Genomic DNA, 128,551 nt, shown 5'->3' with positions numbered 1-128,551 from the left:
AGGTCTCTTCTAGTGTTGATATGTGCACTTGGAACCAACAAAATTAGCCTAGCAAAAGGGCCTAGGAACGTAGTCTACGGAAAATGCAAAGCAATGATATAAAGATAGATTTTACTGCTCTACTTGTCACACAGAGTTATAGAAGAGAACTGCATGTTTAGCTTAGAGGGAATGTTCATTTCAGAAAAATGAAAAGAGAAGTTAATTGCTATGACAGTTTGAAATTACTTTAACAAATACATTTTGGGAACTGGGACATAACATTGAAGCAGTAAAACTCTCCAGCCTCCAAGCTGTTTCCAGTTTATCTGGATCTGTTAGTGTGGTCCAAGCTCACTTCACCCAGGAAATATTAGACCTTCTCTATTAAGCTGTATATTGCTAGTGTACACGAAGGAGGACTCCTTAGGGACAGTGGGCATTTGTAGCTACAAAACCCTTCAGGTCTCTGTCACATTCTCATAACAACTGCCATTTTTCACAACGTGAGGCAGTCATCATTTGGATGACACTAAATCGGAGGAACTGTCATGGATGCTTCAATCCGTGTTCAAACAGATTGCAGATTTGTTACACATTTTGCCCAAAGATGCGGGGGGAGGGGGAGGATCTTAAAACCAAGGACTCTATTCTCAATAAAAGATGCAAAAGTCCAGAACAATCTTATAATGGGCCCCATTAAGTGTTCGCATTTAAATGCAGCGAAAGAAATGGTAATTCACCTGAGTTAGGTGTACACAGTGCCATAAACATACACATAAGAGAATCCCAGAGTCATGCACCAATCATCATGACATCTAGATGCCAAATTCAAGGACTTCAAACTTCTGCCTCATCACGGTATGACTCTGTTCGCCATCGTCCAACTTGTGGGAAAGATGCTAGAGGATTTTTTTTAATGCCCATGAAAAGTCAGCGTCTGGATGTGCTGCCTCAGTCGAAAGATGGCAGCTTCAGCAGCATAGTGCCTCCTAGCACCATGCTGCAGCAGTAGTAGAAGTAGAGGTACAGAGGATACAGAGCCTTTTCCTGGGTGACCAACACCATTGGCTGTAGCATAGCTCTCCCTACACTGCGTTAGGGCAGTGGTGTGCAGTGCGGGAGCCAATGTAGTGACCACAGCGCTGGAAGGCATATTAATCCTTTAACTTCCTGTAAAGCAGGGCATTACAGGATGCGCGCTCCCCTTTTTTATCAGAGATTGTGACTCCATGGGCCACCCTATACGAGAATTCCTAGTAAGCCACCCTCTATTGCAGGGTACAGTTCGGAGCAAGCCACCACCAGGGTAGGCAATGTGGCCACCCCAGCCCCATTTTCCCCTCTGACTCCAGTCAACTCACATACACCAGAAGTTTTTATTAACATACCCGGTACAGGAGTCTGCTTTATTATGCCATTTTGTTGCCTAATGGAAACAATCCCTTTGGCCTCGCCAGGCCCAGGCAGCTCTTCACAAGTTCCTTTTAAAATTCAGTTCCTGACTGTTTTGCAGCATCAGGTTCAGCAGAACAAGGCTTCAAATTGCTCCCTTGTTCCTGTTACTATTTGCAGTATTGCCAACTCCACATGTTCAAAAAATCATGTGTTGGGCCTCAAAAATCACAAGATTTGGTTAAAAATCATGTTATTTAAAAAAATTAATCAATCTGGGGCTCATTTTATTTTATTTTCTGAGCTTTCAGGAGGTAGTTGGATCATGATTTCAAGCTTCTCTGCAACCATGAGAGCTAGCTATTTATTTTTGATTTTGTATTATTTAAATGAAAGCTGAGATTCTCACCTAATCACATGACTCCAAGAGCTGGGGCTTTAAGCAAAACCACCAAATATCACTGGTCTTATGATAAAAAAAATGTCACTAGAGTTAACAACACTACCATGACGCTCTCCTCAGAGAGCCCAGAATCGTAAGCCAGTATGTTACCCCTCTGCCTCAGCAAGAGAGAGCTTTACTGGAACTTAAACTAAGGGTAAGCTCCCTTCTACTCCGATCTGACTGCCTCACCAGCAAACGCCTTGGGGCTCTGCCAATCTAAACCTTGTCTTGCAGGTAACATTCAATGAACCCCAGTTCACGAGTTCCCCAGAGATGTTTCTCTGTTGTGTTCAGTCCCTCTCACTGGACGCACAGAAATGATTAAGTCCGCTGTCTCCAAAGAGACAGTACACACATGCTAGCCAGTTAGCCCTGCTGAGGACACTTTTTACCTTAATACACAGCACTGAGATGGTCTACAGTAAAACTATAAATACATTTATTACTAAAGAACACTGATACTGAGTAAGAGAAAAAGAGATGGGCATGGTTACAAACAAAGCAAAAACCAACACCCTTTCTAGTGTCTAAAACTTAATATTAGCAAGCTACAATTTTTGCCTAAGCAGATTTCTCACCTACATCAAACTATCTGCATCTCTGGCCCATAGCAGAAGGAGCTACCATTCACAGAATACACCAGACAGAGTTCTTTCCCCCACTGGTATGCAGATGCCATGCGGTCTTCCTCGTCCTCTCTGGTCAATTTGCTTTTTTGACTGGCTTAAGCACTTTGTTTACCTGAGCTGTAAATGTACTTTCATTGTCCTTTGCTTGTAATCATGCCATGCAGGCAGATAAATCCACATTTCTTTGTCAAGGGCAGGCTTGTTTATCAATTCACTCCAAAATGTAGTTTAAGAACATATTTCCAGCCCTCATACATAATTGTTTATACACAGCCTGTACATACAGCACACAGTGAAATTCAAGACTACTGTGTCACTAGATTTTATAGGATACCTTACGAGACACTGTTTGGCTAAATATTCTGACAAGAGTGGGTTGGGTGTGCCCTTTGCCAGTTGGCAACTCTTAGGAACACAACTACATTTGGTTCATCCCTGAGCCCAACATGGTCTCTTTTAGTCTTTCCCTGTATTCACACAGTCCTTCTGGCCCCGTATCACAGCTCTAGTTGGGGACATCCTGGTTCTCTTAGACTTTTCTCCCTAACGTACTGTAGAGAGCCATCCCATATGTCCTGCTCCTGTGATCCCAGTTCCTTCTCCACAGGGGACTGCTTGAACCCTGGCAAGCTTTCCCAGCTGACCACTATCCTGGCGCTACAGTAAGAGTGCCTTCTGCCTCCCTGCAACTCTTCCTTCACTGTGTAAACAGGCAGCCCATCATATACAGTCACCTCCATGCTGCTGTCATGTGACCCTTGGTCACCTCACCTGGTCGTGAAGCCATAAGACCTTCAAAAACACCAACTAGGAAACTCCAGCCAGAATGGTGCAGCAAGTCTCCTCGCTAAAATGGGATACTATGAGCAATCACACCCAATCTGCACTCTCTACACTGGCTTCCCATAGAATACAGTTTCTCAGATTCAAGGTTTTGATCCTTAATGTCAAGGCACTCAATGGTCTGGGCCCAGACTATGTAAAAGAATGGCTAAATCTCCACGATGAAGACCATGGTTGACAATTCCACTTTTCATGCACAATGGAATGTTCTACAATAAGGTTAAAACTCATCTGTGCAGGATACAAACCTTTCTTGGGGACTGGTCTGAGACTGCAGAACAAATTGCCATGGGAGTGAAGGACCATTACAAGGGAGAGAGTGTTAGTGTTGGCCACCTCCCAAATATATTGGGTAAGGTGATTTTGGTCCCCAGTTAAGAACGTAAGAATTACCATAAAGCCCAAACCAAACCAATCATCCATTTAGCCAGTATCCTGTCTCTGACAGTGGCTGGTACCAGATGGTTAAGATGGAATGAACAGAACACGGCAATTTATTAAGTGAGCCATCCCCTGTCATCTAGTCCCAGGTTCTAGCAGTCAGAGGTTTAGGGACACACAGAGCATGGGTTGCGTCCCAGACCATCTTCACCAATGGTCATTAATGGCTCTATCCTCCATGAACATACCTAATTCTTTTTTGAACCCGGTTATACTTTTGGCCTTCACAACATCCCCTGGTAATGAGTGCATTGTGTTAAGAAGTATTTCCTTAGTCTTGTTTTAAACTTGCTGCCTATTAATTTTGTTGGATGATCACTGGTTCTAGTATTAGGCAAATGTGTATTCTTTATTCATTTTCTCTATACCTCTATCACATCCCCCCTTTAGTCACCTGTTTTCTAAGATGAACAGACCCAGCCTTTTTAATCTCTCCTCAGATGGCAGCTGTTCCATATCCCTAATCATTTTTGTTGCCCTTCTCTGTACTTTTTCCAATTCTAATATATCTTTTTTGAGATGGGGGTGACCAGAAATGCACACAGTATTCAAGGTATGGCCATACTTTGGATTAATATAGTGGCATTATGATATTTTCTGTTTTATTATTTCTTAATGGTTCCTAACACTGTTAGCTTTTTGTTGTTATTTTTAACTGCCACTGCACATTGAGTGGATGTTTTCACAGAACTATGCACTATGACTCCAAGATCTCTTTCTTGAGTGGTAACAGCTAATTTAGATTCCATCATTTTAGATGTATAGTTGGGATTATGGTTTCCAATGTGCATTACAAAGCATTTATCAGCATTGAATTTCATCTGCCATTTTGTTGCTGTTACCCAGATTTGTGAGATCCCTTTGTAATTCTTTCCAGTCAGCTTTGGATTGAAGGAGCTCTCACCTTCACAACTTTGTTCTAACAACAGTAGAAATGAAGAATGTGTAGCTCAATTTTTTAACTGAAATATCCTTATAACTGCAAAGCTCCATGATGCCTTTCCTGAAATTAATGAATAAATACAAACAGTGGAACATATTCTGTGGATGTTATTTCTCTCCCCCACCCCTATACGGCCTTCACAGAAATTACTTACACATGGAATAGGCGCAGCATAGACAATGTCTCAACAAAACTGTTCACTTTACAAGCTTTCCAAGGCTAAGATTTACCTGGCCCTGAGCTGGCCATTGCAGCTGAGAGACATGGGGTTCTTGCTGTATCCTATGCAGATGCTAACGAGGCTTGTAAAGGTCATGGAAACTGGCATCACTGAGAGTTTAATAATTCAGTCAGTTAATCACTGAAAGCAGGCTTTTCTACAGGGTAAAAAAGTGAATTGTTTGGTCCAGGAGCAGGCAGGTAGGTAGCCAGAGGCGGATTAGAGGTTTGTTGGGCCCTGGGCCAGAGCAAGTCGGGGTCCCCTCCCCACCCCTTCCACCTGCAATCCCCCAGAGTTCTTGCTGGGGAAATGAGGTCAGGGCACAAGAGCTTTCCCCATCCCGCCCAGTGCTCCTGCCAGGGAGCAGGATCAGGGCACAGGGCAAGGCAGAGTGGGTCAGGGCACAGGGGTGCTCATTTTTCTAGGAGCCCGCCAATTGGGCATGGGTCCCACTGGCCCAGTGGCTAATCCGCCATTGTAGATAGCAGTCCTACTCAATAGCTTGCCATTTCCCATGCTAATCCCTTACATTTCTTCTCCCTTATTCTCTTCCATCCTGTGCAGAGCAGAAGATATCTGAGCAAAGAGGGCCTACTCCATACACAGTCCTAGGGAGAATGATCTGACACTGGTATTTGTCCACTTGTGGGTTGTTTTTTTTACCAATACTTAATTAAACTTTATTGTTCTGACTAAAGTTTGGAACTCAACTACTCCTATAATCCGCTTTTTTTAATTTAAACTCTTTGGTGCATTCTGACATTACAAGTCCCAGCACATTTTGGTCAATACCCTAATGATAAATGTAATCCCCTACATATGGCTGCATCCTTTTCCCTTTTCTTCTCAGGGGCATGGGTTGTGGTTTTACCGAGAATGGTGCCTGGTGCCTTCACTCAAGGAAACCCCTCCTAGTGCAGAGAACATGGTGTTCCTGTCCCTTGGGACAATGTTTAACAGTGAGTCTCATACAGAGGCGTGTTAGTCAGAGTAAACAAAATAAAATAGCTACCACAATTCCCAGCATAATAAAACAGTAACTGGGGCTTTATTAGGTATGGGGAACTCAGGATAGAGTACAATAGGAAAAGGGATTAGGATAATAAAAGACAGTTAACAATACATAAAGTCTACCCCCACCCCAACATTTAAAGCTGTACAAACCACCCTGCTCCCTCCCAGCACCTGTAGAGTCAAATAGTGAGTTTAGGCTCTGCCTTTGATGGGTGGTTCAGCACTGAAATCGGTGGCTGGCTTAAAACACAGCAGCAAAATAAACAAGGATGATTTTACAAAGTCTCCACAGCAAGGAGGGTAAGATTGTCCTTGTGGCTCTCTGGTCTGGATTCAAATGCGCAGTTAGGGCTCGCTTTTGGTAACCTGACATTGACTCTCTCCTCAGCCTCCTGGGTTCCTGGTCTCTGCTGAGATGATACTGCTTAATGTCCCAGAAATCTCAAAAGGACTCAAAGTCTTCCCTTGGGTAGGAATGTGGAGAGAAGAAGGGTGCACCCTGGCTGCGTAGCTTTTCTCCTTGCTATACACCAAAAACAGGCAAGACCAAAAGTACCACTAATCCCCTTGTCTCTGGGCTCTGGCTTATGGTTGCTTCCTGAGTATCTTCCAGCTTGTTCTATCTCTGCCCTGGACTCAAGGCTATCTGGGAAATGGAATCATAAGCCTCTGTCACCATTACTGCTGTAGTCCAGGGGTGAGTTCCCTAGATGGTCAGTGTAGTATTTCAGAAGACTCCCCTCCAAAGGGGCACCCCTCCATAAATAATGACATCAAATAGAACTTTTAAACTTAAGATCTTTTACAAAACCCCTTTGCAGAGAAAGAGAAGCTTTATCAGCTCTGTTTTTCAGATGAGGTAAGTGAGGCAAAGATCAATTAAGTCATTTGCCCAACACACACAGCTAGACAGTAGAGAAGCCAGCTCTAGCTGGGCAGGCATATATCCTGCAGACATGCAGATGGGGGAATGCATGCTCGTGCAGTGGTGCATGATGGACTTCGGGGCTGAAAATCAGGCCCTGTGTATATCTGTGTAGACATATATGTGCATTTTCTTACTATGTGTAATATAATAAATAAGCAAAATGGCCCAAGTTCAGTGAGGGCAGCATGTTAATAAACTGTCATTACCAACAGATGACAGTTGGTTAATACAGATTAATTCCTAATGAAGAAAAAAACTCTTTATGTAATGTAATGCTTTTGGCTGTGGCTCAAAGGTTGTGATCATCCACCCACGGCAAACCTTTAAATCCGGCTTTGTTCCACAAGGAAAAAAACCCTCCAAATCTACCAGTTTTTCAAGTTACAATTCAACCAGCCTAAATCAATTCCAGGAGCATCAGATTTGTTTCCTAAATAGTACAATATGTTAAATTATAGATAGAGTTCTCCTGTATGTATTCTCAGCTTCACTTCAAGCTACTAGGGGTAGTCAATGGGATAGTGGTATAGAGAATTATATATAGACCACGTACAGAAAATAGCCACTTTGAGTTCCTTAAAAGGATTGCACCTGTAAGGCATAGCCCCATATTGGAGGGATGCACAGGGGCGTCTACTGCAGTGGGAGACCCAGGAGGAATTGTATCCGACTCAGCAAGATTTCCACTTGGATTATTGGGCAGTGCACCCGGAAGCATCAGTTCTGCTGTCCTTTCTAAGGGTGTGGTGTGCACCCCATTTCTGGGGAGGCTAGTGCTGCCAGCAATCTCAAGCCACCGAGCAAAGACACAATGGTATGGCTTCTTGTGCACTCAAGCAGGGCAAGGGCCTTAGTCTGGCCCTTAATTTTTGTTACACACAAGAAAACAGATAGCAAAAAGCAAGAGGTCAAAACAGTTTAGGAAAACAATATTTTTCATAGACTAGAATAATAGAATAGAATCATAGAATATCAGGGTTGGAAGGGACCTCAGGAGGTCATCTAGTCCAACCCCCTGCTCAAAGCAGGACCAATCCCCAACTAAATCATCCCAGCCAGGGCTTTGTCAAGCCTGACTTTAAAAACCTCTAAGGAAGGAGATTTCGGCAATAGTTCTCCAGACTTCTCAGCTGTAGGGGGCCACATCCTCAGCTGGTGTAAATCAGCATAGTTCCACTGATTTCTGGCCCATAGTCCATTGGCAACATGCCTGCCTACAATAGACAAGTGAAAACCCTGAAATTTTCCTGTTGCGTGACCACCCCCTACTCCACCTCCAATTAATCACAGATGGATTTTGCCCTGCCACTTCAAAAAGAATTATTTATGATAATATATTTTATGTAAGAAAATAGTGTCACTGTCTTTAAAGGAATTCAAATGTCAGTGGGAGTTGGCTCCTTTGGGCACCTCTGGACAACATCCTGTTCTCTAGTGCTCCTCCAATCTGTTTCAGTGCTGCATTCACAGATGCACATTTGCAGATCCACCAACCACAGAACCATGAAGCACCCTATGATTCTGAAAACAGTCCTGAGAGTTTGAGAACCCGCCCCCCAAAAGCCTGAGGCTTAGGCCAAAACCAGAAGTGATCTGAAATTACATCCCACTCAAACATCAATAGAAATTGAAGGCTACAAGTAGGTTTGCCTGTGACTCTGTAAAGGAAACATAAAATAGTTGATTCTAATATTGGAAAGAGAAGTTGTTTCTGCGTTTTATACAATATAGCACAGCACAGAAATGGATAACTTAAAAGGGCCAGTCTATACAAGTCACGCTGTTACCTAAAACACATAGGGCCTGGTTCTCAGTTCTCCATTCCTGCAGTTGGGACAGAAACAAAGGCAAGGAGAGAGGTAAGGCAGCTTTAAGCCTACCTTTACACTATCTGTATTCTGGGGATGTGCAAGGCCCTGCCCAGCCCCAGCAACCTCTTTCTGCTGCTGTAAAGCATTGCACAGCCAGCTCTTATACCAAATGCCCCCAGTGAGATGGGAGCAGGGCAGAGCACAGCTCTACTCAGCCTGTTCATAGCGGGCATATAACTCCAATCAATTAGAGCAGCCCTTAGGCTGCTCTTACTTCAGAGCTGAGGCAGCATAGGGAGCATAGCCAGCTGCTTGACGGCTCCTCCCCAAACGCTCCCATACCAGTCAGATCTCAGAGCAGGAGAGAAATCGGCCCAATATTTTCCTTGGTAGATGTCAGCCAGTGAAAACTATTCTAAGGAGCTTTGATTTAGTTTGTCGTCATCATTCTCATGATACGTGACTGTTGTTTCTCCCTCTGTGGCAGGCACAATGTTGCAATAGACGTCTCAAATGATAATGCTGTGGGGGGAAGATGTTGTTGAAAGAGATTATGCTGCTGATAAACAGCATGACTAGTTGCAACCTGAAACAACTAGACTCAACTTAACATAGACAGTGTGAACAGTAATGGCATGTGGTTGATATCTGATCTACCAATGCCCAAGGGAAAATCCCCTAAAAGTGCCGGTCCATAAAAGGAAAGACTGTCAATGGTACCAGAAGCTTTAAGAATGTGTAACCCAGGTGGCTTCCCCAGCTGGTCATCCACTCCCATGACGATCATGCAAGAAAGAGGGTTGAGTGTACTGATATTAGCAAAAGGCTTGTCGTCATCACGCCTCGCTACAAGCTGTTCTCACATGCATTGTTGGTTTGGGGAGCTGATTGGTGAATGATTCCCAAAGCTACTGAAGGAGAAGAGCACATTCCGTGATGGACGTATTTGTTGATGAAAGGGGCAACTTTCTTCTCCCATTTTAAAACTAGGTACTAAATACTCTGGGATGTTGGAGCTTTAGCTGGGGGTGATCAATTGCCAGTGGAAGAATACAGACCCTAGTCCATGTAGTCTAAACCAACATTTCTCAGTTGTGTGGGCCACATTCCTCCCGCCATTTCCGGGAAGGGAAGTTACGAGTTTGAAATTTCATTACAATTTAAAGGAAAGAAAATCACAGTTCGCCACTCCCTACGTAACCTGACCCTTCAAGGGCAGGCATTCTGTCAACCTCTCAAAACACAAAGGTATAGTGGGTGATTAGTGTCATTGATTCATTTTTTATGCGTATAGTAAATGTAAAGGGGTTTGTAACAGGGCCAGCTGCTACCTGAGTACCCCCACCTGCCAGCGGTTGCTCCACACTGCCCTGCCTCTTTTCGATTCTTCAGGGCCTCTTAAGAACACCACATAGTCTCTCTTGCCCAATCACAACCCTTTCTAGAGTGTTTTTTTAATCAACACAAAGTTTTAAAAAAAAACTAAACAAAAAAATCTGCCACTTAAGCTGGGCACAACCCCTCCTCCTAGAGGTACTGGCCCTGTCTCCTCTCTGACTATCTGGAGTAGACGCAAGACCTGGCCAGTGTGTCCCAAAAAACAAAACTTTCGGCTGGATGTTCTTACCCAGCGGCGTCGGGGTGTGGGGGCTTCCTCTGCTCCCCGGCAGGTGCGCCGGGTGGGTGGAGCGGGGCAAGCCCCTGCGTCCTGACCCTGCTCCCCAACAGGAGCACTAGGCAGGCGGAGTGGGTCAGGGTGCACCCATTTTTCCAGGGGGCCCCCAATTAGTGGGGGCCCCATTAGCCAAGTGGCTAATCCGCCACTGCATATAAGGAAGGGGGCAGGAATCACCCCTCTTTCCCCAGGCTGCAGAGTAGTTATAGTGATGCTTCATTACCTCGTATCCTGCTCCTCCATGAAGTGGGACCCACAGGGTCCATATGTCAGCAAGCCCTCTTGAGATCCACTCCTAGCCCCTTATCTAGCATGGCCCCGTCCTACCTGTCCCATCCACTTCCCTAGTAGAACTACACCTTTCTGCTACCTGGGACATTCTTGTCTTGGGAAGTATGGAGTACTAATACCCAACAGGGATCGTGTCATCCCTTCCCCTCCCCCCACACCTACAAGGGGCAGAATGTCTTGGTAGGTTAGCATTCTCTCTCAAAAAGTTGAAAACACAAACACACCAAATCTCTGCCACAGGAAACAGCTGAATCTAAAGCATAGTCTGGGCTACACATGCCGTTTTTTTGGAAGGAGTTTAAGAGGCAGATGGCAGTAGAGGAGCTTATATAAAATGATTTCCACATCATGAGTACGGTATGTAGCCAGGGTATAAATCTGTGAATCAAGACAGTTAAAATCTGGAAGCAAAGAACTATTTGTGCATTTAAAGAAAAACAACAAAAGCACAAAGTCATGTCATTCTATTTCCTACAATCTACTCTATATATAATTTTCTAAAAATGCAGTCGTTTCCATATTTGATAATGGAAAGTCAACTCTTTTCTTGTAAGAAACAATGCTCAAGTTTGATCTTTGATACCTCTTGATTTTCTTATACTTTGTGGCAAAGGCCATGTACTTTCTGCAGACATGTGACACCTCACCTATTCAGCATGAGACTAGGCCAATCACATTCTCACCCATCCAGGGCTGAATTTCATGAAGAGACTTTTCCTGCCTCTGGGCTGAAGTCATGCTGTTGTGCTACAATCAGCAACCTCAAGTCACAGCACTTTACTCCCCAGGCATCTTGGCTACTGAGTGTCAAGCCACTGCCCCACTTCAACTGGACAATTCCGTTCTTTAGGTATTGGGATTTTCCCCTGAAATAAATAATTCTTTTTCTTTAAAAACAAAAAAGTTGCCAGCAGCTCAGCATTTAAGGCAATCCTAAAGTTGTGGAGTTGGGGGCGGTGCCTTTAAGGGCTCTGCTTCCCAGACAAAGTCTAGGCAGGGTACTGTGAAGCTCTTGCTGTTGCGTACAGCCAGTTGGAACTGGACACAGACTAAATCAGATCTGTTGCAAGCTCCTTAAAACAACGAGTGTTCACGAAACACTACAACAGTAACAAATAGGTCATGTGGAAGAGGAAAGATTTTGCCCCAAACCAGATCTCATTTTCAAGTCTCTATTTGACTTAACCCTTTCGTCTAAAAAAAATTAATCAAATAATACATTTATGTATCAGAGTGGTAGCCGTGTTAGTCTGTATCAGCAAAACAACGAGGAGTCCTTTAATTTGTTAGTCTCTAAGGTGCCACAAGGACTCCTCGTTGTTTTTACATTTATCTATGATTTTACTGTGGAAAATTCCTCAAAAATGTCTCTTGTAGAATATTTTTTAAATGTCATTTAATTTTATTTTTTACAGTTTAAAAAATGATTTTAGCACTAGTGAAAGCTGTTGGCCTGACTGTCCTGAAGCTCAAAACTTCTGTTTATCCACATAACAGGAAAATGATGGGCAGCGGTAAGAAGCTTTCCCAATACTGCCCCTCCCCTCAGACCTGCACAGCACTTCCATTCCTGGCCCTCTGCTGAGACTGCCAACAAGGGGTCAGTTAATACCAACTGTGTATTTTGAGAGCCATCCCCCTTACGTCAGACCCTCCTTGACCGCTTCTCACATCAATGGAGGTGTCTTCTTTTCATGGTTGTGTTGATTATTTACCCTGAAGCAGATAGAATCCAGAAAGTGTCATTTATGCTAAAGGAAGGAATCCCACTCCATTTTAGGGTCTTTGCATGAATAATTTCACTGTTCCCTTTAATTTTGGACTCTGTCCTCCACCTGTACCTCATTTGGGTCTCATCTGTTTCAGAGTACAGTATAAAATGGAGCCAGACCTGCTCCCGTTGAAGTCATTGGAAAAACTCCAATTGACTTCTGACAGGTCTGAACTAGCCCCGCATGTATTCAAAGAAGAGTATGGCAATGCGTACAAACTGAGCCATTCTTTTGGAAGTCATAATGCATAATTCTGTCAGAATGGGTTGGGGTTTTTTTTTGAAGACTTTTGGAAAAGAAATTGCAGTTTTACTCTGCCTCAAGTAGGGGGAGACAGCTCTGTACCAGTTTTCCCCATGGAGAGAATGAAGTAGGTTTTTACTGTGATCAAAAGGACACATTCCATACTTTTATTAGTGACATTTTTAGGTTGTTTTTGTTTTTCCAGATAGGAAAGTTTTTTACTCTGTACAGTAACTGGAGTTCTTCAAGACATGTTGTCCATATGCATATTCGACTGATAGTGTGCATGTGCCTCATGCACTGGAAATCAGAGGTTTTTTAGTCAGATGTACCAGTGAGGTCCACATGCAGTCTTCAATCCTTGTGCTCCTCTGCAAGGGCATATCAGGGCAAGGTGCACCCACTGCCATTTAGTTCCACAGAATCTCTTCTTATGAGAGGACTCTAAGGTAGATGGGATGGAAGGGCAGGTTGTGTAATCTGCATAAGGATGACTCACCATGATGAACTCAAGTTACTTTACACAGTAAGTAACTTTCCTTTCTTCTTTGAGTGATTGTCTATCTGCACATTCCACTGATGGTGTCTCCCAAGGAGTAATCACATTAAGGAGGTGGGAGCTCAGAGTAGTTCGTGAAATAATGACTGAAGGACATTTTTGCCAAATGCAACATTGGATCTAGAGGCATAGTGTCATGTGAATGTGTGGACTGATGCCCAAGTAGCTGAGTTCCAAATGTCTGATATTAATAAGTTTTGCAGTGATGCTGCCGATGCGGCTTATGCTCTGGTGGAGTGTGTCCTGACTGTGGCTAGTGGGTCTACCTTGGCCCCTCATCACATGTTCTAATGCAATCAGAAATCCAGTTATGTAGTCTCTGGGATGAAATTGTAGAGCCCTTCATCCTTTCTGCAATAGATACAGTCATGGAGATGTTTGAAACTGTTTTGTTATATTCAGGTAGTAGGCAAAGGCTATTTTCACATCCAGTGTATGCAACAATGCCTCTGATTTGGATGTGTGAGGTTTTGGAAAGAATACTGGTAGATGTATTGGTTGACTGAGATGGAATTCTGTGACTACCTTGGGAAGGAATTTAGGATGAGTCCTCATCAATCCTTTATCTGGGTGGAATAGTGATAGGGTGGGTCAGCCGTTAGTGCTTGAATCTCATCTACTTTTCTGGCTTCTTCTTTCGTATGTATCACAAATTGATATCTAGATTGTTCAGCCATCTAACTGCTGCATCATCGAGCATAGCAGGGTGTTGCAGTCCACCATCCAATCTTCTAATTGTGCACTTCTCCATCACATATTTGACCATCTGCTCCGCTGCACTGCAGTTACACTGTGAAGATTGGACTAATCCAAATTTCTGTGTTGTGACAGTCACTCTGGCTGTTCCAGTCAGCAGCCTGTTAAACCTAGTCCAGATCTGCGTCCCAGGTTGCAAACATGTGAATCTAAGTTAGGGTTCTGAAATCCATCAGCATGCCTGTCTCTGTATCCCAAAATTGCTGCCATACTGTGAAGACACAGCTGTTGGCCCTGATATACTGTTGTTCATCCGAGACTGGCACTGGGCCAGTAGCACTGCCAAGAGTGCCTGAACAGCTACTGCAAAAGGATTTCATGAAGTCATTTGTGGCAAGTCAACAGGGATGGGAGGTGTAGGTATTTTCTTCTGGAGGTGGGTAGCTCTTCTCAGAGGGAGTGTGCATTGCTTATTTGCACCTATTGGAACCATTGTCAGCCTTGTGCGCAGCAGATTGTTTTAATCCGTCATAGGCCTCCATGCAGTTTTAAGGGCGATGGCATCTCGTCAAAGTTTTGGAGGAGCTATATGAGCCAACACATATAAATTGGATGTTAATGTGTGGCTAAGGCAATCAGCAGCAATGTGGGTAGCTCTGTTTAGCGCTGAATCAAAGAGGTGTGTATACCCACTTTTGCCTCAAACTGCTGCACATTATTCCACTGGAGCAAATACCAGCACCAGGACTGAGGTTCATAAAACATTTGCCTTTGCTCCCCAGGAGGGTCCTGCAGGCCTCTGGATCAAGGCAGTTCATAAGGTGATCTTTTTATTTGCGTTCTAGATAGGACTAGTATGTTAGACTACAGTCCAGTTTGACTCCTAAGTAAGTGACAACTGGCTGCAAAGGGAGTGGGCAATCCTCAGTACATACTGTGAGGGGTTGAGTGGCCTGGCAATTGATTAGATGGAAAGCAGTGGCCACAGTCTTAGGCTAGGTCTACATTACGGGTGGGGGGGTCGACCTAAGATACGCAACTTCAGCTACGTGAATAGCGTAGCTGAAGTTGCATATTTTAGGTCGACTTACCTGGCTGTGAGGACGGCGGCGAGTCGACCGCGGCTGCGCCGCCGTCGACTCCGCTTCCACCTCTTGCCGTGGTGGATTTCTGGAGTCGACGGCAGAGCCATCAGGGATCGATTTTATCGCGTCTTCACTAGACGCGATAAGTCGATCCCCAATAGATCGATTGCTACCCGCCGATCCGGCGGGTAGTGAAGACGTGCCCTTAGACTCACTTAAGGCAAGTTTCCTCTGATGAAGGTAAGTGGCCAGAGCATTCCCTGTCCTGGCTGAGGGACCCTTTGCAATCATTACCCACATTGGCAAGACAGATGTCATCCACATATACATACTTATCGGCCTTAGTTATTGATAGGTCATAAGTATACAGGTTGAAAAGGAGAGGCGCTAGAACAGATCTTTACAGAAATCCTTTACGATATGCCTAAAGACAGCTGACTGTTCTCCAGGGTGCAAGATGAAGCTCCAATTTATCAGTTTCATGATGAACCACTTTTAATTCCCTCAAGTTTAGTATGAATTGAAATTCTCTTCCAAATGAGTCCAAACACTATTTCCAATATAAAAATCTTTCCTCTCTCAAATTATCTTTTTAAACTTAAATTATCATTAAAGAAGGTATTGCCTTTTCTTCTTAATAATCTTGGAGAGGTTCTTGTCTTCCGGAGTTTGGTAATGAGTTGCTTAAGAACTGCCACAGAACTAATTAATCCCCAATTAATATAAATATTTGTATCCTCACATGACTCTTTATATTAGTAATGTATTATAGCATCAAATTTGACTCCTGATTTGTAATAAAACAGCTCACTATTTACATAATGGTATCAGGCCATTATTATATGAAGGACTTGCATCTAGATACAAGACATTTCCAAACAAATATCTCAAAGGAAGCTTATCCCATGTTAAGAATTTGAGGGACAAAAAGGTTTCCACCTTTCTGAGAAAAAATGAATTAGAAGTAACCAATATCTTCTGTAAGACATATAATTGCCCAACTAAAATTTCCTTAAAGTTTAAAGAATTAATATTTAGAGTATTGATAAAAAAATCCGTTTCAATAGGAATATTTCTGGAATTCTTTGTGTGGATTTCAAACTAAATTTTCTCTTTGTAAAGAGGAGGGGGCCCATTTTAATTATCCTAACATCACTCCTCTTTTGACTATTTTGAATAAAGAACAGCTTCACATTCTTTTACACAATCAGGTCTCTTTCTAAAACATTAGTATCCTAAGAAGTTTTCTTGAGATAAAGATCATGTCTATACCAAATTGGTGACTTGTACAAGGGGGAGTTGTTCTCTTCTTTAAGACACTCTTGTTGGTGGTTTGACTTTTGACCTCGATTTGGTTCCTTGATTTACAGTCTGCCATTTATAGCATATTTACAATTAAAGACTCCTATTAAATATTTTATGCAAGTCACAAATCACAACATTTATGTACAACTTTCAAAACACAATATAAAATAAAATATAGAAAGTTAAAGCAAAATAGAAGTTATAAAGTTACACTTCAGAGTCAGCATAAACACACCAAAACATGGCTTTATGGCTAAGGAGGGCTCATCCTCTTTGACATTTTTGACGCTTATCACGCATTGACAGAAAGCAGAGATTACTCAGGAATTTCCTTAATTAGCTTGAACATTTCATTAAAGTAAGAAACCAAAAACATAATCATGTAAGCTACCATTCTCCAAGCATCTATGAAAATACTTGCAAGCATCTCCTTAAATTCAATAAAGATAAAGGCAATCTTGTAATAATCTAAAGTTTTAATAATACATTATAATAGTTTTAATAACCATTTTTATCAATATTGAGGTCTATACCCATGAATTTTCTGAGTTTCTAGACTGTTTTAAGTGACACCATTCTATTAATGTTTTTGTGAAGCACAATATGTTGAGTTTTCCTCTCTGTCTTAATGCAGTGTTTGGTCTGGAGATCAGCCAGCATAAAGTCTGCTTCTTCTTGCAGCCATTCTCCTAATGGGTCCCTGACTATCTCACAGAACTTTTCTGCCCTTAATTACTGATGATTCTAAGCCCTCTGTGGCCATCTTTCTCTAATACAGCAAAGCTCTTTTGAATGGTCTCAGTGAGTGCAGTCTGATCATTACAGGGAGATGCATTCAGATTCGTACAGCTGAGCTTGACCTGGTTTGGAAGGGAAAAAAGGACGAGTTGATGAAATCATGTGGGTTATGAAGGCTGGCCGTTCTATAGCTCAGCTCATCTTCCATATTACAATCCCAAGGCAGCAATCCCTCTTGTCAACATCTGGCACTTGAATTCTCCTTTCTGATCTTTCATTTTTTTAATATAATCCCTGTTTGTGACAGCTCAAGGCTTCTCTTGTCATTGCTGAGCTCCCTGTCCTCTGCTGAATCATCACTTCAGGAAGCAGTGCTTTATCAGCTAGTAATAATAAATAATAATGGGGATTATTTCTCTTGAGCTGTCACTGACTCCAGTCACGATCTGCCAGCTTTGCTTTATTCCCTATGATCCAATCCTTGCCTAGGATCTTGGGGTTGTAACGGCAAAGAGTTGGAGCTTTAACTTTGATCTTTTGACTAAAGATATCTGGGTCTCTCCTTAATAGCTTTTGCTTTCTCCCCCAAACTCAGCATGATAAATTCCTGTCTGAGAATAAGAGAGTCCATTGGTCCCACCCCATGGACAGGTGTTTAACGACTCCTGGCTATCGCAGAACGAGAGCTCTTTTTCAGTTTAACCCAGGAATGGAAGCTCAAGCAGCAAAGGAGGAACCTTTAATTTGATACTTCATTAAGAATGTCTATATGGCTCCACTGAGACAGCTGTGCCCTGGCTGCATTTTGCCAAAGGAGAGTGCTACAAGGTGCGAAAAATCCAGGCCATGAAAAAGGAAAAAGCTGCAAGACTAAAAATATCTTCATTTCTTACAGACAAGTAGCTTAAAAGCATCAGAGCAGATTAAAAATAAAAACTCCCCGGCTCTGGCAGGTTTAAATGAGGAGACAGTTGAAGACAGTAGGAATGTGTGCTGATTGTAGTAGTATTTCTTGAATGCTAGCAGTGTGCTCAGCCTTGTAATAATATTTGCCACCTATGAGCATTTTCAAATACTTATACAAATATATGGGGCCAAATCTTCAGCAGCTATAGAGCAGCAAAGCTCCATTGAAGTCACCAGCCAGTTAACACCAACTGTGGATCTAGCCCTCTGTCCCTTAGCAAAGAGCTTACAATCCATGTAAGGCAAACCACGGTGCAGTCATATAGACTACAGCAAAGTACGGTACAAGCTTGATGGAGATGTCTTGCAGCAGCCATCCCTGAAAGGGTTCTGGAAAGCAGCCTGATTTCAGAGGGGATCTGAAGAAGGAGAGGAGGATGGTATGGCCCAAGAGAATTGGAAGAGAGAAGCAGCTACAGAGACAAGAGTGTAAGAAGGATACAAAGGGAGCCTTGGCAGAAGCCACGAGAGTTCTAAAGACGTCCATGAGCAGCAGATAATGGATACAATTACTGTAAGTAACACACATCTGGGAAGCCAAGACTAGAACTCTGGGTCCTAAAGCTCCTAAGCACATATATTTATGAGTTGAGCTAAAAATCAGTCTGCAATAGTCAGTAATATTAGGTCTCATTACTCTTTGGGCCACCCACGAGAAGACAACATCACACATATAAGGACTGTACATTACGGGGGAAGTAGGAAGGATGGGGAATAGAGGTGTAGGCCAAGATGGAGATTATATTAACAGATTCTCTTAAACCCACATGAAGTTTAATCGCTACCTGATATTGGCCCCAAGGAATGAACAGCCCATTATTGCTATTCCTCTTGGAGGTTGGTAGTGGGACAGTTCGTATTGGCCTTTGTCTGTCCTGCTGATGCTTTGGGAGTCTCTCTCATGACCCAGCTGCCAAAAAAATAAAAAAATAGCCAAGTTGTCTACTGCCAGGTTTCACCCTGACTAGCACTACTGTCCATCTTAAAACAATTCTCTCTCCTAGCTCTTGCAAACTTTCCTTACCAGAAAAGGGTCAGTACATCTAACCAAACACAGCAAAGCCTAAACTCAATTCACACCTTCACTCATTTGCATAATAATTAAATGGTTTTAAAATAAAAACAAAGATTCTCACACTTCCACTATCATACAATATGGAAGGCATTACTGAAAGTCTGTGGCAGAAATGGGAAAAGAACCCAGAATGCCTGACTCCAGGTCACTGCTGCTCTAGCCACTAGACAATAGTCCACAACTACCCAAAAGCATAATGATTAAAAATAAAATCAATCCTCACCACTAAGACATTGCATGAGTAATGTTACATGGCAGTTTCCTGCCAGAGTTTCACCAGGGTGTTGAACTTGGGCTTTCCAGTTCGTGGTACAGGCATTGCATGCATGAACGTGCTTCACTGCGTGGCTTAGTTAGTGTGGAGTGTATGTAGCTGTCTTACTTGATTATAGAGTAGGCCAAATTCCCAGATAAATTTGTATTAATGAAACAAAAGCATTTCTAGGGAAAAGTTGGTAAACTTTTTTCTTCCACATTTTGAATGTGCTGAATCTGAAAATGTTGTTTACCAAGCTGAATTTTGAACTTGAAGGCGAGTAAAAACAAAAACAGCTACCATATGTAACTTAAAAAAACAAATAGAAAATAAAGGATAAGTACTAAATATGGAATATGTTCCTAATTTCCTATCAGAAAATGCAGGAAGCTGTTTCTGTTGAAGAGCATACTCTCTGCTTCCTCTGGTCATGCGATGGCATGCACTTGAATTTTGTTGGCTTTGCAGTAAGGATGATGTTTAAGATTAAGTAAACTAAATACTTTTCAGGTATTTTTGATATGTGAAGACATTAAATGTACTGCTGTGCATTATACAAAATATCATACACAACATAGTATATCACATCACTTATTTTTGTAGGTTCTCTTTCAAAAATATAAGTTATTATTAGCACTACCCACTAACCTAACCTAAAGCTGACTTTTGCTTACAGTGTAAGTGAGTTGGGTATTGATTTAGATACCTATGCCACAGCACAAGCTACATAATGGTAATTTATTTATTCATTCAATATTCATGTTGTAGTTATTAATTATATTTATATAATCAAGTATTCCATAGATGAAACTTTGAGGCAGTCTTGAACCTGAATATTGCCTCAACAGTATCTTATGAACAATGCCAACAAGTAAACAGGGATTGGCTACAATAGAAGAGGCAACAAATGCAAGACAAACTCAGGGACTACCAAAACAGGGATGCAACTGACAGAATTCTAAGAACTCTTCAATCGGATTGCAGGCAATTGTTACTTTGGCCACAAAAAAACAAACAAACAAAAAAACCAACAAACTTGTTATGCAATGTACATATATAAAGGTAAAATTGGAAGACTTCATCAACAAGCAAAAGTGAGCTGCAACCCCAATCTTGTATTACAATCACCAAAAGCTTTACAGTGCTTCAGAGCAAGATTCCCCGCAGTGAACTGTAGTCTGCATTTTCTGCCAGGTAGGAAGTTCCAAAAAACTTTCTTCTGTAACAAGATTCAAAATAAACAAACAAATACTTACGGCAGCAGAGTTTGAACATGAGCTCAGTGGATGTTTAGATGGTGTAGGTGACCTTATAGCCTCAGAAGGGAAATACCACCCTAAGCATTTATTGAGAAAAGTAACAAAAACTAAGTATGAAACCACTCATTGTGGTACAGACTTGGCAATGATTGGGCTTACTAATGAGTTAAAACATGGTGCAGAAAAAGGCCACATTTTGGAACTCTCACAGGTATGGACTCATTACTGTTTTCTCTCAAATGGACTCATTACTGTTTTCTCTCATTTTTCTGGCAGAGAGGTCCCATGTTCATTTGTAAGTCATATGACAACTTTCAGAGAAAAACATTCTACATCTTGATGGTGCTTATGAGTTCATTATCTTACCTGACCAATCTGCTCAGTGCCTGTCAAATTCCATCACATCTCTTCCTCTAAATTGTTTGACAGTGCAGGAAAAGAAAATGTATCAGCCATTCCAGTTTACAAGACTGAGCTAGAAGATGATTTTCTCTCAATTTAGCACTGAAATTATTCTCAGATATGCTTGCTAATCCTGGGCTAAACATCAGTGAGAAGAGGCACTGCCTGTGTGCCAAAGAGTGTATACATGTTTTTGCGACTCCTCTTGGGTAACCAGTCTATTCCTGAAGTCAGGTTATTTGAAGGTAGTGGTGAGGAGGAGGAGGAGAAGAAAGCATATGAAGATGAGAACCAGGAATCATATAAATGGTCCATGATGTTAAGTATTGCACAAGATTTCATCTACAGTGTAAGTGGAGGTAAGAAGTGGATACCCAAACGTGTTGGGCTTGGAAGCACCCTTCAATAGACCACAAGATCAAAAAAATGTGTCTAGATGTTTCACAGTGCTGGGCACGATCAGCTACAAGAACATACTTTGAGTTGACACAGCACTGGCCAAGAGCATACTGATGACAATGAATGGGGATGGAACAGTGATCCCATCAAACTTGGTTAAAGGAAGATTTACAGATTTCACTGCAGCTAATTCTGATATAAAATGAGTGTACACTTGATGAGCAAAACACTTTTCATATCACATAGTATGCCACCTGGCAGAAGACCCGCATTTGATCTGATACTGCAGGACACTGAGCCAACAAATCATGTTACTCTGAATGTCCCAGATGCAATGAACACCATCTTTTCTGCTAATATCACAGAAGGTACAGCAGAACCAAAATTCAATGAAGATGTCCTGGCATAGTGGTTTAATGGACACATAAATGATTGCCAGTCAGCTTTGAAAGCACAAACACAGGATATGGCATTTTTCCTCAAACATCAAGTTTAAAATCCAAAATCTGGATGGACAAGTTTTAATGAAAAGTACAGCAACAATTACTCTCCACTAACAACATACAGCTTCATGTCTATCATTCAGTCCCCAGCTCATGAATTGATGCACTGAATACCGTTGTGCAAAGATTTGCACAAGTCACACATTATCTTTAACAGAAACATGTAGTCTTGACAGTTGATCAAGCACTCTTCCCTGCTTTGAGGAAGCGAAAATGGATGTACCAGAATATAAAAATCTAGATTCCATGCTTAGGAGGTTTACACATAACAATGAACTTCCTAAAAATGCTGGGGCAGCATACTCCGGATTCTGGATTGTCGAGTGTGTGGACTGGAATTTTAGGTAGACAAACAATAGAGCATGTAATTGCTGGTAAAAATTGTGCAAAAGCCACTCATGCTCACATGAACACTCTACAGGCAATGTGGCAACTGTCATTACCACAGCTTCTGAGCTATCTACAGAAACATGACAAGAAACTCAACGAAATTTTTTTGGATTTTGCAAAATCTGATGCTGCAGAAGACTACAATAACCTAGTGCGTATTCTGTCATCAGCAAGTTTCTATGACCAGATGTCATCGTTTGTGCTAAGCAACATGGATAACTCAGTTGTGAAAGGTTCCAACCACAGCGTCTATCACAGGGGTGGCAAATTTTTTGGCCCGATGGCCACATCTGGGTATGGAAATTGTATGGCTAGCCATGAATGCTCACAAAATTGGGGGTTGGAGGGCAGGAGGGCTCCGGCTGGGGGTCCAGGCTCTGGGGTGGGGCTGGCGATGAGGGGTTGGGGGTGCAGGAGAGTGCTCCAGGCTGGGACCAAGGGGTTTGGAGGGCAGGAGGGGGATCAGAGCTGGGGCAGGGGGTTGAGGCGCAGGAGAGGTTCGGGGGGGGGGCAGACTCTCGGTGCCACTTACCTCAAGCAGCTCCCAGAAACAGCGGCATGTTCCCACTCTGGCTCCTACGTGGAGGTGCAGCCAGGCAGCTCTGCACGCTGCCCTGGCCCCTGTCCACAGGTGCCACCCCTGCAGCTTCTATTGATTGCGGTTCCCAGCCAATGGGAGCTGAGGGGGCAGCGCTTGGGGCGAGGGTAGCATGTGGAGCCCTCTGGCTGCCCCTACGCATAGGAGCCGGAGGGAGGACATGCCGCTGCTTCCGGGAGCCATGCGGAGTGGGGCAAGACCCCGACCCCGCTCCCTGGCTGAAGCGCCAGAGTGGGGCAAGCCCCGGACCCTGCTTCCTAGTGGGAGCTCGAGGGCCGGATTAAAATGTATGGAGGGCCGGATGTGGCCCCCGGGCTGTAGTTTGCCCACCACTGGTCTATCAGGTAGATCCAGCCTATTCCCAAGACTGACTCAATGCCACTAGTAAAAGAGGAGGAATTATAGGTACCAATCTACAGCTGAACACCAGAAAAGTGTTCAGTGTTGGACTTGATGACCAAATGATTTGCAGCGAATCCACACTAGCATGATCTTGTTGATGAAAACAAAGTGTTAATGACACTTAATAGATTCAAATTATTCATTAGTGAGCCAGCCTCCAACACACTGCAAAACATTGCAAGAAAGGATTTGGCTACAGAAGCAATTCAGGAAGCTCTGCCGAATGCAGAAATATTTGGCCAGGAGCAATTGAATACCTTTGTTCAGGAAAAGCTCATGACGCCAAAGAAGGGAAGTGCCCATAACAAATTCTGTGATCCACTGAAAAAGACAAGGGCTTTGATATTTTCCTCTCTGTGCAGTTGGAAAAGAAAAGAAAAGGTAGTCACAGTAAAGTCTGATCGTTTCATACTACAGCACATCATTACTGCCTATAATGCAGAAGGTAGAATAAAAATCATTGAAATTTACTAATTTTTCAAATTGACTTCAGATTTGAACTACAATTTAGATGGTGAAATATTCAAAATTCAATTTGGTGAACATTTTTTTTTCAGATTCAGCACATTCAAATTATGAAAGGTAACATGTTTGCCTACTTTTCCCCCAAAATGCCTCCTACATCTTATTTTATAGAAAATGTGGCCAGTCTATCGCAGACTCAGTTGGCTCCATCTTTTCTTTTTCTCCTCTAGATGTTTTACAATCTTTACCTTTTAAACAGTTACTAAGTTATCAATGGAATATAAACCACAATTCTTAAGCACTGAATAACAGTACAGGATCATATACTAAAGTTACCTCAATTATTTAAAAATAGTGAACTAGCAGTTTTTCTTTACACAATATTTCTTAACATAAAGAATATGTTCCTTCAGTGGTGTTAGCCATTAGCCAATATTCATGGATGTCTGACCATTAGCAATAAAGAGACAGTGATTTGCAGGTGGAGTTCAGAAAGTGGAGTTGAACATGGCAAATCTGGAACCTCCGATGCCTGACCGGGAAGCCATCCTGGGTGCTTTAGTGAATTATGATCATAGTAAACATACCAAAGGATAGGTACTGTAGAAAACATGCGTTCATCTATTTTAATATACAGAAATTGCACAAAATTAAACCTCAAATGAATACCTGCAGCCATGTATAGACATCTTGCCGGATATCATGAATTAAGCAGAGGCAGCATTTGAATTGTAGACCCCTAAAGAAAAGCATGGGGTGTTGCACAAAATGGGTTGGTAATTCAGTAGGTGGCACTTTGTCCTCCAAATTTTTACTGAATTAATGTCACAAAATTGTGTTAAGGCATAATATGGGGTGAGAAGTATTACCTTCTGTCTTGATCTGAGTGAGGCAAGTGGGATGCACTGGTGTACTGTTGATCACTTACTATACGTGCTCATTTGGAAAATTCAGTAATTCCAGTGCTTCAAAAAGTTACCTGTTGATCCCCTCACACCTGCAGTCTCTGGTCTACCTTAAGAGAATTTGTTAGCAACATGTTATTTCTTTAAATTAAATCCCAGTCAGCACAACACTATTAATAAAGTATTAGTCTTATAGCTTCCCATATTCCAGCTTCTGGTATCCCAGACAAAGAATAAAAAGACAATACTAACAACATGGAGCCAGATCCTCAACGGATATAAACTAGCATATACTGATTTACACCTTCTGAGGATCAGGCCCATAACATTTTATAAAGACATGCTAATATTAAAAAAACAATAACACAAACAGGGCAAATGGATGTTTTGAGAGTTGAGATTTAGGGAGACAAAGAAGGGAATTACAGCAGCCAAAGTAAGAAGAGATGAAGGTTAATCCAGGATGCATCCAGTATAAGAATGTTGACAGAAAATTGGTTGAGATAGTGGGCTAAAATCTGCCCTTCAATTTATCAGTTTAAATCTGGAGGGCAGAATAAATTCATGCTAGTGAAGTCACTTTGGGTTTACAGCACTATAACGGCAAGCAGAATTTGGAATTCTGTTGCAGGTGATGTTCATTGTAATCACGTATATAGATCTGGGAGGGCACAGAGTTCAGGGCCATGTGGAATGCCTACTATAAATTCCTTATAGCAGGAGCAAATGTGAAATTTGACTTGCGAAGGGAGAGAGAAGAAGTAGAGTTCTGAGTGAGGGTTTTTTATTTTGTTTCTTTTTTTGCTTTTCCAATCAGGATACCAGTTTTAGATACTTTGTGTGGAAGGATATGGCAAATCGAGGAGCTAATAATACTGAAGTAGCCCAAAAGGACCGAAACAGGAAGAGGGATAAGCTCTAGGTATTGTCTACATATTATTGGTTGAATTCAGAAAGGAGGTAGCCAAAAAGGATGAGACCAAGAAAAGAAGGGGAATCCTGCAGTGCTCCATAATGGAAATTTCTAGGTACGAGATGTGTCCATTGCCGGTCACAGAGAAGAAGTGGCATTAGCAGGATAGCATAGGTAAGGAACAGAAACCAGGAAATCAGAGCAGATCTAGTCCATGTCCAGAATTTACAGAGTATTGTTTCAGTCCATTTTGAGTGCCTTAGATTCCCAGGTGTGTTGGAGAGTCCGGCACTAAAAGGGGCTATCTGTTAAAGAAGAGATTTTCCTCATCAGTGGTAAATAAAGCCATGTGCACACAACACCCTAGGGACATCCTGGGGCCCCATCATAAAACATATGCTGAACCCCTCCTCCCCCCCGACACACACACTATATGCCACTAATACCAAACAAGGTATCTCTGATAGTCTGTAAAAAACACCAAAATCATGCATATTTCAACATTTTAAAATATCTTTTAAAAATGTTAAACATCATTATAAAAGCTTATTCCAATTTTAGCAGCAAAACCTCAATACAAGAGGTCAAATATCCTGCCACACAGGATAATCCAGCAAACAGAATGCAAATAACACTGCAGAATGATCAGAGACAAAAGGAAGCAATTCTATAAAACAGCACATTCATAATTTGGAAAACTTCAAACATGGAATTTGGTCTGCATGAAAGAACTGCGATGAAGAAACGGAACCATGCAACAGATAAAGAAGACAGAGTAAAGAACGCTAACAAAAACTAAATATTAAACATTTGTCTCTTATTGCTTTGGTGCTTCAGCTCCTCTCCAAAACAAAATATAAACATAGTTGATTTTTAATGTTCTAGTGCAGTAAAGTTGTTATTAATTTGAACAGAGCAGTGAGGAGCAGCATCCAAAAGCATTCGTTTCAAAACACTGCAGTTCACTAAGCGACATTTGTCAGCTGTAGAAATTCAGATTTCTGCTTCCTGGCCAACCACTGCAGGGTTGGCATATTTCCTCTCTTTATAAAATCATAGAAATGTAGGGCTGGAAAGGACTTTGAGAAATCAAGTCCAGTCCCCTGCACTGAGGCAGGACTAAGTAACCCTAGACCAGCCCTGACAAGGGTTTGTCCAACCAGTTCTTAAACACTTCCAGTGACAGGGATTCCAGGAACTCCCTTGGAAGCCTAGTCCAGAGCTTAACTACCTTTATAGTTGGAAAATTTTTCCTAATATCTAACCTAAATCTCCCCTGCTGCAGATTAAGCCCATTACTTCTTGTCCTGCCTTCAATGGACATGGAGAGCAATTGATCACCACCGTCGTCATAACAGCCTTTAACATATTTGAAGATTTATTAGGTCCCCCCCTCAGTCTTCTTTTCTGAAGATTAACATGCCCAGTTTTTTTTAACCTTTCCTCAGAGGACGGGTTTTCGAAACCTTTTGTCATTTGTGTTGCTCTCCTCTGGACTTTCTCCAGTTTATCCACATATTTCCTAAAGTGTGGCACTCAGAATTGGATACAGTACTACAGCTAAGGCTTCACCAAATGCCAAGTAGACTAGGACAGTTCCCTCTCATGTCTTACATATGACACTCCTGTTAATACACCCCAGAATGATGATAACCTTTTTTGCAATTGCATCACATTGTTGATTCTCATTCAATTTGTGATCCACTATAACCCCCAGATCCTTTTCAGTAGTACTATCACATAGTCAGTTATTCCCCATTTTGCAGTTGTGGATTTGATTTTTTCTTCTTAAGTGAAGTACATTGCACATGTCTTTATTTCATTTCATCTTGTTGAATTCAGACCAATTCTCCAATTTGTCAAGATTGTTTTGAATTATAATCCTGTCCTGCAAAGTGCTTGCAGACATCTGCAAATTTTATAAGCATACTCTCCATTCCAGTATCCAAGTTATTAATGAAAATATTGACTAGTACCACACCCAGACTGACCGCTGTGGAACCCCACTAGTTACGCCCTCCCAGTTTGACTGCAAACTATTAATAACTACTCTTTGAGTAGTTATTCAACCAGTTATGCACTCACCCTTTGTAATTTTATCTAGACCACATTTCCCTAGTGTGCTTAGTAGAATGTCATGTGGGACTGTGTCAAAAGCCTTACTAAAAATCAAGTTATATCATGTCTACTGCTTCCCCTCATGCACTAAGCCAGTGACCCTGTCAAAGAGGGAAATAAGGTTGATGTTGGCATGATTTGTTCTTGGCAAATCTATGCTGGCTATTCCTTATAACTAAAGTTAAGATTCTGTCACAGGCATTCTTAGTAAAAGTCAGGGACAGGTCACAGGCAATAAACAAAAATTCATGGAAGCCCATGACCTGTCCCTGACTTTTACTAAAAATACCCTGAGCATGGGGGACCACAAACAGAGCACTGCTGGGACTTGCATCTGCTCCAGCCCCACCACTGCTCCTGTGGCAGAGGCTGACTGCTGCTGCTCCAGTTCTAGGGGGACTGACCCAACTTCAGCCGCTACTCTGGCGGCGGGCCGCCAGTCAGCTGTTCTGGCACACACATACACCCCCATCCGCTGCTCCGGCGCCGGCCCGGGGTTGGTCACTGGCGAGCTGTTCCAATGGCCGCTGCTCCAGCAGCCCTGGGGCTTACAGCTGCTCTAGCCCTGCCTCAGAAGAAGTTACGGAGGTCCCAGAAAGTCACGGAATCCATGTCCTCCGTGACAGAACCGTATCCTTACTTATAATCCTATTATCCTCTAGGTGCTTACAAATTGATTATTTAATAATTTGTTCTAGTATCTTTCCAGGTATTGAAGTTAGGCTGAATGGTTTATAATTCCTGGGGTCCTCTTTGTTCCCCTTTTTAAAGACAGGTACTATGTTTGCCCTTCTCCAGTCATGTGGGACCTCATCCATCCTCCATGGAGTTCTCAAAGATAATCACTAATGGTTCCCAGATTGCTTTTGCTAGTTCCTTAAGTACCCGAGGATGAATTTTATCAGGCCCTGCCAACTTGAATCTAACAACATCTAACTTACCTAAATATTCTTTAACTTGTTCTTTCCCTATTTTGGCTTGCACTCCTTTCAACTTGTTAATATTAATTGTGTTGATTATCTGGTTACCTTTAACCCTTTTAATGGAAACTGAAGCAAAATAGCCATTAAACACCTCAGCCTACTTGATGTTATCAGTTATTAGCTCTTTTTCCCTACCAAGTAGAGGATCTACACTTTCCTTTGTTTTTCTCTTGCTCCTAATGTATTTAAAGAACATCTTCTTATTGCCTTTTATGGCCCTTGCTATGTATAACTCATTTTGTGCCTTAGCCTTTCTGATTTTGTCCCTATATGCTTGTGCTATTCTTTTGTACTCCTCCTCAGCAATTTGTCCACATGTCCACTTTTTGTAGGATTTCTTACTGATTTTCAGGTCATTAAAGAGCTCCTGATGGAGCCATATCGGCCTCTTACTATTCTTCCTATCTTTCCTTCTCATTGGAATAATTTGCTGTTATGCCTTTAATACTTTTTCCTTGAGAAACTGCCAGCTCTCCTGAACTCCTTTTTTGCTTCAATTTATATAGCATACAATCCATTTAGGGATTTACACTGGCTTAGAGACACATGTACTATATTTTGCCTCTATTTTATTTTTATTCTTTGATAAGCAGGCTTGGATCAAATATGTTTTGGCACTTTTCTTCCCTCTGATTTGAGGTTGTTGCTCTGCCAGATTTCATAAAGATTTTATTATTTGTTATTATTAGTGATTTCTTAAGTGCCCCAAAATGTCCTAGGCACTCACAAAACAAGTAAAGACCAAAGCTTTGCTTAGAAAAGCATGCAAGCCTGATTTGATATGACACGACAAGTGGGGGGCACAAAGAGACAAGATTGAGGGAGAAGGATGACAATAATAGATATCACACAGTTACTTAGGGCCAGCTGATGTTCATTGGTATAGCTCCAACATTGATGCAGATGTATGCCAGCTCAGGAGTTGTCCTTAGTATTTCAAAGTGACATCCTCCTGTTAGGGAGTGTGACGGGGCGCACTCGCTCCTCACTGGACAGGGAAGTGTTAACCTTACATTGTGGGTTGAGGTAGCCACACCCCCTTTACTCTACTGGGCATGCTCCATTTGCACTGGTATAAAAGGGAGCAGCTCAGCTCAGCTCAGCTGGGGCTGACTGCTGGGGAGGAAAGATATGCTCTATTGGCTCCAGCCAAGGATCAGCCAAGGCCTGAGATGCTGTAACCCAAGCAGATGCTTAGGTACCTACTGAGACCCTGCTGTGTCAGGAGTCACAGGGGACAACACAGACTGGGGAACCCGGAGACAGCAGAGATGCCCAGACTGTAGCCATGGGAACTATGGTAGGAAGCGGCCCAGGGAAATAAGATAGAGGCCTGGTTGGTGAACTGGAGTTGTGAGTGAGCATGTTTCAGTTGGATACCTCCCCCCACCCTGCTGACTCAATGGCACATGCCCCTGGCACTACCAGGGCTCTGGGCTGGGGTCCAGTGGAGAGGGAGGGCCTGGACACCCCCCCACACCACCCCTAGGGCCACCACCCTCTTCCTTGTGTGTGGTGCCCCCTTCTGGACTGACTTTGGCCACTAGGCCTTACTGCCCTGCTGAGAAGGTCAAACCTATGGACTTTGGCTGCTAGGCCTTACAGCCCTGCTGACTATTGATGTTGGCCAGTGGGCCATAATAATAATAATAATAATAATTAATGGAGATATCCCATCTCCTAGAACTGGAAGGGACCTTGAAAGGTCATCGAGTCCAGCCCCCTGCCTTCACTAGCAGGACCAAGTACTGATTTTTGCCCCAGATCCCTAAGTGGCCCCCTCAAGGATTGAACTCACAACCCTGGGTTTAGCAGGCCAATGCTCAAACCACTGAGCTATCCCTCCCCCCCAATAATAATAATAATAAATTATTATAAATAATAATTTATTATTATTATTATTATTGATTGGGGTTACTAGGCCTTACTATCCTACTAAGAGGGGTGAATCTATTAATGCTGGCCATTGGGCTGCATTTCCCCATCTCATTAGAGTAAACTTACTGACTGTAGCCCATGGGTCTAACCACTCTGCCAACTGGGGCCAATTTATTAACTCTGGCGATTGGGCTGCACTCCCCTGCTAAGAAGGACTAATATATAGACAGGGGTTAGGCGTGTGATGGGATGCACTGGCCCCGCACAGAACAGGGTTTTCCCCAACCCTGTCACAGGGAGGTTCCCACCTCTCCCCCTCTCTCTGCACGTCTGCTGATCTTTGCAACACATGAAGACAGCAGACCTAATTACAAAACCTGCCACTGGGATATGAGTATTAGCTTCTTTGTACCTTCTAAGGAAATATTTTCTTTCCCTTTTACCCTGCATTAAAAATAATCTCCTCAGTACAAACATGGCAGCTATATTTTCCCCATCTTTCTGCTTCCTAACATCCATGGAAAAGTCTATTTCAAATACAAAGGACAAAGTTGTGGCTGTCCAAAACAACAACTGTGCCATGATGGAGGCCAACAGTGAACTTTACTAGTTGCTATATGTTCCAAAATATCATGAGATATCTGGGCTAAATCCTTCATTGGTGAATGTTTTGTATCATCAACAACTGTGAACTATTTATTCAAGGTACTTTTATAGCCTCGTCTCCTCCCTCACCCACCCCCCCGGTACAGGGCAGATAGAGAGAATACCACCACAAAGCGAATGCAGCAGAACAATTCCCCGAAGTTCACAAGTATAGGCATCAAAGGGTGATAGATGGACCATAACCCTTCATTGAGTCTAATTTTAAAAAAAATAATAATGCATTCAAGGGATAAACTAAAACATACAGGCACACTCCTGGCAGTCTGCAACCCACCTGCACAATGCTGCTTCATAAAGAAGCAGAACTTGAGAGAGCCAATAAGTCTTCCAACAACATCATTTCAATTAGTTGGGTCCACTTGCTGTTCCTCCAGCTATAACAAATAGCTGTTCAAATTCATGTTGAATTTACTAAATTGTTTTGGTCAGAAACCCAAAAGTTTTAAAAATTGAAACATTTCATTTTTAAAATGCTTAAATGAAATGTTTTAACTTTTTAATTTGAAATGGCATTTCCTGTCAAAATTTCATTCAAATTTTATTTAAGGATTTAACCTAAAAAAAGCCCCAAATTTAGGTTAAATTTTTCTTCAGTTTTTCAGAACTGCCAGTGAACTGAAAGATCATTATAATTCTTACAGTTCTAGTCAAAGTCACATGGAGATGAAGTGACATGTGCATCAAGGTTTGCAGAACAAGCTCTAATATTCCAAGGGGTGACACCCATTAAAAATATCTCCATTAATGGGCTCTTTTAAGAGTGACTGGTACAATCTAGATATTGTGATAGTTCCTGTGCCTAAAATAACAGTACCAAGTTCTCCATGTTAGCCAACTGAAATCTAGTGTCATGCACTTCACTGCAGTGTGTTTGTCCCTTTGCCCATATGTGATCCTCAGGGCATTAGAGATGCACTCTACATAACACTGCAACATCTTCATCACCATGAGATTTGTGAACCATCAGATAATTTAATCACACAGGAGAAGGCCAAGATCATGGAAGGTTCATAACTGTGGGTAGAAACATCATTGTGGTGAACGGTCTTATATGGACCACCTGCTTTCCCATCTAGGACAATGCAACTGTTTTTGGTTTGGTACAGTACCTAGTTGCTGACATGACTTTTACCCTGACCTTACCTCTATTTCAGACAAGGTTGTGGTTATAGGATTCCGAATAAAGGTGCCTTAAGGCAAAACGCACTTTTTGTTCCAGCTGTGCTGTCATTTTGGAGATAGACTGGTTCTAACACAAATGTGGTGCTCAGTAATCTTACAATCTGTTTATAGCACAAAAGCGTATGCACAGAAGGACTAGTTCAGTCCTGAAACCAAGATACATCTTTTAGGTTGTGGGACTCAGAATTTCAAAGGTGGATTTTATGGACAGCTATTACATGACTCGTGGATTTTATTCCTGGCTCTGCCACTGACTTTCTATGTGGACCTGGGCAAATCATTTAATGTCTTTGTAGCTCTCTGTCTCCCCCCCATCCATGGAACAGGCATAATAGTCACCAAACTCAGGGATATTGTGATATTTAATTAAATATTTGTAAAACATTTTGAGATTTTTGGATGAATGGTGTTAGATATGTACAATTATACGTACCCATATTATTGTTTATATTACCTCTAGGGGCTCAAACTGTTCAAGTTGTTGGAATACAGGTGGCAAGTTTAGTTCAGGACTAGAGCTGGGTAAATAATGCAAAAAATTTCAGTATTTACAAAGGCTCATCCTATGAGATAACAAACAACTCCATGCTATAATCTGACCAGGCACAACTAAGCAACAATTCAAATGTACAGTATTTGCAATCAATCCCTAGAGTAAACAATGGAAGATATTCATTGATCAAATTTGAATGATAAATCCATATGAGGAAATCAGTCTCTTCACAGCTATTCCATAAGCTGTACAAGAAGAAAAATGTGTTAAGTATCTTGTTCAATGAAAATTATTCACTCAAGTCTGTTCAGTACCCACAGGGCCTTCTATCCACTGAATAAAAAATGCTGTCTGTTTTAGTCTTCAGCATCATGCAAAAATCCCACTTATGGAAAGCAGGCAAAATTAACCCTCAGCCTGCTAGTAAGTTTGATAGAATAAATATTTAAAGCCAACAGATTTATTCCTTTAAAAAAAAATGGTGACCTCTTCATCTTAATTTTCAAATGCCTTTCCCTCTCCCCTCCATCCTTGTTTTACTTCTCAAAGGCCTGCTTTGCTCCTTCTCTTAAGAAAATTATGATCTAAGATGAACCTTATTTCTTCATCTTAAACAGCCAATTTTCTACCCAGATTCTGGAAGCCTGGTCACTCAGAAGTAAGTTGATGCTGATTAAAGAGCACATAATATTTTAGGGCCCAATCCTACTCCCAACGTATTCATTGGAGATTTATTATTAATGTATATTGCAAACTGTAGCACCTGGAAACCACAGTCCTATGCAAACATAAAAAACAGTTTTGCCATTAACTTCCATGGGGTCCCAAATTTATGGCTTTTTATTGTCGTGTTGATCCTGGGGCATAGCTGATCAACTCTTCTAACCAAGGATGCAGCCAGCTCACCAAAAACTGTTATCAGTTACAGGCTTGCTGATTTCCTAGCTCCTTGTGGTTCTCTGATTTCTTGTGGTTGGAGGCTACGAGGGTTGAATGGTGGTCACTGGGAGCTGAAGCTGGGCAACAATCTGGAGAAGTGATGGCTAGGACCTTGACCTGATCACCTTCTGTGTAAGGATTTTATGTAGACACACAGAAGAGCTCTGAGTGTGAGACTAAGTGATGTTATTTTTCCTTAGCCAGAGACACTGAAGAACTATCCAGCTAAGCTCTCAGGCAGAGGAAAGTCTGAGTAATTTAGACTGATTTGCTCCTTTGTTAATTTCTGCAATTGATTATTGTGATCTTGTCAGACAAGATAGGAAAATAGGAATTTCAATACTGGATCTGTGCAGGGTTCATCTAATACAGTATAATCTAATGGAAAGAGTACTGGACTGAGACTCAGGAGACCTAGATTCTATTCCTGGCTTTGTTGCTGACTTACTGTGTAACCTTAGGCAAGTCACTTTGCCTCTCTGTGCCTCAGTTTCCCCTCCTACCCTGACTTTTGTGTGTCTTTTCTATTTAGGTTATAAGCTCCTTGGAGCAGGGATGGTCTTTGACTTTGTTTGTACAGTGCCTAGCACACCTAATAATAATACTCCTATCTCTGACCACGGCCAGTACCACCTGCAATAATCCTCATAACAGACAGTTATGGAATAGATTGCCCATAGGGGAAGCTTCTTCCTAACCCCCATCAGAGGTTTGCTTATGCCCTGGAGCATGGAAGTTTATATCCCCTGTATTTTATCATCATATCCAATGTAACTGTGGATGGTCTCATTATTCATGTAAGGGATGGTACTTGGTGCTGCTGTGAAGGCAGGGGACTGGACTCGATGACCTTTCAAGGTCCCTTCCAGTTCTACATTTCTATGATTCTATGATTCTATGATTCATAGGAGGACACGTTTACACTAGCAAGGATCAGACTCATCAAGTTTCTTCTGTATGCCAATGATACACCTCTACATCTCTAGCCCCACGGACCCTGCGTATTCCATGTCTGCCCTGGAATAATGTTTGAGTGATATTATCATCAGCTACCTCATCCTGAGCCCTGGTAAAGCAGAGGTTATGACTCACTTTCCCTTCATGTGCCAAATTGAGGTGATTTGCTCAGGAAGAGCAAGTCAGGTTAAGAATCTTTGCATCACTTTCAACCACTCTCTTTCCAGGGAAAACCTTTTGTTGGATGTGGCACAATTTACATAGTCTACACCCTTATTTATTCAGTGACAACTTTACAAAAGCCGCACATGCCCTCATGATTATGAGATTCAATTATTATTGTATTCCCTCTTGGTGGAGCTGATAGCAGGGCTTCTCCATCACTTGCAGCTTGTTCAGAATGCTGCAGCACATTTGCTCCCATTCCCTGGTGCCCATCATAGCAAAGACAATCCCCTACTCCCCACCTAAGACTTGATGGTGGGGTATCTAAAAAGTGGCTGACATATGAGCACAGCTAACTATCATGATGAGATTTAAGGAGGAAACCTGTTAGCCACCCAAGGCCTACGCCATTAGGCTTTGAAACCTACCAGGGCCTGTCCAACAATTTACAGAAAGCCAAGGCAAATCTCACAGGATGAGCACATGAAGTAAGTATTTTTTATCTCATTATGATGGATAAAGATAAATTAATCAGTGGACTAGAAACTGGTGGTTGCCTTGGGACCAAAGATTATGACCTGGTTACATTCAATGTGGACAAACAGAGAACTTCCCAGCCAGTTACATACATACTGGATGTGATATCAGTTGTGAATGTTTAGAGCTGCCACTAGGGTGCACACTGCTAAGAGACAAGAATGTGTAACAGGAAATAGTCAGTCAGGCTTGCATCCACCCTAGCCATGGGCTGCTGGGTCTCTAATCCAGATGGTTATGTCTGACCCAGCCTTTTTCCAAATACCACCCTAGCAGAATTTGATTTCCAGCACCCTCAGGGTAAGCAGATTCCTGAGGTTCTATCAATCTTCCAGCTTGGATGAGCAATCAGAAGAGAAACAAGTTAATACCTTGCTCCATACAATGGTACCTGCAGCAGAGGACATTACACTTTCCAGAAGCCTCACAGCTGCTCAAATGAAACAGAGCAATACAGTTAAACAACTAAATACACATTTCATGCCATGCTTCAATACAATTTCTTGAGCAGGCACAATTTCACTTATGCAAACAAGAGAAGCATGAATCAGCAAATGACTTCATAACAGTCCTGTACAACCTAATCCAACACTGTGACTATAGGGAGATGAATGAAGAACTTAATCAGAGACAGGATTGTTGCAGAGCAGAGGGACAGCCAGCTATCAGAAAGTTTTCAGAATGATCCTAACCTCACACTAGAAGCAGCGAAGAACATAGTCCTCCAAAGCCAATACATAAAGCAACAGACTCTCCTCAGGAATAACTAAGGAGCAGGCCACAGAGACATGGGAAGGAAAATACCTCAGGATGCAGAAGCGATACACACCCAAACCAGTACAAGCACAAAAGGATCCAGAGCAGCTATACTAACATGGAGTAAGAGAAAAGGAATACAACAAGAGCATGAAAGAATTCCCATGGTGTGGCAAGCCACCTCACAGCAAACTGCTCTGTCCAGCAAGGGACACCACATGCAGGAAGCGTCTAAAAAGAGGACATTATGCAGCAGTCAGATGGCCTAAACATATGGTAGCTGCTGATTTTCAAGAAGAGGATCCAAAAGAGACAGATTGCACACCTTGTAGCCAGAGATGACCAAAGAGAACCACCATGGATTACCACAATCTTCTTGGGAAAGTATAGAATAGACTTCAAAATAGATTCCATGGATTTCAAGGCCAAAAGGGACCATTGTGATAATCTAGTCTGCCCTCCTATATAACTCAGTCCGTAGAACTTCCCCCAAAATAATTGCGACAGCATACCTTTTAGGAAAACATCCAATCTTTATTTAAAAATGGTTTGTTATAGAAAATCCACGACCCTTGGTAAATTGTTCCAAAGGTCATCCAGATATTTTTGCATGATATTCTGGTCCTCCACCGTGTTGGCAATACCTACCAACTTTGGGTAATCCACAAATTTTATTAGCACACTCCCACTTTTTGTGCCAACATCATTAATGAAAACGTTAAATAAGATTTGTCCCAAGACTTATCCTTGAACTCCACTAGTAAGCTCCCTCCAGCCTAACAGTTCACCTTTCGGCATGACCCATTGTAGTCTCCCTTTTAATCAATCCCTTACCCACCTTTCAATTCTTGTATTAATCCTCATCTTCTCCAATTTAACTAATTTCCTATCTGGAACTGTATCAAATGTTTTATTGAAATCCAGGTAGATTAGATCTACTGCATTTCTTTTATCTAGAAAATCAGTTACCTTATTAAAAAAAATATCTGGCTGATCTGGCATGATCTACCTTTTGTAAAATCATGTTGTATTTTATCCCGTTTACCTCTGTCTTTAATTACTCTTTCAAAATGTGTTTTAATACCTTGCATACAACTGAAGTCAAACTAACAGGCCTGTAGTTTCCCAGGTCACTTTTTTCACCTTTCTTAAATATAGGTACTATATTTACAATTCTCCACTCATAGCATACGTCCCCCCATGTCTCTCTTGTGGCCTGTGACATACAGGTCAGACTAGATGATCTAATGGTCCCTTCTAGCCATAAACTCTGTATACCAGCTGAGGTGTTCAATAGAGCTATGACCACTTAAGTCAACGGAGCGATGACAATTTATACCAGGCAAGAATCTGCCCCAATGTCTTTAAGAGGAATCAGCCTGAAGAGAAGGTGGTGACTAGTTGTCCTGGTATAGGGTGCAAATTGTATGCATAGCGGGCATGTAAAGAAAAAGTATTGGTGACAGCTGTGGAAGAAATGGAGGACTAAGGTAAATTTGGCATCAATGGTAGAATGCAAGGGATAGTAGCAATGTGATAAGAGAGAAGGTGTAGATCGACGCAGAGCTGCATAGGGTCATGAAGCCAGGAGTTTAAACTTGAAGCTGTTGATAATGGGGAGCCATTATAGTGCTTCAAAGAGAAGGATCAGGATATTGGCAGTAAGTACAGAAATGCAAGCAACAGCTATTTCTAATTTTAATTAACATCAGAGACAATTTCTTTACACGCTAAAGATGTAGAACATTTTTTTCCTCTAGTCCTTTGAAATCCTCTGTTGCTCTCTTCACCCTGTCATTCTCTAGTCTGCAAGTGACAATCAACCATGATCTTCTAAAATATCCAGCTGCAGAGAGGATAAATGACTCGCCCTATGCTCATCTTTACCTCCCTAACTAGAGATTTTCCATAGATCCTGTGTATGTCCAAACAGCTTGGCAGTGAAGTGCGTGACACAGGTTCTGTAAGCACATCAACAATGGCATCACCACACGCTGCAAGCATGAAGCAAAACCAGGGAAAATAAGATCAAATATGTTCCTTAAAAACTAGATACAATCATCATAATTTCTATCTGCTTCCAGCAGCTAAACAGATGTTTAATAAAGACTATCATATTAGGCATTAACAGGTACACTTAAATCAGCAATTAAAGAAATCTTTGATCAGCTAGAATATCCTGGTTCACCAGAAATATGCCATTTTCCAAAATACCTGAAAGGTTTTGTTTTAAATCAATTTATACAATAGCCTGTTTGAACAAAAAAAACCATTCTGTAGGAATACGTGAATTCTACACTGTTCGAAAATCCCTACCATCTGACGTAGAGGGATTTATAGGTTTAGTGGAAATTGCTTTCCCCACTGTCCAGATTAAATACTGCAGGATGATTTTTTGTATGAGTAAACATCCTTCCAATAACGAAGGGACTGATAATGTCTTAAAAAGAGAAACAGAATCTACATTTTGTTTTTCTTCTTGTGTGGACTATTTCTGGATATAGGACCCCAAAGTATCATGTTGACTGTCCATAAAATGCAGTTTAGCATCTTCTTGCTGTTGTGGGGATGGGTTTTGTCTACTGAATGCAGAGCTCACCGGCAAGGAAAAGAAATACATGAGGTATATAAGAAGGGCAGGTGAGTCTCCTTGTAAATTCAGATGTATACAATTTGGGCAAATGCAACATTGCAGATAACTATATCATTCCTAATGCAGACCTCTGAAGTTTGTATTGCAGCATATTCAGGGTTATCTGACCAACAAATATTGTGCTTAGCTTTTTCTTTTTCCTCCAATGACTAGTAGTTTTACATTTTTTACATCCAAAACCACTAGTATCAACAATCTGGTTTAACGTGGCAACAATCTGGTTTGCTTGTTCTTGATTATAGCAGCTTTGGGGAAGGAAAGGAGGAGTTGATTGTTTATTGTGGTAGAATGCTGGGGTATTTACAAGAGTGGATACAAAAGTTTTATTAGTTCCAACATTTCTGCAGACTACAAGGATACAATCAGTTATGCCTGTGAACAAGAAAGGACGTTGAATAACCTGCAGATCAATTGCCCAGTTGTTTCCAAAAGGGCTACATGCTAATTTTTTTCCAGTGCTGCCATATGCGGTCATTTAGGAGTTTGACTGGAGGGAAATTTTCCTGATATTAGAGCAGTTTCGTGTTGTGTGTTGGAGTACTCCTGTTCTGTTTTGTAAAAAATGTTGAGGTCTAGTAAGAATAATTACATAACATGACCTGTACATGCAAGTAGACAAACACCAGGGGATATTGCTGGAGAAAAAAAATTCTGTGCACTTGTCTGGAGGGTATCACTGGCTTATGCCTTCTAAGAAGTCAGTGTTTAAAATGATGTCTGCTGAAGCTGTCCAACACAAATTAAGATTTTCCCTTCACTGCAATCATTGTTTTTGCTCATTAGCAACTATGAATTGTCACCAATGCTATCTTAATTAACATGAGAAAAGTAGTTTTAAGGGAGATGAACTATTAATAGAGATGCAGTAGTGTCAGGCAGGAAGAATTCAAGCCATTTCTATAAACATCAGTGTTAGGGGAAAAATCATCAGAGAATGAAGTATGGTTCCTGTCTGTCTTCAAATACTCCCCTTCTCTGCTTTCTTGAAAATGGGCCAGACTACCCTATTACAGAACTATTGCAGTGTTAATATCTGTGAATCCAAGATCCATCTTGTAAAGTATGAAATAGGTTCAATGGTGATGCCACATAGCCAGAAATAAAACTGGGAAGATGGATGCAGTGGCCCCTGTTCACAAACAGACCCCAATGGATACATGGCAAGAGATATTAAAACAATGCCACCCTTCGTTGTTTTCATTCAAGTTCACAAAAATGGCAGTGATGTTCTACCATACTGTAGTTGACACTAGCAAAGTAGATGGCAAGGTGTAAACTGGCAGCTTTAACAGGTTGAACAAAAACACAGTGTACAAGTTGTACAAACCTGTGTACGCCCATAATGCAGCTGTAATTAGCATCTTTATTAGAGAGAGAGCCCCAAGCACTTCATGTAAAATACAGTTAAGGGAAAGAATAAATCCTAGTGAGGGGAGACGTTAAGAGGTACATGCCAAAGGAAGAATGGCATATTCAGGTAGCACTTGAAAATAAATAGACTGTTCTTTGTGCCTTGTGTGGTTTCATTGTCCCACCAGGACCTCTGAAGCACTGAGAATCCAACTGAGGTGACACTGCTGCTGGCTGGTGTGGAGGGGAGCACACCCTGGACCCCACCTCCTCCATACACAATTTGGGATGGTTACCTCTGCTAGTGGCCAGGGCTGGCATTAGACTTGTTGGGGCCCAGGGCAGAACCTAAGGAGTCGGCCTCCTATCCTGCCTCCCTGGCCTGCTCACAGGTTGGATTTCTGCAATGCCTGAGGCGTGGGGCCCTGAGCATTTGCCCTGCTTGCTACCCCTTAACACCAGCCCTGCTAGTAGCAATAGCCTCGAGCAGTCCATGCAATTAGAGAAGTGTGAGGCCTGGAGCTGTGCCCAGTCCTTCCCTAGTGGTACAAAATGGAGGTGGAGGGGAAAGGTGCCTGGCACTCTTCTCTCCTGTGCACTGCCTGTTCTGACCTAAGGTGTCAAAGACGTGGGGGAACAAGGAAATTGCTCTCTGTGGCTGTTGCTATGTTGAAAGCTCTCAAGGAACACATGCATAGTTCACTGTTCTGATCTATAGACACAAGGGTATGTCAATTTGTTTAATAAACAGAAGCAGCATCTGGTAGTGTTGCAATAGTTAAGTGGCTTTAAGTATCTCTTTATTTTTACAAAAAAGGGAGAAACATGATGAGACAGAACATAGGAATGTAATAGTAATGGAGAGGGCTAGAAGTAGAAAAAAAGAATAAAGAACTTTATCCACAGGATGAAATAGGATATTAAGATAGTTCCAACAGAATCACTTAATAAGTAGGCACACCCAGGGCCGGCTCCAGGCACCAGCTGGTCAAGCAGGTGCTTGGGGCAGCCACTCCGGAGAGAGGCAGCACGTCCAGCTGTTCGGCGGCAATTTGGCGGACGGTCCCTCACTCCGGCTCGGAGCGAAGGACCTCCCGCCGAATTGCCGCCGCAGATCGCGATCGCGGCTTTTTTTTTTTTTTTTTTTGTGGCTGCTTGGGGTGGCCAAAACCCTGGAGCCGGCCCTGGGCACACCCCAACTGCCCAGAGTGATGGGGTTGTTCAGCAAAGCAGGATGTTAGACCAATCAAGCCGATCTATTTGAGGACCCAATCACACAGGGCCAGATCCCAAGCTGCAGTCCAGCAACACTCCACTCAGCACATCATGGGAGACCACCTTAAGCAACTTTTGTGCTCCCTGATCCTGGATCACTCTGTAGGGCTGATCCTCCTGGGGCAATTTGGAATAGCCGGAAGGCTGCAAGGGGCTGTTCCAGCAGCCAAGGATCACCAGGGTATAGGAACACACCATCCATGCCCCCTCTACCAGCCACAAGGAGGGGGGAAGGTGAGTACCCCATAGAGCAATGCTACTTCACTTGAAAATCCTTACTTTGAAGTGATTCTCCACTGGCCAAGTAAGGAAGTTTTCAGATAGCTTTGCAGCAATGATCAATCTGGACCTGGCCCAAAATCTCTCAGAGGTTTGTCGATTTTAAGGTTAGAGGTGACAATTATCATCTGGTTTGACCTCTGGTATAACACAGGCTATAAATCCTCATACAGTAATTTCCACTTCAAGCCCATAAACTTCTGTTTGAGCTGTAGCATCTCTTTTAGAAATACATCCAGGCTTGATTTAAAGACTTAAAGTGATGGAGAACCCACCACAGTCCTAGGGAAGTTGTTGCAGTGGTTTTCATTGCTCTACAGCCAAAATGCTTCTGAAATAAATGTAGTCAAACTTTACTAATTCTGGGTCACTGAGAACGAAAATGTTGCTTAAAATTGTTGATTGGCTCTAGTTTTCAAGATATGCTATTGGGTCAGTATATATGACCCTTGACTTGGGAATGGCGGAGGATAAGTGAGTTATAAAGGGAAGGGATCTCAATTTAAACCAGAAATGACTAAAATACATCTTTGACTGGATCTATGAATAAATCTGACTGGGTTTGGACAGTACTTGCTTTTTAGGCAAAACAATGAATGATGCAATCTGAAGCTGGTATTGCGTCATACAAGATATGAATTGCACCATGTTATTCCTAGAAGTCATGGATGATGCAATCATAACGAAGCTTACATCACTCTGCTGAACAAATTGCCCTATATCAGCTCTAGAAATCATACAGTGTCGTGCTCTCTTATTTGTCAGTGTTTGATTTTGCAAAGGGACACATTTCTGTTTAGCCAAAGTGAGCAGAGATGCCTCGTACTTGTGTGAACAGTGCAGATAACTTCTGCTATGTTTGTGGTGAAGTGACTTTTGCATCACAAAAGCGCAGTATAACCACTATGGTTAAGAAAGCCTATCACCTTTATTTTGGCTGCAAAATTGGAGATCAGGACAAGAGGTGGCTCCCACACATATGCTGCAACACTTGTGCAACAAATCTTCGCCAGTGATTGAACAGGAAAAGGAAATCTCTATGCCTTTTGCAGTGCCAATGATTTGGAGAGAGCCAACAGATCATACCAGCAATTGTTACTTCTGCATGGTGCCTCCAGTTGGGAAAGGTGTGTCAAAGAAGAAAAAGTGGACTCTGCATTATCCAAACATTCCATCAGCTATACGCCCAGTGCCCCACGGAGAAGGACTGCCGGTTCCTGATGCACCAGAATCATTCTCACTTGAGTCAGACGAGGAAGAGGATGAAACTTCTGGTCCTGAACCATCAATGACACAGGACCCACATTTTCTCCCATCCTCCTCCTCTGAACCACACCTCATAACACAAGGTGAACTGAATGACCTTGTCAGGGATTTGGAACTACCCAAGAGTAAGGCAGAGCTGTTGGGCTCCAGACTACAGCAGTGGAATCTCCTGGCAGGTGATGTTAGGGTTTCCATGTTCCGTGACCGTCAAAAGGATCTTGTCCCATTCTTCTTCATGGAAGGTGATCTTGTAGCCTGCAACAACATCGATGGTGTGATGGCAGCCCTCAACATCGTTCACGATCCAGATGAGTGGAGACTGTTCATTGATTCATCGAAGACGAGTCTTAAAGCTGTTTTACTGCATAATGGCAATGTTTTGCCATCAATTCCAGTTGGTCATGCAGTCCATATGAAGGAAACCTATGACAACATGAAACAACTCTTGAGGTGCATAAACTATGACCAACATCAGTGGCAGCTTTGTGGTGATTTGAAGGTTGTTGCTCTCTTGCTTGGTCTGCAGACTGGATACACAAAGTACTGCTGTTTTCTCTGTGAATGGGATAGTCGTGCAAGAGATTCCCACTACATCAAGAAAGATTGGCCACTCCGACAGTCATTGGAGCCTGGGAGGAAAAGTGTTCAGCATCCACCACTTGTTGAATCAAGGAAGATTTTGTTACCACCCTTACATATCAAGCTGGGTCTGATGAAGAACTTTGTCAAGGCCATTGACAAAACACAAGCAGCTTTCAAGTACCTCCGTGGAAAATTTCCAAGGTTAAGTGAAGCTAAGATAAAGGAAGGTGTCTTTGTTGGTCCTCAGATTCGTGAACTTCTTTGAGATGATGCATTTGACCATGCACTGCGTGGCAAGGAAAAGACGGCATGGAAAGCCTTCCAGTTAGTGGCAATAAATTTTCTCGGAAACAACAAGGCAGACAACTACAGGTTGTTGGTGGAAAACCTCCTCAAGGCATACAAAAGCCTTGGTTGCAACATGTCACTAAAGATACATTTTTTGCACTCTCATCTAGATTTTTTTTCCACCGAACTGCGGAGCAGTGAGCGACGAGCACGGCGAGCGATTTCACCAGGACATTGCAACAATGGAGAAACGCTATCAGGGCAAATGGAGCCCATCAATGCTTGCAGACTATTGCTGGACAGTGACAAGAGATGCTCCATTTAATGAATACAAGAGACAAGCCAAGAAGCGCCGAGTAGACACTGAATAGGACTAAACTATGTACAGAATAGTTTTTTGCCTTTTGTTTCATAATAAATTGTATTTATATAATCCTTTTGCTGATTTTTAAAGTGTTACATAAACAGGACAGGTGAAATATTATCATGTAAAGCAACCATAAACACATGAAAAGACCTAGGTTTACAATTTATGATTAAAACTCTACTATCTACACAATATACATAGACATAAAATGTAAAAACTTAAATATCTTAGAAACAGTAGCCAATCAGTTGTTTTAATTGTCATATTTGAATTCAGCACATCAAAATACATAATAAATAGCACATTTTATCTCTGAAGCAGATGACTTCTCAAAAATTGTAGACCAGTGATTATCCTCACTTTTAAAAAGAATTGCATCTTATTTCTAGTTCAAATTTGGAAACGGAAGCTAGGCAACCATTAGATCTTGTTTTGCCTTTTTCTGATACGTTAAAGACCCTCTACAATCAGATATCTCTTCCCCATCTAGGTACTTGTAGAGTACTTGTAGACTGTAATCAAGTCACCTCTTAACCTTTTCTCAGCTAAACTATGTAGACTGAGCTTCTTTAGTCTCTTGCTATAAGGAATGTTTTCCAGACTTCTAATCATTATTCTAGGACTTATTTGAACCCTTTCAATTTTCAACATCCTTTTTCAGCCGTTGACATTGGAAATGGACACAGTATTCCAGTAATGGTTTCGTTAATACCACGTTCCTATCGCTATTTGCTATTTCTCTGCTTATACATCCAAGGACCGTGTGTCCTTAAAATCCTTTCAGTGTCACTACACCCTAGGACAATCTTCCATTGTCTGTGGCCTGCATGCTCTGTTCTGAGATGTACTGACCTCACATTTGGCTGTATTAAAACATCTTCACATGAGGCAATCTTGATGCAGATAAGATTCCCTTTGATTTTACCAAAAGTGCTGCCTGCACTGAGAATGCAGAATTGGACTCTGGGAGGCAAAACAATTCAGGAGAACCCCCACCCACACAATTTCAGAATTAGTAGATCATGGTGAAGGCTGTAATTCAGCATTTCTATTACAAGCTCTACTTCCTCATGCTTCATAAGCCAGCCCTTAAAATTCATTTTGTACAAGAACTTAGAGCAATTTCGCTTTTTTTTCAGTTTAAGGTTGGCTTACTCCCTAAATTAGTTAAATGCAGGAAATGGCAAAATTCAAGTTCTTCTGATTTCAGGCTCTCTGCACATGGAACAGTATCATTTCCAGCAAAATATTGTAATCTGAATCTGAGCCATGCTCAGGCTAAGAGGCTGCGTTAATCATAGAATATCAGAGCCTCAGGAGGTGTTCTAGTCCAACCCCCTGCTCAAAGCAGGACCAATCCCCAACTAAATCATCCCAGCCAGGGCTTTGTCAAGCCTGACCTTAAACCTCTAAAGAAGGAGATTCCACCACCTCTTTACGTAACCCATTCCAGAGTTTCACCACCCTCCTAGTGAGAGAGTTTTTCCTAATATCCAGCCTAAACCTCCCCCACTGCAACTTGAGACCATTACTCCTTGTTCTGTCATCAGGAACCACTGAGAACAGTCTAGATCCATCCTCCTTGGAACCCCCTTTCAGGTAGTTGAAAGCAGCTTCAAATCCCCCCTCATTCTTCTCTTCTGCAGACTAAATAATCCCAGTTCCCTCAGCCTCTCCTCATAAGACATGTGCTCCAGCCCCCTAATCATTTTTGTTGCCCTCCGCTGGACTCTTTCCAGTTTTTCCACATCCTTCTTGTAGTGTGGGACCCAAAACTGGACACAGTACTCCAGATGAGGCCTCACCAATGCCGAATAGAGGGGAATGATCACGTTCCTTGATCTGCTGGCAATGCTCCTACTTATACATCCCCAAATGCCGTTAGTCTTCTTGGCAACAAGGGCACACTGACTCATGTCCAGCTTCTTGTCCACTGTAATCCCTGGATCCTTTTCTGCAGAACTACTGCCTAGCCACTCAGTCCCTAGTCTGTAGCAGTGCATGGGATTCTTCTGTCCTAAGTGCAGGAGTCTGCACTTGTCCTTGTTGAACCTCATCAGCTTTCTTTTGGCCCAATCCTCTAATTTGTCTAGGTCCCTCTATATCCTATCCCTACCCTCCAGCGTATCTACCACTCCTCCCAGTTTAGTGTCATCTGCATCTGGAGTTTCAACCTTCACTCTGAAAGTGCTTGGGGTTTTCTGTCTAAGACTTTGAGACTAGACAGGATATTCTAAAGTAAGAACTGAAATGAAAAACAGTACAGAACCTACATAATGAGGTGGTGGTATAGCAGCAGACCAGGTGCCAGCTTACGCCAAGGCCCCTAGGCCTCTCTGAACACAGACCAATGCATAGCTGGAAGCCATTCTGGCTCACCTGTGTTAGTATTGGTAAAATAGATGTTAAGAATGTGTTTAGACTTTATGCAATGCTTGTGAGTTGCTGCCTGCATTCATCTCACTTATAATATCTGTATCCCATGTTATAGGGTAACTACTTGCTTTGAAACTATAAAAATGTTTGCTATGCAACTGGAAACCCCCCAGTCAGGAGAGAAGCATTACCAAGTGTGAAGTACTAGTTTACGACAAGAAGTGTCATCTCCTGTCCAACAAAAGAAGGCCCATAGACATCAAATGAACCATTGTGGAATATCGGTGGACAAAATACTTTAATTGTTCCCTATTTGGAGAGGGCAATATTTCTAAACATAAGCAAGGGATCCCCAAGCTGCTTAGCATGGGTTAGCCCTAAAGGACATATATACAGCAGCTTCTAGTACTTTTTGAAACCCAAGACTAACTCATTTTTGTGTGTCTGTGTGTATTTGTTTGCCTACTTTAAACTTGTAAACTTATTTTGTTTTCCTAGTTAATAAACCTTTAGTTAGTTTAATATAGGATTGGATAAAAGCATGGTCTTTTGGTGAGCCAATGCTGCTAAGAGAGGAAGCAGAGAATTTGAGTATCAAACAGAATGGTTTACTAAGTTCCAGTCAGTTACACCTGTTGAAACCCTTTGAAGGCCAGCAGCCTGCACAAGTGTCACTGAGGAGATAATCTCAAGGACACTAGAACTACACGGGTGGTGTTGATGGCCTAATTAGACCTGCAGAATTATTACTGGTGAAGATGAGCATATGAAAAGAAGCCTAGGCTCTCTGAACCCAGCTGACCATTAGGTAAAATATCTTTTAACATTAAAATCCTGAAGCCATTGTTACTGTCACATTTCAGACATGTGCCACCCTACTAGGTAGGTTTTGTTAAACATACGCATACTGTCTTTTTAAAAAGGGGGTGGGAGAGAGTATCTACAACACTTGCCTCTTCACCATCTCATTGCATGACCCTATCCATATTATTTCAGCTCATTATATTCTCCACATAGGAACTCTATTTCTGCTACTGTGGTGCAAGTGGTCCCACATTTCCTTCAATGGAGAGCAGTTATAACAACTGAAATATGTGCTTGCACCATAAACCATTTGGATCACCCTGGTGTTGGACGTTGGACTAAACCTATGGACTAATTCTATGAACTCTGTGCAACTCCTAAGCTCACCATCTCTACTATGAAATTGATCCCAGAACTGTACTCATGTCTCTATGTATAATGATCTTTTAACAAATACACACACTCTCTCCTTTTTTGTAATAAATTTTAGTTTAGTTAATAGGAATCGGCTATAAGCATGTATTTGGGTAAAATCTGAAATATTTATTAATCTGAGAGGTAACGTGTCCTATCTTTTGGGATTGGTAGAACTTTCATATTTGACTTGGCTGTCTGGGAGGGAGCCCAAAGGCTGGGTTGCTTTTAAGGGAACTGTGTTTTGGCTTCTGTGTAACCAATAAGGTATTGTAGAAGCTGTTCTGTTACTAGCTGGGTGGATTTAAGTATTGGAATAACTACCAGCTTTGGGGATTGTCTGCCCCGTTCTTTGCAGTTTGCCCTAATTGAGCAACCTCCGTGTGCCCCCCGGGGACCCTGGTCACACCCTCAGACTCCAAGGTCTCAGGAGTGGCCCATGATTCTCACAATTCCTTCCTGGAGTTAGCCAACAAATCCCAAGCCAGAAATTCAAACTTAAACCACTCACACCTTTCCTAGGCTTGAGCTTTAGTCCCTCATAAATCTTCTCTGATTCTCTGTTCCTCAGCTGAGCACCAAAACCCCATGGCTGCCTCCCAGGAGTCTTAACTCCTCTGGCAGGTCTCAAAATGGGGGCAACTCCCCTCTTATATCTTTTCCCAATTCTCCTCATTCCTGACTTTTATCAAACCATTCTCAGAAAACAGGAAAAAACTCTCTTTTCCCCCCTCTCCTCTCACCTTAAGGATACCTCACTGCTTTCCAGTGGACCTGCTAATTGACATACTGAACACCTTTCCCGGTGCCAGCAGACATGGTAATTGAGCTCCCAGGCTCCTGTTAACCCACTCAGTATCACTGTGAGGTTTACATCCCATCATAGTTGCCTTCTCTTTTCTTGTTTTTCCTTTTAATTTAGGACTCAGTTACGTAAAGCAACATTTGCTAAACATGCAAACAGGAAAAGCAGAGGAAAATTATGGCTAGAACAATTAAGAAATGTGTATATTACACCTAGCACACAGTTTACTAGCCCATGTTCTCAAGCTGACAGTACAAACTAGTATGTGTGAATCATCATCGTAAATGCACTTTTGTTTAATTGTTACTTTTACCTCTGTAACTGCTCATTTTTTATTGCTAATATGGAATGTTAATGCTTGTAAGAGGCTGCCAGTCCTGAAGACTTCAGCATTCTATTCACTAAACTGGTACCACTTGGGTAGCAGCAGCACAAGCTTCTTAGCACTGCTCTGCCAGCTCGGGTCTGTGGAACCAGCTCAAGGGGTGAAAGGGTACATAAAGGGCTCCACTCACTGCACATGCACCTCTTTGTGGCTAGGTCTAGGAATTAGCTTTTGCCCCACAGAGCAAGTGTCATTGGTTGCTCACCCTGTGCTTTCTCTCTCTTCACAACCCAAGGTGCTCCCTCTTTGTGGTGTGCCCCTCCAGCCAAGTCACAGCATACTATCCAGGATACCAAAGTCCCATTGGACAAGCTATCCAGGTGCCACCTCAGGCAGTCTTTCATTCCACTTCTAAGTCAGGTGCTGTTTCCCAGTGGCTGGTAGGAGAACCCCAGCCCATCTGCAACTCCAGGTTCCAGCCCATGGGCCTTACGACTAGCAACCCAGTTCTGCACTCAGTCTCACTCCCTGTTGCTATTTCTCCAATTCCTTCCTATCCCACTTCTCTATCCCCTGCTCTATCTCTGGGTTTGCCACCACAGCTTCCTCTACTCCCCATGGCTACTTCATCCCTCTTAGCCCCTTGCCTATACCAGGTCAGGATCCCAGGAATATTCTGCTCCCCCGTACAACTGCAGGCCCCTTCCCAGCAGTCTCCTGCTGACTTCACTTAGAATCATAGAATATCAGCGTTGGAAGGGACCTCAGGAGGTCATCTAGTCCAACCCCCTGCTCAAAGCAGGACCAATTCCCAACTAAATCATCCTAGCCAGGGCTTTGTCAAGCCTGACCTTAAAAACCTCTAAGGAAGGAGATTCCACCACCTCCCTAGGTAACCCATTCCAGTGCTCCACCACCCTCCTAGTGAAAAAGTTTTTCCTAATATCCAACCTAAACTTCCCCAACTGCAACTTGAGACCATTACTCCTTGTTCTGTCATCAGGAACCACTGAGAACAGTCTAGATCCATCCTCTTTGGAACCCCCTTTCAGGTAGTTGAAAGCAGCTATCAAATCCCCCTTCATTCTTCTCTTCTGCAGACTAAACAATCCCAGTTCCCTCAGCCTCTCCTCATAAGTCATGTGCTCCAGCCCCCTAATCACTTCTTGTCTTGATAATTCTAACCCAACTCCTTCCCCTCCCCCCCGGCTTCATTTTTGAATTAGGCTTTATCAATCCCTGGCTGCCCTCCAGGTGCAGCATATATGATTAATTGGCTCTTTCTGGCCCATATTAACCTGCTCAGGAGTTGTGGGGAGTGAACACCCGATCACAGGGGAGTTCATTCAGTCATTGGTGTTCTCATTCAGTGTTCAGCCTGGCTACCTAGATTGCCAATTAGGATAATTTATAACTGTGTTTTGAGATGTTTATACCTCTCTGTGATGTTCTGTACCTCGGGGGAACATCCAGCAACCCCATGTTCATCCTTATAAAATGATTGTGTGGGGTACCCAATGCAAAGTTTGTCATGTGTGTCTTCGGAAGGCTTGTGATGCACTGAGCATTGTTGTTATAGTGATGTTATAGGTTATAATTTCATGTATATAGTTATGAGGCTGAAAATGTGTCTTTTGCTTAAAATAAGCCCAGGCAAAAACTCTTGAAGAGCAGAGAGGTAGTTCACATCTCATCAGGGCATGTATGGGACAAACCCAGCCCAGCCTTACCGGAACAAAGGACACTGGCCTAAGCAGCAACAAAAGAATCTGTTGGACTCTTGAGTGAGTCACCCCCCTTCCCTTGGTCAGTTTGGAACTGTGATGAAGGGGGCGGGGCAAAGCCAAAAGGGAAGAAAGGACATGATAAAAGGGAGAGAGGTTTGCCATGCTCTCTCTCTCTTCCACCTCCATCTACAGACGCGACTGAAGCGCTGATCAAAGGGGAGAACCTGGCTGAAGGGCAACCAGCCAGCCTGTGGTGAGAAGCATCTAAGTTTGTAAGGACATTGAAAGTGTTAAGATCAGCTTAGAATGTGTTTTGCTTTTATTTCATTTGACCAAATCCAACTTATGTTTTGACTTACAATCACTTAAAATCTATCTTTCACAGATAATACATTTGTTTGTTTATTCTACCTGAAGCAGTGCATTTGGTTTGAAGTGCATCAGAGACTCCCCTTGGGATAACAAGCCTGGTACATATCACTTTCTTTGTTAAATTGATGAACTTATATAAGCTTGCAGTGTCCAGTGGGCATAACTGGACACTGCAAGACGGAGGTTCCTAGGGTTGTGTCTGGGACCGGAGGTATTGGCTAGTGTCATTCGGTTGTACAATCCAAGGAGTAGCTTACATGCCAGAGGCTGTGCATGAACAGCCCAGGAGTGGGAGCTCTCACAGCAGAGCATGGTAAGGCTGGCTCTTAGAGTCAAGGACTGAAGTGACCTAGCAGATCACCAGTCCAGATAACATGAGAGGGGAATGCCACACTCTCCATCAAGAACTAGGACAGTGACCGCCTGCTTGTACCATACAGGCTATTAGATGATAATTTTAAGTCATTACCAACCTGAACTGGAGATGGGTTGGTGACCTAGAGAAGCAATGCTCTGCACCTCAATATTAATCCCTGGAAACATAGTGCCCCCCTTTAATTTTTCATTTATATTTATCAAATTAAAGAGGGAAGATTGGGGTGTAAAATAATCATTTGTGCATCCAACAGCATGGAATACAAATGGAATGTTTTAATGCCAAATGAATTTTGAAATTTTAATGAAGTTTTGAATTTTTTTAAAAATGAGAAATTTTGAAGAGAGTCTCTACATTGTCTTTTTTTTTTTTTTTAAAGTGCTGTATGTTATGAAGGTTATAGTTTCCATACATATTTAGCTTTGGTTACATTGTGAAGAAACACTCATTTTCAAGTACATTAGCAATAAGCTATAGCTATGTGCAATACGAATGGGTGAAGAGAGTGCAAACAAAGGAATGCAAAAAGCTATTCTATATTTATAACTCATTTCAAGGTGCATGTACATCATTGGTACATGTTTCGTACTTGAAGCTAGGGACAGCTTAAGTAGAACAAAAGTTTGAATCACCATTGTGATATTGTGGTAAGATCTGATGATGTTGTTGCATCATGACATTGTGCTGAAATGTCATACCTTAGTATAGTATTACAATGCCACAACAAATACTTTTTACTAGTAGTAAAGGAGTATACAAGTCAGGGAGGAATATATGGTGGCAGCACAGAAGATCGTGTAATTCACCCACTATGAATAAAAGTGCCCATTTTACTACTAGATCTGTAAATGAATACTAATATGTGCAAAATGCTTGTCTCTTGTTCCTCCAGTAATTACCTTATCAAGCTTTTCAAGTCCTTGATTATATCATTTGGTATTGAGCAGTCTTGCTTTCATCTTACATTTTTAATAAGGTGTTATGCGATTAGACTATAATAGAATACCATTTATTTGAATATTTTTGGATGTTTTCTACATTTTCCAAATATATTGATTTCAATTACAACACAGTATACAAAAAGTACAGTGCTAACTTTTTATTTATTTTTGATTACAAGTATTTGCATTGTATAAAGACAAAAGAAATAGTATTTTTCAATTCACCTAATAAAAGTACTGTAATGCAATCTCTATCATGAAAGTTGAACTTACAAACGTAGAATTATGTATAAAAAACTGCATTAAAAATAAAAAATGTTAGAGCCCACAAGTCCACTCAGTCCTACTTCTTGTTCAGTCAATCACTCAGACAAACAAGTTTGTTTACATTTGCAGGAGATAATGCTGCCCTCTTCTTATTTACAATGTCACCAGAACGTGAGAACAGGTGTTTGCATGGCACTGTTGTAGCCAGCGTTCCAAGATATTTACATGCCAGATTCACTGAAGATTCATGTCCCTTCATGCTTCAGCCACCATTCCAGGGGACATGCTTCCATACGGATGACAGATTCTGCTCGATAACAATCCAAAGTAGTGCAGACTGATCTATGTTCATTTTCATTATCTGAGTCAGATGCCACCAACAGAAGGTTGATTTTCTTTTTTGGTGGTTCGGGTTCTGTAGTTTCTGCATCAAAGTGTTGCTCTTTTAAGACTTCTGAAAGCATGCTCCACACCTCACCCTCTCAGATTTTGGAAGGCACTTCACATTCTTAAACCTTGGGTCAAGTGCTATTGCTGTTTTTAGAAATCTCACATTGATACCTTCTTAGTGTTTTGTCAAATCTGCAGTGAAAGTGTTCTTAAAATATACAACATGTGGTGGGTCATCATCTGAGACTGCTATAACATAAAAGATATGGCAGAATGCAGGTAAAACAGCAGGGAACATAAAATTCTACCCCAAGGAGTTCAGTCACAAATTTAATTAATGCTTTTTTTTTTTTTTTTTTTTTTTTTTTAAATGAGCGTCATCAGCATGGAAGTATGTCCTCTGGAATGGTGGCTGAAGCATGAAGGGTCATACAAATGTTGAGCATAACTGGCACGTAAATACCTTGCAATGCTGGCTACAAAAGCGCCATGCAAATGCCTGTTCTCACTTTCTGGTGACATTGTAAATAAGAAGAGGGCAGCATTATCCCCTGTAAATGTAAACAAACTTGTTTCTCTTAGCAGTTGGCTGAACAAGTAGGACTGAGTGGACTTGTAGGCTCTGAAGTTTTACATTGTTTAACGTTTGAGTGCAGTTATGTAACAAACAAAAAAAATCTACATTTGTAAAGTTACACTTTCACAAAGATTGCACTACAGTACTTGTATGAGGTGAATTGAAAAGTACTATTTATTTTGTTTATCATTTTTACAGTGCAAATATTTGTAATTGAACTAATGTACGCTGATTTCAGTTACAACACAGAATACAATATACGAAAATGTAGAAAAACATCAAAATATTTAATAAATTTCAATTGGTATTCTATTGTTTAACAGTATGATTAAAACTGCGATTAATTGCAGTTATTTTTGAGTCAATCATGTGAGTTAACTGCGATTAATCAGCAGCCCTAATTTTTAAGCTTTCATACAGACAGCAGCCTACCTATCGTACTCTTCATTCAGCTACTCGCTTTTATCAGGACAGAATGCATCTCGCTCTGCATGTAATTAGAGATAAACACACCTCTCAGGCTATTTTTGATTCACCAAAATTATTTCAAGGCAGCAAACCTTTTATTAATGTAATTTAAATCCAGGGTTTTTCCCTCCAAAGATGATTCGATTTACAAACAAACATGTTTCTCAAACTATAAGAAAGCCTGTGCTTTGTTTAGGGGAAAAAGAAGAATTTCCAAAGTTAAGTTGGCACTCGTATACTGTGTATATATTGTATTCTTTTATTATATTTTCCCTACTCTCCTTGTATTTGTTTCTCATTCTAATTGCTCTCTTCATTTTTCACCCCATCAGATATTTGTTCCTGTCTGATTTTTAGCCTCTTATAAGAGGGATAACAACCTCAATGTTTGAGTTCTAGTTAAACTCTACAAGCCATAATGATTGAGTGTGTTCCGAAGTGGGCAAAACTGGTTTATCAGCCTGTCTTTATTTACATTATCGCATAGTGTCGGGGAGATGCTCACCAACACATTTAAAAGTATATTTTCTAAAATGCTGGAACATAACATATAACTGGTGGATGGAAAACACCAGGGGATAAGAAATACATTTACAAACTTCATCTCTTTGCCACTACCACCCCCTGTTTACTCTGATAATTTGCCAGAAATACATAGCAACACTATTTCAGCAACTACACTGTCCAAGCAGCTCTTCTGTGCCTTTAACCCTTTTCATCTTAGTTACTGAATTTACTTTTTAATGTTTCCTTCAAGTCCCAAACTTCACTTTGTCCAAAATGCAGAAATCACTTCCAGTTTTCACTTAGTAGTTTCCAAAATAAACAACAACAAAAAACCAGGAGCGCCGCCAGCTTTTCTGCTGCCCTAGGCGGTGGAAGGTCCCGCCCTGAAATGCCACCCCCCACAGAGGCGGCGGAAGGTCCCGCCGCCGAAATACCGCCGCAGTCGCTGCCCCCCAAATTGTAGCACCCTAGGCGACGTGTAGGTCGCCTAATGGGTTGCGCCTAATGGCCTGCTCTGCCACATAAATCTTTGAGATTGTCCATAGACTTACTGATGCCCCACCTTATCTCATCACTCAGCATATTGCCCTTGGGTAGTCAAATACCAAACTAGTCTGTCTTCGCTCTTTGCCATCTAAGATATGCCATGAAGCTTTGGACGCAATGCTGACCATGAGATGCAGATTACATCCTTATAGATCTGTTATCACTGGTAAATTGAGTTAGTATAAACGTTGATATTTTAAAGTGAGAAATTTAGATACTTCCAGTTCTTTAGTCATGAAACAATTTGTTTAATTGTTGATTTTTTTGGCTGCCCATATAAAGTGTGAAAAGGCTTTATCTGGCTTTTTCCCCCCAAAGTACTTCTTTGCATCTCAGTGCTATCATAATATAACTAAATCAAGTTACTTGACATTTTTATTTCAATCAATCCATCCCAGAAATTCCAAGGTCATCTGTCATATGTTGCATTGTCCAACATTGGACTCAGTGTCATCTCTCTTCTAAAAACACCCTAACATCCCATTTCCCTCCATCTCTTTAATTTTAAACTCATCAAGCAAATTAACTGTTCACACCCCTTGAATTTTTTCTCCTCCATTTTTCAGTTTAACCCCTTATAATCTATCTTTTGCTCACTTCACTGAAACTCCTCTCACAAAAAGAATAATGGTCTCATTCACCTTGAATTACTTCCTTTTGACATAGTCAATCACATGACTCCAGGAGTTGGGATCACAAAGGGTCTATATAGCCTATGGCTTAATCCAGTCCTGCCTACACCTCATCTCACTCCCACTGCTCTACTTTATTTTGTTTCTCTCCTGTCTATTTCTTTTGTATACTTTGTGCACGCCTGCCTTTGTGCCTTCTGGCCCTTCCTACCACTCATTTTGCCTAGAATAGATCCCAACAGTATGTTCCTAGTGGTCCCTCAATCCTTTCCATCTTCAAAACTGGCATTGTACTGTCTCTCAAGATTGCTCCATATTCAGATAATATGGGGATGGCAGTGGGATTTCATATAGAATTTTCTGAATCACTTCAAGTAATACAGTAGAACCTTTTCAGCTCATCCCCACTGATCCTCACACATCATTTGTATGCCGAAAAGGGCTCTCTCTCCCCCCACTTTCCAGCAGAGATTTAATAGATCACTGTACTGAGGTGAAATATTAAGACTTCATACTACAGATTACAAAGTATGACCAGAAGTAATGACAACTAAACTGTTTGCCAAATATCTAGATAAAGTACCATTACATTTTGTGTTACGTTCTCCTTGCTTTAAGTTTGTTTACAATTCAGAAATTTACAGTATCCTTGCTCATAAATGCAAATCAATGAGGTTTTATGCCACATCTTCAAAGAGTAATATTTTTTATATTGTATCTTCTGTTTCAGTCTGTGTGTGAGTGGATAAAACTAAGGGGTATAATGGCTTGTGGTCCCATGACTGCCAGTTTCCTATGCTGTACGTTTGCCCTTTCTTCCTTCCTTCAGCAACTGTATGCTTTTCTCCTTCTTAAACCATCTTACTCTGCTTTCCCTTCTCCATTCCCCAGCAACTCTAGTCCACTTTGAATCTCTGCTCAAACTTGCTGCACCAACTCCCCCTCTCCTACTAGTCTGGACAGTTTATTGACACATCAAATGGAGACTCGCAAGAGCTCACTGTCATCCTGTCCTCATAGCCCCTCCCTATTTTACCACAGTCTCTGACTCTAACATCTCCGGTCTTCTATCCACTTCAAAAATCTTTGACGTGTCCCCTCAACCTCATTCCCTCCAGCCCTACCTAGTGGCCTCTCCCCCTCCCTTATTATTGGCTTCTCTCCATTCACTGGCTCTTTTCCTCCATGTTCAAGCACTCTTTTTTTACCTCTATCCTGCAGTACTCCACCCTTCAGCTCTACATCTCTCTCCAATTGTTGCCCCAGCTCCTACTTCCCATTTACCTCCAAACTCCTTAGCCTGATGTCAACTCATACTCCCTCTTCAGCTCCCTCTTTGGCAGTCTGGCTTCTGCCCTCAGCATGTCATTGATGCTATACCCACCAAAGTCATTAACTGATGCTGAGATAACCAGAGAGGGACAGATTAGAGATTAGACAAAGAACTAGGCCCATCACCCTATCTTTAGACAGCTATGTGCTTTCCAAGCAAATTAAATCTGTGTGATGAGGGACTTTAAGGAGTTTTTAGATCTTCACCTATCTCTGGATAAGGAGGCTCTCCTCAAAGAATAATACATATTTTAATGACTTGAATATGCAAAGTATTCAGCCATTATTTATTTAGGCACCTCTTTCCCTGCTTCTCAGTCTTTTGGCTGCCTTTGGCACTATGGACCACTATCTTCTCCTCAAAAGCCAAGCCTATGCTATACCAGCAAATCCTCCTAGTATAGATGCTGCTTTACCAGCAAAGGAGTTATGTATACAGTTTGTATCAGTTCCCCAAATGATATATTGGCAAAAGGCCTTTGTTGGTGTAATGGTGTCTACACTAGGGCTTTATACTACACTTCCTACATCTACACTAGTATATTGGAAAAGCCTCCCAACTGTATACCCGACTGAGGTGATCTGGCCAAAAAGTCTGTGGTGGAGAGAATTGAATTATGGTTGCCCAAGTCAACACCCTGACCACTGGACCATCCTTGCTATTAGGAGCCAAGATTTGGGTTTAGGTGCATCATCATTCATACCAAATAACTAGAAACTAAGGTGCAAGTCTTCAAACCTGTGCCCAGCACAAGTAGCCGGGGAGATTAGCAGGCATATCCTTGACATCATCTCTCCAGGAAGTGGGGAGGCAAGTGTAAGAGGTCCCAAACAACAGGATACTCTGCCCTTCCTCAGCACTGGCATCTGAGTGCTGACACACAAGGTGGCACTGCTGGACTGAGCTCCACACTGCACAGGGGTGCTCACCCTCTTCACAACTCCTGCTAAGCCAGTCTCCTTTGCACAATGGTTCAGCTTCCCAAATGGGGTCAGGGTTTATCCTATAAAGAATGATTAGAGATACTTTCCCATTCAAAAGCAGACAAATAATCAGAGCTGGGGCATGATGAGTGGTGCTGGGACTGTACTAGAGAGCGGAGACATTGTGAGGGACAGCAGGGCTGTAGGTTGCATGCACTGTTTGGACTATGCTGAGGAATTCTGGACTATGGTTGTGGACTCTTATGTGCATGGAACTTTTGTAATAAATGAATCCCACAAGGGTTGCATTTATACTTGGAAGATGCTTTGGACTATTTCTGGGAGCTCAGAGAGAGGGAAACTGAGGCAGCTGCACAAGTTGTACTATGACCTGCCAAAGGAGGGCATTCTGGGAGTTCTGGCCTTCTTACAGGCACTTTATAGACTAGTATAATCTGGTCTCCACCAAGAGGTGCTTACATTGTAAGTATATTTAATTATTTCCTGCTGTCTGGGTAACTAGAACAGAATAATAATGAGAGCCATCATCCTTAGTACAAACCTGCAAGCCAGAAGATCCCAATTTCTAATCCTGACCCTAATCCCTCCTATGGTTTTAGGCAAATTAATCTCTGCTTCAGTCTCCTAATCTGTGAAATGGGATAACGATCCTAACTTCCCTGCCTCTCAGGCATGTTGTCTCTCTAATGAGCAAGCTAACAAACAATGAATAGTAACAAAGAACTCTAAAGGTGAAAAATGTTATGTCTTATCTTCTGTATTATATGAAAGTGTCATAAGTGGTGGTGTGAACAGTAACAGATTGGGGGAGAGGATAGGGTGAGAGATGGGGCAGTGCACTCCTCTCCTCTGACATTTTTATCAAGCTATTTTTCCTCTTTCTGAGAGTCAGTTGCTCACTACAACTCTTCTGGTACTCTGTTAGGGCTTAGCTACACTTGCAAGTTAGAGCACATTAGATCAGCCCCGGGCACCCTAACTCCTGAGGTGTCCACACTGGCAAGGTACTTAGAGTGCCTGGACTCCACAGCTGGAGCACCCCTGGTAATCCACCTCCACAAGCAGCATAGAGCTTGCTGCGCCCTGGCTGAAATGCCCCGGTGTCAGTGTGGATGACGTGTTGCATTACTGCGCTGTGATTGGCCTCTGGAAACATCCCATAATCCCTTGAAGTCAAGTGGCCACTCGGGTCGTTGTTTTGAACTCAGCTGCAGGCATGCAGATATCCCCTTTCAAATGCTCTGTTTCTGACAGCCGGCATGCTTATCTGCTCCGGGACACAAAGCAAACCATTACTGTGGAATGCTGCTGCCAAGGCAGGTGTGCGTGTGAGAGAGAGGGGTGGGAGCTGATATCAGGGTTTCCCTCTGCTGCTGTCTGAACTTACAAGACAGCATGCTGACACTCTGCCCCCCAAAACACATTGTCTCTCCCCCAACACACAAACACACTCCCTGTCATGCTCCACCCCTCCCACCCACCCCCCCATTTGAAAAGCACACTGCAGCCACTTGCACACTGGGATAGCTACCATAATGCACGGCTCTCTGTGGAATTGCAAGAGCTGCTAATGTGGCCACGCCACTGCGCTTGCAGCTGACAGTGTAAACAGACTTCTGCGCTTTCCCTGCTGCTGTCTCCGAGGGCTGGTTTAACTCCCAGCGCTCTACATCTGTAAGTGTAGCCATAGCCTTAGCATTAGGATTATGCAGCTGTAGCTGCTGGGGAGGGAGATGCATAATGTGCTGTGAAGAGAAGACCTGCAGTGCAGGCTGTCTGCTAAGGGACACTCATTAAAGCAGGGTCCAAATTGGGATAAGTGAAGAGGACATAGTTGCCTCAGTAGCTGCTGGAGTGGGGGAGGAACCCATAAAGCAAGGTCCTCCTGGGGAAGAGAGACACATACTGCAAAACCAGGTGTCAGTGAATATTGAGAGGCAGAGCAGACAGGCCATCACAAGTCAGATTGGAGTAAAATCCCATGTCTACCACTCTTTGAAAGACCTCAGGTAAGTCACTGACCCCTCTGTGCACTAGTTTTCCCTATGTAAATAGGGATGAGATTTACCCACTTCAGAAAGTGATGTATACAGGTAATGTGGTAGAACACTATGAATTACCAACTTAAAAGAATGAGTCTTTTCTTATGTTCACCTCTTGTGCTTGTGTTCCATGAATATTTGTGCTAGTCTTAGCAGGAAAAGAACTCTGAAGTTGCATTTGGCAGTACTGATTAAGAGAATTTTAAATCTACACATACAACTATTAATGGCAGAAATGTTTGTGAAATTATCCCATCAGGGAACAGGAAAAATCCCATGTGACATAACTGCCCCACCAAAAATAGCTCAGTAAACATTGGTTGCCAGTACTTGTAGAGAACTGTCTGATCAGGCCAGAGTTTTAAAAAGTCACTTTGTAACAAGCAGAGGCTAAATCTGTCAAATTGTTTGTTGCAAGTTTCATTGTCTAGTTCCACCTCACTAAACTAACTTGTTCAGATCATCAGAGAGAGATTGAGTGAGGATAGGAATTCTAACGCTACCCAACACACTAGTACTTTAGGATTTTCACTTTACACTACAGTATTTCCCTTGGGCCAAATCCTGTAATCCAGGGGTGGCCAACCTGAGCCTGAGAAGGAGCCAGAATTTATCAATGTACATTACCAAAGAGCCACAGTAATATGTCAGCAGCCTCCCATCCGCTCACCCCTCCCCCCGCTCCCAGTGCCTCCTGCTCGCCGGTAGCCCTGCCGATCAGCACCTCCCCGTGCCTCCTGCCCGCCACAATCAACTGTTTCGCAGTATACAGGAGGCTCTGGGATGGGGAGGATCAACAGTGCAGCAGGCTCAGGGGAGGGGGTGGGAAGGGGCATGAGCCTTGGGGTAAGGGGTTGAGTGGGGGCAGGGCCTGGGGTTTAGCAGTGGAAAGTTGGCACCTGTAGCTCCAGCCCCAGAGTCAGCACCTATGCAAGGAGCTGCATATTAACTTCTGAAGAGCCACATGCAGCTCCGGAGCCACAGGTTGGCCATCCCTGCTGTAATCCAAGTTACTAGACACTTAATTATCTACGCAAACATAGTGGATATGCTGGAAGTTGGAACACCTGGGTCTTATTCTTGGCTGTGCCACTGACTTTCTGCATGATGCTGCAAATAATTTAACTTCTCTGTAAGATGGAGGAAATAAGGGAAGATAACCCAGTGGGCATTTACCTTTGAAAATTACTTAGTGCCTTTCTTCCACAGATCTCAAAGTGGGAAAAATGTTATGAACCAGGTGTTAGTGGCCTACCAGTAGAGAACCTTTGCTTCTGAGATCCCACTGACCACCTTTGAGTAAATAGGTGCATTAAGTGCTCAGACATTGCTTTGTGCAGTAAAAGCAGCTTCAAAAGAGAGATCTGAGTCTCACTCCTAGAGCCACCAAAGAAAACTATATGGCCCAGAAGAGTGTGGAGTTAACAGGGTTTCACAAGTTTCAAGCTTAGGAGCTCTGAGGGTGGGCTGTCAACAGGGATAACCTGCATTTTGCTGTACATGTGGGTCCCTGGAGAGAAATACTAGCTTCTTGGGATAAGGTAGGAGGCGCCCAGTCCAAGAACTTGGAAAGAATTGTGTGGGGGCAGTTTTGATCCTACTGCTGTTCAGGGAAACAGAATGTGTATGTTGTACATACCCAGATTTAGTGCTATCAATTTCTCATCCAAATGGAAACCCATATGGTAAGGCTCTGAATGTGGGTTACTACTTGGCCAATGGGACAATACTACCACTATTATAATGGGAGTTTTGACAGTAATTCTCAAGGAAGAACTGGAGGATTTGAATGTCTCTACTTATAGAATACATTCAGTAGACAAATGCCATAGGAGAGATGGCTGAAGATTTTCACTGAAATAAGTTTCTTTGGTTTTTAAAAAAAACTTTGAAATCAGGATTTTTTTTGGGTGGGGTGGGAAGGAAGGTTGGTTTAAAGAAAACACTTCTCATTTTGAAGCTGTGGGGAAAAGCCCACATTCTTTCCGTTCCACTTCCCCCCCTCCCGAAAAAGGGGGGGAAAATGTTACTCGTGTTACTTAATTTTTAAATTAAGTGTATACTGTGTTAACACTCAGTTACAAAGATGATTTAAAAAGTGAAAGATTCTCTCAAATGAACATTATCAACATTTAACATTAAAATGTTGATAGTAAGGGGGGAGGAATAGCTCAGTGGTTTGAGCATTGGCCTGCTAAACCCAGGGTTGAGAGTTCAATCCTTGAGGGGGCCACTTGGGGATCTGGGGCAAAATCAGTACTTGGTCCTACTAGTGAAGGCAGGGGGCTGGACTCAATGACCTTTCAAGGTCCCTTCCAGTTCTAGGAGATGGGATATCTCCTATTATTATTATTATTATTATAACTCTTACTTTGAGAGCAAGTGATACAAAATAAAACTGACTTTTGCGGTCGAAAATTTTTAAACAGTGAGGGGGGCTTGGTTGTTCATCTAGAAAAAGTTGGAAAACAGCATGAAAGTGGGAGGGAGGGAAAGTAGATGTTTCCACTTTTTTTTTTTTTTTTAAACTTTCACCACGAGAACTCATTTCTGAGGGGAAATTCTTGAATGGAGATTTTTCCTGACAATTCTCTCAGAAAAGTTCCCATTTCCCACACAGTTCTAATCAGATATATAGTGCCATAAGAAACTCAAGGCAGCCCAAACTTGCTGTTTGCTATTTTCCAATGCTTTTTTGAAGCTAGATAGTGTAAAGACAGTATGTAACATACCCTATTTTGATAATGTATTGCCTTGGTTGGCATACAAGTACACTTACATAAACTGTACCTGCACTGGCAGAAACAAAAGGAGGGATTATCAAATGAAGCTGCTCAAGTGATGCATCATTTCGTTGTTCATGAAACCTGGATTTATGTGCTTAAAGGCCTGGTTGCTTGTTTTGTCTCACTAAGTATGCTAATTTAGAAGATCCTCTTTCAAAGCATGGTATTGCATAACCTGCAAAGAAGAATGAAATTGTCAAATGTTACGTACACCAGAGCATCTCCATGTCAAGCTCCCCAGAATTCATTGTGTCTTTGACTCCAGGGAATCCCTGAAATGCATAAGATTTGAAGAGAGCAGCTGGCTCAGCAGAGATAGCCACATCTGCTGAGCTACCACAGTGGGCTTGATAGGATATTAGCAAGGGTCAGAGAGCCTGCTTTAGTCAGAATAGATCTTTTTTGAGTTGGAGGGAAGGATATTGTACAAGTCTAAGTAGGACTGGCTTTCTAATTCTGATCACTCTCCAAATAGACACTTAATTCTAAACTCTTGGCTGAAAGAACAGTATTAAATATGTCATGTCTGCCTGGAAGTAACATCCACCATGAAGGCTTTGAGAGCTTGGTTCTAATACACTTCTCTTAACACCTCTAGATGGCACTGCAGGGTAGCCATGCTTTGATTTAGTAACAATATTACCCATAGTGACAGACAAGTAATAGCTTAGCAGCCTTAAAGGTAACACATTCTGTAAGGATGCATTACGCTAAAAATGGGTTGACTTTATTTTTCTCTATGCAATGTCAGGGTCAAACTCCACAGGAGGCTAATGTTAGGCAAAGACTGACCCTCTTTTGAGGGCTTAAGGGAAAACAAAGCAAGTTAGTATAGACTCAGGTCACATCCCCTTCCTGACATACAGGATGTCAGACTAGATGATCCGGTGGTCCCTTCTGACCTTAAATGCTAGGACTCTAATAAAGCTTTAAACATAAAAAACCTAACCAATATCTCCAGAGTTCTGATGCCCGGGTCTTAGAAACCCAAGGGCTCGGAGAGAAGCTTAACTCTTTTTAAGGGGAAGGAGCAAAACTAGGTGCATCTTCACCTGATGAAAATTTGGTCTGACATAATCCCAAAATCTTCTTGGTCACCATCTGTCTCAGTCAGGCCTTCGCCAGAAGCACCACTGAGATGCAGAGTGGTAACTTTAGAGCCACTGCAGGGAATACAGAGGACCTGCACACACCACGTGGTCTGTTTAGAAGATCATATATCTTAAGTACCACACAGAGCACTTTCTGTCCATGTTGAGTTCAAGAAACACCTTAGGATCTTGCAAGTGGACAGAAAGAGAACACTGTGTGACTAAACAGCCACCGAGGCTTGCCAGGTGTATTCACTCATGTTCAGAGGATGTTAAATTATAGATTTGGGTTGGTGGAGAACTGAAGGATCCTGGAAGTGGTAGAAGAGCCTGAAAGCTTTTAGGCACACAGGCCCAAATTCAGAGATGAGTCTAAGGGCTTGTCTACACACAAACTGCACCAGTTTAACTCATGGCTGGTCTAGACACAGATGTACCTGTAAATTACAAGTTCAAAAAACCCAATACAAGATTGCTCACACAGAAATACTAAATAATTTTAACATTACATCACTAGCTAAACCAGTGCAACTTCTAGGTTTAGTCCAAGCCCAAATTACTGTACTTCATAATTTACTCCAGCCTAGCAATGTCCACTTATTGAGCAACCCTCATGGCCAGGGGGTCACATTACCGGCACCCAGCCTCTATTATCCCCCTCTTGTTGGCCCCTTAAGCACTCCAGACAGTCTCTGTTGTGGCTTACAGCACCCCTTTCTGGGGCTGGTTCAACATCAAAGTTCACACAAACCTCAGAGTCCTCAATCACAAAATGAGCCAAACAATCCAATGAGCCCCCAACATAAAGTCCAAAATCTTGTTAAAAATAGTTTAAAAAAACCCTCATTCAAACTTAGCTCTGATTTTTCAGCCACACCCAGAGCTCTTTCTCTGTCACTCTGCTCCACACGAAGCAGCTAGTCCCCAGCCATCTGGTTGGAGCTTAACCCTCTAGCCATACTTCCATACTGTCTCTCAACTAGACACATGCCTGCAGCTGCCTGCTATCTTTAATTTAAGAGCACCTGATTCCCCTCAGGTGAGGCTCATCTTGTAATCAAGGCTAGCTTAGCCCCAGGCTCACTAGCTCATGGGCTACCATCCTGTTACCCAACCCCATCAGTGTGTACTGAACATGCCGAGCTGGAAATCCTGTTGACTCACACCAGCCTAACAAGGTGTAATTTACACCACTTTACACATCAATTCTTATGTTGGCCCACTGAGTGTAATGGAGTCTAACAAAGTAACTTACACACTGTGGTCTGTAAGACAAGAGTGTTTCAGGCAAATCACCTAATGCAAAGGTTACATTAGGCCATCTGAGTCTTTAGTTTCCTCCTTTTTGTGACTTCTGGCACCTCAACATGTAAATTACAGCCTAAGTCTCCCTTAGGCTCAGACTCCCCTAACACATTTACCAACATGTAACTTACACCACTTGATATCTCACTTATGAATTTGGCCCAGAAACTATCAGGCCTCTAAAGGGAAGTGAGGAAATTCTTCAGAAGCTTGGAAATAGAAAAAAGTAGTGTTGTAACCTGGTATGGCTGCCGGGAATTCAGTGAGCCTCTCCTAATCAAAAATGAGTAGGTAAGGAGACAAAAGCTTTGGATTTGGGACTGCCAGCTTGTGAAGACATGGGGAGCAAAGGGAGGGTGGAAGAGGAGAGAGAGGCATAAATGTAGACAGGGTTGGTGAAAGGGAGAAGAGCTTGTGCTTGCTATGGAAGAACAGCAGGAACCAATGCAGAGATTCAAGGAAACAGAGCAGCAAGAAAAGATGATTTTTTTAAAAAAATGTCAGGCTTTGGGAGTAGGAGGGGATTTCCATTATCATCCACTAATGTGATATGTATTAATCTTGGGCCAAGTCCTGAAAACTTTTACTCAGACAGGATGTCTGCATCTGAGCCTGCTAAACGTGGTACATAATGTGGGACAGAGACCCAAAATGAGGAATACGAAAAGCATATTCATGCAGGTAATGTAACATACTATGGGATTAATTCCTTTGGTGTAACTATCTTTCTGTAACCGTGGTTCTTTATTTCTAATGTAAATAATTTTCAACAATAACAGTGAGCAGGAAATTATGTGGAATTTGGGGACTAAAACGGGTGGTGGCCCTCAAAATGAGGTATACTTGAGTAATCTGAGTTCCACTGACATCAGTGGGAATGTTTCATGTGTATTTACAAGATCAGACCCTTAAATAACAACCAGAAAGCAGGTTGGGGTTTATAGGGATTGGGGTTTCTTCTAAACACAAATATCATTGTCATACATACCTGCTGTTTCATCTATGTACCTTACAGAGTATCTCAAGACACTGAGCAAACGTAGCATAGCACAACAAAAATGGGACATTTTAGATATAAAAAATGTCGTCCTTGTAAGGAGCATGCCACTATGAGCTGAGAGGATGTGTAACTAAACTGGCTGCCAGGTAGCTTTGCAGAGTTTCTGAACTAGGTGCAAATGAAATGCAATTCTCATTTGTCAGGAGTGGCTGAACAAGTTTACCCTAGTAGGTTGCAGTATTTTTATAATTCACTTTAGGCTGCCTGCATTCTTCCAAGACTAATTTTTTGTCTGAATAAAACTGAATGACTGCTGTATGTCCTGCTACCCTCTTTTGAATACCTAGTACTGAATGCTTTGGCACAGAAATCTCTTATTTCTCTTCCGTTAGGTGTCCTCCTGTACAGGATGACAAAATCCAGGCCAGTACAGTGGCACCCAAAGGTGCAGAAGAGAGAAAGCTGGGTAGAGGACAAAGACCCATTACACCAAATTAAGACTAACTCTACCATCCTCTCCCAAGAAAAATTCAGGGTTTTAAATAAGTTACCCTGAAATCATATAACTTCTGAGTACTGCATTATTCATAGACAATCACTGGCCAGGGTCAATAACCTCCCTATAGCCAAAGGCTGACCATGCTTCTAATTAAAGCAGAAAGGACCAGACTGCCCTATAGTAAACATAGGTCCAGAAATTATTATAGATTTCTTCTCGCAGAGCCAATGAAACCAAGTAAATTATTACAAAGGACAGTCTTGGACCCTGTGTAAAGAATGTGATCTATCCTGTCTCAATCCTCTGTCAAGCAACCTAGAAGCAATACTGACAGTAGTTTAGGAGTACTCTGCAGGTCCTCATCTCCTATGGCTATGTTGGCACTCAAGAGGAGACCAGAAGGATGGATTAAAAAAAATGCAGGTGGAAACATTTACATACTTTGTAAAGGTGGGCAAAGCAAGGACACATAGGTGCTGTAGTTCCCACCTACCCCTTGCCACTACCGCCTCCAACGCCACCTTTTTTCCTGGTATTACTCAAAGGTTAGATTTATAATGTGACAAGCTTTTTGTGATATTCTGAATGTTTAAATTCTTCCTTGTCTCTGTCCTTTTCTTACAGTCAACCGCAAAGACAGAGACGGGAAACACATGAAGAAACACACAAGCAAGGCAGGTATGCTACTAAAAACGTATTGTCCCGGTAGCCATTACATCTTGCTAGCTCTTTATATTATTGGTTGTCAGCAGCAAAATCACAATGCCTTCCTCCCAATCTGAAAGGGTCAGATTTAAGAAAAAAAATCCCAGTTAGCAAATGAACATGGGAACTCCAATGGTAAGTTCTGGTTTGATGCTCAGAGTGGTGAGGTGTTAGTCTGTTCTCTCTGCTTCTAGGGCAGGTAACCCACTGGTCAGGAGGTGGTGGTATCCTCCTTTGTGCCTAATCCACTGAAGAGGAGTCTTTTACAGCCTTCATCTACAGCAGGGGTCGGCAACCTTTCAGAAGTGGTGTGCCGAGTCTTCATTTATTCACTCTAATTTAAGGTTTCGCGTGCCGGTAACACATTTTAATGTTTTTAGAAGGTCTCTTTCTATAAGTCTATATTATATAACTAAACTATTGTATGTAAAGTAAACAAGGTTTTCAAAATGTTTAAGAAGCGTCATTTAAAATTAAATTAAAATGCTGATCTTACGCCACCAGCCTGCTCAGCTCGCTGCCAGCCTGGGGTTCTGTTCACCTAGGCCGGCAGAGGGCTGATCAGGGTCTGCGGCCGGGACCCCAGACCTGGGGGAGGGGTGTTTTAGGGGTCAGGGCAGAGGGCTGGGGGAGGGGGTTCAGGGCAGAAGGCTGGGGTGTGTGTGGCGGGGGTTCAGAGATCAGGGCAGAGGGCTGGGGGCTGTGGGGGGTGCAGGGCAGAAGGCTGGGTGGGTGTGGGGGTTTCAGGGCAGAGGGCTGGGGGGTGTGGGGGGTGCAGGGCAGAAGGCTGAGTGTGTGTGTGGGGTTCAGGGCAGAGGGATGGGGCTGTGGGGGTTCAGGGCAGAAGGCTGGGTGTGTGTTGGGGTGGGGGGGGTTCAGGGCAGAGGGGTGGGGGGTGCAGGGCAGAAGGCTGGGGTGCTCGGCTCGTGGGGGTGCTCCCAGCCCCCTGCCCTGAGCAGCTCACGGCAGGGGGCTGGAAGGGATATGCCCTGTTCCACCCCCTTCCCCCAGGCTCCGTCCCTACCTCTCTCTGCGTCCTCTACAGAGCTGTGTGCACGCTGCCGCTCTTCCCCCTCCCCCTCGCTAGGGCCATCAGCTGATTGGCGCAGGGAAGGAGAGGGGGAGGGGCAGGAAAGCACCACGCTGGGGGAAGAAGCGGGGGAGGGGGGAAGCTTGGCTGCCGCAGAACCAAGCTTCTGCCTCCTGCCCCCGCAGGGGAGAGCGGTGGGCGGTGGGGCTGAGTGGGGCTGGGGGCTGGGACCATGGCAGGGAGCTGCGTGCCATTCAGAATCGGCTCACGTGCCGTGTTTGGCATGCGTGCCGTAGGTTGCCGACCCCTGATCTACAGAATCATAGAAGATTAGGGTTGGAAGAGACCTCAGGAGGTTGTCTAATCCAACCCCCTGCTCAAAGCAGGACCAACATCAACTAAATCATCCCAGCCAGGGCTTTGTCAAGTCGGGCCTTAAACACCTCTAAGGATGGAGATTCCACCACCTCCCTAGGTAACCCATTCCAGTGCTTCACCACCCTCCTAGTGAAATAGTGTTTCCTAATATCCAACCTAGACCTCCCCCACTGCAACTTGAGATCATTGCTCCTTGTTCTGTCATCTGCCACCACTGAGAACAGCTGAACTTCATCCTCTTTGGAATCCCCCTTCAGGTAGTTGAAGGCAGCTATCAAATCACCCCCTCACTCTTCTCTTCTGCAGACTAAACAAGCCCAGTTTCCTCAGCCTCTCCTCGTAAGTCATGTGCCCCAGCCCCCTGATCATTTTTGTTACCCTCCGCTAGACTTTCTCCAATTTGTTCACAACTTTTCTGTAGTGGGGGGCCCAAAACTGGACGCAGTACTCCAGATGTTGTCTCACCAGTGCCGAATAATCACTTCCCTCGATCTGCTGGCAATGCTACTACTAATGCAGCCCAATATTCCGTTAGCCTTCTTGGCAACAAGGCACACTGCTGACTCATATCCAGCTTCTCATCCACTGTAATCCCCATGTCCTTTTCTGCAGAACTGCCGCTTAGCCAGTCGGTCCCCATCCTGTAGCGGTGCATGGGATTCTTTCATCCTAAGTGCAGGACTCTGCACTTGTCCTTGTTGAACCTCATCAGATTTCTTTTGGCCCAATCCTCCAATTTGTCTAGGTCACTCTGGACCCTATCCCTACCCTCCAGTGTATCTATCTCTCCCCACAGCTTAGTGTCATCTGCGAACTTGCTGAGGGTGCAATCCATCCCATCATCCAGATCATTAATAAAGATGCTGAACAAAACCGGCCCCAGGACTGATCCCTGGGGTACTCTGCTTGGTACCGGCTGCCAACTAGAATTCAAGCCGTTGATCACTACCCACTGAGCCCGATGAGCTAGCCAGCTTTCTATCCACCTTATAGTCCATTCATCCAGTCCATACTTTTTTAACTTGCTGACAAGAATACTGTGGGAGACCGTATCAAAAGCTTTGCTAAAATCAAGATATATCATGTCCACTGCTTTCCCCATATCCACAGAGCCAGTTATCTCATCATAGAAGGCAATCAGGTTAGTCAGGCATGACTTGCCCTTGGTGAATCCATGTTGACTGTTCCCGATCACCTTCCTCTCCTCCAAGTGCTTCAAAATGGTTTCCTTGAGGACCTGCTTCATGATTTTTCCAGGGACTGGAATGCATCTTTCTGTACCTGATCCACAGAGGATGTGAGCCTATTACATCCTCCCATTACAGAGCCTGGCTCTCTAGCTTAAGCTGGAGAGACCTGTGCTTTTTCCTCAAGAGGTCTCCTGTTCAATCCTGGGCATGTGGCTGCTTATGTGTCATGTGCCATCTTGGCAAGCACACTAGGGATTGACTAAGGACCTCCAGAGCTGAATGCATTAATCTCTACAGCTCAAGCTAAAGAGCCAGCTTCTGTATTGGGAGGATGTAACAGGCTCACATCCTCTGTGGCCCAGGTACAGAAAGATGCATAACAATCACCATCAGTGTGTTACAAACACATCTGTCCATCTCGCCCTTAACTGAGATACTGGGGAAATTCCACACCCTTACTCACCCTAGCAGCTGGGGGTCCCCATCCCTTCTAGTAACAGAATAGTATCTACAGAAGACGACTTCTGATAGTAGAAGGATCTTTAGTCCAGCAGACAAAGGCATAAAAAAGGTCCTATGGCAGGAAGCTGAAGCTAGACAAATTAAAAACTACCTAGTATTTCCATTTGGAACAGTGAGGGTAGTGAGCCATTGGAACAACTTAGCTAGGCCTGCAGTGGATTCTCCCCCACTGAACATCTTTAAATCAATAGTGATGTATTTCTAAAATATGTAGTTGAATTGGAGCACCTGTTATTGGGCTTTATGCAGAAATTAGTCAGTAAAATCTATGGCCTGTGTTATGCAGGAGATGGATGATCATAAAGTCCTTTCTGGCCTTAAAGTCAATGAATATAAAAGATGTCCAACCATCCCTTATGTCTAGCTAGGAATCCCACTCCTCGAGCCTCAGGGGAGTCTGTAGCAGTTCAGATGCCAGAACGCCCTTTGAGTTCTGCCTCGTGCTGACTTTTCTGTCCCTTATGGAAAGCTTCTCTCCTTGATCAGGACCATTACAAATATATGACTGAGATCAGTGACATGTACAGATTCAGTAGGTGGCACTAGCTTTTTTATAATGGCTGTGGTGTAGCCCTAGCTAATCAGGAAAAGGGAGCATTGTCAAGAGAACAGGGGAGAAGCTGTACCTTGAACAGAACCACATGAATCCCAGAGGGGGACCGTGAGTTCGGGAAACAAATTGGCTTCCAAGGCATCTTTTAGAAATCCAGTACGTGCACCCCCCCCCACACATACTAGCATTCTCCTCTGGGGTCTACAACTGCGCTCTCGGGTGCTGCAATATATGTGCACAGAATATATGTGGCTGGAAAATACAGTGTCTGTGTGTCCGTTATAATCTTCCACCTCAGCCTAACCTATACAGAGCCCACAGCAGCAGTCTCTGTAACAGAAGTATTGTGCAATGTCAGTCCTAGCCACTAATGCAGCAGTTGGCAAACTTGGCATCAGGAAATGTCACTCATTTCCCTCTCTTCAGTTCTGTCCTTCTGATCGTTAAGGCAATCTCCTTAGCATGGGTATTAAGCAGAGCCAGATTTAGGGTATGTCTACACTACGGGATTAATCCGAATGTAAAGAATTCAAATTTTGGAAACAGATTGTTTAAAGTCGAATGTATGCGGCCACACTAAGCACATTAATTCGGCGGTGTGCGTCCATGTACCGGGGCTAGTGTCAATTTCCGGAGCGTTGCACTGTGGGTAGTTATCCCATAGCTATCCCATAGTTCCCGCAGTCTCCCCCGCCCATTGGAATTCTGGGTTGAGATCCTAGTGCCTGATGGGGCAAAAAACATTGTCGCAGGTGGTTCTGGGTACAGCCTCACCCCTCCCTCCATGAAAGCAATGGCAGACAACCGTTTCACGCCTTTTTTCCTGGGTGAACACAGCAGACGCCATACCATGGCAAGCATGGAGCCCGCTCAGCTCAAGACAGCAGTCATGAACATTGTAAACACCTCGCGCATTATCGTGCAGTTTATGCTGAACCAGGACCAGAAAAACGAGGAAAGGAGGAGGCGGCGACGGCAGCGTGGCGACGAGAGTGATGGGGACATGGACATGGACACAGAATTCTCTCAAACCGCAGGTCCCGGCGCTTTGAAGATCATGTTGTTGATGGGGCAGGTTCTATCCGAGGAACGCCGATTCTGGGCCCGGGAAACAAGCACAGACTGGTGGGACCGCATAGTGTTGCAGGTGTGCGACGATTCCCAGTGGCTGAGAAACTTTCACATGCGTAAGGGCACTTTCATGGTACTTTGTGACTTGCTTTCCCCTGCCCTGAAGCGCCAGAATACCAGGATGAGAGCAGCCCTCACAGTTGAGAAGCGAGTGGCGATAACCCTGTGGAAGCTTGCAACGCCAGACAGCTACCGGTCAGTCGGGAATCAATTTGGAGTGGGCAAATCTACTGTGGGGGCTGCTGTCATGCAAGCAGCCAAAGCAATCATTGAGCTGCTGCTACGAAAGGTAGTGACTCTGGGAAATGTGCAGGTCATAGTGGATGGCTTTGCTGCAATGGGATTCCCTAACTGAGGTGGGGCGATAGATGGAACCCATATCCCTATCTTGGCACTGGAGCACCAGGGTACCCAGTACATAAACCTCAAGGGTTACTTTTCAATGGTGCTGCAAGCACTGGTGGATCAGAGGGGACGTTTCACCAACATCAACGTGGGCTGGCCGGGAAGGGTTCATGACGCTCGCGTCTTCAGGAACACTACTCTGTTTAAATGGCTGCAGCAAGGGACTTACTTCCCGGGCCAGAAAATAACCGTTGGGGATGTTGAAATGCCTATAGTTATCCTTGGGGACCCAGCCTACCCCTTAATGCCATGGCTCATGAAGCCATACACAGGCAGCCTGGACAGGAGTCAGGAGCTGTTCAACTACAGGCTGAGCAAGTGCAGAATGGTGGTAGAATGTGCATTTGGACATTTAAAAGATTGCTGGCGCACGTTACTGACTCGCTCATACCTCAGCCAAACCAATATCCCCATTGTTATTGCTGCTTGCTGTGTGCTCCACAATCTCTGTGAGAGTAAGGGGGAGACCTTTATGGCGGGGTGGGAGGCTGAGGCAAATCGTTTGGCTGCTGATTACGCGCAGCCAGACACCAGGGCGATTAGACAAGCACACCAGGAAGCGCTGTGCATCAGAGAAGCTTTGAAAACCAGTTTCATGACTGGCCAGGCTACCGTGTGAAAGTTCTGTTTGTTTCTCCTTCATGAAAACCCGCCCCCTTTATTGACTCATTCTCTGTAAGGAACCCACCCTCCCCCTTCCCCCAGCTTGCTTTCAAAGGAAATAAAGTCACTATCATTTAAAAATCATTTATTCTTTATTAATTGATTATAAACATAGGGAGAGAACCGACAAGGTAATCTGGGTGAGGTTTGGGAAGAGGATAGGAGGGAAGTAAAAGGCCACTGAAAAAATTCAATATAATGACAGCCTTTTGGTTGGGCTGTCCACTGGGGTGGAGTGGGAGGGTGCACGGAGCCTCCCCCCCCCCCCCCCCGTTCTTACACTTTTGGGTGAGGAGGCTATGGAACATGGTGAGGGGGGAGGGGGGTTATACAGGGGCTGTAGCGCCAGTCTGTGATCCTGCTGCCGTTCCTGAAGCTCCACCAGACGCCGGAGCATGTCTGTTTGCTCACGCAGCAGCCCCAGCGTTGCATCCTGCCTCCTCTGATCTTCCTGCCGCCACCTCTGATCTTCCTGCCACCACCTCTCATCTCGAGCGTCTCTCCTCTCCTCACGTTGGTCCCTCATGTCCTTACGTTGGTCCCTCCTGTCCTCACGTTCACTGGCATCTTTCCTGTACTTTGAAACCGTGTCCTTCCACTCATTCAGATGAGCTCTTTCATTGCGGGTGGAATTCCATGATTTCCGCGAACATCTCGTCTCGCGTCCTCTTTTTCCGATGCCTTATCTGAGATAGCCTTCGGGACGGAGGAGGGAGGCTTGAAAAATTTGCAGCTGCTGGAGGGAGGGAAAAAGGAGAGATTTTTTTAAAAGATACATTTTACAGAACAATGCTTATACTCTTTCACGGTGAACAACACTATTCACATTACATAGCACATGTGATTTCTGTGCAAGGTCGCATTTTGCCTCTTAATATTGAGTGCCTGTTGCTTTGCTGCTAGAGGTCACAGACGCAGGTCCGGGCAACAGAATTCGGCTTGCATGCGGCCATGGTAAGCCATTGTCTTTCGGCTTCTGCGCCCTCCTTTCCCACATACCAAGCAAAGCCGGTTGAGTGCTGTGGTTTTCCTGTTAACCTTCAGCAGCAGAAAACAAACTAACCCCCACCCCATCCAATTCTCTGGGATGATCGCTTTATCCCTCCCCCCACCGCGTGGCTGGTATCAGGGAAGATCCCTGCAGGAACCAAACTAACCCCCCCCCCGCCATGAATTCTCTGGGATGATCGCTTTACCCCTCCCCCCACCGCGTGGCTGGTTTCAGGGAAGATCCCTGCTAGCCAAACGCGAAAAGCTCAGGGCCAATTCCTCCCCCCCCTGCACTTGACTAACTGCAGGGAAGGATTTCTTTTCAGCCACAGGCAAACAGTCCAGTAGGAACGGCCACCTCTGTCCCCTTAATTAAATTCCCGTATTTCAACCAGGTTACCATGAGCGATATCACTCTCCTGAGGATTACACAGCGAGATAAAGAATGGATGTTGCTTGAATGCCAGCAAACACCAGGACCATACGCTGCCAGGCTTTGTCATGCAATGATACCAGATTACTTGCTACTAGCATGGCATGGTCAAGTGTCCTACCATGGAGGACGGAATAAGGCTGCACTGCCCAGAAACCTTGTGGAAAGGCTTTTGGAGTACCTCCAGGAGAGCTTCATGGAGATGTCCCTGGAGGATTTCCGCTCCATCCCCAGACACATTAACAGACTTTTCCAGTAGCTGTACTGGCCGCGAATGCATCCCAAGTCCGCAGGGCAAAGTAATCATTAAAAAACGCTTGCTTTTAAAACAAGTTTTATATTTTAAAAGGTAAACTCACCTGAGGTCCCTTCCATGGGGTCATGGTCTTGGATACTGGCTTGGGAGGCTTGGGAGGGTACTTCAGTCAGGCTGAGAAAAAGTTCCTGGCTGTTGGGGAGAACGGAGTGCTGGGTACTCTCTGCAAGCTCGTCGTCCTCCTCCTCCTCTTCCCCGTCCGCAGAATCCTCCGGTGTGGCTGATGACATTACCCCCGCCTCGGAATCCACGGTCAGAGGTGGGGTAGTGGGGGCGGCCCCCCCTAGAATTGCATGCAGCTCAGCGTAAAAGCGGCATGTCTGTGGCTCTGACCCGGAGTGACCGTTTGCCTCCTTTGTTTTCTGATAGGCTTGTCTGAGCTCCTTGACTTTCACGCGACACTGATCTGAGTCCCTATCATGGCCTCTCTCCATCATGCCCTTGGAGATTTTTTCAAAAGTTTTGGCATTTCGTCTTTTTGAACGAAGTTCTGCTAGCACTGAATCCTCTCCCCATATAGCGATCAGATCCAGTACCTCCAGTACGGTCCAGGCTGATGCTCTTTTTCGATTATCGGCCTGCATGGTTACCTGTGCTGATGAGCTCTCTGTGGTCACCTGTGCTCTCCTCTGCTGGGCAAACAGGAAATAAAATTCAAATGTTCGCAGGGCTTTTCCTGTCTACCTGGCCAGTGCATCCGAGTTCAGATTGCTGTCCAGAGCGGTCACAATGGTGCACTGTGGGATAGCTCCCGGAGGTCAATGCCATCGAATTGCGGCCACACTAACCCTAATTCGAAATGGCAATATCGATTTCGGCGCTACTCTGCTCGTCAGGGAGGAGTACAGAAATCGATTTTAAGAGCCCTTTATTTTGAAATAAATGGCTTCGTTGTGTGGACGGGTGCAGGGTTAATTCGATTTAACGCTGCTAAATTCGAATTAAACCCTTAGTGTAGACCAGGCCTTAGATATCCACAAAACTCAGGGCTGCTCAGTGGAGGCCAGTACATCAGAAAGTGAGGAGGGAAAACTGAGTCTCAGTGCCTTATTCTGAATCAGTTCATTGCAGCATAGATAGAGGAGGCTGTTCCTCCATCAAATCAGAACAAGGTAGGGTTTCTACCTTGCTTACCCTGAGGAGTGTCTGCTGTAGATTTTGGGGACCATTTTCCTCTTCCAGTGCTCCAAAAGGGAAGAAGAAAGCGGCAAATCACATTGGATTAGTCAAAATGTTTTTCAACATTTTTTCAATGGAAAGTCATTTTGAATGAACCTAAAATTCTCACAAACTATTGCTTTGTTTGAAGGGTTGATATTTTGATGAAAAAATTGAAAACATTCTTTCTGTTTTTGTTTTGATGTTTCAGCTAGAAAATGTTTTTGTTTCTGTTTCAAAAACCAAAAAACGTTGGGGTTTGATTTTGGGGTTTGGAGGAGGGGGGGTTATCTTCATTTCTCTCTCTATTGTATTTTCCCCTTGCCCCAAAGGGGAAAATATTGTTTCAGAAGGGAAGAGGAACAAAAACTGAATCAACCCCCAAAATGTTTTCAGTTTTCAAAAGTTACAATGAAAATTTTCAAATTTTGAACAGTCAAAGCAACAATCTTCATTTCATCTTTTTTACTGAAAATACTAAAAAATAAAACATTAAAATTTCAAATAAATAAAATAGTTTTTATTTGAACATGTTCATGGAAATAGATTTATATATTTTTGACCAGCTCCACACTTATTGGCCAAAATCTTCCGAAGTGGCCTCTGATTTTGCGTGACTCATTTCTGACTAAATAGCATTTTTGATGGGAAAACCTTTCTCAAACATTTTGACCAGCTTTAGTCAACAGCACTGCAGGGCAAGTCCAAACAGCTTCTTAGCCCTTTGTTTTCCCAGATCCTCAACTAGTATAAACTGACATAGCTGCACCTGAGTCAATAAACTGTGCCACCTGAGGATATGAGCCTTAAACTCTTAATCATTTTCTTCTTCAAATGAAATCATACTTTTCACCCTTTCTGTGTCAAAGGAGCTGCTATAAGTATATGTTCTGGTTGGATATGGCATTGGGGATTAGCTCCCATGAGCTCCTACTCAACCTGAATTCTGACCTAGTCTTTCCCTCCCCAGGCAGACAGTGATGCATTGTAAAAAATGTGAAGGCATTAGGATGTGAGACCATGATCTAGCTGTCAAGTCTGCAGACCACCTTTGAAGTCTGGATTAGATCATGTGTGCAAATGAGTTTAGTGGCTTCCATTCAGCTACATAACCATACAAATCAGGCCAGTTACTAGTCATAATGTCAGTTTTTGCAACATCTTCCTAATGAAAAACACAGGAATAGCTTCAAGCATTACATTCTACTGTAGAGGTGTTCCAGGGCTAAATGTTTCTTGGAGGTCTGTCATCCAGGTCAAAACCTACACAGTTTGAGATTATTATTGTAGTGCCCTGGAGATTATGGTTAGGGATCAAGATGCTTCTGTGCTAAGAACTGTATACACATAATAAAACAGTCTCCGCCCCACAGCGCTTACAATCTGCATAAAATGAGGGAACAGGTATATAAAATAAATGTGAAGGAGGACAAGGACACATGAGATCCCAGCAGGAGATGGGATAGTTCAAAGTACAAAGCATATCCATCGTTAGCTTTCTAAAATAGTTGTGGATCCTCTGCTTGACGATTTAGTGGTTGCCTAGATAAGTGATCACAGCTTAATTACATTTGTTATGTGCAATATAGTGCTGACAAGTAATATGTAAAGCCACTTGGCACTCTAAAAGGCACAATTTCCCAAGGCTGAAACAATTATAAGGAAAATTGATGGGAGGAAACATTTAAACAAAAAAGTGTGAGTGAAAATTGGGAGTTAAGAGAACTTCTCCAGATGCCCACAGCCTACAATTCAACAATCATCGAAGAAGGCTTCCGCAGTTAAGACATCCTGATTAAGCAGAAATGAAATAATATATAATATACATCAAATCAACTTCAAATTGTTTATTGATGATATTACAACTTTGCTTGACAAAGGTAACTGTATTGACATCATAGACCTATAGAAGGCATTTTTACTTAGTTCCATGTGACTTTCTGATTTAAAATATAGCACAATTCAAGAATCAATGTAATCCATATTAAATAGTTTAAAAAGTGGTTAATTGTTAGATCTCAAAAGTTCATTGTAAATGGGGAATTAATATCGCATGGGCGTGTTCCCAGTCCTGCTGGAATCTGTTCTCAGCCCTGTGCTATTCAATATCTCTTATCACTGATCTAAGACAAAACATAAAATCATAACTCGAAAGTCTGTAGATAACAAATTGGCGTAGTGGTAGATGAATAGAGCTTAGTGACATTTTTTGACAACCTTTTTGCAGGGAAAAATGCAGATTTGGCAGCACTAAAACATTTTGCAAATTTGTGCTGATTTTTGTCAAATTGTTTTGGTTGAGGAAAAAAAAACCCTTCAAAAATTCCAAAAAAATCAAAACATTGGGTTTTTTTCTATTCCAAGCAACTTTGTTTCTAAATGTCCTTTCATTTTGTTTAAAAAAATGCTTAAAATGGAAATATGTTGTTCTGGGGTCAAAATATTTTCATTCAACCTGAAACAATTGTTTTTTCAATTGTCAACCAACAGAAAAACTGTTGTTGAGCCAGTTCTATAAATGACAGGTCAGGTCTACAGAATGTTCTGGATTGTATGGTAAACTGGATGCACTTGAACATGTGTTTAATATAGTTAAATACAAGTCTATACATCTATGAACAAATAATGTAGATCAGGGGTTGGCAACGTTTGGCACGCGGCTCGCCGGGGTAAGCACCCTAGCGGGCCGGGCCAGTTTATTTACCTGGTGACGTGGCAGGTTCAGCCGATCGCGGCCCCCACTGGCCGCGGTTCGCCATCCCAGGCCAATGGGGGCGGCGGGAAGCCGCGGCCAGCACATCCCTTGCCCGCGCCGCTTCCCGCCACCCCCATTGGCCCGGGACGGTGAACCGCGGTGAGTGGGGGCCGCGATCGGCTGAACCTGCCGCGTCAGCAGGAAAATAAACTGGCCCAGCCCGCTAGGGTGCTTACCCTGGCGAGCCGCGTGCCAAACGTTGCCGACCCCTGATGTAGATTATACAGGCTGGGGGACAGTAACACAGAAAAGGATGTAGGGATCATGGTGAATAACCAACTGAAGATGAGTTTGGGGCTAAGAGAACAAGTCCATGCAATCCTTCCATGTATAAGCAGAAGAATATTGAGTAGAAGTAAGGTGGTGGTATTACCCGTGTATATGTCATTAGAGAGACCATTACTGGAATTTTATGTTCTGTTCTGGTATGAACAATTCAAAAAGGATGTTGACGAACTGGAAAGGGTTCAGAAAAGAGCTACAAGAATGATCTGAGGTCTGGAAAGCCTGCCTTACAGTGAGAGGCTAAAGAAGCTCAATCTAGTTAGCTTAATAAAGAAGGTTGAGAAGTAACTTGGTCATCGTCTATAAGTACCTACATAGTAAGGGCTTTTTAATCTAGCAGAAAAGGGTATAACAAGAAGTTAAATCTAGACAAATTCAGATTATAAATAAGGCACAAATTTTTATCTGTGAGGGTAAGGAAACATTGGAACAACTCACCTAGGGATGTGATGGATCCTCCATCACATAAAACCCTTAAATCAGGACTGGTTATCTTTCTAAAAGGTATATTCTTGCTCAACCAGAAGTTAAAGGCTTGATGAAGAAATCACTAGTGAAATGTTATGGCCTGTGTTATGCAGGAAGGCAGAGTAAATTATATTAATGGTCCTTCTGGACTTCATGTTTATGATCTATGAGAATTCAGCATGATAAAGCAAGCCCCCACATTCACTAGAAATATTTTTCTCTCTCGAAGATACTTCTTTTATATTCAGAAAGCATGCCACAGTCAAGGATTTTTGGTTTTTTGTTTTGGTTGGTCTATTACTGACTTACCTTTTTAATTAATTGTGAAAAGGGGTGTCTGAGTGCAAGCTGTTGACATCCAGTATATTTTTTGATCAGAGACAGAAAACCTTCCTGAATCCTTCTTTTTCTTGGGCTCCTCAAGCAGCCTAGCCCATAAAAGAGAGCCACCTACTCTATAGCCAGCTCTGACTCCCACATAAGTATAACTACATCAGAGAAATAAAAGGGATGCTGCACTTGAAATCTGTCTTTAGACTGAAACACTTTACTCTGTTTTCAGAGGTAAACTTGGCACACACCCAAAGCAAAGTATCGACTACAAGATATGTTGCAACTGTATACACTTCTGGTATGACCTCATATATTCCTATCTCTAGCGCTCCCTGTTCTCTTTAGAAATCTGGGGCAGGAGTTAATCATTTTATTCCAAGCTGCAAGTCAGCTTGCCTCCTGGCTGGGTTCCCAGTCCATCTCCATTTTGTTCCTGGGCTGCAGCCAGCAGGCTTTTATTTGAGATATTGTTTCCCTAATTCCTATCCTCGTGTCGTATCATAAATCTACGTCAGAAATGCTGCCCTCCTCCCCCAAAACGCTTATTCTTTTATTCACTTCTAATAGCATCTAGTGTAAACAAATATTTGAATTTTTGTATCTAAAATATATTACAAACACAGATAATCTTTATACAGAAACAAGAGTTTGAAATGAATATTTTGCTATTCAGCCAGTATTAGAATGAGAACCATTCAGAATACCCTGTCTCACCATGTAAAATCCATGAGTTCTTTTTAAATGACATGTTATCAAACATCAGATATGAACATAGGGATATAGTTTAATTGGTAGATGAACAAGACTGGTCTCTAGTTGAAGGATTAGAGTCAAATAATTGCATGTCTCTTAAACACGGTTAATTCTAATAATGCTGTATATCTTTCCCACATAGCCCAATACTAAAACGAAGCCCTGATATCACCAAATCACCACTGACGAAGTCAGAACAACTTCTGAGAATAGATGACCATGATTTCAGCATGAGACCGGGTTTTGGAGGTATGAAACCCATGCATCTGATTCTTATTTTTTGGAGTATCTTTTCTGTAAGAAATACTGTACAGAACAGTGTCTCACTGGTGAGTGGATTGACGAGAGAGATTGAAAAGAACTGTTCGTTGAGAAAGACCATCCTTGTTTCTGTTCTGAATTTACAGCTAGGGTGACCAGATGTCCTGATTTTATAGGGACAGTCCTGATTTTTGGGTCTTTTTCTTATATAGGCTCCTATTACCCCCCACCCCCGTCCCGATTTTTCACACTCGCTATATGGTCACCCTATTTACAGCACAGCACATTCTCATGACTGAGGTGGCTTACAATAACATGGCCTTCCTCCTAGAATCACCAAATAACTTTCAGCAAAACCATGAGAATGTAAATAAAGGCATCATTTATGGATTTTGAACTCCTCGTATTGAGCTGAACCTGTGACTGGTAAAAATATATCCAGGTTCAGTTAACATTTATTTCTAGATTACTGTGAAATCCTAAAGTTATATCTCACTATGACAATGTTTGTGTGTAATCAATTAATGTACAATACTTGCTGACCTTGTCTCTTATTATAAACTAAGAGAATATTTAGACTACTTTGTGTTAATGTTTTGCTCACAGTCTTGCAGTCGTATGCGACAGCAAACCAAGCTTTTAGAGCAAAGGATTAAGAAGAATGTGCTTTCTTATGACCCGCTGGATTAAAGAATGTTGTAATTTATCTACCCTTCCTGGCTGACAGATGGTCATTCAAATCCAGGATACCATTATACATCCTGATGGGAGAAGCTTTTATTACCAAATGCTTGATATACACAATACCAGTATGTTCAGTTCATTTTAAAATGTCTGCAGTTTCAGGACAGTCCATTAATATTGCCATTATTTATTATAATAAATATCTTGTACTGTAATTGCCAAAGGTATACAGTGGCTGGTCAAAGTCTGGAGGAGGAAGAGGAAGTACAGCAGTAAATCTATAGAAGAGTCTGTGTATGCATTTAACACATCCTTATTAAATGCTAGACATCTAAAAAACAGAAGTGTTTGGTACTAGCTGGCATGTCCGTTAGCAGTCTGAGATGAGAAGGCAAGTAATGACATATGGAAAAATCCACTCACTCGTAGAGATAGCCCATCCCTAAATTTGCCACTACCCATACAATACCTATTCTGTGTATTAACAGAATGCTCTCCAGGGCTGTCAGACTGGCAGCACGTAGCACAAAGAAATTAAAAAAAAAAAAAAAAAAAAAACCCTTCAAACATACAGAATAAGCACACCATCCCCCTGCATGTGGGCAGATGTGCACTGCACAGAGCCCCATTGAAGTCAGTGGAGCGCCACATGGGTGCAGGGGGTCCACTCACTTGGTTCTGACTGCATGATTAGATCCTAAAGAGAGCACAATCAACTAGATCCACAAAGAGAAATAGCTTAACTGTTTCTTACTATCTTCATGGAGGATTCATTTTACCCAGGCCTCCTGCCTGTGGAACTCCCATTGACTGGAGCGGGAGTTGTGCGTGCAGCTATATTGCCGGATAAAACTCTGCCTGGTTTTATCTTGTACCTGAAGGATGCCATTTTCAGTTTATCAAAGGCCATAAATATTTGGTATGTTGAAGCAGTTCCAATGGTCAGTACTACATGTATTTACTCTTTGAATAAGTGGCAATCTTTAAAGGCAGTATTGTCCTAAGCATCAGCAGCTAAAAGGATCTTAAGGGGAGGCCTGTGGGCACTCATTGCCCTTTCAAAAAAGGGTATAAGTGACCACAAAGGATTGGGAATGGGCTGTGGTTAAGGGCATAAGTGTCAACCAGGCATTTTCAGCGGTGTCCCATGCATGCAGCTAAGGGCTGTTGCTCTAGTGCCCAGGGCCGGCTCTACTGTTTTTGCCGCCCCAAGCAGCGCGCCGAATTGCCGCCGCGGACGGCGGGGGCGGTCCGTGTGCCATTAGGGCGGCACATGCGTTTCCACCGTGGCGGCAATTCAGCCGCAGCTTCTGTCTTCAGCTAGAAGACAGAAGCCGCCAAATTGCTGCCACGGGTAGCTGAACATAGAAGCTGCCGCCAAATTGCTGCCGCCGTGGAAATGTGCGTGCCGCCCTAACGGCACACGGGCTGCCCCCGCCGTCCGCAGCAGCAATTTGGCGTGCTGCTTGGGGTGGCAAAAATACACGGACTGCCACCCCAAGCACCTGCTTGGAATGCTGGTGCCTGGAACCGGCCCTGCTAGTGCCTTCCTGAACCATAACAAGTTCACCCAGTCACCTCACATCTATACACTGGCTCACACAAATACAAATACCCTCAGCCTCTATTACACACTGACTAAAGGATCACCAAGCACACAGGACAGCCTGGGCTGGAGTGAGACATGTTGCAGGGCTGGGAGGGAGACAGGCAGCTAATTGTGGTAGCTGGGCAAGAGGAGGGTATGGGACAGGCTTCTGGGAGCATGGAAGGAAAGCAGGGATGTGGTTTTGGTTTGAAGGGGGGTCTCAGCCAATGAAGGGCTGCTGCACAGCCTACCTGTTGCACTGTTTCCAGGCCCAACTCCTTTTTAGGTGGTGAGGGAGAGGAGGAGTATGGCACTGCAGTAAAATATATCAGCCCTGTGGAACCTTCCTCAGCTGCATGGAGGTGTAATTGATACAGAGGTACAGGCTCACTCCTGAAGCCATTGTACACCCATATGATGAGCTAAGGAGGACCCGGAGAAGGTGGCACTACGGATACACTCTTTGTCTGTCTGTAGTGGTCACTTCTGCCACGGCACTTCCAGCCACTAGGCCTTCCAAAATACCGTAGAACAGTGGCTTTCAACCAGGGGTCCGGGGCTCTCTGCGGGTCTGCGAGCAGGTTTCAGGGGGTCTGCCAAACAGGACCAGTGTTAGACTCACTGGGGCCCAGGACAGAAAGCCTAAGCCCGGCCGCCACCCAGAGCTGAAGCAGAACCTGGAGCCATGGGGCCCTGGTCAACTGCCTGCTTGCTACCCTTAACACCAGCTCTGGCTTTCATATGCAGAAAAACAGTAGTTGTAGCACAGGTGGACTGTGGAGTTTTTATAGCATGTTGGGGGGGCCTCTGAAAGAAAAAGGTTGAGAACCCCTGTCGTAGTAGACACCAAGCATATCCGTGACTGCAGTCTTTACCTGTGTAAGATTTCCAGCGATCAGGACGGGATCTGATTACATTGTAACCTGGAACTCTGCTGCAGGCTTTCGCTCAGTTCTAGGAATTGCTCCATGGGTGAACAATGCAGCCTTTAGAAGCAGGACATTGTTCTACACTGAACATGCTGGGTGTGCTGCCAGCCAGGTGCTTGTGAAAGGTTTCCAAGTGCCTGTCTCAGCTCTTTTGTCCTCAACAACTCTGATGTCCCAGCATGGTTTGAGCGATAGGAGGTAGTTTCCCCTCTGTGTGAATGCCTAGCAATGGTGAAGAGCAAGCCTTTTAGATACACAGAGAGCAATATTGGTTTACATTACACTTTTATAAAGTGTCACAGCCAGAGCACAGAAACAATGCTGCTCTGAGACACTCAGCGAGCCTTCACCAGGTTAACAGGGTATTGCTGGTGTATTAGGATACACTGTGACAATGTTGTGTATGGCCAAAGTGATGGAGGAGGCGAGGGACAAGGAAACCTAGGATCAGGGATCCCAGAGTGATTTGCCAGAAGGAGGTGGCTTGCAAGGAGAGTTTCCAGCATGTTTGAGCTCTCCTCTTAGAATCATTATAGACAGCATTATAGCCAACAGGTTTGTAGGAAAGGAGCCTGGAGGAACAGATTACAGACTACAGGGCTGTAAAATTGCATGCTTCAGAGTCAGTTTAAATGGCTATGGTTATCACAACCCTCTGGCCATTCAGAAATAGGCAGTAGGCCCAAGAGTGTATTAACATGACTGTCCTGTGACTCCTTGCAATGTGTTATACACTCTCCTGTCACTATCCTGGGCTCTTTAGCTGTTTATCTCTTCTGCCATATTTGTATTACACAACTGATTAGCACCTGTACTCCACTCCTCAGGGCTTTCAGTGGGGATGTTACACACGGTGACTCTAATTTTGTTCAGGTCAGACTATGAGGGTAACACACAACAGGTTGTGGTGTTTTCTCAGAGCATAGCCCCCATATTTCCCCCAGAGCTCTGAGAGCCATAGCCTTCAGAGAAGGCAGCTGGGACTCACCAGGATACCTCCTGCTGGCTGGCTAGCCTCTGGATTGGTTGCTTGGCCTCCCCTTCCTGATTCTTCAGTGTATGGCAGATCGCTCATTCTACCCGTTTGATTATTCAGATGGTTTGCAGAGTGGGAGCAGCAGAGAGGCCTAATCCTCCCTGCCCTCCATTACTGAATAGGATTTTTTTCAGGACACCAGCTGTGGGATCCACAGAGGGACTTAGGCGTTGCAATGCTGAGCATCGCAGCACCTAACTTTTGCACCTAGAAAATCACAGGAACACCACTACGATTCACAATGAATGAGGAGAGACAGGCACTAAGCATGCAATCCACAAAATGCCCACTTTTGTCAAAAAAACGTGGGGTGCAGTGTGGAGGGGGTGAGCAGAGATGTCAGCCCCCCAGAGGGAGGAGGCAGGGCTGGGGGTGGAAGCAGTGTTCCAGCATGCGGGGGGCATCCCTGCAGGGTTCCAGCGACTGGACAACAGCCTCCTGTGGGGCCCTGCAGGGTTCCAGTAACCCGGCAACATCCTCGCGCAGGGGTGGTGTGGAGGGCAAGGTTTCAGCGACGGGAAACAGCATGGGGCAGGGCCTCGGGCGAGCGGCTGGGGGTGTCCCATTTTCTCTTTGGGAAATATGGTCACCCTAACAAAAGCCAGCACACTGGGCGGGGAGCCATCTAAGCCAGCCAATGGGAGGTGCTGACGACAGAGTGCTGTGCTAAGCCACGCCTCTCTCATGAAGATGAGTGCCTAAGTCCAGGCTGCAGAGAGGTGCCTAGCTCTGCTTAGCGACCCACAAACAGGAACCTGCAGCCTGGAGTCAGGTGCCTTAGGAGATTCTTGAGGGAGTGAGTTAGGTGCCTGCAGGGCCCCCCAGAGGATTCAGGGGGCCTGGGGCAAAGCGGGGGAGCTGCGGCGCTTGTACTCACCCAGCGGCGGTCCAGGTCTTCGGCGGCGGGGGGCCCTTCAGTCGCTCTGCGTCTTCGGCAGCACTGAAGGGCCCCCTGCCGCCGAAGACCCGGACCCACCGCTGGGCCAGGGCTTGCAGGGCCCCTGCGGGGCCCGGGGCAAATTGCCCCACTTGCCCCCCACCCCCCGGGCGGCCCTGGGTGCCTGCATTGTTCCACACAAAATGGACAGAGGATAAGGTGGTGCCATCACTGATCCGCCTTATAATGTTTAGCCCAGTGGCTGGAGCACGTGCCTGGGATATGGGTGACCAAGTTGCAGTCCCCGTTCCTCTGCCAGAGGGGAAGAAAGGATTTGGACAGGGGTCTCCCACCTCATGGAAGAATGTGCCAACCACTGAGCTATGGGATATTGTATGTCGAGCTCCCTCAGTCTCTCTTGCTGAAGCTGTTCCACTGGATAAAATAATGATAGTGATTGTAACAGGGGGACTGGAGGACCCCAGGTCTCCCACCTCCCAGATGGGTGCCCTAACCACTGGCCGGCAGAGTCATTCTTATGTGCTCTCTTTCTCTCATGTCCAATGATTATTTAAGTTTTTATCCACAGTGGAACAGTCATTGGGCTGGAGAGAGAAAGTGTGTGGGAATGTCTCTGTAGTCCAGTGTTTAGGGAACCCACCTGTAGCTGAGAGACCCTAGGTCCAGCCCCTCTGCTACAATCACTCCTTCATTATCATGATGCAAGGCCCTAAAAGGAGACCTACTGGATCGGAACCTGCATGTGATAAGTGTTCAGCTGCCTATCTTCCTCTGGCTCGTGAATCCCTCTGGGTTTAGGCAGGAGATAGGCATCCAAATGCCAAGAGGGAGGCAGCAGGGTGCATACCCAGAGGCTGAAACATAGGTGCCTGTGAAACTTTTAGGTAGGCGCCAAGTGAATTTAGGTGCTTACAGTGTTCAGCAGTTTTGTTATTACAATGGGATCCCCAAACTGGGATTTAGGTGCCTAAAACAGGAAGTTAGGTGGTGCCTAACTCCTTCTGTGCATCCATATCTATGTTCCTCTGTGTTATCTAATTGACCTGTGAAAACTTGGATCCTGAGCCCTGTAAAACTATTCCTTCTGTTAAGACGCTATAAGGGGTCAGATTAAAAATTAATAGGAGTGAGTTAGTTCACCCTTCTGTACAACATTATATTTTAGGCATCCTAATTTTTCTTAAGGCTTGTCTACATGCAGTTTTTGTACCACTTCAGCTACAGCAGTTTAGAAACTACTATAATTAAATCACTGCAACCCCTTATTATTGACACAGTTATATGAGTAGAAAGGTGCTTATATTGGTGTAGTTTATTTAGGTAAATATATGACAAAAGTTATACCACTGTAAGCGCCATTATACTGGTATAACTGCATCCACACTAGGGAGTTGGAATTATTTTAACGATGTGTTTTTGAACCAATACTGTTAAATCTGTAAAACAACTGTGTATGGACCAGCCCTTAGGTGCAAGTTTCAGTCACCTAGAGAAGTCTGGCTAGAGTGGCATTTAATTGCCACGTACGTTTCCTCTGAAGACTTTAATGCCATTCAATTAAATTTAGAATTTAAGTTCCACCCATTCTCAAACTACCTGTGTGGGATACTGCTGTGATTGTATGCAGTGGTGTTCTCAGTGCTTCCTGAGGTGGTACAATCATGTGGACTGGTATTACGGCTATTGTGACTAAAATGGCTTTTGGCCATCTGACATTTTGTATCATCGTTTGGGCCTTAATGGCATAGCACTGTCCCAGTTTTGCCTCAGGACCAGCTCTGTTGTCCAGTGGGATAATGGTCCAAATATAGCCTTCTGCTGCCCTAAAATCCTTCAAAAGAAATGACAGAAATTGGCCCAATAAAAGGTATTACCTGAGCCACCTTGTCTCGCTCAGATCCTGGCACCCACACGGCTACTACAACACTGCAAACAAAGTCTGGCAATGCAGTTTGTTTTTCACTGTTTGAAAGAAGACGCTTTTCCTTTGCAGGTCAGGGACAAGTTGTAAAGGGATAATTAGTTTTTCCTTCACAGTTTAACTGTCTAGTTTATTGTCTAGTTCATATTTCAACCAGTATTAATTACATTATGAAACAGCTCTATCATCAACATAGCTCCGTATTAACCACTGGGTGAGATTACAAATAATTTTCTGTCAGTTACAGTTTGATTATGGAGCCTAGACGTAATGTAACAGGAAAGGTTCCACAGCATTTGTGTGGGAAGTTAATAAAACATAATTCAATACTACCCAGACATTTAATTGTCTCATGATAAATTAACTCTGCTTTCTGGAGAGGACTAGGCTCTGGACTAAAAGAGAAGAACACCAAGTGCTAGGGCGAGGGCAGGCAAACATTTTGGCCTGAGGGCCACATCGGGTTTCTGAAATTGTATGGAGGGCTGGTTAGGGGAGGCTGTGCCTCCCCAAACAGCCAGGCATGGCCCGGCCCCCATTCCCTATCTGACCCCCCCGGCTTCTCGCCCCCTGACTGCCCCCCCCGGGACCCCTGCCCCATCCAACCACCCCTTCTCCCTGACCGCCCCCAGAACCTCTGCCCCTGACTGCCCCCCCGCTACCCCATCCAACTTCCCCTCTCCTTCCTGACTGCTCCCCGGGACCCCTGCTCCCATTCAACCCCCCTGTTACCGCCCCCTATCCACACCCCGCCCCCTATCCACACCCCGCCCCCTGACCACCACCCCGAACTCCCCTGCCCTCTATCCAACCCCCCCGCTCCCTGCCCCCTTACCGCGCTGCCTGAATCACCGGTGGCTGGCGGCGCTACAGCCGCGCAGCCCAGAGCACCAGGACAGGCAGCCGCACCGCCTGGCTGGAGCCAGCCACGCCACCGCGCAGCACAGAGCACCGGGTCAGGCTGCGGCTCTGCAGCTGTACTGCCCGGCAAGAGCTTGCAGCCCCACCGCCCAGAGCACCGCGCTGGCTGCGCAGTGAACTGAGGCTGTGGGGGAAGGGGAACAGCAGGGGAGGGGCCAGGGGCTAGCCTCCCAGGCCAGGAGCTCAGGGGCCAGGCAGGAGGGTCCCACGGGCCGGATGTGGCCCGCGGGCCGTAGTTTGCCCACCTCTGTGCTAGGGCAATGAGTGAAATAGATACAAAAAAGAAGGTGATGTTTACACAATAATAGGACACATTATAATAATAATATTTTGCATTACTGTAGCATTTGCCATTTGAGTATCTCAACTGCTTTATAAACATTAATGTTCAAGGGCCTGGTCTAAAACCCAGTAAAGTCATTGAGAGTCTTTCCACTGACTTTAATGGGCTTTGGATCAAGCCCAAAGTCCCCCAACATGCCTGTGAGGAGGGTAGATACCATCATCATTTTGAACTAGCAGTGATGAAGTAGGGGAACAAATTTCATCACTTCCACTCCTGGGCTTCACCTTCTCAACCATCCTTCATCTTCTAATCATGCCATAGAATTATCTGATAGCAACACAAGATTCTGAGAGGGTGAAATAGATAACATTTTTGAGAGAGTGATGAAAAGTAAGAGTCTAGCTTCTGACTTTCATTGGCAGTTAAGAAAAAGAAGCAGCATCTTGCAGTAGGTCTGTTTTTACTGCTTCACTTTTAAATGCACTCAGTTTCCTAGTGAGTGTCACAGGACTGAATCTCAGCTCCTGATGGGCTCCTAAACTATGGCAGACTCTTGTCAGATGGTTTGGAGGAGGTGACATCCATTCACAAACGGAGATCACGCAGTCTTGACCCCTGTCTTTCCACAGCCAGGCATCAAGCAACACCAGCGCTTCTCAATAAAGCAGGAGTAGGAGAGGAATGATTTAAAGCATACTTAAGATATGTCTTCTACATCAGAGGTTCTCAAACTATGGTCCATGGACCACCAGTGGTCCGCGAGCTCGATTCAGGTGTCCGCGGATAGTTCCCTCTAAGGTGCGTGCCTGGGTGGCCGCACACAAGAGAATGAAGGGCCACCCACCTAATTGGTGGATCCGCACAGGCATGGCTCCACTAATTAGGTGCCTGGAGCCTTGAGAAGATGCACATGTAAGGTGAGGTGGTGGCCTTGGGGGGAATAGGGGGTAGGTGGGAGGGGGCAGTGGGGATGAGAAGAGGGGTAGGGGGCATTTGGGATGTGCAGGGCTGTGGTGGCCAGAGAAAGAAGCGACTTTCCCCAGCTCCAGGGCTGCGGCTGCTAGGGAGAGACCCCACTCCTTCCCAGCCTCAGCTCTGTGGCTGCTGTGGTGAGAGAGACCCCCCCACACACACTCCTTCCCAGCCCCAGCTCGGGGAGAGAGGGCACATCCATCGCATTAGAAAGGTAAGACTACTGATATTAAAATATGAGTTGTGTGCTTTTATTTGTAGAACAAAAAAACATTAATTATTAAAGGTTTTTTTTAATATAGCGCTTTTATCCAAAGCGCTTTGCAATAGTTAATTAATGGTACAAACAACATTTGGAAAGATCATTAAGTGGTCCGCCGAGACTCTCAGCAATTTTCAAGTGGTCCACGAAAAAAGAAGTTTGAGAACCACTGTTCTACACTTTAACCACTACAGCAGCATAGCTGCAGCTTGTAGCCCTAAGGATTAATCTGCTTGTCTGTATAAATATATCTTTCTTATAAAATAAGTATTTGATGTATTGGATTTATAGATTTATATTAAAAGTAAGTTTAGCTGTAATGCAAGAGACCTACCTACAGGTTAAACTCTGTATGTTAAAGCTAATGCGTAAACACCTTTTGAGACCCTTCCCAGGAAAAAGTGAAATTAGGCCAAACACCCACGCAGATGTCTAGAGACCTTTACCTAGACCAATAGTAAAATGGGGTGGAAAATGAGGGGTTTTGCCCACATTCTAACGTATTTACCACAAGTGCGTACATACCTGTCATTCATACGCACATGCATACTAGCCTATGGGTAAGTTTACCCTAACATTTCCGTGGGGGAATAATGAAATATGGGCATAGGAGGGAGGATTTCCAATTAAATACCTTATAAAAAGGCAGGCAGTTTGCCATTAGACAGGCAATCTAGCCATCTACCTACTCCTGTCTACTCTTCATTGCCTCCACCTTTCAACTACATATCAATACTACTCATCTTCCACACGACTATTAACTATTGATAGGTCATTCTTCATTCTTTTCAAGACTGTAAATTAAAAGGGGATTTAATCTCATTTACATTTTATTTAGATAAGGCATATAGAGTTAATTTAGAAAGCAAGTCACTTTGCAGTAGCTTTCTTTACTAGAAGTGTGAAAAACGCCCAAGGTGTTGCCAGCACCAGATTATTATCAAGAACAGGGTGTGAGTATTAATCCATTTTGCAGTGTATAGCCTTATATTCTCTTAAAGAATTGTGATACAAGTGTAACTCTGTAATTCTAATTGTTTTACCATTGACTTACTATCTTCATTGATTTTAATAAAAAGTCTTTATGACTACATCTGTTTCTGTGTAAACTTCCTGTCACAACCCCAAATTTCCTTTTTAAACTCTGTGAAGCCTGATTCAGGACGAACTCTATCTTCTGACTAAACAAATTGGCGAGCCAAATACCCATACTAATTAATATTCTCAATAATTAGTAAACTATTAAAATTAATAAAATTATTATTAATTAATTAATTAATGAAAATAAAATTAAGTGGATAAATTAAATCAACACAACTAACCTACCCCAAATCAGGCTACAAGCTGCACCGCTGTAGCACTTCAGTGTAGACACTCATTACAGCAACAGGTTTTTATCCCATCGCTGTAGTTAATCCACTTCCCTGAGAGCTGGTAGCTAGGGAAACGGAAGAATTCTTCCATCAACCTAGCACTGTCTATTCTGGGGGTTAGGTTTGCTTAACAACATCACTCAGGAGTGTGGATTTTTCACACCCCTGAGCGATGTAGCTGGGCAGACCTAGCTTTTTAAGTATAGACCTGGCTTTAGTGGGGGTCAAAGATCTGGCTCTGTGTTCTGTATCTTATAGTTTGCAATACATCAGCAATTAAATGATGTTTGCAAATCTGAGGCGTTTTGCTGTTCAAAGGGCCTATACACTGTACACAGTTAACATATCCAAATGTTTAAAATAAAAAAAACTATAGTTCATTGGGGGTGGGGGAAACCTCATAGGAATTACCATACTAATCAGACCAAGGTTCCATCTGGTCCTATGTTCCGTCTCTGACAGTGCTCAGTATCAGATGCTTCAGAAACCCCATTGTGGACAATTATGGAACAATATGCATGTGTGTTTAATAAAGGCTAGTGGACTAGTTCCATTTTTCACTTATATAAATATTCTCATGCATTTACCGAAAATCATCCTATCATATTGAATTTTCTCCTGTGCAGTACATAGGATAGACCTTACCAGGTGGCATGTATTTTAGAATTACTTATGGTTGTGGTGTCTTTTTGTTTGTTTGATTTTTGTTATCTTGGGTTTTTTTCCAGGAGGGGGGGAATTGTTTGTTTGGTTGTTTTTTTGCATATTTTAAATAAATTGTAAACTGCTCTGTTGCAATATAAAATATTAATGATTGTTTTAAGGAGTCACTAATCTAAAATAATCTGCTAGAGGATGACTGAGTAATGGATCAGTCTAAATACTGTTACAATGAGCATTTTGGTATGAATTCCAATCTCTTACAGTGGTTTACTGTGATTTCTATTCCAGAGGAAAACAGACATTTTCCTCTGTCCTTTTGAGTGCATTTTAGCCTCAGGGGTTATTTTTTTTAAATTCTTTTCTTTTTTGCAGGTCCTGCAATTCCTGTGGGAGTAGATGTACAAGTTGAGAGTCTGGATAGTATTTCAGAGGTGGATATGGTACGTGTCTGTCTGACAACTTATGTAAATGATCTCAAACTACTGTTCCACCACTGTAATGTCAGGCAGAACAGAAGAAGAAGGAATGACTGCTAAGATTATATGCTCTTTTCTGTAGAACATTTGTTATTCTCGAGAACAATACTGTGCTCCCACAAAACCAAGGATTTTGGTTGCTATCTGAAAGTGCTTCTTAATAAGTGATGGAGGTTGGTGATTAGAAACTGTTAACAAAAACCACAAGTATGTCAGCTTTATAGCACAGCTCTTTATCATGAGGTAGAACCGTAGCGAGAACTGAAACACCTGCAATTTCAATGCTACCACATGAGGCAGGTCATCCATTAGGAAAGGGATCTGAATAGAAAGAGCATGTGTGAAGATGCAGCTTATCTAGAATCTGCCTTCTGTGGAGGTGAAATTCACTTGAGCCGAGGGTCAACAGGAGACCTGTGCCCCGTTTGGGTCCCTCTTAATTCTTTAAAATAAACCTTAAGTAGGAGGTACGTGACACACAGGACCTGTGCTGTCTGGCTGCATAGGGTTTAATTTTACTCTAGTCTCTATACCTTTGAATTCCTACCCACTGCCCACAGGGAGTTAAGTTAATTCTGCACATTTTAAAGCTTTACAAAATTCTGTGGAGTTATGTATAATTTGCCCCAGTTGCTCACTTTTCATCACAAAATACCCTTGGAAATTAGGGGATTTTCTGAGGAGTTATTTTAAATAAATTATACATAATGATACACCCTATGGACAGTTCAAGACAAGAGGAGATAAAAATCAGAGCTAGAGATTAGCTCAAAGTGCAACATTAGCATTTGGATCAAGATTTTGATTCTTTCCAAAATTCAGGGCTTTTCAGGCCCATCTAGTTAGATCTTTGCAGGTTCTGGAACAGAAAAGCTTTTCAACCCTGTTAAGCTTTTTTTCATTTCTTAGAAAATAATTCATTTGACTAAAGGAAAAAAACAGTTCCAAAATGTTTCAATATTCTGAAAGGTGGAGTTTCAGTCAAGGGGGACGCTTCATCCATCTCTTGGGTTGACAGACAGAAAAAAGAAACATCCAACTTCTTAATAGAATTTCTTATGCTTCAGGATTTCTGATAATCATGAAGGGTTTCTATGTTTTTTTTTGTTTTTTTTTTAACAAGTCATTTAGCTTTCTCCCCACCTGGGCCCTTGCAGCATTGCCAGTTCTCACTATATTTGGTTGTGTTGGTGTTAAAGCCCCAGCTCCTGGAGTCAAGTGATTACATAATAATCTCAGCTTTCATTTTTCTAAAAAGGTACGTTTCTAGCCCTCATAGTTGATGAGAAATCTTGAATATCTGACCAGAGTGCACCCTAAAGTCTCAAAATCGAGAAGGCAAACAAAAACAATGCTGCATTTATTCATGTTGTTTGCAGTGTTAGTGTAGCCAAATTGGTCCCAGGATATTTGAAAGACAAATTGGGTGAAGTAATATCTTTTATTGGACCAACTTCTGTTGGTGAGAGAGACAAGCTTTCAAGCTTACACAGAACTCTTCTTTGACCTGACTTTTATATATAAAAACAGAACATTGCAAGAACATTGTTTTTGAATTAGACATCAATTTGAGTTTGCACTAGATTTATGCCATGGGAGACAAGTACATTAAGTTTTATTTCTCTCCTGAATTCAGATTTTTTTTTTTTTACTATAAAGTGGGGGGAAAAGAAGACATTTTGAAACTCTTTAGGATGTCACAATTCAGAAGCTTTGTCCAATTCACTCCAAATTGTGCAGGAAAATACCCTACATCGGGCCCTGATTTGGAGACTAATTTGGCTTTGTTGTGAGTTTGTTTCATTTGGGAGGGTTCGGGGCAGGGGGAGGGTGTCAGTCAAAATCAGGCTGTAATAAAACTTAGAAACTCAGTTGAATCCATAACTGCAGAGCATCACTCCATAACAATTAATACATGATATTTTGCAGCATCTACAAATGTATCCATTTATGCAAAAAAACTTTGAGAATTAGCTCCTGTCTGAAAAATGAACATCTGTTAATACATTATTGCTAAAATGAGATCTGAGCCTTATTAAGGGTTAAAGAAAAAAGGTTTTCTTAGATCCATTTTCTTAAAGCATATATAGGAAAAAGACCTGAACTATAGCTTCTTAGATGAGAATGGATCAAAAGATGAAGGAAGAGCTACAGGGTTACGAGGGACCGGAATGTCAAATTGATGTATTGTGTGTAAAACATTTCATAAGTTATAGTGGTCCTCAGTATAACTTAATAGCATAAGAAATAATTAATAATCTCTATTGGAGTTACTAAAAGAAAACAGATTAAAAACAGGTTTTGATGTTACCAAAGAACCCAAATAATCCAAACAATTAAAAAAAAATCAGCTTTTTTGACTTTGTGTCTCAGCTGTCAATTCACTTTTATCAGATGTCCACAAGCCAGCAGAGTTTCCCTCAAAACAATAGGGTACTATATATTCCCTCATAAAATGGTGCTGGCTTGTTCTTAACCCACAAAGGACCTACTGCCACATCCGGAGTCGCTTTTCAGGCACACTTTTATTTTGCAAACATAAGCAAAGCACAAAACCAGCGCCACCCTAGGCTAGAGCTCCCAGGGGATTTTCCCTTTTGCATCTTTCAGTCCCACCCGCCTCAGGTGCTACTGCAGGATTCTTCTGTGTTTGGTTAACCTTTCTCCTCAGCAGGTTCCCACTGCCTCCGCACCCAGGGGACTCTGGTAGCTTCTTCTGGGGGACCCAGACCCCAACCCCCATTATCCTCCTCTGCCACCATCCCTTCCTTACTGCCTGCCTGCCTCTATACAGACCCAGGTGCTGCCCTGCCCTTTTAATTGGCCAAACTGGGACACCTGTTCTAGCACAGGGGTTCTGGGACCTGCTTCATATAAAGGGGCCAGCCACCCTGCAACATATTTGGTTTCACAGTAAAGCCCTGATCCTGAAAACCTTTATGCACATGCCTAACTTTAGGTAACTGAGTAGTCCAGTGGAGGTCAGTGAGGCTGCTCACTTGCTAAAAATTAAACACAAGCGTAAGCACTTGTGGGCTCAAGGTTGTAAAGGATATAACTGAACCAAAAAAGATGGAACACATCTCAGATCTAGCAGAAGTTCCATCTTTTGAAAAGGTAGCACATGATGCAACAAATAAAATAGAAACCAACTGAAATTCATTAAATATTTTTGGATGTTTTTCTACATTTTCAAACATATTGATTTAAATTACAACACAGAATACAAAGTGTACAGTGCTCACTTTATATTATTATTTTTATTACAAATATTTGCACTGTAAAAATGATAAACAAAAGAGAGTATTTTTCAATTCACCTCATACGAGTACTGTAGTGCAATCACTTTATCGTGAAAGTGCAATTTACAAATGTAGATTTTTTTTATTACATAACTGCACTCAAAAACAAAACAATGTAAAACTTTAGAGCCTACAAATCCACTCAGTCCAACTTATTCAGCCAGTCCCTAAGACAAACAAGTTTGTTACATTTACAGGAGATAATGCTGCCGGCTTCTTATTTACGTCACCTGAAAGTGAGAACAGGTGTTTGAATGGCACTTTTGTAGCCAGCATTGCAAGGTATTTACGTGCCAGATATGCTAAACATTCGTATGCCCCTTCATGCTTCGGCCACCATTCCAGAGGACATGCTTCCATGCTGATAACGCTTGTTAAAAAAAAATGCGTTAATTAAATGTTGACTGAAGTCCTTGGGGGTGCATAGTATGTCTCCTGCTCTGTTTTACCCGCATTCTGCCATATATTTCATGTTATAGCAGTCTCGGATGATGACCCAGCACATGTTGTTCGTTTTAAGAACACTTTTACTGCAAATTTGACAAAACACAAAGAAGGTACCAGTGTGAGATTTCTAAAGATAGCTACAGCACTCGACCCAAGGTTTAAGAATCTGAAGTGCCTTCCAAAATCAGAGAGGGACAAGGTGTGGAGCATGCTTTCAGAAGTCTTAAAAGAGCAACACTCTGATGCGGAAACTACAGAACCCAAACCACCAAAAACGAAAATCAACCTTCTGCTGGGGACATCTGACTCAGATGATGAAAGTGAACATGTGTCGGTCTGCACTGCTTTGGATTGTTATCGAGCAGAACCTGTCATCAGCATGGACGCGTGTCCTCTGGAATGGTGGCTGTTTTACATTGTTTTATTTTTGAATGCAGTTATTTTTGTACATAATTCTATATTTGTAAGTTCAACTTTCATGATAAAGAGATTGCACTACAGTACTTGTATGAGGTGGATTGAAAAATACTATTTCCTTTGTTTTTTACAGCACAAATATTTGTAATCAAAAATAAATATAAAGTGAGCACTGTACACTTTGTATTCTGTGTTGTAATTGAAATCAATATATTTGAAAATGTAGAAAACATCCAAAAATATTTAAGTAAATGGTATTCTATTACTGTTTAACTGCGCAATTAATCACGATTAATTTTTTTTCAATCGCTTGACAGCCCTAATAGAAACACTTCCCACACTAGGTTGGAGTCTTTTAAGTCTAGAGAAGTAGAAATGTAACAATAAAAAATAAGACCAACAAATTCCACAATTTTGGCCAGATCCTCATCTGGGGCAAATCAGTGTTGGCAACTTACACTAGCTCAGGGTCTGGCCTCCTGTATATTTTTTTAATCTTAAAATGAAAGCGAGGAAATATGTCCAACAAAATAATTGGAGGCCTTAAAATTGTGGACTCAACAATGTTTTACACACGTGAAAGTTCTCTCATCTTGCAGCTAAGTCATGTTTTGGAGGGTTTCTGCTTTGCATGTTTCAGAAAGACAGTGACAATCTTCCTCATGCATAGGATCCCATCTGCAGCCTGCCTGCACAGGGCTCTGCATCAGACTGCACATTCTCTTTGCACAGCCTTTTGTTTTTAGATTTGCCCCGTCTCTTGACGAAATTTAGAAAAGGCTCCCACATTTCACTGCCCTCTCCCAGTTTATTCTCAGCACAGTACTGTGCATGGGAGCTACTCCACTGGCTGGCTGCATGAAGAGCCATTGCAAGAGCAAGAATGGAAGGCGGGTGGTTTCTAGGAGCCACCTGCTTCTTTTTCTTATTAGCCACAGGAATGTGAGGTGGGGAGAGGGAGGATCTAGAGTCATGTAGCTTTCTCCACCCCACTGCCTTCACCTTCCACAGGGCCGGCTCCAGGCACCAGGCAACCAAGCTGGTGCTTGGGGCGGCACCTGGAGGGGGGCGGCGCGGCGCTCGGGCCGCCGGGGAGAGCGGGGCCACAGCCGGGCTCGCCGCCCTCCCCCCGGCGCTCTGGCCGTCCTCCCCCCCCCCGCGCCCTCCCCCCGGCGCTCTGGCCGCCCTCCCCCCGGGTGCCGGGGGGAGAGCGGCGAGCCCGCCCTGCGCTCTGGCCGCCGGGGGGAGAGCCGAGTCCCAGCCGGGGCTCGCCGCCCTCTCGCCGCCCTGCCCCCGGCGCTCTGGCCGCCGGGGGGAGAGCCGAGCCCCCGCCGGGGCTCGCCGCCCTCCTCCCAGGGCTCCGGCCGCCCTCCCCTCCGGCGCCCTCCCCCCGGCCGCCGGGCGGAGAGCGGAGCCCCCGCCGGGGCTCGCCACCCTCGCCCCGGGGCTCCGGCCGCCCTCCCCACGGCGGGAGAGCGGAGCCCCCGCCGGGGCTCGCCGCCCCCCCCCGGGCTCCGCCCCCCCCCCCCGCGGGGGGGGGGGGGCGGCGGAGGCTTTTTTGCCTGGGGCAGCAAAAAAGCCAGAGCCGGCCCTGACCTTCCATCAGTGGATTAGTGTGTCTACCCTCTAGAGGGCTACCCTACAGACTGAGAAGCACTGTATAAGTTCAAGAGTATATATTTTATAAATGGATTTTCCATTTGGAGGGTCTTTGGACCACAGTTAATCAGTCTTCAGGAGTTAAAGGAGAGCAAGTGACTTCAGTGGGGCAGGATTGGGTGCTGAACTTGTAGTTCATAAAGGAAAATGGAATTCCTGAAAATAAACACAGCTGGAGTACTGTGTCCAGATCTGGGCACCACATTTTAAGAAAGATGTAGACAAATTGGAGAAAGTCCTGAGGAGAGCAACAAAAATGATAAAAGATTTAGAAAACCTGCCCTATGAGGAAAAGTTAAAAAATAGGGCATGTTTAGTCATGAGAAAAGAAGACCGAGCAAGAAACCTGATCACACTCTTCAAATATATTAAGGAGTGTTAATAAAGAGGAGGGTGATCAACTGTTCGTGTCCACTGATGGTAGAATAAGATGTAATGGGCTTAATCTGCAGCAAGGGAGATTTAGGTTAGATGTTGGGAAAAACTTGTCAAACTATTAGGTTAGTTAAGTATTGGAATAGGCTTCCAAGGGAGGTTGTGCACTCCCCATCATTGGAGGCTTTTAAGAATAGGTTAGACAAACACCTGTCAGGGATAATCTCAGTGCCGGGGCTGGCCTAGATAACCTCTCAAGGTCCCTTCCAGCCCTACATTTCTATGATTCTATAATTATTCCCATTTAAATTAGGTTGTATAAATTGATATACTGTTGGTGCTAAATGCAGTGAAATGTTCCTCACAAAGAATAAATCGTAATGTGAAACCTATTTCTTTCGTTGGTTACTTTCAGGACTTCACCATGACCCTTTATCTGAGACACTACTGGAAAGATGAAAGACTGTCCTTCCCAAGCACCAACAACCAAAGCATGACATTTGATGGCAGGCTAGTGAAAAAAATTTGGGTTCCTGACATGTTCTTTGTACATTCCAAGCGCTCCTTTATCCATGACACCACCACTGACAACGTCATGCTACGGGTCCAGCCAGATGGGAAGGTACTTTATAGCCTCAGGTAAAGTTGCATTCACAATGTTAGTTGATTGTGTTAGTTTAAGAACAGCCCTACTGGGTCAGACCAATGGTCAGTATAGCCCAGTACCCTGTCTTCTGACAGTGGCTGGTGCCAGATCTTCAGAGGGAATGAACAAAACAGGCCAGTTTCTCAAGTGATCCGTCTCCTGTCATCCAGTCCCAGCTTCTGGCAGTCAGAGGTTTAGGGACACCCAGACCATAGGGTTGCATCCCTGACCATCCTACCCTCCATGAGCTTATCTAATTCGTTGTTGTTTTTTTTGCCCAGTTATACGTTTGGCCTTTACAGCATCCCCTGGCAATGAGTTCCACAGGCAGACTGTGCACTGTGTGAAGTAGTACTTCCTTATGTTTGTTTTAAACCCGCTGCCTATTAGTTTCATTGGGTGACACCTGTTTTTTGTGTTACGTGAAGGTGTAAATAACACTTTTTTTCCACACCGTTCACAATCTTATAGTCTTGTATCATACACCACTTAGTCACTTCTTTTCCAGACTAAACTGTCCCAGTCTTTTTAATCTCTCCTCATGTAGAAGCTGTTCCATATCCTTAATCATTTTTGTTGCCCTTCTCTGTACTTTTTCCAATTCTAATATATATTTTTTCTGAGATTGGGTGAGCAAACCTGCATAATAATATCATTACAATATTTTGTGTCTTATTATCTAGCCTTTTCTTAATGGCTCTTAGCATTCTGTTAGCTTTCTTGACTGCCACTGCACACTGAGCAGATGTTTTCAGAGAACAATCCACAATGACTTCAAAATCTCTTTCTTGAGTGGTAATGGCTAATTTAGACCCCATCATTTTGTATGTATAGTTGGGATTATGTTTTCCAATGTGCATTACTCTGCATTTATCAACATTGAATTTCACCTGCCATTTTCTTGCCCAGTCACCCAGTTTTGTGAGATCCATTAATAACTCTTCACAGTCAGCTTTGAACTTAACTATCTTGCACAATTTTGTATCCTCTGCAAACTTTGCCACCTGACTGTTTACCCCCTTTTCCAGATCATTCATGAATATGTTGAACAGCACTGGTCCCAGTACAGATCCTTGGAGGACACTGCTTTTACTCTCTCCACTGTGAAAACTGACCATTTATTCCTATCCATTGTTTCCTATCTTTTAACCAGTTACTGATCCACGAGAGGACCTTCCCTCTTATCCCATGACAGCTTGCTTTGCTTAAGAGCCTTTCTTGAGGGACCTTGTCAAAGGCTTTCTGAAAGTCCAAGTATACTATATCCATGGGCTCACCCTTGTCCATATGTTTGTTGACCCCCCCAAAAAATTATAATATTTACTTGTCTGTCTTCATGTGATGTAATTGAATTGGACCCTTTTTTGTTTGACTGTTTCTCTTCAGTTCCTACCTGTACTTTATCAAGTTCCCATTGCAGTGCCACCTGGATTGTGAGCCGATAAGGCAGATTTAAATACTGATGTCCCTCCAGCAGTGCCCCATTTCCTAGTGTGCTTAATCCTCTCCTAAAACAAAGAGCAGTTCCTTTGATAACTCACCAAGAAAAAAAAAAAGCAAGCCATGGTCTCTGAAGGATATTCCTAGGACAGCAAGCCAACTCAGGGGTAAACTAAGGAAACAAGAGAATCTCAGGGCATTATATAATGTCACCTTGATCGATTGGTCCATCAGTCCTCACAGAGAGAGCGCTGATCACAACATGTCATTCATGTTGTTCTATCCAGTCCTTCAGCCACCCGCTGGCCAGGCATCTGATCACTAGGCCATGAACTCTGTAACCAGGGTATATAGCTACAAAAGGGCCTGGCTCCCACTAACTCAAGATTATAGCTGGAGCAACTCAAATATGACACTTACTTAGATATTAATAATAATCGCATCAGAAGAGAATAGAACTTGAATAAAAACTTCTGAAAATAATTATGATAATCTAGCCTTGAAAAGACAAAGATTAGTAGTTCAAAATCTCTTTTTCCCAGCAATGGTCACAGCCTGACAAAGTTTCATACATGAAACAGAAGTCTGAGTAATGGACCTAAGATACCTGACCATCAGTAAATCTGAGGATAGTATTGTGAGGGTTCCCCCTGGAGTGCCAACTGGAACTTGGGTACCGCTGAGCCCTCTGACTCACCAGCCTGGGCTCCCTCTCACACTGTGATGCTGTGACAAACTGTAGACCCGCTCCCGGTCCTACACTTCCACCAGCATTCACATAGGCAGGGACACACCCAGCTGCAGTTACATGCAGGCTCTCTGACTAGCCACTGCATGAACCAACAATAGAGAGGCTACAACCAAGATAACCACCATCTCCCCAGTCACATCCCCCCACTCTGGAATATAAACACAAAATTATATGATCTTGTGCTGTACAGGAAACTGTATAGCGTAAGCTCATAGAGTTCACCTCTCCCTCAATGTGAAAAGGAAATGCAACAGACCCCTGAACTAAGATTCCCAAGCACTTCACTCCAAATTTACTGGTTTAGATTAAAACATAAAATAAAATTATTAACTACAGATTACCTAGTAAACGCAAACTAAGCTTAACATACTCGAAAGATAGGATTTGAATTAACAATCTCTCACCCTCACTGATGATATAAGCAGGTTGCAGATTCTTAAGGCACAAATTACACTTGTTTTGCAGCTTGGAATCCCCAGATTTTTCATACACGGGCTAGAAATCCCTTTAGCCTGGGTCCAGCACTTCTCCCAGTTCAGTCTTTGTTCCTTAGGTGTTTCCAGGAGTCCTCTTGTGTGGGGAGTGAAGAACAACAGATTATGTCACTCCCTGCCTTACATAGCTTTAGCATATGGCGGGAACTCTTAGTCCCAAACTCAGTTTGTGGAAAAACACGGACATCCCAAGATGGAGTCCAGAGTCATGTGGCCTGGTCACATGCCCTTGCATACCTTGCTGAGTCATAGCAACCACTACTTTCGGGCTGTCGGGAACATTCACAGGAAGGTTATGTTCTTCCAGAGTCCATTGTCTTTGCTGATGGGCCATCAGCACTGTCTGGCTTCTTCATTGTTGTACCAGAAAGGCTAATTGTGGGTGTCACCCAGAGTAAGCACATTTGAAATACAGATACATAGTCAATATTCCTAACTTTAGATCCAAAACTGATACATGCATACAAATAGGATAACAATATTCAGCAAATCATAACTTTTCCAATGACACCTCACATGACCCATTTTGTACAAAATGCATCATAATTATGCCATAATCATATCATAATAATATCACTGAAGAATATGGGATGCAGATATAACAGATAGAACTCCTGATTTATTTTATTTTATTTTTTGTACATGGAGATAGAATCAGTGACATAATCAAGCGAATGAGTAGCGTTCAGCAATCTCTGACAGAGCCAATAATCAGTACTTCTGTCTTTCCTGACTTCAGCTTCAGGATGTTATGGGACAGATATTGCCAAATGACCCATAAAGAACTGGTCAGAGATAAAATTACCGTAGGATACTCTGAAGTAAGAATAATGTGAATAGGTGAGTATCATCTATATAGCTATGCAAGTGCAGATTATATCTCTCTGAAGGACATTACATTAAAAAGAAGCAGAATCTGACAAATACTGGTTCTATGAGACTGCCATGAAGTAGCATAATGACAGATGTAATTTAAACCATGACAGGCTTGACATTCTGGGGTGCAGTCCAGACCAGTGAGGGGCTCTGTTACCCCTGCCATGCAACCTTGGGTGCCCCAATGCTTCGCTCTTGTAGCTTCCAACTTGGCTTTTTCACAATCAACCTGCCAGCATGCAGGTCACATCCTGAGAATCTGTGTGTAGCCACAGCCCTGGTCCAGCAACTCTGGCCTCAGCAGCCTGTCAGCAACACACCAGCCACACTCTGGTTTTCACCAGCCTTGTTACTATTTGACAATGGTGCAAGTAGAAATCATTTCTTGCCGGTACACTGCACTCATGGGAGGGACACAAATGGGGGGGCACATGACCTCCCCCACATGACCCCACCATGTGACTCCTCCCCACACCACCCCAGCCTGGGCCCCTGCGCTCTCCCCGTCCCCTTCCCATGATTCACATCCATCCCACGTTACCTTGGGGGGGGGTGCTCTGTCCTCCTCCCGCTGCGCTGGAGACTTCTGCTGTACAGATCCCAGGCAGGAGGACACAGGAGACACAGCTGCATGGAAGGGCTGGGGGCAGGGCTGGGAGCAGTACAGCCATGCTGGAGGAGCTGCCAGCATGGGGCCGCTGGGCGGCCCCACGTTCTGGTCCTTTCCCCACTGCAATTCCTGGGAGATCAAGGCTCTCCAGAACCGCAGCGGCAAAAGGAGCAGAAGAATGTGGGGTTGCCCGGTGGCCCCATGTTCTGCTCCTTTCCCCACTGCAGTTCCCAGGAGAGCAGGACTGGGGGCGGTACAGCCACACCAGAGGAGCTGTCAGCATTATGCTCCTTTCCCCGCTGCGGTTCCCAGTGGGGAAAGGAGCAGAACACCGGCAGCTCCTCTGGTGACTGTACCGCCCCCAGCCCCAGCCCCCCAGCCCTGTCCTCTGAGGGGGCTGCTGTACAGACAAAGGAGATGCAGCTCCGTGTAAGGGCTGGGGGTGGGGCTAGGGGCGGGCTCCTTGTCTGTCTTTCCAGTATGCCGTACCAGCTATAAATATCTTACTGGTATGGGGTACCGGACCATACCACTGTACTTGCACCACTGCTATTTGCAGGGTGAACCCAACACACTCCGAGGCCCAGATTCCCCCCCACACACACACACACAAACATGTGTTTTGCACTGTCCAGCCCTCTCCTGGACATTGCTCCTCTAAGGGGATCAGTACTCAACAGCTTGCCACCTTAAATGGAGTTACCCAAACAATTCACAACACTGGTTAAACTTTGATTAAAGAAAAAACAAGTTTATTTAACCACAAAGAGATTACTTGTACTCACAAGCTATGAGCCATTAAAGTCAGAAATGGTTACAAGAAAAATAAAGACAAAATGCTTCTTAAACTTAACAAACTAGACTTGGTTCAAGATGAAGTTCTTACTACGTGTTTTCAGTACATTGCTGACCAAACTCTTAGGCTAGGATCTGCTTTCCAAAGTCTATAGACTGTGTATTTTATCTTCTTAGGTAGAAAAGAGAAGTGGATAGGGAGAGATAACTTGGAGTTGTTTTGCCCCTCACTTGTATAGTGCAGTCACCCTTTGAAATGCGTTTTCCTGAGAGTGACCCCTAGATAAAGTTCTTTCCAGCTGAGAGCAAGGAGACATGGAATCTGTTGTCGGAAGGAGACTTCATGCTGTTTCTTTTCACCTGTGTATGCTCAAATGCAGATTTTCTTAGTTTTCTTTCTTCCTCCTCTCACTGTCTGAGGATTCTGTTTACTGCTTATATGCAAATTGAGGTAAACACACACCCATTTGTTTAAGACAGACCTGCTTGACCAGTTCAACCATATCAGGGCTATGTCAGTTTGAACATGTGCCTTTAACATCATACAGCGGGATTTCGTAACTTTACACATAATGTTTCTACATAGGTTTCAACATGATATTATTGACCAGTGAGCTATTGGTTTTCAGATGATACCTCACAAGCTATATTTTGTACAAAGATTATTACAGTAGTATGTAGAGTATGAATACAGGCGTGCATTCGGTCACGCCAGGTTATCCAGCTAGTCCAACTATGGATGTTAAGCTAACAAAGGAAATACCAAAAGTCCCGAGAAACCCAAAGAGACTAAAAATTACAATTCTTACATTGGCAGCAATTGGTAAATCAATATCTACCCTCAGTAATGCAGTCTGTATTGTGGTGAGTGCTAGAGTCTAACTGGGATTTTTCAGACATGCCAAAATGTACTAGATACATGTGTAACTGATTATTAATATTTTTTCCAATGCCTTTGGCAGAAAACATAATTTGAAAACTGATGAAAATTTGAAAGCTCCCCTACTGTCAAAAATGCTTGCTCCACTTGCCAGAGCAGGCAAGAATAGGATGTAAAGAACATGTTGTGTTTCTGTACCACTTAGTAATATCTGGCACAGACACTTTAGAAAAAGTCCCATGTCAATGAGAGGTTTGGCTGGCTAAGGAGTACAGAATCTGAGTTTAAGAATATTTGAGACACTCCAATCTCACCACACATAAATTCACACAATTTACAAGGTTTAGTTATAACCACCCTACACAAAAATAGTATTACACTTTTTAAATGGCAAACTAAATAGTAAAATGTATTATTATTATTGTTTCCAGTAGCACCGACAACATGCTGGGCACTTTATAAACACTGAAGAAAGGAGATTAATACTATTAAAATTTAAAGCACTGTAAAACGTTTTGTTTAGCGATTAGTCTGAATTTATACCGCATATTCAAACTCAGGTTCTGAATTCTCTGGATCTGAACATCTTATCTCTATACTGCATCAAAACAAAATCCCAGATCCACACACTCCCAAATTAGGTGGTTTTAAATCCAGACCTCGGTTCAATCAGAACTTTCCCAGATTTCGTAGTGTTTGGATTTGGTCCATTATTATGGAGGTGACTAAGCAACTCCAGAGGTAAGGTTGCATTGAGATTTGCACTTTGAGCAGGACTAGAAGGGGAGAAGGACAAGAGGGCTGAGTTGCGGGGGGAGGGGAATTTGTTTTTAAAGTTAAACACAATAAACAACCATGTAAGTGTTAAGCTGACTGCCTAGCATTACCCTGATCACTTTGTATATTCACCAAATTTTGACTTTGTAAGAATCTTCACTCTTTGGGTCCAGAACTGTGTCTTCAACTGTGTATGGAAAGCACCTGTCACGTTTTAGACAGCACCACAAGCTAAATAAGAAATCTGAGCACACTTGCTTTCAAAGAGTAACAAATACAAATGAGAGTGACATCAATGGAAATACACATGTGACTAGAGATTAATAACATAAGGGTTTACAAGAGCAGGCTCTGTTAGATCCTCAGTAATCTAATTGTTGACTGTCTTTAAACTTGTTATGGTTCATAGATTGTTCGCTCACTATAATCTATAAAATTGTTCCCATTTATTTTTCCACCACCAGTGTTTATATCAGTTGGGTTTATAATTACCTGATGCTTCTTGTACAAAAACACAAAACTAGCCTGTTAAGAAATAAAATAATGAGTTCTTCTTAGCAAGGCCAGAGCTTTTGATTTATAAGGTGGAGCATTTCAATGTATTTTCTTTTCAAACAAACTTAGTAGGACTAGAGGTATTACCTGTGCCCCCTAGTGGATGATATAAATGATAGCTCGTTAGACTGTGATAACATTGATAACATTTCACAGAATACTGATATACTTCATCAGTAACACCAGTGATGTAACTACAATGGTGCAAGTGGAGCAGCCCAGGGCCCATGAGATTATTGAGATCCAACCAGAGGGGCTTCTGGGGAATTGCAGGGCCTGCTAGGGCAAAAGGGGGAAGTGTGCTGGGGGATGCATGGGGGCATGTGGGGTCCCTGGAGACAGAAGACACAGCCCCCCCAGAGACCGAATGCAAGGAAAAGCATCAACCATTTTGCATGGAGCAGGAGAGAGGGACAGCTGGGGTAGCTTGATCAAAGCTGCAGGGAGGGGAGTTGGAACAGAACTGGGTGGAGCTGGGGGCTGGATTGGTGCTGTTGAGGTGGGGGAATGGGGTGGAGCGGAATTCAGGAGGCCTGGATCAGGACTGGGAGGATGGGGGCGGGGAAGGTTGGAGATGAGCAGAAGGGGACCGAGGGGAGGAGCTGGGGGAAGGTTTGCGAGAGCCTGAAATGGGGCTAGGGGGGTAGACCAGGATGGGGGGAAGAAGGGAAGCTAAAAGAGCCTGGAGGGGAGATTGGATTAAGGCTGGGGAGCTGAGGGCTGGACTGGAGGCTGAAGGAAGGTTTGAAGGAGAGCTGGGAGGGATGGATCAGAACTGGAAAGGAGAAAACAGTCTGGAGGGTAGCTAGGAGGGAGCTGGGGGATGAGAGGGCTAGACTGGGGCTATGGGAGAATTGGACAGGAGCTGGGGAGGCAGCGGGGCAGGACTGGGGCTGTGACGGGAACTGGAGTGGAGCTAGGCAGGAGCCAGGGGACAGGGTAGCTGTACTGGGGCTGTGGAGGAGCTGGAGGGGGACAGATTTCAGAATTGGAAAAGGGCCCCATTAACCTATTCTTGTACCAGGGCCCAGTTACACCACTGCATAGTGTGACAGACATGGCATTTCCTGCAATATCTGTGGGAGATCCTACTGAATTACATTTAAATAGCTTTGGAGTCCGTTGTATTAAAAATGCAAAATGTATATATTATTGTGGGATTGTATGTAACTTCTTCGGCAGGGAGACGTGGCCAGTGTAAACCCTGGGAAAGTGTTATGAGCTTCAAAGGACTATTTTAAACAATGTGCCAGACAAGAAGGAACTTTTGAGACAGGCACAGTAGAGTGGGTTTCCTAAGAAATACCTGGGGGGAGGTAAATGCAAATTCCCATCTCCAGACCCAACCCTTTGAAGCTATGCCCTGAGTAGAAAACCATTGTCTGGCTACCTGTTCACAATCTCTATTAAAATCCCCAGCTGTAAAATGGAAAGGCCAATCTATGATTGTGGGTTCTTGTTCTGAGCAAAAGCTGTTATGAACTTATGACCATAGACAAATTCCCTTGGTGTTGTTTGAAGGACAGAATTCTACCAGAGCCATTGTTGGAGTTGGGGTGAACTCTGGTAAATTTATTAGCATGTTTGTAGGTTCTGGTATTGTTTTAAATGTTTTTTCTGTAATTCTTTCACCTTAAGAATAAATATGTTTGCTTAGAAAGGGCTGCATGTTAACTTATAACTGTGGGCAAGTATGCTGTTTTTAGCCACTGAGGAGAAAGCAAAGCAGGCCTGCTTAGGCCATTCTGACTTGCTGCGGAATTCAGAGTATAGGAAGGGACCTGTGTAGCCTTGAAATACCCTGGTCAGGAGGCAGAGAGACATGGGTCTCCACCCAAGAGAGGTGATGACTGAGAAGCTGGAGCCTTGAGTGAGTTTCTTGCTGTACCATGAGGGGGAAATACAGGTGCAGTTGCCCTGAACGGTGACACGTAGGACTGCCAATGCATTGATGGTTATCTGAATATCAATAAACTATTCTTTACAACTGGAAAGCAGATGACAAAGCTGGCATTCTCTGAAAAGAGATACTTGGCATTTCAAGTGGGCAGAAGTTGGGCTAATAGCATTTTTTTCCCCTTTTAATTCAATCCCTGGTAATATGTGGGTTTATTTGAAAATGTAGGGACTATATTTTATTTGATACAAAACTAACTTGCAGTTTTATTTGTTTTTCCTTTACCATTTTTCATTCATAAAGAGAACAAAGTTTTTAAACATGTATTTTTCATTTCTAGGGTCACAGTAACTGCAATGTGCAACATGGATTTCAGTCGCTTCCCCCTGGACACACAGACGTGTTCACTGGAAATTGAAAGTTGTAAGTAAACAGGATACATATGTAGGCCAATATTTTCAAATATGGGAACCTAAAATTAGGCTCCTAAATTTATGTAAGACACCTAAGGAAGTGGCCTGTTTTTCAGAAGTGCAGAGCAACCTGCAAGTCCGACCAAAGTCCACAAACTGAAAACAACTGGGAAAGCTTTTTCTCCACTCTCTTTCAGTTACAATAATCGTAGGTGTGGTTTACCTCAGCTAATCCCACTGCACTGTACTACTCAACAAATAAATGAATGTACCTAATATGCGTCACGAATTTATCCAGAGTATAAACTAAAGATACATCCAAACTAGCATCCCCATGGAGCTCCTTTTTCTAAATCTGACCTATCTTTGAATGTCCTGGCTTTCATACATAGATACACCTCTACCCCGATATAATGTGACCCGATATAACACAAATTCGAATATAACGCGGTAAAGCAGTGCTCGGGGGGGGGGGGCTGCGCACTCTGGCGGATCAAAGCAAGTTCGATATAACACGGTTTCACCTATAACGCGGTAAGATGTTTTAGCTCCCGAGGACAGCGTTATATCGGGGTAGAGGTGTATTTTTAAACAACTATATTCTATTGATGTACTTTTCCCCTTGGATTGTTAAGAAGCATTTACAATCTTAATGCTGCTTTAACAGTTGTTTTTGGGGTTGGGGTGGGGTTTTGTTTGTTTGTCTTTTTTCTGGGAATAACTAACCCTGGTATAAAACCCAAGACTAGACAACTAAATCTAATTGGAACACAAGGAAGGAGGTGATTATTATGTCCCACAGCAGTCACCATAACTCTCTGGAAGATGCAGGGCTAAGGCATCTTGAAATCAAAGTTACCACTTTTTTCACCCAAGCAACTAGTCAAATTTTGGGGCCTTGAGGATGTTCCAGTTGAGAGTAGAAATGGATGGAGGCTGGTATTTTATTTGATGCAGTCTTGTTTATTTACAAGATGTATACAAGTCCTGCTCCTCTGAACACAGGAGGAACCAAAACAAGGGAATAGCTTCTTTGTTTCCAGCCCCAACCCTCTTTAGCCAACCCTAGACCCAAAAGCCCTTTCTAGGGATCCTCTAGGGTCACATCATGTTTGAAGACTCCTGCTTGGCTTTCTTGCTCTGCCTCAGTCTCAGTTTCTTGTCTGCCCCCTCAGCTACCTTTTCACATCCACAGACTCACTCACCTACCTGGTCAGAAGAGGAGGGAACCCTCTGCCCCCTTGTTGCTAGTGTGTGGTCAGACTCTATTAGGCCTTAAGTGTTTCTTACAACCATTTTAAATGACGGGTGCATTCACACAGCAGTTTCCACAAGATTTTAACTCCACTCATAACGAGGCTTAAACCAACTCATAACAATAACCAGAATGATCCGTTATCATAATTAGGGCTCCGTGTTTGCCATGGAGGTTGTGGAAGTCACAGATTCCGTGACTTTCCGCGACCTCCGTGACTTCTGTGGTGGCCAGTGTGGCTGACCCCAGGGCTGCCCAAGCAGTTGGCTCCAGAGCCAGCTGCTCAGGTGGCCCAGCAGCCAGCCACACCAACCGCTGCTGGAACGGCCCCGGGACCAGCCGCACCAGCTACTGCTCCAGCAGCCCCGGGCAGCTGGCCCCCGGGACCACCTGAGTAGCAGCTGGTGCAGCTGGCCCCCGGGACTGCCTGAGCAGCAGTCCCCGGGCGGCTGGAGCAGCTGCTGCTCCGGCGGCCCCCAGCAGCTCGTGCTGCTGGCCCCGCCCACCCAGCAGCAACCCCCCGGGACACCCACCTTCACAACAGTGGACCCCGGCTACCCCTCTTCCCAGATTCCCCCCCCCCAGTAACACCCCCCCAAGATTCAGCCAGGGGTATTTATAGTATAAGTCATGGATAGGTCACCAGCCATGAATTTTTGTTTATAGCCCATGACCTCTCCATGATTTTTACTAAAAATACCCATAATTAAATTGTAGCCCTAACCATAATCACATGCACAATCATCCATGACCATCACTAATACTGGACCAAACTGGCAGAAAATTTGCTGTTTCCCCCAACGCTTTTGTACCTACCTTTGAAGACATATTGACACATTCTGAACTGTAGAGTCAATACTATTTGGTATAATTGCACTGCACCAAAGATTTACTCCTATTTTCCTAGATGCCTACACTGAAGATGATCTAATGCTGTACTGGAAGAATGGGAATGATTCCCTAAAAACAGATGAGAGGATATCGCTATCCCAGTTCCTTATACAGGAGTTTCACACCACCACAAAGCTTGCCTTTTACAGCAGTACAGGTAACTGAATTTTGCTAAAGTTGTGAAATTATGATAGATTTTTGCTTTCTCCCCTCCCTCCCCAATCAGATGAGATCAACTTTACCTCTCCCTTACGAGATGGACTGGTATGTGGCTTCCTCTGGGGCCCATAAAAATTCCCTTCAATTGGCCACAAAGGACTCACTAGCAAATGGTCTAAGGCATTCCCTTTCCTACAAGGGCTGAAGCATAGGCAAAGTTCATGCGGAATTGCAAACTTGGACTTACTTATTTGTTCATCACTGTGACGGGGTGTACCAGGCCCATGGTCCTACCACACCCTGCCCCAGGAAAGGGAGCAGAAGAGGTGAGTTCTGCAGGCTGCCTAAAGAGGCTGCAGGGAACAGCCAATCGGAGACCAGCAGGCTCTGCCTCAGTGACCTGAGTGATTCCCTTCTGTATGCCTACACTCTTCACAGGGTGGATCTGCTGCACTGTGAGGGTATGTCTACACTACAGGATTAATCCGAATTTATATAATTCGAATTTAGGAAACCGATTTTATAAATTCGAATGTATTCGGCCACACTAGGCACCATTAATTCGGTGGTGTGCGTCCAAGCTACCGTAGTAGCATCGATTTCCAGAGCGTTGCATTGTGGGTAGCCAATAACATTGAATTGCCAATAACTTCGAATTGCGGCCACACTAACCTTAATTCGGATTAACAATACCGATTTTGACGCTACTCCTCTCGTCGAGGAGGAGTACAGAAATCGAATTAAAGGGCTCTTTAATTCGAATTAAATGGCTTTGTTGTGTGGACGGGTCAAGCGTTAATTCGAATTAAAGCAGCTAAATCCGAATTAAAGTCGTAGTGTAGACCAGGCCTGATAGTCTTCACTGTTTCTGGTGTCAGCTCTGGTGCCCCTAGCAATAGGGATTTGCACCATCAGACATTCTCTTCTCATCTGGCTAATCCTTGGGGTCCCTGCCTTTCCTCTTGCAGCAAAACCTTTTTATGTGGCCCACCTCTCCACAATCAAAGCAATTAAGCCTTGCCCTTCCTCCCTCATTCACCCCAGGGCAAGCCCCTTCTTAAATGCCCATAACATCTCCACGGCTGGGCTTCAGGCCTCCAGCCTGGTAAACCAACTGGGTGTGATACGGCTCAAGCATCTCTGTATCCACACCTGCTATTTGGAGTGGGTCTCTTGCCATCGATATTGTGCTGCAAACTGAGTGTTCTGCTGGTTCTCCAACAGCTGCATCAGCAGGGCCTGGGTCTGCTTCTTCTGCGGCATAGTGCTACCTGCTGCTGCTATCCTGCCACTAGCAGGCGGATCACCTCTTCCATTGTAGTACCCCTTGTTTTCAGGGGTCAGGCCAAAAGGATCCCACTCTGGTACCACTTGTGATGGGGCCCACTCACCTCACATGAACTCCTACTATCGTGTGTGTGTGCCTGCACTCTCTCTCTAGCTGCACCTGGCAGTTAACTTCTCTGGCAGGTTTCCAGTGACTCAGCCATCCGTCCGAGTCACACACAGTCATGTGTGAAACAAACACACAAAACAGACCCCTTCTGGGGTACGTGATCCAATAGGGCCTACCTCAGTGCCCTCAGTACAGTCTTTGTAGCCCTATCCCTGGGCTCGAGCCTCAATCAGTCCAACAGAGCTTATCACAGTGCCCTCTGCTGGTGTCAGCCTGCAGTCCCGTCCCTGGGTTCAATCCTCTACCAGTCCAACAAGGCCTATTGCAGTACCTTGGTTATAGCCCCGCCTGGGTTAGCCTTCAAACTGTCTCTCACGCCTTCTGGGCTCTCTCTCAAATTGTCCCTGCTCTGGTATGGAGAAGTGCCACCAGGGCTTCCTCCCTGGAGATTCTTCATAAGCCACTTCCCTAGTGGCTGGTGGTGGGGGGGGGAAGACCCAGGCCCGCCCAGTACTCCAGGTCCTGACCCAGGGACTCTATAAGTAGCAGCTGCCTGCTGCATCCCTTTATTAATTGCTGCATTTTCCTGGGCCACTTCCCCACGGCCCCAGTACCTTCATCCTTATCTCAGGGCTGAAGTTTTTCTTGAGTCCATGCAACCAGCCAGGAGCACCTTCCTTGCTCCCTGGTCCCTGCCAGCAACTGCTGTGTCCAGGTACTGCAATTCCTGCACCTAGCCAGGAGCACCATCCTTGGAGCCTGGCTCCAGACAGCACAGATCTGTCCAGCCCTCCAGCAGCCAGCCAGGAGCACCCTCTTTGGTCCGCTGGCTCCAGCCAGCAACTGAACTGCTCTGTCCAGAAGCTCCTTTTTATATGAGGCTTGTGGTCTCTGATTGGCTGCTCCCTGCAGCCTCTCTAGGCAGCCTTGAGGATTCACCTCTTCTGCTCCCTTTCCCGGGGCAAGATGTGGTAGGACCACAGGGCCTGGTACACCCTGCCACAATCACGCTTCTCCCTTTGTGCAGTGCTGTGTAATGGTACATTTGTGGTGTTATATAAAGAATTATAATCCCTGTATGGAAGCATTACAGCTGGACCTCACAGTAATTGGGAATGTCCTTGACTGAAGTGTGGGAAGATTTGCAGATGCAAAGCTAATTGGCAATTTTAAATTTATATCCACATAGTTATCTGGTGCATTTGTTAGAATTATATATACAATGAAGGTTCCGATCCTATAAGCCCTCTCTGCATAGAACTCCCATTATTCCAATCAGAACTGACTGCAACAGGAATTCCTTGCCCAGGGGGCTTTCTAGAACAGGTGTGATATTTGCTCTAAAGGTCCAGTCCTGTGAAGTGATGAGACTTCAAGAATATGAATGGTTTGATTAAGATCCACTCTGCTCTTAAATGGAGATGAACCTGTAGTGGTCACTTGTAGTATTTTTCTTATAAGAAAGTATAGCACTGTTCCACTGTGGATGTTGAAATGATCTCAAAATGTCCTATATTGTATTTGTGGATGGTTTTCCTTTGGTGTTAGTTATCCTTTTTTCCTTTTCTCTGTGGTACAGGGTGGTACAATCGCCTGTACATTAACTTCACTTTACGCCGCCACATCTTCTTCTTCTTGCTGCAAACCTATTTCCCTGCCACTTTGATGGTCATGCTGTCCTGGGTGTCTTTCTGGATTGATCGCAGAGCTGTACCTGCCAGGGTCCCTTTAGGTAAAAATAATCTTGTAATCGGCACACCTGAGTGATCATACACTAGCAAAGACCTACTTATTGAGACAATCTCATCAGCATCAACCCCCGGTCTCTGATATATGCCATACCACATTGTCACATAGCTTAGAAATCAGCCACTGAATTAATCTACTGCTCTTGCTCACACTTACACATGTAGGTTAGGATAGGCTGACCCCATTCATCTCTTCTTTATTACCCTAACAACACTTTAACTGTATTAGTCAGTATCACAAATGACAGATGCACACCAAAAACATAGTGAAGAACAAACACAGCATTCATTTTCTCATTCTGTTATTATATAATTATAATTAGGGCGGTCAAGCGATTAAAAAAATTAATTGTGCTGTTTAACAATAGAATATCATTTATTTAAATATTCTGGATGTTTTCTATATTTTCAAATATCTTGATTTCAATTACAACATAGAATACAAAGATTACAGTGCTCACTTTATATTTATTTTTATTACAAATATTTGCACTGTAAAAAACAAAAGAATTAGTATTTTTCAATTCACTTAATACAAGTACTGTAGTGCAATCTCTTTATCATGAAAGTGGAACTTACAAATGTAGAATTATGTAGCAAAAAACCCTGCATTCAAAAGTAAAACAATGTAAAACTTTAGAGCTTACAAGTCCAATCATTCCTACTTCTTGTTCAGCCAATCGCTCAGAAAAACAAGTTTGTTTACATTTGCAGAAGATAAATGTACCTTGACTTTAGCAAAGTTTTTGATACTGTCTAGTATGGATGAATGGACTATAAGGTGGATATAGGATGGAAGGTGGACTTAGGATGGAAGAATCCCATGCACTGCTACAGGCTGGGGACCGAATGGCTAAGTGGCAGTTCTGCAGAAAAGGACTTGGGGGTTACAGTGGATGAGAAGCTGAATATGAGTCAACAATGTGCCTTTGTTGCCAAGAAGGCTAACGGCATACTGGGCTGCATTAGTAGGAGCATTGCCAGCAGATCGAGGGAAGTGATTATTCCCTTCTATTCGACACTAGTGAGGCCACATCTAGAGTATTGCGTCCAGTTTCAGGCCCACCACTACAGAAAGAATGTGAACGAATTGGAGACAGTCCAACAGAGGGCAACGAAAATGATTAGGAGGCTGGGGCATATGACTTATGAGGAGAGGCTGAGGAAACTGGGCTTATTTCATCTGCAAAAGAGAAGAGTGAGGGGGGATTTGATAGCAGCCTTCAATTACCTGAAGGAGGATTCCAAAGAGGATGGAGCTTGGGTGTTCTCAGTGGTGGCAGATGACAGAACAAGGAGCAATGGTCTCAAGTTGCAGTGGGGGAGGTCTAGGTTGGATATTAGGAAAAACTATTTCACTAGGAGGGTGGTGAAGCACTGGAATGGGTTACCTAGGGAGGTGGTGGAATTTCCATCCTTAGAGGTTTTTAAGGCCTGGCTTGACAAAGCCCTGGCTGGGATGATTTAGTTGGGGTTGGTCCTGCTTTGAGCAGGGGGTTAGACTAGATCACCTCCTGAAGTCTCTTCCAACCCTAATCTTCTATGATTCTATGAAGATAATGCTGCCTGATTCTTGTTTACAATGTCACCTGAAAGTGAAAACAGGTGTTTGCATGGCACTGTTGTAGCCAGCATCGCAAGATATTTACATGCCAGATGTGCTAAAGATTCATATGTCCCTTAATGCTTCAACCACCATTCCAGAGGACATGTGTCCATGTTGATGACAGGTTCTACTCGATAACAATCCAAAGCAGTGCAGACCAACGCATGTTCATTTTCATCCTCTGAGTCAGATGCCACCAGCAGAAGGTTGTTTTTCTTTTTTGGTGGTTTGGGTTCTGTAGTTTCCACACCAGAGTGTTGCTCTTTTAAGACTTCTGAAAGTGTGCTCCACACCTCAACCCTCTCAGATTTTAGAAGGCACTTCAGATTCTTAAATCTTGGCCCTGTGCTGTAGCTATCTGTAGAAATTTCACTTTGGTTTCTTCTTTGCATTTTGTCAAATTTGCAGTGAAACTGCTTTTAAAACGAACAACATGTGCTGGATCATCATCTGAGACTGCTATAACATGAAATCTATGGCAGAATGAGGGTAAAACAGAGCAGGAGACATACAATTCTCCCCCAAGGAGTTCAGTTACAAATGTAATTAACGCATTATTTTTTTAACAAGTGTCATCAGCATGGAAGCATGTCCTTTGGAATGATGGCCAAAGCATGAAGAGGCATATGAATCTTTAGCGCATCTGACACGTAAATACCTTGTGACACTCTGTATCTCAGGGGAACACTCCCGGCACCCCCATGTTCATCCTTATAATATGATTGTGTGGTATCCAATGCAAAGTTTGTTATGTTGAGTGTCTTTGGAAGGCTCATGATGCACTGAGCATTGTTATAGTAATGTTATAGGTTGTAATTTCATGTATATAGTTATGAGACTGAAAATGTGTCTTCATGGCTTAAAACAAGCCCAGGCAAAACTCTCCAAAAACAGAGGGGCAGTTCATCAAGGCATGTATGGGACAAACCCAACCCAGCCTTACAGGAACCAAGGACACCGGACTAGGCAGCAACAAAGGATCTGTTGGACTCTCGAGTGAGTCATCTACCCTCCATTGGACAGTTTGGGACTATGATGAGGTAATGCTCACCTGACCCTTAAGTGGGGGGGCAAAGCCAAGAGGGACGAAAGAACATGATAAAAGGGAGAGACGTTTGCCATGCTCTTCTTCTCTCTTCCACCTCCATCTACAGACATCACCACCAAATGACCGAAGAGCCGATCAAAGGGGAGAGCCTGGTTGAAGGGCAACCATCCATCCTGTGGTGAGAAGCATCTAAGTTTGTAAGGGCACTGAAAGTGTTAAGATCAGCTTAGAATGCGTTTTGCTTTTATTTCATTTGACGAAATCTGACTTGTTATGCTTTGACTTATAATCACTTAAAATCTCTCTTTTGTAGTTAATAAATTTGTTTGTTTATTCTACCTGAAGCAGTGCATTTGGTTTGAAATGTGTCAGAGGCTCCCCTTGGGATAACAAGCCTGGTACATATCAATTTCTTTGCTAAATTGATGAATTCATATAAGCTTGCAGTGTCCTGTGGGCATAATTGGACACTGCAAGACGGAGGTTCCTAGGGTTGTGTCTGGGACCGGAGGTATTGGCTAGTGTCATTCGGTTGCATAATCCAAGGAGCAGCTTACATGCCAGAAGCTGTGGCGTGAACAGCCCGGGAGTGGGGGTTCTCACAGCAGAGCAGGGTAAGGCTGGCTCCCACAGTCAAGGATTGGAGTGACCTAGCCGATCACGGGTCCAGATAACACCAGGGGAACGTCACAACCAGTTACAACAGTGCCATGTGAATGCCTGTTCTCCCTTTCAGGTGATATTGTAATTAAGAAGTGGGCAGCATTATCTGCCAAAATGTAAACAAACTTGTTTCTCTTAGCGATTGACTGAACAAGAAATAGGTCTGAGTAGACTTGTAGGCTCTAAAGTTTTACATTGTTTTGTTTTTGAGTGCACTTATGTAACAAAAAAAACTACATTTGTAAGTTGCATTTTCATTATAAAGAGATTGCACTACAGTACTTGTATGAGGTGAATTGAAAAATACTATTTCTTTATCATTTTTACAGTGCAAATATTTGTAATAAAAAATAATACAAAGTGAGCACTGTACACTTTGTATTCTGTGTTGTAATTGAAATTGATATATTTGAAAATGTAGAAAAAAGTCCTAAAATATTTAATAAATTTCAATTGGTATTCTATTGTTTAAAAGTGCAATTAATCATGATTAATTTTTTTAATTGCGATTAATTTTTTTTAGTTTACTGCGATTAATTGACAGCCCTAATTATAATACATAGCAAGTACAGAGCATTTTCCATCCATAGGTCTCAAATCACTTTACAAATTCTAGCAGAAAAAGAGTTGAAAACCAGCATCAGCAACTCTCTGTTCAATCTTACAACATTTTTCTTTACAATAAAATTAACTATTGTTGGAATTAAAATATTAGGTGATATTTTCAAAGAAGTCTATGGGATTTAGCTCTCAGTTCTGTAATGAACTACATGCAGGCAGACCCCTTGGCTTACTTTGTAAGATTGGGATCTTAGACACATCCCTTCCTTTAAAATTAATGTTCTAAATATCTTATCCTTAATTAATCATTATTAACATTTCTCACAGACTTTGAGTCCAATCCCACTCCCACTGATTTCAACTTGAACCAGGATCAGGGCCTTATTTATTGCAAATTAACCTGCTTAATGGAGAGAATATGTATAGACATAGAACAGATATGAATGGAACATATGTATTCATGTTTTTATTACAAAATGGTTCACATTTATAACAAGGCAGTGATATCAAAAGCTTAGAAACCTAGTTGAGAGTTACAGCAATAGAAAGTAAAAACATAGTGCTTATGTAGAGCTTTTCATTTTCAAAGCGGTTTACTAACATTAAGTAATTAATCCTGCTAACAGCCCTGCCTGTGAGGGAGGTATATAGGATTATCCCTATTTTACAAATGGCAAACAATAGCAGGAGGCAACTTAATTACAGCCAGATTCTCATGCTCTGGCATATTGAATAGTACCTTCATCCATGAGACATCCTGCTAGAATCAGTGGGATTTCTCACAGAATAATGTACTATTCAGCCTGAATAAAGCTATCAGACTCTGGCCCTTAACCTCTCTGCCTCCAAGGGAGCTCACTTTTGGCACATTCTTGGGGAGTTGCTGAGCTGGGTACTATGACATTTGGTCTTCTGCTACTCATTCTTGAGGGATTTAATTTTCTCTTGACACTGAGGTCCTTTTTGGTAGATCCCTTCCTCAGCTAGCTTCTTGGAGATGACATCATAGAACTGTAGATTTTGTGTCCTGCCCCCCAAATCATGGCTTGCTGTCCTCACACCAGAGATCCACCAAAACCCTGGTGTCAGTCTCTGGTCAGCTGGCAGGATGGTGGGAATATGATCTCCCTGGCACCAGCTCTTCTGTTCATATGCTGTAGAAGCATAATAGAAATGCTGCAGGTATAGCAAGCCATGTGCAATATGAGGCTCAAATGTATACCAACGTATATGAGCTGGTAGGTGACTCCCAGTGCAGAAGCAGGGAGTAGGCAGATGGCACAAAAACCCAGGCTAGGGGGAATTGTGCAAAGGCACTGGAAAATTAACAGTGCCCGAGTTGCTTCGCCTGCATCCACACTGCAGAGTGCTCATGTTAGAAGCTTGAGGGTTGGCAGCAGTCAAACGGGAGGCAGTTTATTCCCGTTAACTGCCTCCTGTGTAAAGCACCCCAGCATCTGGACAAGAGGTTTTTGTGTGGATGGAAGTTCGGGTTAGGGACAGCACTCGAGTAAGAACACACAGTTAACTTTGTCCTGAAGACAACCCCTTAGTATGAGAATCAGAGTTAGAAATCAGGGATTTCTGGATACCACTAAGCCACCTCTGAAACTGAAAAAAGACATTTTAAAGATAAACTAGAACTTCAGAAATAGGGCCTCATGTTTGCTGTAAAGAACACAGTTTGAATTGTCTTCACTGTTTATGTCTGAATGGATGATGGTGTGTTCCCAGGAATAACTACGGTACTGACCATGTCTACAATCATTACTGGTGTAAACGCCTCCATGCCTCGAGTTTCCTACATCAAAGCTGTGGACATTTACCTCTGGGTCAGTTTTGTGTTCGTCTTTCTCTCAGTGTTGGAATATGCAGCAGTGAACTACCTGACAACGGTGCAAGAGCGGAAAGACAGGAAACTGCGAGACAAAGTGAGTTTATAGGTCCAGTGCTGTTGTATGTAATTGAAATAGGTGTTTGAATGGGCTGATCATGCTTCAAAAGTCGGCATCCACAATGTGAAAAATCTAAGCTTCCTTAGAAGAATAGAGCGTGTACAAAAAGTATCAGTACAGTGTTCCTTGTTAGACAGTTTAAAGGTTAGCTAATGTTATCTGGAACCCTATCCCACTGAAGTTTCTTCAGCATGTAAAGTCAACTGGACAAAATCCCTATTCATATTGTAATGTGACTTTTTGGTATCTTTTCTTTTAAATTCTCTCTTTTTGTAGTTAAGAGACTAACTTGCAAATAGCACCAGATAGAAATAGTATTGTGAATGGAGTGGGTGTTCAGATAACAAGGAAGATTCAAACACACCTTAGGCTCTGTTTACAATGTGCCATTAAAAATGGGAATCCTCTCAGGAATATTTGTAATTGTAAAGAAGTGGAGTTCCCACCCTTCTCCAGAAACAGTCTAGACTGCGATGATTCACATTTATGCCTTTGCCTTTGCTGTTATGTTTAACAACAACAAAATCCTGCACCTATGCTTTCCTCTTGAGCTTCGCTTTTCCTAAGGTTTTCTCCCTGCAAGTTCCTTCTCTCCTTCCCCATAGTTCCCTCTGCTTCAAGGAGAGACTCCAGCCCTCTTTATAACCTGGAGTGGAGCTAACAGGACCTATCAACTTTGCTTTCTCATGCTAGGAATCTCTGCATCTTTACACAGGGTTCTAACTAGAGCTGGTTGAAAATATTCCACTGAAACATTGTTCCGTTGGAAAATGCCAATTCGTCAAAATCAAAAATTCTGTGGCAACATGTTGATTTTGACAAAATTTTGCTTAGAAAAAAACTAACCAAAGTATTTCAATTAGGCTTCAATCCTATCAGAACGAAGTGTCTCAATTTTTTGTTTTGCAACAACTTGTCTTGTAGAAACTTATATTATTATAAAGTATAACATTTTAAAAAGGAATAGATGAAACAACACAAAAAGTTTGTTTTGCAGGTAATTCAGAATGAAAGCAAATTTCAAAATAGCAGAATTTCCTGAGAAACAGAAATTGCGGTTCATGCACAGCCCTAGTTGTAACACATGATATTTGGCTGATTCAGCAGAAGAGCCCATCTTCTTATGTAGGGTCCTAGAACTTACCACGCTCTTCCAGCATGGACAATCCTTCACAATTTTTATAGTAACCTGACAAATAAAATCCCATCCTTTGTTGTCATATAAGAGTATGAAAGATGGTAAATACTACAAATTATACAACGTGAAGCCCAGTGATCGGGGCTACAAAGGTAAAATGGGCTCCATCCAGCTGGATCCAGGGACAGCCCTGCTTTCCCTCACCCCTGACAGCATGATTCCCTCGTTCACGCTCCTTGCAGCATCTGCACCAAGGGAAGAAAAGGTCCCCAGGAAGGGCATGCTACAGAGGGAGCTGTTGCCCAACTCCATTGCTACTGCTTTCTCTTCCTCTTCCCCCAGCAGCCTGGTTTTCACCAGGATTTGCTCCCTCTGCCTATGTAAGGAGAGGAGGAGCATCAGGTCCAGATAGGTATTTGGAACTATCTCATATAACTACACTCAACCTTATTCACAGCTTCCTTGTACTTGCGGACTACCTCAGCCCCGGCCCATGATGATGGACGGCAGCTACAGCGATGGGGATATGAATGAACTGGGACACTATGTGTCTGAGAATGGAGATAAACAAGACAGAATGATGATGCAGCTGACACTTGGTTCTGAAAGGAGTTCAAGCAGGAGGAAAAGCCAGAGATACGTCAGCATGCGCATCGACACCCATGCCATTGACAAGTATTCCAGAATAATATTCCCAGGCTCATACATTTTATTTAATTTGATATACTGGTCCATTTTTTCATAAATATCAGTCATTTCTCTAGTCAGTTTCCACATGTCGCACTGTGTTACTGTTTAAAATTAACATCTATCATGCTAATAAACAGAAAATGGAGGAAACACTTAATTTTAATGCTACTTGACTGATCAGAATTTTGATACATTGATTATATAAAATCCATCTGTTGTAAAACATCTTTATACACACTTCAGCTTTGAACTAAAAACTAGGATCCATTGCATAACTTTTTATACTAATTTTAAGCTGTACTATGTTCCTTCTTGTGCCTCATGGGCCACTCTAATTTGTTTTAATAGATGGCAAGAATAATCATCAACTGCTCATATAGGGTACATCGCTCATTTTATGCCTCAGAAACCTTTCCTAGACTAATGTCCTGATCCTGCAAATACTTAAGCATGTGCATAAGTTTCCTGACTTAAGCAGTTCCATTGAGTTCAATGGCAATATTCACACAAGGAAGGTTACACGTGTACTTATGTTTTCAGGAGAGGTATTACAAGCACTGGAAAATGTATTGATGTTTAAAGCTTTCTTCCCCTGGTTAATGCATGCTTTGGTTAGCACTGTGTTGGAGTAACTGAAAGAGCCAAATACTAATGTCTTGTACAGCACCTGTGCCCCCTCTTGTTCATTCCTGAAAGGAAATGCTTTCAAGCTGCTTTGAATTAACCTGTTCTAAGTGTAACCAACAGTATATATTTACTAAGCAATTCACCCAAACCTTCCTAATTGAAATGAGATTTTTTTTTCAACACGAACAAAATACTCTTATAAAAAAAAAAAAAAAAAAAAAAAAAAAGTACAGGAGGCTTTCAGTGGACCTGGGTAGATCTACAGAGCAATAAGAGACCACAGGCATGGCTGCATCTGGCCTGGGTCAGCTGACTCAGGCTCACAGGGCTCAGGCTGCGGGGCTATGACATTGCAGTGTAGATGTTAAGGCTTGGGTTGGAGCCCGGGCGCTGAGACCCCCACAAGGGGAAGGTCTCAGAGCCCAGGGCTCCAGCTTGAGCCCAAACAATTATGCTGCAATTTTATAGCCCCGCAGCCCGAGCCCAAGTCAGCTGACCCGGGCCCTGAGACTTGGTCCCACAGGTTTTTTATCGCAGTATAGACATACCCTGAGGGTTTTGCCAATGAATTCACCAGAGGAGGGAACAAGCCCTTCTGCCAATTAAAGAAAAATTATGACAAACCCTCCTTTTTCAGAGAAACAGACGTACAAAGAGAATGATAAAAGAACAGTTTCCCTCAGAGAGTCTCACTGCAATATCCTGCCATTCCTGGTAAGCAGCATGCATTCTAAACACCAAGAAAAATGTTACACCTGGGCTGAACTCAGCCACTGTGTAAATTCCCCTTAGCAATGATTTCAGTGGGAATAGTCTGTTATTTCTGCAACCAGAAAAGGATGAGTCTCAAAAGGAAAAACAAAAAGCAATCATAAGGATTTTATATCTGGGCCACTGTCTAAGTTACTAAGACTAATGCTCTGAAACTTATCTGCAAAGGAGTTTCCATCATGAAGGGCCAAATCCAGTGAGATACTGAGCACCTCTAGCTAGCTAGGTTTTCATACTACTTATTGCAGAGTATCCAAATTCCTCCTGTGATGCACGCTGAAGGTGCTCACCACTTCACAGGATAGGATTGGAGAAGCACTCAATAAGGGGAGTTGAGGGCACTCAGCATCTAGTTAGATCACCCCCTAATTTAGTTAAGTATTCACATGACAGAGTGTCTACAACACATGAACAAAATATGTCAAATCAACCTAATTTCCGTCTTTCACTGGGTTACTGGCCTAATGGAAAAGGAGAAGCAATGGATGCAATCAGGGCCGGCTCTGGCTTTTTTGCCGCCATAGGCAAAAAAGCCACCCGCCGCCCTTCCCCCCAAGCGCGGCAGGGGAGGGCGCCGAGCCCGGCCGCGGTCCCGCAATCCCCAACCGGCCGGAGCGCCAGGGGGAGGGCGGCGAGCCCACCGCGGCTCCGCTCTCCCCGGCGGCCAGAGCGCCGGGAGCAGGGCGGAGAGCCCGGCTGGGGCTCTCCGCTCTCCCCCCGGCGGCCAGAGCGCCGGGAGGAGGGCAGAGAGCCCAGCCGGGGCCCCGCTCTCCCCGACCGGCCGGAGCGCCGGGGGGAGGGCGGTGAGCCCGGCCGGAGCCCCGCTCTCCCCGACCGGCCGGAGCGCCAGGGGAGGGCGGTGAGCCCGGCCGGGGCCCCGCTCTCCCCGACCGGCTGGAGCGCCGGGGGAGGGCGGTGAGCCCGGCCGGGGCCCCGCTCTCCCCGACCGGCCGGAGCGCCGGGGGAGGGCGGCGAGCCCAGTCGCGGCCCCACTCTCGGGCCGGAGCGCCCCGCCGCGCCGCCCCCCTCCAGGCGCCGCCCCAAGCACATGCTTGGTGGGCTGGTGCCTGGAGCCGGCCCTGGATGCAATGTATCCTGATTTTAGTAAGGCTTTTGACACAGTCCCACATGTTATTCCCATAAGCAAACTAGGGATATAGATGAAACTACTATGCAATGAGTGCATAACTGGTTGAAAGACTATACTCAAGAGTAGTTGTCAATTGTTCATTGTCAAACTAAGAGGACATATCTAGTGAGGTCCCTGAGGGGTCTGTCCGGGGTCTGGTACTATTCAACATTTTCATTAATTACATCGATAATGGACTAGACACTAAGCTGGGAGGGGTTGCAAGCAGTTTGGATGACAGGATTAGAATTCAAACAGATCTTGGAGAATTGATCTGAAATCAACAAGATAAAATAAAGACAAGTGCACAGTACTACACTTAGGAAAGAAAAAATTAAATGTACAAATACAAAATGGGGAACGGCTGGCTAGGCAATAGTCCTGTTGAAAAGGATCTGGGAGTTATAGTGAATCACAAACTGAATATAAGCCAACAATGTGATGCAGTTGCAAAAAAGGATATCATCATTTTGGAGAGTATGTGAAACATGAGAGTTAACAGTCCCACTCTACTTGGCACTGGTGAGACCTCAGCTGGAGTCTTCTGTCCAATTCTGGGCCCCACACTTTATGAAAGATGTGGACAAATTGGAGAAAGCCCAGAGGAGAACAACAAAAATGAGAAAAGGTTTAGAAAAAACCTGACCTGTGAGGAAGTGTTAAAAGAACTGGGCATATTTAGTCTTGAGAAAAGAAGATTGAAGAGGAAACTTACAACAGTCTTCAAATATGTTAAGGAGTGTTATAAAGAGGACAGTGATCAACTGCTCTCCATGTCTACTGAAAATAGCACAAGAAGTAAAGGGTTTAATGTACAGCAAAGGAGAGTTAGGTTAGATATTAGGGGGAAATTTTCTAACTATAAGAATAGTTAAGTACTCCAGTACTTCCAAGGAGGTGGTGGAGTCCCTGTCTTTAGAAGTTGTAAGAACAAGTTGCCAAATATCTGTCAGGGATGGTCTAGATATACTTGTTCCTGCCAGGGAGAGAGGGGGGGCAGATGGGCTGGACAAGATGACCTCTCAAGGTCCCTTCTAGACCTACATTTATGTGAATCTATGACCAGCATGTTCAGGCAGAAAAAGTAACGTCTGTTAAATAGCTTAGGTAAATAATAATATTTGACTCCAAAATTTTTTCCTTCCCCCAATCAAACCTGTGGCCCTTACTAAAATGATAACATATAACCAATTAACGGTAAGAAACCTTGAGTTATCTTTAAAAATGTAGGTAGACAAGCAAATGTGGATGGTTAATGGGACTTGAAACATAAACCAACCACAATTGTAAAAGAAAAGGTTTATGTGTGTGCAGGAAAAACTTTGTTTCATACACTGTAAAACATTCCTGTCTTTTGCACTTGTAGCCACTATCAGGATCGTATTGTAGCTATGCTATCGCTGTATGACCAATGGACCTTTTCCTTAATGAAATCTGTTTTGGCCTGGTTGGTTTTGACCTTCTATGCACTATATTAGTTATAGACACAGAAAATGTTTGAACAATGTTACTTGTTTATTTTTATATGTAAATTAAATAACTATTGTAAAATGTTCACAATTTTTGCTGTTTCAGGAAATTGTGAACTGAAAAAATATAAATGGAGCACTACTCTATTGGTATATGGAGCCACAGCATCCAGGTGTAAGGAAAAGAAATTGTATAATGTTAAAGTCACTAACAGATACATATCTGGTATGTCAGCAGTGATTTTTGTTTAAATTCTACATCAGATTATACACATACATATATTATTTTGCTATCTTATCTTAAGAGCTTTCCCAGATAATAAAGAAATTACTTTCTTACAAGGACATTGTTTGAACTGAACAAAGGGGAAAATGTTACATTTGAAAGAGCAATTGAAAAGCTAAGGACCAGAATACTGTAGTATCTTACTCCACGAAGAGTCCCATAGATTTCAAGGGTATTACTTGCACAGTAAGGTACTCGGCCCTTCAGTGTTATCAAGAACAATTGTTTCCATTGTTACAACTAGAATACTTAGGTTGATATTTTGTAAGCAGGATTGCAAAACCTTACACTAAAGAATTAAAATATTTGCTGTGTTAATTATTTAAACACATAACCTATAACTGGTTTGTTTGTTGAACCATTATTTAAATGTTTTAATAGCTCACCAAATAGTAATATACAAATTCTTTGACCTCTGACCACATAGTAATGAGGGAGCCTTTCAAGGATACAAATGAGTTAGGTATCCAACTCACACTGATTTTCATAGGACACCTAACTGCCTTTTGTGCCTTTGAAAATCTCTCCCATCATGGATCTTTACAATTAAATTGTCCAAATCGCAAATCTGAATTTACATTGCTACTTTATTTATATGGTTATATTTTCAGCTCTAGTGCCTTTTTGGTTTGTATTGTATATAAATATATTTCTTTCATGAGAACAGGGTATGTTATATAAAGTCAGTGCTTGATTTTAAGACTCATAATAATAAAAAAGAAAAAAAGTTGCTTTTTGGTTTTCAACCTTCCAGTGTACATTTTTGCATAAGATCATTCATTTTCATAATGGCTACTAGTTGTTTGTTTTTTAATTTATTTCTAGGAAAACTCAAACTCATAATAAAACTTTGCATATGTACAGCATTTGTGTGTTTTCTCCCCAAAATTCTAAAACTATATCTCCCTGAATTTATTAATATGCATAGTATCTTTTCTTCTCAAGGACCTAATCCTGCCAGTGCTGGATGCCCTTAATTCCTATTGACACTAGTAGTTTGAAAGGGCTTAGGACGTCAGAGCCAGGACTGTAATAAGAAGACTGGACTGAAATTATAAGTGAGAAGATGTATTAAGCTTCCATCCTAGATTGTCTAGGTGTCTGTGATAGGGTGTCTGCCCCACAGTGGCAGGGAAATGGTTAATAGAGCCCTAGGGAAGCTGCACAGGAAGCAGCCAATTAGAGAGAGGCTGCGAGGAATGGCCAAACAGGGCCGATCAGGCCCATATAAAAAGAGCCGCAGGGGCAGAGCAGGGTCAGTTACTCCCTGGAGCTCAAGGAGGGCAGACTGCCTGCCTGCCTTGCTGGTGGAGGAAAGTTAGCACCCTAGACAGAGCAGTGCTGTCAGGAACAGGGGAGGGAGAGGGAGCTCTTGGCTGGCTGCTTGCTAGGACTGGCAGGCTGAGGCCCTGAAGTGAGGGTGCAGAAGGTGCTGTAGTCACTGGGAAAATGGCTGGACAGTTGACTGCAGTCACCATTGGGGAAGTGGCTAAACTCTAGAACTGAGATATCTTCAGGAGTCACCAATGTGGTGAGTGGTGCCCCATCACAGTGTCCTAATCCTCATTCCCACTGTTTAGAAGAACATTTTACAATGTAATTCAGCCCAACTTCCTGATGATTTACCAGATGCTCAATGCTGCAACATGCTAAATATCCTCCCATTCATTGGTTTTAATGG

The 128,551-nt window shown here is 43.3% G+C and overlaps 1 protein-coding gene across 2 annotated transcripts; it reads left to right on the top strand.

The window, feature by feature from the left end:
* Window positions 1–38,737: 38,737 nt before the first annotated feature.
* LOC135875929 (gamma-aminobutyric acid receptor subunit rho-1) lies at window positions 38,738–122,643 on the top strand. Of its 2 annotated transcripts, XM_065401012.1 has the most exons (10): window positions 38,738–38,859; window positions 67,431–67,484; window positions 81,017–81,123; window positions 93,041–93,108; window positions 99,760–99,983; window positions 109,406–109,488; window positions 111,641–111,781; window positions 114,759–114,911; window positions 120,540–120,736; window positions 122,356–122,643. In XM_065401012.1, exons 1-10 carry the CDS (start codon window positions 38,738–38,740, stop codon window positions 122,641–122,643), a joined length of 1,437 nt encoding a protein of 478 aa, XP_065257084.1. The 2 variants fall into 2 exon arrangements, with proteins under 2 accessions (XP_065257084.1, XP_065257085.1); XM_065401013.1 differs by lacking the exon at window positions 67,431–67,484.
* Window positions 122,644–128,551: the final 5,908 nt, after the last annotated feature.

The sequence above is a fragment of the Emys orbicularis genome, chromosome 3, assembly GCF_028017835.1.
Source record: "Emys orbicularis isolate rEmyOrb1 chromosome 3, rEmyOrb1.hap1, whole genome shotgun sequence".
NCBI classification, from domain to species: domain Eukaryota; kingdom Metazoa; phylum Chordata; order Testudines; family Emydidae; genus Emys; species Emys orbicularis.
The sequence above is the reverse complement of the archived record's forward strand: the minus strand, read 5'-3'. Positions and strand labels throughout refer to the sequence as shown.

What these genes read in the sequence shown, in the direction of transcription:
- LOC135875929 (XM_065401012.1), top strand. Translation starts at nt 38,738, where the DNA reads ATGTTGACTGTCCATAAAATGCAGTTTAGCATCTTCTTGCTGTTGTGG. An exon ending in TTCACTGGAAATTGAAAGTT is followed by an intron (nt 109,489 to 111,640) that starts GTAAGTAAACAG and finishes CTATTTTCCTAG; the next exon opens with ATGCCTACACTGAAGATGAT. An exon ending in ACCTGCCAGGGTCCCTTTAG is followed by an intron (nt 114,912 to 120,539) that starts GTAAAAATAATC and finishes GTGTGTTCCCAG; the next exon opens with GAATAACTACGGTACTGACC.